We start from the raw sequence: 121,700 nt of genomic DNA, 5'->3' as shown, positions 1-121,700 counted from the left end.
GCACACAACAACAGTCTTAATATATAACCAGATGTGATTGTTGTTGCCTTCAGGCTATTTCCAAATTATGGCAAATTAAAGGAAAGCATAGTGTTGAGTTTTCTGGAGCTGCATGGGTTGCTCCTATAGCCCTTACAAAATTGATACTTTTGGACCACAAGTAGTATTTCACAGAATAGAGAGCAATTAGTCTCAAACTTACACAAGCATATTTAAGTTGGGAACCTGAATATTGAGTTTTAATGCAGTAGTACCAAATTTAATACTCAACACCAAGCCACTTCATTCTTAATAAAGAACAAAGAAAAATAATTCATTGAGATTATTAAAATCTTTATTCTTACCTTTTACCTAAGAATTAGATGGCTGATGACTTTTATCGCATGTACCCACTATTCCACTATAGTCATGCTATCACGGATAGCAGGTACAGAGCTGATTGAACACTTTTGATATCATACCACTCTTGGCACAGTGTGTTAAAGTGCTGAGCTGCTGAACTTGCGGACCAAAAGGTCCCAGGTTCAAATCCCAGGAGCGGAATGAACGCCCGCTGTTAGCCTCAGCTCCTGCCAACCTAGCAGTTTGAAAACATGCAAATGTGAGTAGATCAATAGGTACCACTCCAGCGGGAAGGTAACGGCGCTCCATGCAGTCATGCCGGCCACATGACCTTGGAGGTGTCTACGGACAACGCCGGCTCTTCGGCTTAGAAATGGAGATGAGCACCAACCCCCAAAGTCGGTCACCACTGGACTTAACGTCAGGGGAAACCTTTACCTTACTACCTCTCTTCAATTGTGCAGTAGCGGCGATTTGCCAGTGTACGCCCTAGAGATCATACTTCTATATACCCTTATAACCCTGCCTTCCTGCAATACCACTGTAACATAATTTTTACTTTTATATTGGAGAAATTTGGCAATTTCAGCTTTGAAAAACAAAAAAGGGGCAAATATAACTATGAAATATAAAATAAACAGAAAATGGGCAAATTGGGAATAATGAGGGAGAAGGGGGAAAGCAGGAGAATCCCACCCTCTGATGTCACTTTACAGAAGGAACCTATCACACCAAGGCAAATGACAGGAACATTGTGGGATTGGAAGCAATTGATGAATTTTACCCATCAATAGCTAGGGATTGGAGAATCAGAGAGGAAGACACCCGGCAACAAGATGTAAAATAGTGACTGTCACCAAATGTGATGGTCCAACTGCAATGCCATCTTACCTATCCTGTGCAATGAAATGTTTAGCTTCTCAAGGTAGTGTATACACAGGAGTTCTGCAATGTTATTTCCAAAGCTGGATCTACACTGCCATATAATCCAGTTCAATGCAGTCAATCTGCATTCAGAAACTGGATTATATGGCAATGTAGATGGGGACGGAGTCTCAGTCACTGAACCTTGTTCCTAATTTCTGTCCATAAAGAAACCTTGGCCTTTGATTTGTTGTACTTTCACTATCAAATGAAGGATTATTTCAATTTCTGGTAACAATATTATTTACAATTTGAGATGGCTACTGGTGTTATGAGTTTTCATCATTTTGCTGTAGGCTATTTGTACTGTATCTGATCTTCCATTTAGGATCTTAATGTTGATTTGAACCCTGTTCTCCGTCTCTCTGCAAAGGTTCATCTACAATGTAGAATCAATGCTCCACTTTAACAGGCATGGCTCAAGGCTTTGAATTAGTGGGAGTTTCAGTTCTGCAAAAGTTTTATTCTTTTCTGCTAATCTGGTGCCTCACCAAACTACAACTCCCATGATTCCACAGCATTGAGCAATGGTGGCTAATCTAGTGTCAAACTGCATTAATTTGGTAGGTTCACTCTAAATCAAGCACTGCCTGCTTTTTCAGACTGGCTCGGGGATTCTGGACATTGTAATCCAAAACACTATCTCTTCTCCATTCTGCTGTTAGCTAGGTTTGTGTTATGGCTTTGGTTTTCCCCCTCTCCTCTGTCTCTCTGTACCCCTCCTCCCACTGAAGCCACTGGAACAGAGAACTTTGGTCACAAAGTTCTTGCTGAAATATCAGTACACTATTTGGACACAGCATTTTAGTTTCATCATGGCTTCCCGTCACTTCAACATTCTGCTTTTAGGTCTTTTGCTAGTGTATCCGCTCTCAGAGGCTGCAGGTATGACTCAGAAAACTGTTTATATATATAATGTTGAACTGTTATTTTGTTGTGGTTGTGGTTGTTTTTCTTTTGGAAATTGTAAAGCCAATCCAAAAAATCTTGAAATCTGAAACTTTTAAACATGTGCCAAGTAACCCCATTCCTAAAGCCAGCTATTTTTATGGCATAATTACATTAATGGTTTTTAAAAGTCTGCTGTTAAGGTTAAAGTTAAGGGCAGTTCTGAACTATTAGAGCAGAATAACCCCAAAACAATATCAAATGCAAACTGTTCCTGAAACACCTTTGTCAGTTACTGTTCTTACACAGTTTTCAGCACATTGGTATTTATTTTTAATTGTGCCTGTAGGCCATTGCAGATTGTACCTTTTTCTTTCTTTTCTTTCTTTTTGCCTAATATGATTCATTGACAAAGTGGAATGATAAACACAATAGACACACTTAGATGTAACTGTGTTATCCCTCCCCCCAAACAGTAAGATTAAAGGAGTTGAAAATTGTCCTAATAGATCAGAGGATTATAAATTGATCAAGCTGTTGACTGATAAATTTTGCAGTCACAATCTCTAAATTACTCTTACTACTAATTTAGTTAACAATCAGAAATATTTGTAAATGTCTTCAGCTTAGATCATAACATGTGAGTGCTATCAGCAAGACAAAAACAAAATTGAGCATTTTTGTCAAATCTAAAATACAGTGTACTTACTATACACTATCAACATAGCAAAACAAATGTTACTTTAGAAGAGCAATCATTCTAAAGCTATTCTAAAGTTCTGAAGTGTGTATTCTTTCAGTGAAATGCTTGGTTACAGAAGGAAAAAGCAAACAAATTTTGTGAGATATATTCATGTCCCGCTTGTGGCTCATAGAAGAAAGGAAATGATAGTAATTGCCACAGCCAAACAACAGTGAGGACTAACTCAGATTTAAAAAGAAAAGTGTTATTATGCAACAACAATCCAGGGAATTGCAAGGTAGGAATAATAGAGAGCACTGTAATAAGAAGAACAGTGGTTAAGCTATGTCACTGCAATGCTGTAAACTAGGAGTAACTTTTTTGATATTTACCAACATGAGTAAAATTTAAGGAATTCAGTGCAGCTGTACTTTCTCCTTTCTTCAGCTTTGGAAATGTTCCTGATAGTTGTATGATAAATGCACCTAGTCAATGATTTCTGTTTTTAAGTCTTCTTAAAGCATGAGGAAGCAAGCAATGTACTACAAAGGAATAAGAGGGCCAATTCCCTCTTTGAAGAATTCAAATCAGGGTCACTGGAAAGGGAATGCCTTGAAGAGAAGTGTTCATTTGAAGAAGCAAGGGAAATATTCAAGGATGACAAAAGGACAGTAAGTAGCAGAGCATTGGGGAAGAAATTTGTATTTTTCCAACAGCTGTGACTTTTTAAAAGGGTGTGCTAATTTTCTTCACATGTATCTTGGCTGGATTGGTTTTTGATCCAAATGAATATTTAATGACAGAAGCCTATGTCTGTAAGATAAACTGATACAGTGCAGAAACTAAATTCCTCGTGTCTGTGAGAAGTAGGCCAAGTTGGAAAGGATTCAGAGGGGAACTAGACATGTATAACCAGTAAGTGGAGTCATTGAAGACAACTGAAGGTACAGTAGAGTCTTACTTATCCAACATAAACGGGCCGGCAGAACGTTGGATAATGTCACGCCCTGGCAGCGGGAGCACTGGAAACCAATACACAGAGGCCAATAACAGTCTAATATCTTTATTAAGGAATTAGTAAATTAGAACAAAAATAAGCAGAATATATAGTTCAGCATTAGACCTTTCAGGGAAGGTCAAATATAGTCCAGTAAAATATTGTCCAGTATATAATATTAGAGTTCAAAGTTATAATCCAAACCGAAACACACTCAAACTTCCAAGCAGTTTGAGTGGGGAAAACGTCCAAGATTTTACTAGAGTTCAAAGTAAGTCCAAGGCAAGGAATTGAAGACTAGACTGGATACTCGACACAATGATGCAAGGCTGGAATCACGGCGAAACAAGACAAGAAACACGGCAAGGCAAGGCACGATGAGACTGGAAGGTAGCGGACTTAAAACGCAGTCCACACTTGGCTGGAACCGAAGCTAATCCTTCGAACTGACTTGTTGACTCCGCGCTGACTAGCCAGCACACAGAACTTTTAAGGAACTCCAAATCTTTGCTCAGAGCAGGTGTCCAACTACTCTTTTCCCAAGGGAAAAGAGCTAAAGCAAACATCTCCACCAGATGCGATCCTCCCCGAGAGTTCTCAGGGGAAATAGGCTAATCAAGAGATTCCCTTGCTGCTAATCTCGCACTTCGTCTTTGTCCCGCTTTCTCCTGTCTGTCCGTTTGCACAAACATTTTTCGATCAAAGGGGGGAGAGCTGGGAAGAGAAGACTCCGTCCCAAGGTCCTTCTTAATGAGCACTGAACTGGAATTGTCAATAGGGAACATCTGGAACGAGGCAGAGTCTTGCTGAATTGGCACTAAACCTGTTTCCTCATTGCTATTGTCCACAATGGAGTCAGGTTCACAGCCCGGGGGTCCAGGGGACATCACAGATAAGTGAAAATATTGGCTAATAAGGAGGGATTAAGGAAAAGCCTATTAAACATCAAATTACATTATGATTTTTCAAATTAAGCACCAAAACATCATGTTTTACAACAAATCAACAAAAAAGCAGTTCAATACACAGTAATGTTATGTAGTAATTACTGTACTTATGACTTTAGCGCCAAAACATCGCAACGTATTGAAAACATTGACTCCAAAAACTTTTATTACTAACAAATTGACTACAAATAAAGATGGAATTGCATAAAATGAACTTACAGTAACAACACTGTCAGAAATTACATCTGTAAAAAGTTCAGTCCTTGCTGCCTAGAGAAACAGCTGTGGATCTGGGTGGGAGGCAGACTGCGCTGGATAATCCAGAACATTGGATAAGCGGATGTTGGATAAGTGAGACTCTACTGTACATAGTGTTGTGTTATAATGAGTTACTTTGGTAACTAGTTAATTTTTGAATGGTAACTTTTTGCTTGTAATGTTGTAATTTCAGGCCAACAGGGTTTCTGTCAGTTATTTGTTATTAATGACCTCATCAGACAGGGTAGAAATCAGTGGCAAATGCCGGTTTCCTCTTCAGTTCCTATTCCACAACGTACATCTACTTCTGGTGGGGCTCCATTTCAAACCTGAAGAGTAACCGGCATCTGCCACTGATTTTTATCCATCTGATGAGGTCGTTAATCACATATAACTGACAGAAACCCTGTTGGACTGAAATTTCAACATGGGAGGCTTCCTGTGTTGCGTTGGGATGAATAGAGGAAAGCTGGGCGGTGGATGCTCCCCCTTGTGGAATGGGACCTAGGCTAAGTCGGGCAATATGGGGCATGAGATGATGACACTGCCAAATTTGCCATGATCTGTGATGATTCCAGAGGGACATATGATGAGGTCCTAAGTGTATTCTGATGCAGCCTGAGCATCTTCCTTGTGAGTTATTGTGTATCTAGCAATGAGCAGAGGACTTAGAAATTTTAAAGGACATTTCACAGGACATTTAAATTTATAAACACATGAAATTAGCCTGTCTTTTCTGTCTTCCTGTATTCTTCTCAATTTCTAGAAACAGAAAGAAAAAGTGGGTGTCAGTGTGAGCACATGAGTTAGGGGAAAGGGAATTTCTTATGAGGCTGGCTGTTCCAAACACTGTCGCAGGACATGTACTTAGACTCCTTGCTTCATGTATTTCTCTGCATGCATAAGGCTTGGAGCAGGTATTTGAAGGAGAGGGAATGGGGAAGGAGGATGGTCAGAGTGCACTTGTCCAAAGCACTTGTGCTGCAGTTATGACATGTGATCTGCTCCACTATGCTTGTGAAGGTAAATGGGAATGAAATTCAAGCACAAGAGTCATAGATTATCAAAACTGGTGAGAAACCAGAGTGCATTTTCTTGTATTTTTCAATGGTACAGTATTAACGGTAACAGTAACATATTAGCAATATATCTTTCTTTGATCAGACCTCACCTGGAATAGTGTATCTAGTGCTAGGCACCAGAGTCAAGAAGAATATTTGAAGAGCTGGAACATGTCCAGAGGAGGGCAAACAAGAAAGTAAAAGATCTGGAAGTTAAGCCCCATGAGGAAGGGACTTGAGTATGTTTCGTTGGAGAAGACTGAATACTGACATGGCTCCTATCTTTAAATATTTGAGTGCTGTTATAAAAATTATATATTTTTGTTTTGTGTTTTGGCTGCTCTGGAAAATAAGCAATGCAATGTATTCAAAGTACGAGAAAAGAAATTTCAACTAAAATTAGGAACTTTTTGTATAAGAGCTATTTGACAGTCTACCACAAATGGTGGCAGGCTCTACTTGTGATAAACTGCAAAACCTCTTCAGCAGCTACTTCACAGGAAGCCTTTAAACAAAAGTTGGATGAACATTGGTCAGGGATGCTTTATGATGCTCATAACAGTTGGATTCCTGGTTGGCTAGATGGGCCTGCAGACCAGTCAAATTCCACATGTCTATGAATAATAATTGAAAAATAACATTCCTCGTTTTAAATCTATACAAAAGAAGGTGAAATTAAATCATCACCCTCACTATCATCATCAACCTTTTTCCTTGTCCAGGACTTAAGTCAATGTCCAAAAGTTAAAACTTTGGTTTATAATCTACATTATACTAAAGTTTTTAAAAGTTGTGAAAAGAGTTGCTGTTAACATTGTTTTGTTCTCTCCCCCCACCCTGCCCTCTACCCTCTTTTGCTCAGATGCAGTTCTGGACACACTACACGGGTAAGAGGATTCATATCAAAACTATTTATCAAAGTTGTATACTGTAAGTCTTCTGAACTGTTACTGACATTGGGTATGTGTTTTTTACAGATCCTAATCAGTGTGACTCCAATCCTTGCCAGAATGGGGGGACGTGTACTGACCAGTTCCAGAACTACATTTGCATTTGTCCTATAGATTATGAGGGCAGAAACTGTGAAATTGGTAAAATACTGGGGAAATTGGGAAAGGCTGTCTTAAAATATTATATCTGCTAATAACCTGTAAAGTTAAAATCTGCTAAATCTATTTTCTTCTCTCCAACCACACCCATCTCCCACGGATAACATCTGTGCTGTTCACTCACTCACACATATTTAAATAACAGGAAATGTATGCAAAAATCCTTTCAAAACATGCAATATTGAAAATAACTAGGCTACATTATTCAGTACAACCCCCCAATCTAAAAGGATTGTATCATTCTCACTCACTACATTACTTTGAAAATGTAATCCCTTTAGACTCCTGCTACCAAAAATGATATATCTTATAAGTAGCTGCATTACTTGAGGAATGGCTGTAAGGATACAAAACTTAGAACCCAATGAATGCAGATTACTGTATATACTTGTGTATAAGTTGACCTCATGTATAAGTTGAGGACAGGTTTTAGGACCAAAATTTTGATATGACCTATATGGATAGGTGACAGATATATCTTTGTCCCGTTACGTCTTTTTTATTTCCTCTTTGACAACTCTATACCTGGACTAGAACCACCAATATTGCAAGACCTTTTACAAAATGTGAACTCACAAGTTTTCATCCTCCTGTCTACTTTGTCTTTAGGTCCAGAAACTAAATTGAAGTGCATTTATGACAATGGTGACTGTGATCAGTACTGTGTAGATAGCCCAACTACATTACGGCAGTGTTTTTGTGCAGAAGGGTACAGGTTGGCAAGTGATCAAATGTCTTGTCTTCCAGAAGGTAAGAACATACTATTAAAGTGGTGTTTTACATGGAATGTCCCTTTCCTGGTAGAAAACGCAGTACAGAAAGAAGAAAAGCCATTGTTGTGACTTAAAATTAAATACAGGTTGATCATACCTAATCTGGAAATTGGAAATGCTCCAAGGTGTGTGTGTGTGTTTTTTTTTCCTTTTTTTTGCTGCCAGCCACCCCATTCCTCTTTTGAGGTGATGGTGGTAGTGCTGACCCTACTTGTTCATTCAGGAGGCAAAAGCCGATCGCTGGCAAGCCCTCCCCCAGAGTTTTCTGGTACAATACATAGTCCATTTTGATTCACATTGCTTTGCTTTAGATTATAGGTATCAGGTTCCTTTTATCGCCAGTCTCTCCGATCCTCAGTCTCTTTCCAGCCTCACATCAGATACACAATATAAGCAGCAAATGAACAAAATGGGGTGGGGGTGTGGTGGAGGGAAACTGAAAATCTGAGAGACTGAGGATAGAAGAGACCTGATGCCTATATTCAAAAAAGAAGAAAAAGTACCTACTCGGCTGGAGAGAGACACGAGAATTTGTGAAATGGTGTGGATTCATGCCAAGCACTATGCCATTTCAGAGATATTCCAAAATCTGGAGGGGGCAATCCAGAATCTAAAACATTTCTGGCTCCTAATATTTTGGATAAAAGATAATTTATAATACAATAAAATAGGAAGGTATGTACTGTAGTATGAGCATTGGACGGAAACCAACTGATCTGGAATCTGACAATTGGGTCAGTCTAACTCAATATTGTCTGCAATGACTTAAAGGAACTCTCCAATATTTCCAGAAGGGATTTGTCTCCTACCAGATACCAGGGATGGAACTTCCCCCCATAGAAAGCATATGCTCTGCCCATCAGCTGTAGCATCATTTTCTGTTGACAGAATGAATGTGAGACCTGCATGGGGGCAGAAGTGCATGATCTATCTTTGTGATGATACGATAGGTTCTAATCAAATCACTTCTAATTGGATTTCTAAAACAATAATCAATCACATAACAACTTTAAATTCATTCAAACATAATAACAATTTTTAAGCATGTATCACACCCTGGTTATAAGGCCTCTGAAACAGCCAGTCAACAATCAGCGTGCTGAGTAAACAAGAAGAGCTTTGCCTGTTGGCAGAAACTCAAGAGAGAGAAGGGTCAATCTAGTCTCCTAAAGGAGTAAACTCCACAGTCTGGGAGCAGCCACTGAGAAGGCCTTCTCCTGCATCTTCACTCAATATACGTATGGTGGTGATGGGAATGAGACAAAGCCTTCCTCTGGAGATCTTTGGCCCCTTCCACACAGCTGACTAAAATCCCACATTTTCTGCGTTGAGCTGGAATATATGACAGTGTGGATTCAGATAACTCAATTCAAAGCAGATATTGTGGGATTTTCTGCTTTGATATTCTGGGTTATAGGGCTGTGGGAAGGGTCCTTAGGCTGATATTAGAAAACATGATATTTCAGGCAGTCTTGATCCAAATTGTATAGGCCTTTATATAATAGGCATATGGAATAGAGCCTATACATGACCTGCTGAAGTTTCCAAAGTCCTCAAAATGGGATGTAATCAAGGCATTTGTCCTTGCGGCCAGATCTGACAATTGCAGATCTTCCAGGCGTTGTTCTCATAGAAACATAGAGTTGGAAGACCTCCAAGGGTCATCCAGTCCTACACCCTGCCATGCAGGAATTCACAATTATTCTCCTCTTATGATAAGTGTGATGAGTGATAAGAAAATTGCACTTGACAAGAAGCTTACAGTGTTATGGTCCAAAAGCTTGTTTCTTTGTTTTGAACTTTTTTTACAGCACCTCTGTGATAAAGCTCAAAATAATACTTTAAAATCTGATGTGTATGATATTTAATAATATCATAATAAGCTGCATCTTTTTACAGTTGAATATCCTTGTGGGAAAATACCTGTTCTGGCCAAAAAAAAGCCAAGTCGGCAGGGAAGAATTGTAGGTGGATATACTTGTCCTCCAGGTGAATGTCCATGGCAAGTAAGTTGCTACTGCTGGTTTTTTTCCTTCATTTCCACAGGAAAAAGAAAAAGAAAAAAGGCAAAGGCCTAAATATAATTGCTGGTCCCAGCTAGAGCAGACCCATTGAATCAATTTCATCTACACAAGTCTGAATTACCATTTAGTACTTGATCTGATTAGTGTAATCTAGTGGTGCATCTACATTATAGAATTAATGCAATTTAACACCGCTTAACTGCCTCTGAGGCTGAGAAAAATGTGACTTGTCCAAAATCATGCAGTGGATTTAAATGGCAGAGTGAGGAATTGAACCTTGGCCTCCTAGTGTCCTTGTCCAACACATACCACGGTGCTATGCTGGTTCTTATTGCTTTTATTTTATTTGCCTATCCCATCAGTATAGCCTAAGGGGTAGAAACTTCTTATAATGTGTGATCTTCTGGAAGTCCTCTATCTGAATCAGTTTTTATAAATTTCCTACCAATAATTTCACATGAAAGGTATATATTTGCATATATTACACTTTGTTATGCTTTTCAAAGTGCATTAAGGAACGTGTGACCAACTGGAAAACATGTTTTCGTCTAGCTCAGTTTGCACACAGAAGTCACAGCTACAGTAGACCCATTCCATCAATCAGCAATGACTACATAACGTTACCGTGTATTGAGCTGCTTTTTCTGTCAATTTGTTGAAAAACATAATGTTTTGGTGCTTAATTTGTAAAATCATAACCTAATTTGATGTTTAATAGGCTTTTCCTTAATCCCTCCTTATTATCCAACATATTCGCTTATCCAACATTCTGCCAGCCCATTTATGTTGGATAAGTGAGACTCTACTGCACTTGTGAATTTCAGTGGCTTCTCTGTGTAGCCTGACATAGTGGTTGTTAGAGTGGTCCAGCATTTCTGTGTTCTCAAATCATATGCTGTGTCCAGGTCGGTTCATCAAGTGCTCTACTATGGCTGACTTCTCTGGTTGAATCAATCTGCAGTTCCTTTCACGTTCCTTGATTTGTGTTTGGGCAATGCTGTGTTTGGTGGTCCCTATATAGACTTGTCCACAGCTGCATGGTATATGGTAGACTCCTGCAGAGGTGAAAGATCCCTCTTGTCCTTTGCTGAACATAGCATTTGTTTAATTTTCTTGGTGGGTCTGTAGATAGTTTGTAGATTGTATTTATTCATCAGCTTCCCTAGCTTCTTATCATCATAAAGTTCTTTCTTATGTTTAGGTGGAATATTTTCCCCTGCAATTTGAATCCATTCCTTTGTGTCCCAGTCTCTAAAGTAGCATAAAACAGTCTTGCCCCTTCCTCAATTTGACATCCTTTCTAATATTTAAACATAGTTATAATCTCCATCTTCTCTTTGCCAAGATAAACATACCTAGCTCCCTAAGCTGCTTCTCATAGGGCTTGCATCCAATGGGTCTACTCTAGTTAGGAGTAACAATGGAATTTAGGCTTAATTTGTACTACTTAAATCAATACAGCTTGAGCCTTCCTCCATTTGGATACCCCAAATGCCCTTATCAGTCATATGAATTTAAAACAATAACTGCTGGATTGGGCCACACACCTGTCTAGTCCTGTATCCTGTTTCCAATCTTGCCAACATGATTTTTCTAGGAAGCCAAACTGGATATGAAGGCAATATTATCCCCACCCTTCATATTTCCCCAGTAACTGATATTCAAGATATTTTCCTGGAGCTGGCATATAGCTGTTATATAGCTGAAACCTACAGGTTTCATCTCCTTTTAACTCAAGTTGGTGGCAATCACTACATCTTATGAGAACTAATATAGTTCACCTGTGTATGGAGGTGTACATCCTTTTGTCTGCCACAAATCATTTAGCTTCATTAAATGTACCAAGTTCTAGTTTAATCTGCAGAATCACTTCATCATGTATAATTTTGTATACTTTTGTCATGTCACAAGAAATAAATAATCTAACAAACACTCTAGATCAGTGGTTCCCAACCTTTCGTCCTCCAGTTGTTTTGGACTTTAATTCCCAGAAATCCCAGCCATCTTACCTGCTGTTAGGAATTGTGGGAGCTGAAGTCCAAACCATCTTGAGGAGCACAGTTTGAGAAACTCTGGTCTAGATAAATCATATCAGTTGGACAGATTTATCCAGGCTTGGGCTGTGGCGCAGGCTGGAAAGCAGCTGCAATCAATCACTGCAATGAATCACTCTGACCATGAGTTCGAGGCCCGGCTCGGAGCCTATGTTTGTTTGTCTTTGTTCTATGTTAAAAGGCATTGAATGTTTGCCTATATGTGTAATGTGATCCGCCCTGAGTCCCCTTCGGGGTGAGAAGGGCGGAATATAAATACTGTAAATAAATAAATAAATAAATAAATAAATAAATAAATAAACTGCCTGGTAAATCATGTATTGTAAACACAGTTGCTCATGATGTTTGTTTTACTATTAGGTTCTCCTAATAGTTGGTGCGAAAGAAAAATGTGGAGGTGTTCTGCTTTCTCCATCCTGGGTAGTTACAGCAGCCCACTGCTTAGAGCATATACACTACAAAACACTCAAGATTAGACTAGGTGAGTACAATTTTGCTCACTTTCTGAAAGTCAGTGGAAATAAGAAAAGGAGAATGGAATGAAGGAATGCTCTCTATTTCATGCTAAACTACTTCAAACCCAGTCTCTATAGATGAGCAAAACTGTCTGAAGTTGAGTATGTTGGAGAATTAGTAAATATTTTAAATCAATACGCACAAAGAAAAATTATGGAAACTTGTAGTGTCTTTAAAAATATAACAATGGAGAAGTTGGCTGCAGTCCATGAAAGTATATGACAAACAAATATGTGGCAATTTTCACATTTGCATGGATTCTGTACAATTTTATTTATTTATCTTTTTGCAGTCTAGCACCAGGCAATCATAAGGGATTACGGGAGTTATCATCCCAAACACTAAAGGGCTGCAGGCACCCCTCTTCTAGCCATACAGTTCATGTTTTCTCCATTGCCCTATTAGAAACACATTGCACAAATATACTCCCTGAATAATGACCTCCAGTTGGGCCTGTGTGAACTATGTCAGAATCCCAGTATAAAGTTTTAGTCTTCAAAATGTTATATAGTATCTTAATGTTTTTGAGGACATAGTTTTATCTCTATTCTGCACATATGTAATATGAATCTGTGTTTCATTTCACCATTGGGGACTAAAGAGATAAGTTAAAGACAGATAATCCTTGCTATAAATCAGGAGTCCTCAGGCCCCTTCTACACTGCCATATAAAATCCAGATTATCTGATTTGAACTGGATTATATGGAAGTGTAGGCTCATATAATCTAGTTCAAAGCAGATAATATGGATTATATGCTTTGATAATCTGGATGATATGACAGCGTAGAAGGAGCTTCAGGCTGTTGAGACCAGACTCTAATTTTGTTGTTCTTGTTGTTGTTGTTGTTGTTGTTGTTGTTGTTGTTGTGTGCCTTCAAGTCATTACAGATTTAGGACAGCCCTAAGGCAATCCTATCACAGAGTTAAGGGGCAAGAAAGGGATACAAAAGATCCCTCTGTTTTGGGGGAGATAGAGAGAGGAGAGGAAAGGAAAGGACAGTGGTGGTAGCAGGAAGCCTAAAGTTTAGGGCAGGTATTGGGGAAATGACCTTGGCAGGCTGGACTCAGCCTGAGGGCTATAGTTTGAAGATCCCTGTTGTTGACTGTTTTATTTTGTTCAGAAAGTTGATAATTATAATCTTAATGGTGTTTTTTTTTTAGGTGAATACAGGGTAGATCGTGTGGATGGAGGTGAACAAGAAAGGAGGGTGGCTCAAATAATCATCCATGAAAATTACTCTCCACAAAGAGTAGACAACGACATTGCCTTATTGCGATTACATGCACCGGTTAACTTCACAGATCACGTGGTGCCCATCTGCTTGCCTCCACAACGGTTTACTGCAAATATACTTAACTATATTGAATATTCCACTGTGAGTGGGTGGGGACGTCTCTTGGAGGGTGGGGCTACTTCAGTTGCACTGATGCAAGTGCAGGTCCCCAGAATCCATAAAACAGAATGTGTTCGGCACACTAACTTCAGTATTACGGACAACATGTTCTGTGCAGGGTACCTTAATGGGACAAAAGATTCTTGTGAGGGTGACAGTGGGGGACCTCATGTCACTGAGTACAAGGATACCTGGTTTTTAACAGGGATTGTGAGTTGGGGTAGGGGGTGTGCAGCACAGGGCACATATGGGGTTTACACAAATGTGGTTAAATATATTCCATGGATAAACAAGAGCATGGATTCCTAATTTTAAACTGTTGTAAGTTGTGCTAATCTCATAGCACTTTGTACAGGATTTTTCAAGCATTCTTATTTAAATTAAAAACTGTATACTGAATTAACATTTCCTTTTATTTGATTTTTAATGCATGTGCACTTCAATGCTGGTTATCTCATTCTGGCCAGAGAGAAATGTAAGCTACTTCATTGTGATGCCATTGTATTACACTACTCATACATCAAAGTATAATGGGAATGATTTGGTTTTTCACTTTCCTTGTAGCCAAATATCGAGAATCGGATTACACAGACAGAAGTCCCTTCATTCCTATGGCAGCAACCATGCTCCCAAGGATGTTCCCAAGTGGCCCAGATCCGCAGGTGTTACCAGATCCGCAGGGCTTTATATAGTGGGCACCTGGTATCTGCTGGGGTTTGGTTCCAGGACCTCTGTGGATACCAGCATCTGTAGATGCTCGTCCCATTATATATAATAGCTTAGAAAAATGATGTTCCTTATATAAAACAGAAAATTCAAGCTTTGCTTTGGGGACTTTTAAAAAATATTTTCAACCCATGAATGATTTGGATTTATGGATACAGAATCCATGGATATGGAGGTCTGACTGTACACTTTGGTGGAATACAAAAATTTTCCTTGATTTTCTTATACAATTCTTATACACATATATGTTTTAAACCAGACAGACAGCATATTGTTGTGATTTGAGGACTGATCTAGAATTCCTGGAGTTTTTGTTGTTGTGTGCCTTCAAATTTTTTCGTTCTTAATGTGACCCTAAGGCAGTGGTTCTCAACCTGAGGTCCCCAGATTTTTTTTTTTTTTGGCTTTCAACTCCCAGAAATCCTAACAGCTGGTAAACTGGCTGGGATTTCTGGGAGTTGTAGGCCAAAAACATCTGAGGACCCCATGTTGAGAACCACTGCCCTAAGGCAACCTCATCCAACATTTTTCTTGGCAAGATTTGTTCAGAGGGGGAATACTATTGCCTACTTCTCAGGATGACAGAGTATAATTTGCTCATGGCCACCAAGTGGTTCCCCTGGTTAAGCAGGAATTTGAACTCTAGTCTCCCAGAGTCCTAGTCCAACACTCAAACCACTATAGCTGTGGTTCCCAAACTTTTTTTGACCAGGGACCACTTTGACCAGGGACCACTCTCCAACATTAGTACCTAAAGGGTTATGAATCAGTTTTTGGTTAACTTTAAATTCAGTTTGGTTATCTGGGATTTTGATTCAGAAAACTGCATTGGATAGACCACATTAGCTCCAGTTTCTAATACAGAACATATGCCATCCAGTAGTCACCATCTGCTTGCCCACAGAAAACCATATTTAATAATGTAGAGCTGATATGGTCTACCCAATGCAATTTCCTGAATCAACAACCCAAATAACCCCAGGAACAGGCCTAAAAACAAAGACACCAAGGCACCCCCGCTTTCAGGTGCCACATGGAACGGCTCCGTTCAGAGGGAGGGAGGAGGAGGAGAAGCAGCAGTCAGGAGGCTCATTGTGACACCTTTCGTGGGTAATCAGCCCCTCCCCTCTCAATATCCCCATTGCCTCGACGCTATAAGAGGGATTCACGAGACCAGTTGATCTCGTTGCAACTGTGTAATAAGTGGACCATATTTTAGTTCTTGGGGACCACTGGTGATCCACAGACAACAGGTTGGGAGACACTGCACTATAGTATACTATGCTGGCTCTCAGCTCTCCATTAATCAGGGTTCAAATTCTTGCTTAGACTTGGAGAGCTTCTGAGTGACCTTGAGCAAGTTACAGCTCTCGGAATAAGGCAATGGCAAACCTTTTCTGAACAAAAACTGACTAATAAAACTCCGTGAAATGTTACCTCATAAGTCAGAAGAGACTTGGAACACACACATGTATATTCTAATTACAAATACAAGCATTTACAGCAAGTTAGCTTTGGTGGGAAATGATTATTTTTTTGTGTGAACCTAGCAAGTGAGTGAGCGAGCAAACAATACACACACACACACACACACAGGTACGCAGCTCCTTCAATAATCTCTCTTCCAAACTTGCTAAGACCAGCTGCCCATCCTTCTGGTTGAAATATGAATCTTTTTACATCCATGGAATCTGATACAAAATAAAGAATGGGCACAAAATGTTCCTCACTTTTCCCATTTCTCTCTCTGCTACTTTTTTTCTCCCTTCAAATATTTTATCAGCACATTACTTTTTTTGGAAAGAAGGAACCAAATGCTCTGAGTCAGGGTTGTTTTGAATTCCCACCATTAATGTGTCTGTGTGTGTGAGGAAGGGAGGGAGGGAGGGAGAGAATTCCTGTAAATGCAAGCTGCTTTTGGCGTACTTTCTTGATGCTTAAATATCTGAGCCAAACAGCAGGGGCAAGCTCCAACACCATTGCATGCTTTTAATCTGCTACAGACTATGCCCTTACTTGGAAAAGACCAGGATGTCCAATCAGTCAGTCCAACAATTGGAAGAACCCGTATCCAAATACAAACACATTTGTTATGTGTGATAAGGGCGAGAGCATAACAAGAGGAAGTGTGCTGCTTGAACCTTGCTCACAACTAATCCTGAAGAGGAACAGAGGGTTGTTTCCCTTCAATAGGCACAATGGCTAACCAGCTGCTCCTCATTTTGATCTTCAGTTTTCTGACAAATCTCTTGAAGGCAGAAAGAAATGGTAAGAGAGCCTTGATCACTCCCTTCACCTCTTGTCTATGCCAGTCATTTCACTTCCTTGGAATAAGAAAGATTTCTCTTATCAGGATGATTAAGAAGGACATTAGGACTAACCTTCAGTGAAAGAGTCTTGGTCATTTATTCATCTAACAAACTTCTATGCTATTTGTCTTACCTCTTATCTTTCCTAGGGAGCTTGCAATAGGAACCACTGAAATACAGGATCGATTTAGTTTTTTTAAGCCAGCTAAAATAAACTACTAGTGTGTAGCTCTAACATGTGAATCAGTTTCTTTGTACTAAACTATATTATGCATGAAATTTGTAGATGACAGTATAAAATCAGCCTCTGAGAATACGACTTTCTCTGTGAGATGGTAGAAATATCTCCACTGACAGTGACAAGTGGAAGACATAAAATGATAAATAAGACAGAACAGTTCTATTTAGGAGGAAAAACAAATAGTATAGGAAATAGCCTAACATCTTCTTTGCCATGGATCCTATCATAGATGAATGACTTACGTCAGAATGAGATACTCCTTTTTAAAGTATGTTTTAGAGAGAAAGAGAACAAAGCCTTGTGTAATAAAATTAAGAAAGAATAATGATGGAAAGTGCTGATATACAAAATGAAACAAAAATGGGGAAGTTCTTGAATCCAACAGATCAGCGAAACTAGCAGTAAATTTAATTTAACTACTTGTTCTCCTATTCATTCCAAAAACTTCTAAATAATGTAATTTCTAGAAACTAGAAACTTTTAAAAAAAATTTGCAGTGACATCCTGTCAAATAACAAACTTCTTTGTACATATTTAGAGTCAATGGCCCCTTCCACACAGCTACATAAATCCCAAATGTTCTGCTTTGAACTGGAATATATGGCAGTGTGGACTCAGATAACCCAGTTCAAAGCAGATATTGTGGGATTTTCTGCCTTGATATTATGGGTTATACGGCTGTGAGGAAGGGTCCAATATGTCGTTTTCAGAAAAAAGAGGTCTCTGTATTTTAATACCAGATTCAGGTATTGAAATCCTTTAGTTCAAAGGTCTGTCACACTGATTTAATTATTTGTTGTGGCATAAGTATACTTAGTATCATAGTGTAACTTACAGATAATTGAGACCATTTCTGCACTGCCATATAATCCAGATTATCAAAGCAGATAATCCAGATTATCCACTTTGAAATGGATTATATGAGTCTACACTGACATATAATCCAGTTCAAAGTAAATAATCTGGATTTTATATGACAGCATAGAAAGGGTCTGAGACAATCTGCATTTCTAATTGGCTGTGGAAGTAGAAAAGGTGAGTAATTATAGCTTCCGCAAGGAGACATGCATCCCAAATTGTATTTAGTTCCCATTTTTCAATTTTTCTGATTGCCAGGAAGTCAGAAAGGAAATATTTCTCGACACATAATTAATTTAGGGTACAGGTTTACTAGATGTTATGGCAATGGCTGCTTACTTGATATTCACATTTAATGTGTCCGTTTTTAATGCAATGAAAAGTCACTGACAAATACTGGAATCACAAAAGCCATAGATGAGGTAATTACATTATTTCCTGACAATTAACAAATGTAATCTGTTTTCTGATGCTGCTATTTGCATTGGTGCCAGTGGGGGAATTCCCTCCCAGTGCAAACAGTGCCTTTTGAGAAAGACTAGACATTATTTTGAAAGTAGGATTTGAGAATAGAGTTGAGAAGACCTTGCCCTTAAAAGAAGAAAATAAAACAGAAAATATAACAGTCAGAATAGGGAGATAATGAGAACTTGGATCAGAGTTTGCACCAGAAATTCATAGCCTTTGTAGTGTTGTACAGAGAGAAATTACAATTTAATGAGTGGGAGAAGAAAAGCAGAAGGGAGAGCCAATCCACTGAGTCAAGATTTAATGCTTGGTCAACAAAAAAGGCAGTGATGATGTTGACAGATACTAAGGAGGCTCTAGAGAAAATAAGAGTTCAGCCTTGGAAAATGCTGGTTTTGCAATGGCAGGGAAATCTATTTGTCAGATCAGTTTAATTGTAGTTAGCAAGGTGGTTCAATGTGCAAATCTGTAGACAATTGTGAGCTGCTGCTAGAAAGAATGGGACATTCGATTCCAGTGTATAGAAAATGACAGTGCAGTTTAGTTTACTACCACCCAAACTATTGCAAATGCATAGTGGCTGAGTTGATAGCTGCCCCAAAATCTCAAAAGGTAAATATAAGGAGGCCTTTTCCTTCTGTATTCTATACTGTGATCACCAGCAGGTTTCCTTGTCAAGTCCCTCACTCCCTTTGCTGTATATGACAAAAGTAGTGTTTGCTAAGGTCATTCTAGGGAGGGAAAGAGAGCACAGAGAGACAAGGAGAACCCTAAGAAGCCCTCACAGAAGGAACGGGAGGAAATGACCTCTTGCACTGGAAATTTTCAATGGTTGATCCATAAAGGGAAGAACTTTAGCTAAGGTAGCAGAGAGGTCAAGGAAGACAAGGCCAGGAGATCTTTGAATGTTTGATCTTTGTGCAGTGAAAAGAGAATGTGTAGTTTTAGTACTTTCAATGGAGAGCAATGAAGGATGGGTGGTATGACAGCTGGTAGCAGGTGAAAGCTAAAAGGTCAAGACTAGCAGAGCAACAGCACATTCCAAGAATTTACAGACAAAAAGAATGGGAGGCTGTTAGAGGTAGAAAAGGAGAGATTAAAGGAGGGAGAGAGAGTTGGAACTGTGCAAACTGTGCTGTATTTTGAACCCAGTAGGCAATTAGAGAGGTTGATTGACGTTGTGGCTGACTAACAGTGGTAGTCCTGAGGATTTAGATGAGATGAAACAATTCAACAAGCAATACAGTACTAGGCAGATGAAAGAAAGACTGGAGAAGGATGGAGAAAGGTTCTATGGTAGAAGAGGATGGCAGATGCAATAAAGTGGTGGATATACTCATGGTCACAAAAGACAAGGTAAAATGCATGGGAGAGGGAGGTGGGAATAGTATTTAGTTGAACATAAAGGTTTGAAATGAGGTTCTTAGGATCCCTACATCCTTCTTATCATCTTTATTTATCAATACCTCTGATTTCCTCCAAATTCGGGACAGACCTAAACTGACCTATTATTCTGGGACCAATCCAGTATGGCACGTCACAGACTGTCCCTAGGATAGTTTTTATAACCACTCATGCTGGCCACTGCAGAGGTGGGAGGGAATCCGGACCACCCACTGGCACTGAAACTGGTTCGGCACCACTGGATGGCCACTCTTACCATCCCCTCCCATTCTCAATGTTGCAGCAGTCTCTGGGGGAGTGACATAGGTCCTGCCAGTCACCCATCGCCTGCAATGATGTCAGCCGAGACAACAGAGACAGAATGAAAAGAGAGGGGGGAAGGGGAATGAATCAATCACCCCCTCCTCTCCCCTCTCTCTTTCTGGATTTTCCTGTAACCTCTGCTGATGTAATTGAAGGTGACAGCCAAACAGCAGGACTCATGTCGCATGGAGAACAGGAAGGGACAGAAAGGGACGCCAGAAGCACACTTAGTGCAAACAGTTACAGCCGGCTCCATCTCAGAATCGACCCAACTGTTTACATGGGAACAAAGTTGCGAGATACTCCAAATTGTGGAGTATAGCACAACTTTGATGAACATGAGTCAAAGTTGTATTAACGTGGCCTTGCTCCACCTTACCCTGGATGAGGCATTTGATCACCATGAAGCTGATTTGGGCCCATTTTGTAGTGCGTTGTAAGTGCAAATGTGCCCCAGAACTCCACACTAGATGAACATTCAACTTTTCACTTGCAGCATGTAAAAATTGCAAAGTGCTTTCAGCTAGAGAAAATAAAGACATTGAATCGTGCAGATTTTCCTATATTAAAAAAGGTTAAGGGACTGGCTAGTTTTGAGAGGAATTAATAAGGTGGAGCTACACCATGATTTCATTCCACTTTAATGGGCATGGTTTCATCCTAAAGAATCTGAACTTTGTAGTAGGTTTTTAGAATTTTCTATTAGAGAGTTCATGTTCACTGCAAATACAGGTAGTCCCCAAGTTCTAGACATCTGACTTACATATGACTTCTAGTTAAGAACGGGGATGAGACAACAGGAGGATGTGAGAAAAATCTAACCCTCAGCAGGGAAATTCACCCCTGAAAGAGTTATCATGAGGAAAAGGTGACTCCACTGAAGCTTTATCCCCAATCCTTGTTTCCACAAAAAGCAAGATTTTGCAAAATCCAACTATCATAGGGACAGAAAGTTAATCCTTCCCTATGCAATCCAAAGCATGCATACACACACACAGAAAGAGAGGCTTGTGTTACACTTAAAATGTACCTACTTCAACTTACATACAAATCCAACTTAAGAACAAACCTACATAACGTATCTTGTCTGTAACTTGGGGACTGCCTGTAATGAGATATTTAGGCTAGAACCATGACTATTTAAGTGACATGAGACTGACATGAGCTACACTTTGAATGGCATCTGCTTTCTCACTGGCCAAGATACAAGGAAAAAACAAGCTCTAAGGGGCCCATCCAGACAGGCCCAAAAAGTGGAACCTGTCTGGAATTTTTTACTGGGGGCATCCAAACAACGCCCCCATTTAAAATGAATTATTTTGGAATAACCTTGGTTATTCTGAATTAATCAAATGCCCCATTAGATCTGAGCCTTCCTGAAAGGCCCAGGTCTAATCGGGTATTGGGCCTGTGGGGACTCACCCTGGGTAGTTCCAGGACCAACTGAGTCCCCACAGTCATCTCACACCTTTTGGGTGCCTGAAGCCCAAAGGTACAGGATGGTATCCACTCCTATCCCCCCAGCCCCCGTAAAAAAACCTTAAAATTAAAAAATTTCTGGGCCACCATTAAGGTGGTCCTTGTGTCCTCCTGGCGCAATGTTCCTCCTTGTTCCACATGTCTCCTGGCAAGTCATTTCTATGTGCCAGGAGGATGCAAGAACCACCTTAATGGCCGCCCAGTAAGTTTTTATTTTATTTTAAGGGATGTTTTGGGGGGCTTCGGGATGACACCCCCCCCCCCCCCGAAAGCTTAAAACACATGCCAAAGCGGGGTTTTTAAAACTTGCTTCAGCATGCATTTAGGTGTAGTGTGGAAGTGCACTAAGAGGCATGTTGCAGGTGTTTAAAAATATAATGATGACTTTAGACGGGTTTCTCATCACTTTTTCTGGTTGGTGGGAATCTTCAAATCTGGGGGAAGACCTTCTATGTGACAAACAGCTGGTTTCTGCTCAGTAACAAGGCAGCACTGCCACAGCTAAAACAGGTTTTGTGGGGTTTTCTCCATTTGATAGGCAAATATTAGAAAAGGTTCTTGCTTACTCTTACTATGCAGACACTGATCACAATTATACTATGGAGTGCATTTCTATTGCAAGAAGTAACATGAAACAATACCTTATAATTTGAGATCATCCTATTCATTGCCCTGTTGTTCTGCATTTTAAAAGTTTTCAAAGACAAGTCAATAACCGTATGATGTTTGACAACAGTGCTTCTTCTTTCAGTATTCTTACAAGATAAAATTGCACACAAATTTCTGGAAAGAAGAAAACGTGCAAATTCACTATTTGAGGAATTCAAGCCAGGAAATATTGAAAGAGAATGCCATGAAGAGAAATGCTCAAGGGAGGAAGCCAGAGAAGCTTTTGAAGATGATGAAAAAACAGTAAGGGCAAGCTTACACATGGGTGTGCTTTGTCATAGTAATGGTAATGTCAGCCAATGTAGTGAAGTGGTTGAGTGTTGGACTCTAGGGGCCCTTCTACACTGAGCTAAAACCTGAGAGGAAGTGGGTTAAAACAAGCCATTTCCTCTTGGGTTGTAATACTCACCCCCAACCAAAACCTCGGGCTTTTTTGGGAGGTGGGGCTAGATGGCATCCCAAGTCAAACAAAGGTTAACCCAGGATGTCATCCAGCCCTCCATTTCACCCCCAAACTTACCAGAGGGGCCTGGGGCAGCACAGGCCCTTCTATACAGTCTTGTTTATATGAGAAAATGATGTGTCAGGAGGTGGGAGGTGAGAGGAGGACGTTTTTGGGTAAATGTAGATAGGTGAAACTGCAGGTACCAGTCCCATGGCTATAAGGCTTTGTAGTGTAATAGCTTTTTAACCTTAATTTGCTGTGAATTTCTAACTATCATATTTACTCAAATCTAATGCTCACCTTTTTTGGCTTAATCACCCTGCCAAATTAGGAACACGCATTAAATTCGCGTCATACAGTAATCTTAGGGCTGAACCAAAAGGGGAAGCTGCTTCAGGAGGTGCACCTGGAGCTCCTTTTCGTGGGATGTCATCTCAAATTAAATGGCCAAGGCTCAATTCTATGCAATACTGGGATTTGTAGTTTGTGAGCCATCTGCATTCTTTGGCAGAGAAAGCTCAAAACCTTGTCAAACTACAGCTTCCATGACTCCAGAGTATTGAACTAAGGCAAATGGATTGATTCTAAAGCATAGACCCACTCCAAAGGTCTCATTTCTGTTGTAGGAAGCTTTGGTTTTCTAACACAAATGTTTATTACAAAGCAATTCTAAGTAGGCAGCAACAATAATGCATTTGACCAAATTACAAGAGTGCACTTTTTGCCACTGCACATTACATTCAGCAGCAAATGCTTTTTTGGTTTCAGGGTTTTGAAAATTGAGGTATGCATTAGATTGGTGCATTAGATTTGAGTTAATGCTTAAGCTGCCTTAAGTTCCACACTTTCAGATACTGTGAACTGCGTATACATTGATGTCTTCTGTGAAAACTTCATTTTTTCCCCCAAGGTTTTTGTAATTTTGAGTTTTCTAGAAAAATTGCTGCATAACTTAGTTATGAATGTCATAACCTGGTTATTAGTTAGTTAGTAATATTCAACAATTAGTTAGTTAGTATTATTCAACAATTTATTATTTATTTATTATATTTGTATCCCTTCTTTCTCCACACTGGAGGGGACTCAAGGTGACTTACAGATAGGCAACAATTCAGTGCCTTAAAAACAGTATGCAATTAAAATAAACATTTAAAATTAAGATCAACTTTGAAATGCATTAAAACATTTAAAACATTACAATCACTATTTAAAACCACACTATGATACATTCTTCTTGTCTTTTTGATATATTAAACTCAAGCACTCTGTATTGTAAGTACTACAGAATACTGCCTCTGAATACCACAAAGTAAGTTAAGAACTGTTGTTATCCAAGGTACCATTCATAATAGAGAGTACTACATACTAAATATTAGGAAGCAGAAAGGAAGAGTTTGGTAATTGGCTGAAAATGAAGGAAACATTTTTAATTTTTAATTTTAAAAGTTTTTATAAAGTACTTTATAACATATGTTATGATTTATTCCAAAGAATTGTATTTTAAAACATCTTAATTTTGTTTGTTTTATTGGTTTTGTAATAAAATCCTCTAACATTGCTAAACTCTGTTGTTTTCTCTCTCTCATCAGAATGAATTCTGGAATGTTTATGTAGGTAAGAAATGGAGAATTTTGTTTGGATTGGTTTTATTTCACTCCATACAAGAACGTATTTTCATTAAAAATTTAAGTGATTTCTATTTTATTCTGCATGACAAATATTCAAAGTAGTTCAGTCCATAGCATTTGGTTTACATAGCTAACATTTACAGTTGTAACATATGTCAGATTGATGGTGTTCTGGTGGTCAAAGAATTATAGTCCTGTTTTTAGGTAACTTGCTCTTTTCAGACCTTGTAAATATTCTCATTTCCATGCCCCAATCACAGCCATTAGCCCTAATGCAGAAAGATATCATGCTATATCTGGACAGGTCTATACTATGTATTTAATGCAGTTTGACAGACTATAAGAGAGTCTACACCAGGGGTCCCCAAACTATGGCCCGCGGGCCACATGCGGCCCGTCGGAGCTATTTATCCGGCCCGCGGGGCGGTAGCTCCCTCCTCCTCTGCCAATTAAGGTGTGTGTGGCAAGGAGAAAGAGGAAAAGCCCTTTCCCTTCTCCCTCGCCCCACGTGCACCTTTTCTGCTGCCACTGCCGCCGAGGAAGGAGCATGCAGGGCGAGCGAGGAGGCAGGGAAGTTGAGTGCCTTTCTCGCCTCGCTCGCCCCGCGCACTCCTTTCCCGCCGCCGCTGTCGAGGGAGGAGTGCGCGGGGCGAGCGAGGAGAGAAAGCCACTCACCTTCCCTGCCTCCTCGCTCGCCCTGTGCACTCCTTTCCCGCCGCTGCTGCCGAAGAAGGAGCACGCAGGGCGAGCGAGGAGGCAGGGAAGGCGAGTGCCTTTCTTGCCTCGCTCGCCCCGCGCACTCCTTTCCTGCCGCCGCTGTCGAGGGAGGAGTGCGCGGGGCGAGCGAGGAGAGAAAGCCACTCACCTTCCCTGCCTCCTCGCTCGCCCTGTGCACTCCTTTCCCGCCGCTGCTGCCGAAGAAGGAGCACGCAGGGCGAGCGAGGAGGCAGGGAAGGCGAGTGCCTTTCTTGCCTCGCTCGCCCCGCGCACTCCCTTCCTGCCGCCGCTGTCGAGGGAGGAGTGCGCGGGGCGAGCGAGGAGAGAAAGCCACTCACCTTCCCTGCCTCCTCGCTCGCCCTGTGCACTCCTTTCCCGCCGCTGCCGCCGAAGAAGGAGCACGCAGGGCGAGCGAGGAGGCAGGGAAGGCGAGTGCCTTTCTTGCCTCGCTCGCCCCGCGCACTCCTTTCCTGCCACTGCCGCCGAAGAAGGAGCGCGCAGGGCGAGCGAGGAGGCAGGGAAGGCGAGTGCCTTTCTCGCCTCGCTCGCCCCGCGCACTCCTTTCCCGCCGCCGCTGTCGAGGGAGGAGTGTGCGGGGCGAGCGAGGAGAGAAAGCCATTCACCTTCCCTGCCTCCTCACTCGCCCTGCGCGCTCCTTTCCCGCCGCTGCCGCCGTGCACTCCTTCCTCGACTATCATTATTACTATCATTGTATGACACAGCAACTAGATATGTTGGATTTCGTATCACAAAATCACAAGTCGAACACTTCCCAAGTGTCTAGGACTGTGTGATGTATTATTATTATTATTATTATTATTATTATTATTATTATTATTATTATTATTATTATATTATGACACAGCAAACAAGATAGATATGTTGGATTTCGTATCACAAAATCACAAGTCGAACACTTCCCATGTGTCTAGGACTGTGTCATGTATTTTCGGATGATGTGCGCAGATCCCATTATTATTATTATTATTATTATTATTATTATTATTATTATTATTATTATTATTATCAATACAACGACGTTGTATGGCACAGCAAACAAGATAGATATGATGGATTTCGTTTCGCAAAACCACAAGTCGAACACTTCCCAAGTGTCTAGGACTGTGTGATGTATTTTCTGATGATGTGTGCAGATCCCAGTAGGGTGGCCTTTTGCAGTTGGCAGATGGTGATTTTGTCAATGTCTATTGTTTCCAAATGCCGGCTGAGATCTTTTGGCACAGCACCCAGTGTGCCCATCACCACCGGGACCACCTGTACTGGTTTCTGCCAGAGTCTTTGAAGTTCAATCTTGAGGTCCTGATAGCGGCTGAGTTTTTCCTGTTGTTTTTCATCTATGCGACTGTCACCTGGGATGGCAACATCAATGATCCAAACCTTGTTCTTTTCCACAACTGTGATGTCTGGTGTGTTGTGTTCCAGAACTTTGTCAGTCTGGATTCGGAAGTCCCACAGTATCTTTGCGTGCTCATTTTCCAATACTTTTGCAGGTTTGTGATCCCACCAGTTCTTTGCTGCTGGGAGGTGGTACTTTAGGCATAAGTTCCAATGAATCATTTGGGCCACATAGTTGTGCCTCTGTTTGTAGTCTGTCTGTACGATTTTCTTACAGCAGCTGAGGATATGATCAATGGTTTCGTCGGTTTCCTTGCACAGTCTGCATTTTGGGTCATCAGCTGATTTTTCAATCTTGGCCTTAATTGCCTTTGTTCTGATGGCTTGCTCCTGGGCTGCAAGGATCAGGCCTTCTGTCTCCTTCTTCAGGGTCCCATTCGTGAGCCAGAGCCAGGTCTTCTCCTTATCAGCTTTTCCTTCAATTTTGTCAAGGAACTTTCCATGCAGTGTTTTGTTGTGCCAGCTGTCAGCTCTAGTTTGTAGTGCGGTTTTCTTGTACTGGTTTTTTGTCTGCTGTGTTTTGAGGAGTTTCTGATTTTTGACTTCAATCAAAGCAGGTTCTTCACTTTGCTTGACATATTCTGCCAGGGCATGTTCTTCTTCTTTGACTGCTTGTTTTACTTGTAAGAGTCCTCTGCCCCCTGATCTTCTAGGCAGATATAGCCGGTCAACATCACTGCGAGGGTGCAGTGAATGATGAATGGTCATGAGTTTTCTTGTTTTTCTGTCCAAATTGTCCAGTTCCACCTGTGTCCAATTTATAATGCCAGCAGTATATCTTATGACAGGTATGGCCCAGGTGTTTATGGCCTTGATGGTGTTGCCTCCATTGAGCTTGCTTTTGAGAATTTTTCTGACCCTTTGTGTGTATTCTTTGCTGACCACAGTTTTCACATGTTCATGCTTGATGTTGTCCAGCTGTAGTATGCCTAGATATTTATAGGCCTCTGGTTGGTGACACTTTATTGTTTGGCCATTGGGCATATTTATGCCCTCACTTTCAATGATTTTTCCCTTCTTCAATGCCACTGTCGAACATTTGTCCAAACCAAACTCCATGTTGATATCAGTGCTAAAAATTCGGACAGTGTTGGTCAGAGACTGGATTTCAGTTTCCGTTTTCCCATATAGCTTCAGGTCATCCATGTACATCAAATGTGAAATTTTGTGAGAATTCTTAGATATTTGATAGCCGAGATTTGTTTTTTGTAAGATTGTTGACAGAGGGATCATGGCAATAATGAAAAGCAGAGGGGGCAATGAATCTCCCTGGAAAATTCCTCTCCTGATGTTGACAAGTCCATAGCTTTCATTTCCAACAAACAGTTCAGTTTTCCAATGCTCCATCATGTTTTCAATGAAGGTGCCAACGGTTTTACAAATCCCGATGGCGTCCAGGCACTTGATGATCCAGCTGTGTGGGAGTGAGTCAAAGGCCTTTTTGTAGTCAATCCACGTCATGTGAAGATTAGCTTTTCGGCTCTTACAGTTCTCCAGAATCATTTTGTCAATCAATAACTGGTCTTCTGTGCCCCTGCTTTTCCGTTTGTTGCCTTTCTGTTCATCTGGCAAGATGTTTTTTTCTTCAAGATAGTCTTGAATTCTGTCAGCTATGATGCCAGTCAGTAGTTTAAATATAGTGGGCAGACACATTATTGGCCTGTAGTTTCCTGGTGCTGCTCCTTTTGCTGGATCCTTTTGTATCAGGTATGTTCTTCCAGTTGTTAGCCATTCACTGATACTTCCTTTCTGCAGCATCTCATTGAATTGTTGGGCCATTTTTCCATGTAAACTAATCAGATGTTTGAGCCAAAATCCATGAAGTTGATCACTACCAGGCGATGTCCAGTTCTTGACTTTTTGCACTCGTTTGCTGATCATTTCAGTTGTTATTTCCATCAGTTCCATTTTGTTCTGTGAGAATTTTCCTTCAAACTCCTTTATCCACCCAGCGTTTTTGTTGTAGTTTTTATTATTTTCCCAAAGTTCTTTCCAGAACTTTGTTGTTGCAGTTTTCTCTGGCTTTATGGTTACTGTGTCTGTTGTTTGGTTCAGACTCTGGTAGAACCGTCTTTGGTCTGATTGAAACAGTTGATTTTGTCTGTACTGGATGATTCTGGCTTCATACCTTTCAATTTTTCTGGCTGTTGCTGTAATTTGTTCTTTCACGATTTCCAAAGCTTCTTCAATTTTTCTGGTGTTCAGCCAGTACTTTCGGATCAGGTATTGCTTGATTTTGTCATTCTTCAGTTTCCTCTCTTTCATATTTTTCAGGTTACTTGCATCTGATCTAAGTTTCTTGATTTTCAACTCTAGCCTGACCTTCCACTTTGGTTTTCCAGTCGATTTTCTTTGGGGCTGCCTTGGTTGTAGGAGCCCAAGTTCTTCTGTTACTATCACTGCTGCACTGTAGGCATACTGGTTTGTTTGTTCAATTGATGTTATTTGGACAGTGGAGAGTGCTGCATTCACATCTTTCATGAGAGGCGCCAGGTGTCTCTTGGGCACTGTTTTTAGAGTTGGGAGCCGCTGTCTTATTGCATTTGCTGCAGCATGAGCCATGATCTTATCCTTGAGCTCTTGTTGTCTTGCTGTCAAGGTTCCTGGTGGTTCAACAGATGTTTCAAGTGCTGGTTCCTCAAATTCTTGCAAAAGCGCCACACTTTCTTCTGGTTCAATCTGTTCCACCATTCCAAGTGTTGCTGGAGTCTCTGCTGCTGTCTGTGCTGTGGTCTGATGGTAATCTACTTTGCAAATTTTCTGGATTTCTTCGAGTTCAACTTCACTGAACACTTTGTTTCTGATTATGAATCTTCGTTGGTCAGCCAGTCGGGGTTCTGTTATCTGTGAGTCAGGGTACTCTTGTTTCCATAGCTGATGCATCCTTTTTTGGTAGCCACGCCTTTGAGGTTCAGATTTGTAGTAGCATTTCATAATTGTACGGTTTTCTGGCATTGTATATTTTTGCCGCTTCTGTGACTGTTCATTTGGGTTTTGATGATTCCGTAGCCCACTTGTCGATGGATGTCCAGAATCAGCAGCATCCACCACGGTCCTTTTTATCCTGGGCGACGACCGAGCCAGTATAGACTTCGTTTGGATTTGATTCTCCATAATGCTAATGGGTTAGGTGCTCTTGGTTGTGCTCCTCAGCTGAGGCCTCTCTGGCTTGGTTGGACCTGCCGGTAGTTACACTACCGCCAGCACAGCCCTCAGTCATCATTGGAGCAGCTAAGCCCCCCCACCACGTCAAGGTGGCACCTGCGGGGGGGATTATTATTATTATTATTATTATTATTATTGAGTGACTGTCAGGGGTACTTTGCTTATGTTTTGTTGCACAAAAGCAAAAGGGGTTTGGACTAGATGGCCCAAGGGGTCTCTTCCAACCCTCTTGATTATTTTGATGATGATGATGATGATGATTAACATTGAGGCTGTATTTGTTCCCTTTTTGTTTGTTTTTTTTACTTCATAATAAGATATGTGCAGTGTGCATAGGAATTTGTTCATAGTTTAAAAAAAACACTATAGTTCGGCCCTCCAACGGTCTGAGGGACCGTGAATTGGCCCCCTGCTTAAAAAGTTTGGGGACCCCTGGTCTACACTGTGGATTTAATGCAGTTTGACACCACTATAACTGCCATGGCTAAGTGTGATAGAATCATGGGTGTTTTAGTTTGGAAAAGAAATGGCATTGATTGGCAGGAAAGGCTGAAGACCTTGTAAAGCTATAAATTCCGGAATTCCATAGCACTGGGCCATGGTAATTAAAGTGGTATCAGTCTGTGTTAATTCTACAGTGTTAGATGCACCTTGTAGCTGATACTATGAAACCTCTAGTTTGCTGTGCCCATAGAATGGCATGACTCAACATACAGTACAGTCTCGGTTATCCGACTTCCGCTTATCCAACACTCTGTATTATCTGACGCGCCGGGTGCGTCTCGCCTTTCCCAGAAGCGGGCCTCTCCAAGCCGGGGGTTTACCTGGAGGGAAAAATCTTGTCCCTCCCAGCAAGCACCCAGCACTTGGAGAGGCCCGCTGCATGTTTCTAGGCAGCAATGAACAGCGGGCCTCTCCAAGCGCCGGGTGCTTGCTGGGAGGAAAAAGTCTGCACCAGCCGGCAAGCACCCAGCTTGGAGAAGCCTGTTGTGCATTGCTGCCTAGAAAAACAGGTATTTCTCAGCAACGCACAGCTTTTCCTTAATCCCTTATTATCCAACATTTTTGCTTATCCAACATTCTGCTGGTCCGTTTATGTTGGATGAGCGAGACTCCACTGTACCTGGGAAGTTACATATCAGGTGTTTGTCCAGAATATTTTTCCACCTCTTTGAGAAGGGGTGTTTCAACAATGAATATTTTTGTTTGTTTTGTTTTTTAAAAATCATTTGTAAAAATGAAATTATACAAAGTTTTGAATTCCTAGGATAAATACTTGTCCTATGCAAGTTTTGTGCAAGATATGTGCAGTGCAGTGAGTGGATTGATCATGGTTCCAGGTTAAATACACTACATTGCAAAACTGACAATAGGCCCCATGTAAGTGATGGTACTATATAAGATGATGATGATGATGATGATGATGATGATGATGATGATGATGATGATGGAGAAAGAGAAGATAAGTGTAATGGACTTTGCAGATAAACTTTTCTTCAAGAAAAGAATCCAAATATATGAAAGCTATCTCCTAATGTTAACATTTTAACATCTGGGATTACAAAATCTGATTATTATTTTTTCTGTACTAGATGGTAACCAGTGTAACTCAAACCCTTGCCATTATGGAGGGTCATGCAAAGATGGCATAAATAGCTACACCTGCACATGCTTGGCTGGTTATGATGGACAAAACTGCGAACACAGTAAGTGTATGTTAAGATTGAAGTAATTCTTACATTGCGATAGAGCAGTGGTTCACAACCTGTGGGTCCCCACAGTTTTGGCCTTCAACTCCCAGAAATCCTAACAGCTAGTAACCTGGCTGGGATTTCTGGGAGTTGTAGGCCAAAACTTGGGGACCCACAGGTTGAGAACTACTGTGATAGAGCATTGCTCAGTTTATGTACTTAGGCCAGGAGTAAGCCACCAGACATACTCCAGATGTTTAAGACTGCAGTGGCCTTTATTTATTACTTTATTTTCTTGCCCTTTCTCCTGGTAAAAGATGCAAAGTAGCTGAAAGTAGTTTAGGTTAGAAATTTAGCAGCATTTTTATTTTAGAAAACACTTCAACAACTTTTCTATTGAAAATTACATGATTTAAAATAGTAAACCATAACTGACAAAGTACAAGACAGAAACAAACAACATCAATTTCAATACTCTTTTTCCATGTGATTAAAAATCAAGGATCTGCCTAAATAGAAAAGGTTGGAAAGGGAACAGGGTGGGCAAATCAGAGTTCCTGTAGGAGGGAGTTCCACAGCCTGGGAGCAGCTATTAAGAAGGCTGTGCCTCATGTCCTAAGAAAATGTAGTAGTGGGAACAAGATTAAGCCATCTCCTAAAGATTTTAAATCTTGAGATAGCTCATTTAGGGAGATATGGTCTTTGAAATCTGCCTGGAAATGGGTCAATAGAAAGTGAAGATATTTCAATAGAGGAGTTATATGATCAATGGTAAGGGACTGTGGGAATTCTAGTCTTATTTGAAGATAATTGAACACTAAAGTTGGAGAGGGAAGATTTAAATCACTCTTTCCTGCATGGCAGGATCCCATTAAAAATGATAGCCAACACTTATTTATTTATTACTTATTTACTTTATTTCTACCCCGTCTCTCTCACCCTAGAGGGACTCAAGGTGGCTTACAAAATTCGGCAAAAATTCAATGCTGCGCAGACACATAAAAAATACACATCCATCAAAGTATAAAACAGTCTAAACATATAAACAGTTAAAACATGCATCAATAAAACAGACTAAAAAATGAATAAAATGCCGACTCATGATCTCATATTTATCCATAATCATTTTCCAAAATCCATAATCCATTATTCAAGTTGCTAAAGTCTCATTCAGTTGAATAAAAACAACAAAAACACAACAAATTAAAATAAAGTTTCTGACTATGCTCTTATGTTTAAGAGTCCATTCAATATTCCCTTTTGCAATCTTCTAACAATTACTGCATTTATCCAATGATAGATGTTGGGAAGTGTGAGAGACAGTAGTGAGTCGCTTAAGCAAAATAATTCATTGGCAGAGCAGAAATTGAACAACAACCAGTTCCAAACATACCCCTCCATAGAGTCTAGTAGAAAAATGAACAGGTGCATTATTTTATATGTAAAACATATACAAATAGATTGCAAATTGAATTGATGCAGGAAGAGAAAGCATGTGGAAAAGCAAAACAGAAAATCAGCAAGCATGTAAACAAACAATCAGTGATAGCCATGCAAAGGTTACTCATTCTAAAGAGATCAACCAGTATTGTTAAGAATAATAGAAAAAAGGGTGGAGGATTTATAAACTTCAGGCAAATGGATCAGGCACGCTTTCAGAATGTTAAGTTTGCCAACAGGACACTGATGTGTTTGTTTTCAATGCTCACATGTGTTTCCTCTATGTGCAGTCACACATAAATCCTGCAAAGTGGATAATGGAGAGTGTTGGCAGTTCTGTAAAAATGTAGAAAATACTGTGGAATGCTCTTGCACGGATGGGTATATCCTGGACAACGATGGACAATCCTGTGTTGCTACAGGTATAAACGCATGGGACTACTTTGCAACAACTTACATTTCTGTTGTCACTTTTAACCAAACTTTCCCATATATATAATGCTGGCATGTAAAGTTTGATATATTGCTGCTGAAATCTAGATTGTTTTTGTTGAAGTGCAAACCTTCTGATGGGATCCAGGAGTCTAGCAAAGAGAATTTCTAATTCAAAAGTATCATTGTTGAACCATTTGATCTGGACACCTTTTTGTGGATTTCTTTATACTGAAGAATACACTTCTCAACAATGTCTACCCAACTGTGGACATGCAGGAAGAGGCAGGGAGTGTCTTATGAGATGAACTGAAATCTGATGTCTTTGTTCTGTTTTAATTTCATCAGTAGGTTTTATAGATGTAATAAAAAGGACACAATTTAAATAAAATATGAATAACATTGCTTATTTGAAGATAAATTCTTTGCCGTCCAGGGAGGCATATTCTCAAATTAATTTATTTATGATTGGAGCCTTGGTTGATTGGTGAATTCATAACTCAGGACTGGGGAACTGAAATTCACAGGGGAGGCCACATACCCCCAAACAAAGGACTTCTATGGGAACAGTATTTTAGGAGAACTGGTACATTCCCCGGCATAATGGACCAGATCTCTCCTATGTTCAGAGTTCAGAATCGCTGTGCCCACTCTGTGAAGCTCCACATTGGGTAGGACACAGGGTGGGGAACACTTGGTGACTCAAGCACTTACTCTGGTTGCACATTTACTGAACAAATATAACCAGCATATTGCTGTTCCCCTAATGTACACCACAGCCACTCTTCTAACTTATTTTTTGGAAACCCAATTTCAGCTTGGATTTCCTGGACTGCTGTATCCTAACTTCCCAAACACTTTGCTGTTTCTCAGCCTATTTTGTCTTCTGATTCCCTTCCTTCCTTGGGCCTGTTCTTTCAGCTGTCATCTAACTGAGTCTGAGCTCTAACAAAATAAATACTTTCAACTGCACACAAACATGGAAAGGTTTCATTTTTTTTGTTTCCTGTCTTATTTGCATTTCTCACCTTTTGAAACTCCAACATTGATTTTTCAGCTAATTATCCATGTGGTAAAATCAAAAGGACAAAGACGAAGGCAAAAAGAGAAGCAAGCTTCTTCAACCACAACCCCAGCACTTATGACTATGATGCAATTCCTGAAGACATTTATTACGATGGTATGCAGAATTGCAGTAATGTGGTTCCCCATCTACCGTCCCAGGAGGGAACTGCACTCAATGAGAACGATGTCAACTCTGACCTTAACCTGCGAATTGTTAATGGGTCCAATTGTGAATTGGGTCAATGTCCCTGGCAGGTACATTAGTTTGCTTTATAAATGGCAATGGCCCCTGATTTATTTCCATCAGTTACTTGTTTTGAATTGCCCTGTACTTTAATCTTGGTATAGAGAATATTATTCTTTCTCTCTCAATGTCTCGGTGTATGTTTGTAGAAAAGTATATCCTGAAGAAGTGATTCCCACCCTTTTTGACTCACGGAGTCCTTTTTAGAATCAATTTCTATGGTGGAGCCCCTTAGGCCTACCCTATGTCTTACAAATGAATGGTGTTTAGAGGTAGTGTTGTGAGGGGAGGAAGAGAGGATAGATAGTAAGGAAATGTAAAGTAAAGTAACATCTAAACAATTGTGCAATGTCCATGCAATGAAATTGTATTTTAAAAACTTTGAAAGTTACCATAGTATCTCAGTTTATTCTCAACTACCACCAATACACATAATATTGTCAAAACATGGCTATACATAAAATAACTCATTTAAAGTTTAATAAGTCAAACCATATGCATTACAGTACAACTAGAGTGCACTGTAGTAAAATATTAAACCTAAATAAAGACATAACATAAAATAACATATAAACATTTAATGAAACAGCAGTAGTTGCAATTTGTTTGCACAATTCTGTCAATGAATAGTTAATGTTGTTGACTAGATTGAGAAAGGTACAGGAAAAACTACCTCTGAATATTCTATGCCTAAGAAACTCCTTTGAAATTCATGCCATTGTCATAAGTCAATAGGCGATGTGAAAGCACACACACATGCATTTATATATGAGAACAAAGATAGAAAGTGGAGATATATCAAATAAAGTTGCAACAGTTTTCTGTAACACGCAAATGTGTTTCGCCCTTAAAAACGTGGCTAACAGGGCCGGCCCTAGGTAATTTTCAAATGTAAGCAAGCAGTATTTTTGGCACCCCCCCCCCCTCCAAAACCTATGCTGGTGGTGACCACGGGCAACCAGAAGTGACGGAGGGGTCACTAGTGGTCTGGGCGTGAAAGACAACACTTTCCAGGCCGGAGATGGCACCACATCTCCATAAACCAAAGAATCAATCTGTGGAGGGGGTTTCATGGAGGTAGAATCAAGATTTACCTTTCAAGAAAAAACATAATCCTATCTTGTTTTTCAGGCACTTCTGCTAGATGAAAAAGAAGAAGGGTTTTGTGGAGGAACAGTACTGAGCCGTATCCATGTGCTTACTGCCGCTCATTGTATAAATCAAACAAAAACAATTAAAGTTGTTGTAGGTAAGTATTTTTCATTTTCATAGCTTATATTCAAAGATAGCTAATTACATAAATAGGTTTATTAGCTGGGTTATGAGGATTCATTGTACTACACAATGAATGAGGACTATGAGGATGCATTATTACTACAGAATTGCTCTCTTTTTGCAATCTCAAGATACTGATTGTAGTGTCACACATAGTTTAATCTATGCTCCATTTAATATTATTTTTGACTTTGTCATAGATTTCCAATCTGCTATGTTAAAAGGGAATTAACTAAACTAGTAGATATTGTAATAATAATCATACAAAAAGGGAAACACTGTTTACAGCATTAAAATTCTGAAACATTGTTATGATGCTCTTTCTTCAAACATAATACCCTTGCCATTTATCCATGAAGTGGGGAGTGTATTGTATCTAAAATTGCTTATATTTTAGCCATATTTCTCATATAAGGGTCAAAGCCATTCAGGATTCCCAGTATATTATTCAAAATGTATATTAGGGAAAAAAATTCTGGAAGCCTTTAATGTATGATAAAAAGGAAATATATACATAAAACCCTAGTCATCTTTCTTGTATCAGAACATAATTAATTGCTATGTTCACATTGTTTAGTTTTGATAGTCTGTCCCCAATCTTTTGGAGGATAAACCAAGTACAGTATATTTGGCAAACTAATGCAGACAAACTGAGGATCTTCACTGCATTACATAGCTCTACACTGACCACACAACACAGTACCAAACTGTATTATATGACAGTGTAGATCAAGCCTAAGCCAAATAGTTAATTAAACAGAGTGAGTGTTTCACACTGCATACTTTCTATCTTCCCATTACTTCAGCTAGGTGACTTATGATTTAATCTGAGCTCACTAACCAAGATATGAAAATACAGTAGGATGTGATCAGCCTGTTTGAAAAGTTAAAGATAAATTTATTAATCTATTCATAGTATACTCATTCTGTTTAATTGTTCCCTACAGGGGAGGTGGATACTAACACAAGAACAACGGGAACTCTTCACACTGTGGAGAAAGTATATGTGCATCAGAAATTTGTGTTGGCAACCTATGACTATGATATCGCCATAATTCAATTGAGGAACCCAATTCAGTTTTCTGAATACGTGATCCCTGCGTGCCTTCCCACAGCTGACTTTGCCAATCAGGTCCTCATGAGACAACCAACTGGTATTGTCAGTGGTTTTGGGCGTCTCCATGAAAGAGGCCGGAAAGCCTCCAAGCTTCAAGTCATTAGAGTGCCGTACATCGAGAGGCATACCTGCAAGCTGTCAAGTAATTTTGTAATCACTGAAAATATGTTCTGTGCTGGCTATCGCACTCTGGCTCAAGATGCATGTCAGGGAGACAGTGGAGGCCCTCATGTAACTGAATACAAGGGCACTCACTTTGTTACGGGTGTGATCAGCTGGGGAGAAGGGTGTGCAAGGGAGGATAAGTATGGCATTTATACAAAGGTGTCCAAATTCATAGGCTGGGTGAGGAGAATAATCCGTCAGAGACGACAGCCAGCCAGGCAAGAAGAGAACTGATGTGTCCTGAACACCATGTGATGGCATATTTCTCTCAAGCATTTTGCTGTATGAATTGAATAAATAGTTAAATTTAGAGCATGAGAGAGGAACCATGGGCCACCCGGGGTTTTTTGTTTTGTTTTGTTTTTTTTTGTTTTTTGAACCACAGCTTCCACAAGCCTTTACAGTTGGTTATGCAAGGTGGAGGACACAGAAGTTGTAGGTCAAACACCTAGAGGCCAGATATTCTTCACCCCAGTTAAGGATCTTCAGCATACTACTTTGAAGGTTTTTTTTTTAATTTCACAGCATCCATGCATTATGAAATCTGTGTTTATTTCACCTAGCTTACTGAATAATATAGCTCTAGCATAAGTCCCACATGTATCGATCAGTCTAAGAAACATGATTTTGAGTCTTTTATCTTCTGTATTATGGCCAGAATCCTCTTAGACAGCTACAAATGTGTAACCAGGAAGCAGCTGCTATACTCACCAAGGGTCTGTTCCCCTGTTGCTCTGGATATAATTTATATTTGCATGTATAAGCTTTTTGTTTCATGTCAGGAGTGACTTGAGAAACTGCAAGTTGCTTCTGGTGTGATATAATTGGCTGTCTGCAAGAACATTGCCCAGGAGACGCCCAGATGTTTTAATGTTTTTACCATCCTTCTGGGAGACTTCTCTCATATCCATGCATGGAACTGGAGCTGACAGAGGGAGCTCATCCCACTCTCCCTGGATTTGAACCAGCAAACTTCAGGTCAGCAATCCAACATTCAAGTCAGCAGTCCTGCTGGCACAAGTGTTTAATCCATTGCACCACTGGGTATCATAAGTTGAAGGTCGGTTTGGGAGACAAAGTTATGAATTTTGATATGACGTCAGGGGTCATTTCATAGAGAGGGGCAAGCATCAATGCCACCTCATGGAACCACTTCTCCCTGGCCAACTCTACGATTTCCTTGCTCAAACATTTTTAAAAAAGGTTCTCCTGGATGGAATACAATCTTGCCTTTCACCAATCTGCTCAGCAGGGGGCATGGTCCCTTTTGTAAAAAAAAATAAAAGGTATGATGCTATCCTAACATTGCCCCATGGATACGTCCACCCAGGTTTTGGAGACTTTTTTTGGCTAAAATAGCTAGACTTCTATGTGAGTATAGAGTAGCTTTCCCACCTCCTCCTGTGAACAATCTCTGTTGCCAAAGGCAGAAGTGGATCTCCTGTCACAATTTCCCCCGTACACTGGAGATCCCTTGCATGAGTGGGTTTGTAAACATCAGCCAGCTAGTTTCTATTCATCACAGTAGCTGCTGCCTGGTAAGTGGGCATTGGGAGACAGTTCCTATCTAGAGCATCGGTAGAAATCATGAATGTGAAATAGTCATGAACACTCAGAGTTATGCATTCGTAACCGCTCAAGAAGATGGGAGCCTGTAGTTTTAATAGATTTATATGGCTTATAATAGAATCTTGATACTTAAAGGCACAGTCATAGGCTTTCAGTAATTGGTGACCCTTTTCCCTTTTCTTCCAGAATTAGATGCTGATAATTAAAGTATGTAGTTACAATGAAACAACTTCCAAAAGGGTAGAGGTATCACTCTACTGCAGATAAAAGAAAAATATGTGGTTCCTTAAAACCAACCTTTGGTTCTCCAGGAGTTTTGGACTTCAGTTCCCATTGTACAAGCTAGCCAGCACTTCTGGACATAGTTCCAAATGCCTGGAGAGCCAAAGGTTAGACACCATTGTATTATAGCATGAAACTTCTAAATAGGTTGTACAGCCAATTCCTTCCTGATGAGAAATGTATGGTGAAGGCTTTTAGTGAATGAATGAATGAATGAATGAATGAATGAATGAATGAATGAATGAATGAAATATATATATATTTACTAACCCTGCAAGCTAACAAGTAACTTGAGAAAAAATACAGCTAGTGTGGTTTGTCTCTGTACTCCAAAGTACTCACCACAGTGCTTGAATGGTGGCTTTGGAAGAAGATATTTTCAAATGCCTTTCTCTTTTGCAAATATTTCATATTGTCACGTGTACCAAACTGAATAATAAACAATGTATTAAACTGCAAATACTGACTTATTTGATTTGCCATCATCATTCATAAATGCACCACACATGCTTATTACAGATCTTGAGGGAAGTGCATTTTATTAAATGTAACATAGAGCTGTGCAGTCTTACATTCTGTCCTTTGGCAAATAAGGCAACAATTAATCATCTGCTTTCCTGCTTTCTCAGCTGATTTTTTTTTCATTCCCAGTTTTCCCCTTCCTTCTCCTCCATTGTCCTTGCTTTCTTTGTAGCTTGATCCAGACTGAGTTCAAAGTGCAAAAACAGCTTTCGGTCAATACATTACAAAAGCTTAAGTAAACTGCTACAGCCTCATCTAGATTTGCAATGGAATAGTTTGTACATCGTGATCACAATATCCTTTTTGAAGCAAAAATAAAAAGGGAAATAAATTCAAATTGTAAAAATCAAGAGAAGGTAAGAGCTTTCCAATTAAGAAAGGTTTTTTTGAGGAGACCACTTTTGAATCACAATGCCCCCTAAACAGGGCAGAAAGCAATCTCTCAGTTTGTCTTTCTGATAGACACAGAGTTTTATCTTCACTTCTTATTGTCCTAAAGTAAGATCAATATTGTGTAGAAGCATTCTTGCTTTGCAAATAGTTTTTCTCCCCCTTTCAGTTCTGATTTTCATTTATTGTAAAGATTTTCCCTAGAAACTAGTAAGGCGTAGTTTTACTGCCCTACTCCAATCCTTCTTTTTATTTACTAATCCTCTCCTTGTGCATGGTACTGTACAGATGCATGAAACTACATACCGTATACTCGAAGATAAGCCAAGTTTTTCAGCCCTTATTTATGAGCTGAAAAAGCCTCCCCCGGCTTATAATCAGATCAAGGTCAGCAACAGAGCCTGCAGGCTACTGCTTGCAATATATGATCTATTTCTCTCTTCTGCCTTATCAGTGTGTTTTCTTTTGCAAAGCCTCTCTTGCTCTTAATCAAGGGAATGTTTTGAAAAGACAAAGACACCCTTGCAAGTCAGGAAGAAGAAAAATATATATTCATTAATCTTATGAAAGCATTTTCCCCTGAAATATTTGTTAAACTCTCCTACAGATATATAGGCATTAACCCGTTGCAAGCTTTTGCCATCTCTATGTACCTTTATATGTGTATTTATCTATATACATTAATTTTATATATGAATTTCCCCTCATATGTTTGCAGGTCTTTGCAAATCCTTTATACAGATAGATCCATGTACCTGTGTATCTGTAGCCATACATATACATTATTTTTATATATGAATTTATCCTCTTATGTTTGCAAGTCTCTGCAAATATCTATATAAAGAGAGATGTCTGGATAGATATGAATATATTCTTACCTACCTATATATAGGGCTTGGAAATATTACAGGGGGGAAATGAATACACAAATATATATAGACATGTCTAGATAGATATGAATATATATATATATATATATATATATATATATATATATATATAGGGCTGCAAATATTGTAGGGGAAATGCGTGCGTGCGCGCGCGCACACACACACACACAGAGGGATTTGCAAACGTTTCAGGGGGAAATGGATATGTGAAATTAATATCTATAACTATAGATCTATATCTAGCTCTGCATTATTTATATAAGCATTGAATGTTTGCCTGTTACTATGTTGGAAGCTGGCCTGAGTCCCCATGGGGAGATAGGGTGGGATCCAAATGAAGTTTTTTTAAAGTATTATTATTATTATTATTATTATTGATACCATATTTATTTATTTATTTATTTACAGTATTTATATTCCGCCCTTCTCACACCGAAGGGGACTCAGGGCGGATCACATTACACATATAAGGCAAACATTCAGTGCCTTGACATAGAATAAAGACAAAGACAAACGCAGGCTCTGAGCTGTCCTCGAACTCATGACCTCTTGGTCAGAGTGATTGGTCTCAGCTGGCTACAGCTGGCTGCTCACCAGCTTGCGCCACAGCCCGGGCTGTTTTTGTTGCCCCTACTTTTCCACTTATAGAGCTAGTTTATTGTTTTTCTTTGAAATACGGTAAATATTCAAAAACATTTAACCTACTGATGCCTCGATTAATGAAATGTTATTGGTATCTATTTTTATTTTGAAATTTACCCATAGCTGTTGCATTTCCCACCCTTGGCTTATACTCAAGTCAATAAGTTATCCCAGTTTTTTGTGGTAAAATTAGGTGCCTTGGCTTATATTCGGGTCAGCTTATACTTGATTATATACGGTAGTCTCTTAGAAAAGAAACTAACTTTTGGTCCAACATTGGGAGAGATTTTACTATCTACATAACTTTGAGATGATTTTTCTTGTCAGAGTTATGTTTCATTTACAACATCAACAAAGCAGTTACATCTATTCAGATATTAGCTCAATTTAGTTCAGTGGACCTTGCTCCAATGTTAAAAAACTGCTAGTCTATACTTAACTTTTGTAGAACTGACTATGTTGTTGAGCCACAATACCCCTCAAAGTTGCAAAATGTCGAAGCTGCTAGAGTTTCCCGGATGGATTTAGCAGCAGCTGTACCCAACAAACTATAAAATCTAACTCTTTAATAAATGTATCACCTTGATGATTTTTGTGTAACGAGTATCTTTTATGTACTGTGTCAATCCCTAAAAGTATAAACTGTATAAACTGTGTCAAATGTATGTATCAAAATGTAACAAAGGCAGCTATTTCTCCATGCCCCCGGTTTACATAATCCCTTGGGGGAAAGAAACTATAGCCAGAGTCCTCCAGCTATTTCCAAAGTCAGATAACTATCAAAACCTTTGTGTGTATGCAGACAGATGATCCTCTTTGTCACCAAGATGAGCTCAGGATGTTTGTCCATTTAACTTGAAGCTGAGAGTCTGCTGCTCCTGCAGAAAAGGGGGCTCAGCAAACATGAATTCATTAACTCTGAATGGGCAGCTATTGCATTCTTTGGTTCACATGGAAATTGACATTTGAGATAATGAGGGACTCATCAGCATATCCACATCACCATTTCCTCCAGGTTCACGCCCTCTGAGTGGGCGTACCTATAATGCTTCTTCAAAATGACTAACTACCAATCGGCAAAATCGCAGTACCTAGAAGAATCCTCCACCTTGTGCGAGTGTGGAGCAGAAGAGATAACTCTGCATCTGTATGCTTGTCCGCAATGCCATGCCTCATGTACAGAGGAAGAATTGTTTGAGGCTACAGACAATGCGGTTGCCTGTTTTTGGTCAAAAGCTGGTTGTGCTCCTTCTATTTTTATCAGTTTATACTAATTTATGCAATGCTTTTGATATGAAAGAAATAAATAAAACTACCAACTGTCTTTCTTCCCACCACTGGACATCTCCTCCTGCCGGCTGTGATGTCAGGGGAACCCCCGGCCAATCTGGGAATGGATCCTAGCCTACCAGGGAGAAGTCTGAATAGCTGTCAGAACTGTATAAGATGTCATGTATTTTTCTGTGAATGTATGCTTATATCTTTTGAAGAGCATTTCTTGTACTTCCATCCTTTTTGGCCGAATTGTAATAAACCTCTGTAGCTTGCCTTCAACCTGAAGTGCCTGTACTCTTTCCTGGCTGATCTGCTTTAGTGAAGGCTCACTGGGCACGGACCTTTCTATCCACAGTCCTAGCTGAAATCACAAGTAGAGGTGCATCTACACTGTAGAATTAATGCAGTTTAACATCAGTTTAACTGCCATGACTCAATTCTTTGGAATCATGAGAGCTGTAGTTTCAGTGTCCTTAGCCTTCTCTGTTAAAGAGTGATAGTGCCTCATCAACTGCAATCCCTAGGATTCCATAGCATTGAGTCATGACAGTTAAAATAGGATATCAAACTGCAATAATTTCTAGTGTGCAAATGTACCCTAGAAAATGTGGGGAAGAACATATTCCTAAATTCTGTTGAAATTCTGAACTTTGTAGCTTTTTTTTTCAAATGGAAAGAGACTGCTATACACATCCAACTTTGCAGATATACTAACAAGGTTTGGCCTGCTTATATTTATTGCGTGGTGTTTTCATTTTAATATGTGGATTGAATTTGGTTAGTTAATGTGTACTTGATGGTGATGACAGTGGTGATAACGATAATTACCTCAGATAATGGAGTCAAAACATGCATTTATCCAAGAGTCATTGTTGTGTTTAATATGGTGAGGAAAAAAATGTATCTGCGTTGGCTAATAATTCCTTATACCCTGTTTTAAAAAAACTAAGGATGGGAAACATACATTCCTTTGTTTTAGATTTCTTCTGAGTCATACCCTCCCTATTCTATCTAGCAAAGGTATATAGAAGATGAAAGACACATTTTCCACAGTAATTTTTTTATTCTTTTAAGCATTTCTGTTCTTTTTCTTTATTTTTATGTTGATTCATAGATTTTTTTAGTTCCACACTTGTATGTTCAATAAATCTTTCTATGTAAAAATCTTCAAGTTAGTGACATCAGGTCCTGTAGTAGTCCCTATGTTGTCATTTTAGCAATTCCTGAACTTTAAACTTTGCTTATTTAGTAACTTTGCCAAATACCTGCTGCTGAACAGACAAATTTCAGGGAGCTGTTACAGGGAAACAAAAAATGGGAACTTACAGCTGGGCATGGTTTCTTTTGTCTGCTTTCTTTTTTCATCTGGCAAACCAGACAGGTAAGGCATATCATTCACACTGTAGTTAAATAAGTGAGAAAAGAAGCCAAATGAATTACTTTTGCTTAATCTGTGCCACCGCAATATAACTTTTTCTTAACCATTTTTCTTCCAGGTTATCATTAATGTTTAGCTTGCCATTTAGTCTGTTGATTCCATGAAAGCAGAACTAGCTTGCATCATTATTAATGACTAGATTTTTTTTTCAAAAATAGAAATTAGAAACTAAGCATTGAAAGAGGTGCTACTTTGAAAGCATTCTTGCTTTAATTCTTACTGTTAATTATAATTTCTCATCTTTTTATATTGTACGATTTAATTATGGCATTGAATGTTTGCCTTTTTATATGTATCATGTAAACCACTCTGAGTCCCTCTGGATAGAGAGGGTGGTCTAGAAATAAATTATTATTATTATTATTATTATTATTATTATTATTATTATTATTGCTTACACTACATTCTTAAACACTGAAAGATCTTGTATCAACTTCAAAGTAAATAGGAGTGCATTTCTATTAAGAAGCAAGTCCCACTGTGTTCATTCAGATTTACCCCCAAGTAACAATGGATAAGACTGCATTCCCACTTGTAAAATGTGCCACTTGTGCAGTACAATATAGTGTTTACAACACAGTAACATATACACTCAAACCAGGGCCATAGCCAGAAAAATGGCGGGGGGGGGGGGGGGTTGAAACTTTTTTTTAGCAAATCATGAAGAGTACATAAAATACATAAAATAATTTAGAAATCAGGCTCCATTGATAAACTTCAGTGGACACTCAAGACAGATAAACTTCAGTGAAGGACAAGAGGGATCCTCTCACCTCTGCAGGGGTTTACCCTATACCATGCAGCTGTGGACAAGTCTACATAGGAACCACTAAACACAGCAATGCCCAAACACGAATCAAGGAACACCATTAGAGACTGATTCAACCAGAAAAATCTGCAAGAGCAGAACACTTGAAGAACCAACCTGGACACAGTATACTATTTGAGAACACAGAAATGCTTGACCACTCTAACAGCTATCTTGTCAGACTACACAGAGAGGCCACTGAAATCCACAAGCATGTGGACAATTTCAGCAGAGGAGGAAACCATGAAAATGAACAAAATCTGGTTACTAGTATTAAAAAACTTTAAAATCAGAACAGTAAATAAAGAACAATACTCAGAAAAAGGAGGAATTACATACATGAATCAATCAGGGGCAGCTAACACCTCTGAACAAAGGATTCCCCCAGGCAGGAATGAAGCTTGGAAAACCATTCATGCTAATCAAGGTGATTAATTACAACAGTCACACTGGCCTCCAACAGGCAAAGAGTTTTTCTCCCACCCTGGACCTTCCAAAGATATATAAACCTTCCTTGCTTTGTTTTTCCAATATACCTCACAACCTCTAAGGATGCTTGCCATAAATGTGGGCAAAACGTCAGGAGAGACTGCTTCTAAACATGGCCATACAGCCAGAAAAATGCACAACAATCCACCGTCTTCTCATCCCCTAATAACCAGCAGGGATAGAAAATTACCATACTAAAATCTCCTTCCTAGGTGTGATTTTTAGCATTAAAATGAGCTCTGGATTACTATAGTTCAAAATCTACCCATATTGGATACATTATCACTATTTGACTCTTCTTTTACCTCCTGCCTTGTACTACTCTTCTGGTACCTGTCTATATATTCCCTTACCTGTAAAAGAGAACACAATCCAGAAGGACAGGAGCAATCTCAGAAGGTTTCTCAAAGGAAAATACCTCAGGATCATCACTATAGTCCTTTAAAAGGAATTTTTGTTTCTTTTTTTCTTTTGCAGACTCATTTTTCCTTTCTCTGAAGGCCATCATATTTAGTGCTATAATAGAAGGAGGGAGAGTTTTTAAATTGATTGGAATCCAGACCAAATGATGGTATTCCTAGAAACTGAGTTAAATCCGGTTGAATGGATGGCATGGCAATCCCCAAAATATATAACAAGGGCAGCATTAAAAATGTGAGAGCACTCATTAAGACCCTTTTCTTAAACAGGCTTCCCAAAATCCACATTTTCCAGAAATTTTCAGTCTTGTTTGCAACACAAAAATTGACATATTAAAAGAAAGTACAGACACGCACATGAGGGGAAGGGATATGTGGAAATGCATTGTATTAGGGGGAAACACTGATAAAAATTGAATGCTGAGAAAGTATATACAAAAAGGGTTGCTGTGGTTTTCTTTTTTTTAAAAAAGTATATTTTATTAAAGTTTCCATTAATGTATACAATGAAAGTGGGAGAACGAATATCATATAATGAATAGTAGAAATAGAAGAGGATAGAAAAAAAAAAAAAGAAAACACAAGAAAAAAGTAATAGTAAAAATAAAAATTGACTTTCATTTTTCTTCCTTTTGTTTAAGTCTCTTGGTTCTTTTTAAATTGCATGGGCTTTCTTTCCCTTTTCTTCGTGCTCTTTAGATATTTCCTCTTTTCTTCTTATATTTGATAGGTGTAAAGGTTTTCCCTTGACGTTAAGTCCAGTCATGTCTGTCTCTGGGGTTGGTGCTCATCTCCATTTCTAAGCCGAAGAGCCAGCATTGTCCATAGACACCTCTAAGGTCATGTGGCCGGCATGACTGCATGGAGCGCTGTTACCTTCCTGCCAGAGTGGTACCTATTGATCTACTCACATTGGCATGTTTTCAAACTGCTAGGTTGGCAGGAGCTGGAGCTAACAGCGGCCACTCACGCTACTCCCGGGGTTTGAACCTGGAACCTTTCGGTCTCCAGCTCAGCGCTTTAACGCACTTCGCCACCGGGGCTCCTTATATTTGATAGTTCAATTTAATATAATCCTCAAATATTGACCAATCGGTCATTTTTACTCCTCTTCCTGTGTTCTTTTTAAATAAATACACAGGAATCGCTCCATGTCCTTTATCTCCATTACTTTATTTAACCAAAGTTCTTTATCTGGTGTCTTTTCTAATTTCCACATTTAAGCAAAGACCATTCTTGCTGCTGTCATAAGAAAGATAAGTAGTTTTTGTTTATTAAAGTCAACAAAAGATTCTGTCTCAAACATTCCCAGTAAGTAAATTTCTGGTCTCATTATATATTCCACTTCTCATATTTTCTGGCATTCCTTATGAATCAGGCCGTTGTCTTTTCACAGGACCACCAGCAATGGTAAAAGGTTCCTTCTTTTGTCTTGTATTTCCAACATCTATCATCTGTTTGTTTATACATCAAACTTAATTTCTTAGGGGTTATGTACCATCGATGGAGCATTTTAGCCAATTCTATTTTAGATCCATTGCATAAGTGAATCTCAATCTTTTTGACCAAATTTCTTCCCACTCTTTCATCTGCATTGACCTCTTTATGTTTCTTGCCCAGTTTATCATTGAGTTTTTAATTTCTTCCGTTTTGGTTGCCCACTTGAGCAATTTACTGTAAATTTTAGTTAGTAGATCTACCAGGAAATCTAGTGTTGGTCAGTTTGTACACAATGCAGGGCTACAACAAGTTTGTTTGTGGAAATCTAATTTTTCATTTGTTCTTTTTCAGTGTTTCTATCAAAAAATGATGCAAATAAAGTTATTGCAAGATCGAAGCGTGGCTATTCTATGTTTCTTGAAGAGATCTTCGAAGGTAATTTGGAAAGAGAATGCCTTGAAGAAAGGTGTTCATATGAAGAGGCAAGAGAAGCATTTGAAGATATTGAAAATACGGTATGGAGTATTCTCAGATTTCCCCTTATGAATAGTTTAATTAATCAATCCTCCTATGAAAAGCAATATATGGCCTCAGTCATAAAATTTCTTGAATCAACAATTCACCTGTAATTCTATGGGTTTCTAAACTAGTATAAAATCATGAATCATGATGATTGCATCATTATATCTGCAGTCTAAAGCCTTGATTTAATTATTAGTCCTGACTAGACAATTGAAATAGTCAAAATCTGGCGAATCAACATTTATGTAAACACAGTTGATTCAATAGTTATTTTTCTAATATGGCAACTGAAGTAAGCCAAGAACAAAGTGGAAGTGGGACTGAAAAACTGGAACATTTTAAATGTAATTGAGAATGTTGGAGAGCGCAGGATTAACTGGATCTGTCCCTTTCATATCAGGATAATAATAATCGCAGCAGCAGCAGCAGCAACAACAACAACAACAACAACTTTATTTATAACCCACCCTCTCTCCCTGAAGGGATTCAGGGCAACTTATGAAGGCAAAAACAAAATAGGATTAGGATATTTGGAGTCTATGCTTATGCCTTTGAAAGATTGGCTAAATACAATTGTAATAATGCTTGGCCCTCTAGATTTTGCTACTAATAACAAACTCCTTGTTGTTACTAAAGGACTTCAAGCAGTCATCTTAGACCCATGCATTTTTCCTGTACAATTCCAGATTCTATCATAACAACCAAGACAGGAATATAATTAAAAATTTTGTATTAACCATTTCAAGTAAAGCAAATGTGTTTTCCTCTCCAGGACCGGTTCTGGAAAGGCTATTTTGGTAGGTAGCCCTTACATTTATATCTTTACTGCTTTTGATGAGTTGGGAGAGGTTTCTGGATGGTTGAGGAATGTTGATTATACTATCTACAGTAGAGCACAGGCAGTCTCCGAATTACAAACATCCAATTTACAAATGACTCATAGTTAAGAATGAGGGAGGGACAGCAGGAAGTGAGAGAGATCTACCCCAAGAAAGGAAATTCACTCTTGAAAGAGTTATCATGGGAGAAAGGTGTCTCAACTGAAGCTTTATCACCAGTCCTTGTTTCCACAACAATCTATATTTGTCAAAATCCAAATATCACAGCGACAGAAAGTGTAGAGAAATCATCTGAACAGGGGCACAGACAGCAAACAAACACCACATGGGGTGTTAAGCTTTCCCTGTGCTATCCAAAGCTAATATGTGTTGTTGTTTTTTTTGGCTGGAGTTACACTTAAAAATGTACCTGTTCCAACTAACATACAAATTCAACTTAAGAACAAACTTACAGAATCTATCTAGTTCATAACTTGGGGACTGCCTGTATATAGTAGGACCTGAATCCAGCTGTTAGTGCCAGCTGGAGTAGGTCAATTGAATCAATCTGAATGAAATTTAGACTGCAATTAAATGAGAGAGTTCAGCCTGGTGAGCTATACCAACCATAATTAAAAAAGCCAAAGTTCCAGATTAAAAACTCACCAGTGAAGCAGAGACATAGGACAGAAGCATTTTATTCCATCTTGGCAAAGATGTGATGCTTGCGAGCTTCTGCTCCTAAAATTACAAGCATAAGAAAGCATGTGCTCTGCACAACAATAAAATAAATAAATAAACAGTTTTTATATAACCAGTTCCATTGTTTCAGTTTGAATCATCCCTCTTCTATTTCTGGTTGGTCAGAGAAAGAGACTGGGTAGGATCTATGTCAGGATTGGTCCAGAGTGGAGACTGCAGGGCTTTCCCATGGGAAGGCCCAGCCTGGAAATTTGACTTGATCCAGTTTTATATTAAATAGAGGCAGGGTTTGAGAAAACAACAACAACAACAAAAAGAAATACGGTACATTCCAGACCTTTGCTCCTAGGGTAGGGCAGACAAACAGGTTTTTCGAAGCAAACAAAGGAGAGTCTTCCGAAAGTCCATTGTCTGAGGTTGCAGTGGAGCTATTGCCTGAGGCTGAGAATCATTCTTGACTGGCTTGAGTCAGACAGTTTGGTTTCTTATTTTAGTACATTAAGAATAAGGCAGAATAAAAGTACAGTTTATACATTTCAGATTTGGGAAATGGATACATTATATAAAAGGATAAAATTATATTGCAGGGATAAATATAAGTTCTGGCTTTGGATGTCTAAGCATGATTATGTCTTATTTCCAGACCAGCCAGATAAAGGATGTTGCAATGACCGAAAGTCCGCTTTGTCTTGAGCCACGCCTAGGGCCATTTTCCAGAGTGAGACAATAGCAGGATAAATTGTCTCCTGGTCTAGGTCAGCTAAAGGTTAATGTTTTTCTGTCCCAGAAGTAAACGCAACATGTTTAATAGATGTTTAATAGATTGCCAAGATCTACATGCCCAAACCAGGAGCTTAAAATTTTGGCATTGTCACCAATAGAAAGTGATGCCAGTGTACTGATTTAAGAAGCAATTCAGCTAAGTTTATTGATAAGAAGAGAAGTTTATGAAGTGAATTTAGGAGGTAATGATTTGTTTGAGGCAATTCCAATCACATTGACTAACGTAATTTTTTTTGCAGGTGGTGTAAGATGTTCCTCAAGCCCCTGCCTGCATAATAGTGTGTGCAAAGACAGCATTCGCAGTTACACATGTGATTGTACAGATGGTTTTGAAGGAATGAACTGTGCTTTTGGTAAAATATTCTTGTGTTCTTTATTCCATCCATTCACTCCCTAGACAATTGTGATGGAAACACTGTCAAGTTACCTTCTGGTGGAATAGAAATGTTTTTGCAGACCAATAATAGTGTATGCAAACTAGTTAGTTTGGGCTTCTCTCTTAGTTTCAACAAGAACTAAATACTGCACATACTATAGAAAAGTTAGCAAACAGCACCCGTCAAGAGCCATATGCCATGTGATCCTCCAGATATTGTTTGATTCCTATCACCTGATATTAACATGGTTGACTTCTATTTGAAAATATATCTTCCTCTATATAGCTAAAAACGAATGTCGTCATGAAATGGATGAGGGTTGTCAACACTTTTGCTATCCAGAAGTGAACTCTATCCGCTGTTCATGTGCAGAAGGCTATAAACTTGGGCAAGATAAGAAATCGTGTATTCCACTGGGTAAGTATTTTTAAGGGACAAAAAACTCTATCTGTTATAAGGTAATTAAGAGACTTAAATAACCCAAGAGCCATTAAAGACTACTGTAGGAAGAAAGTATTCCTTGGGGGAATCGGGATCATTGCATGATAGAAGTAGTGAATTTGTCCCTCCACAATGGCCATAAAATAGCTAATTAGTTGTGTAGGCTAAAATGGGCTTATGCCTACGTTGGTGGGTAGGTTGGTGGTTTTTGTATTATGTAGTTGTCCTTTTATTTTTGTACGCCGCTTTGAGTCCCATCCATGGGAGAAAAGTAAATAAATAATAATGTGTGTATCACTTACAGAAAGGCAACACTAATCTAAAAGATATTACAAAACTACTGAGTAGAAACTATAGCAAACACATGCTTCCATCAGCTACAATTTGGATTGTAAAAAATAACATATGGTTTATCTTTATACCATAGTTACTTCTGAAGGCAGTAATGGACTAATGAATTTGGAATATGTTTCTTTTATCTTTTTTACTTATCATTGTTAGACAAATGTGCATGTGGTAGACTTGAAGACTACATACTAACGCAGCTGAATGCAACCGAAAAGAACCATGGAGGATTTCCTTGGCAGGTATTTGAAACAAATGTTTGGTAGTTGTTGGGTAGAAAAATTATATGGATTGGCTGCGATAGTTAAAGCAAAATATGTTCATTGCAGCAGCTAAAGCTGCTTGTCTGGACACTACAGATGAGGCAAGTAGTAAAATAGCTATTAAAAACTCTATAGCATCTTATACAGTAGAGTCTCACTTATCCAACATTCGCTTATCCAACGTTCTGGATTATCCAACACATTTTTGTAGTCAATGTTTTCAATACATCGTGATATTTTTGTACTAAATTCGTAAATACAGTGATTGCTACATAGCATTACTGCGTATTGAACTACTTTTTCTGTCAAATTTGTGTATAACACGATGTTTTGGTGCTTAATTTGTAAAGCCATAACCTAATTTGATGTTTAATAGGCTTCTCCTTAATCTCTCCTTATTATCCAACATATTCGCTTATCCAACGTTCTGCCGGCCCGTTTATGTTGGATAAGTGAGACTCTACTGTATATATAAGACCTGCTGTTCTTGCATTACTTTTGGCATTCTTTCTAAACATGAGACATAGACAATTGTTACTGTCATTTGCCTTCAAATTGATTTCAACTTATAACAAACCTGTGGTTGGATTTTATTTATTTATTTATTTCAATTATTTATATCCCGCCCTTCTCACCTGAGGGGACTCAGGGCGGCTTACAAGTGGCAATTGATGCCGTTACACTGTTATACAATGAACTAAAATGTTAAAACAGTTAAAACTGTTTTAATGTTTTTTTCATAAGAAAAGAAATTTTCTCATTGTCTTTCCTTAAAGCTGAGAGAGTGTAACTTTACTAAATTCATCCAAAGAGTTTCCATGGTTGAACAAGGATTTGAACTATGGTCTCTCAGTCCTCTTCAAAGCATCACAGAGACTGTTATTGCAGGTTTGCTAGTTACATTTCATATTTCTATATGTGCTCTGTATAAAATTGCTGCTGTGCCATTAAGCATTACCTGTCCTTTACAATCTTGTTCAGCTCTAAAATGCTGTTCCTTTCACAAGTCATCTATGAGCTTGTGTCCAACTTCATGTGTGACCCAAATACTTTGGATGACCCTTAAACATCATCTCATGAAGATTGTAGTTCCTTCAAGTAACTTTCATTTATGAAATGTTTTGTAGGAAAATTACTTTTTTTTTGCAGCCTCAGCTCCCATAATTTCCAAGGCAGTAGGATTCTGGGAGATGGTGTCTCAAAGGTTCTAGTGAAGCTACAGTAGGGAGGGGAAAAGCAACTTACAGCATATAATTTATTTTATTAAGCAAGACTTATGTGAATTATGATCTCTTTTGCTTTCAAGGTCCTACTCTTAAATGCTGAAGGAAAATGGTTCTGTGGAGGTGTTCTACTGAAAACCAATTTTGTTCTGACTACAGCTGAGTGTGCACTACTTTCTCCTGTCACTGTTGTAGTTGGTAAGTAATCAAGTAATATTTAGTTGGTAAGTAGTCAAATAATGCTTTATCTCTATTGTGTGATTCTGAAAGGTTCAAACACTTGCATATAGGTGTATGACCAACACAGCTACCTCTAAAGATGCACATAGGTGTATGTGGCTCTGTATGATGATTGGCCTGCTAAGGTAATGTGAGTGGATTTCCATTTATAGAGAATTTGCCTTCATCAAGTATATTTTGGAGGATGTTTCAGCTGCTTCACACTCATTTGGGAAATGTCCAGGGAAGTGCAAAGGGTTGTTCATTCTGTGGTCAAAGTTAATTATGCCTCCATATCAATCCCATATTGTTTCATATTTTCCATCTGAAAGGTGATTCCTGGCTACATTGCTTGTTATACCTGTTCACATGAGTTTCAGAATAAGCCATGTAGCATCAGTTGAATATTAGACCTTTAAGACCTAATGAAAAATGAAACTATTGACAGAATAGTTTTTGAAATAATTTGGATGATTAGTACGATTTTTAACAAACATGATTTCAGGAACTAATGAGAATATTACCTGTATAGGAATCAACAAGCTTCAAAGAGCTAGACAAGTGATAAGTGTGAAACAGACAAATACACACATCCGCTATGAGAGTAACACCGGGGAAAACAACCTGGCATTACTTGAACTCAGCAGGCACATTAACTGTGGCAGCTACCACCTACCCATATGTGTTCCAGAAAAGGATTTTGCAGAGCATGTGCTGATTTCAAGACTGGCAGCTACACTGAGTGGCTGGAAAGTGCTGGAAAACCAGACAACAGATCCATTCGCTGAGCAGTCCGTTTCATATCTCAATGAAAATGAATGCAAAGGGATTCTCAACAGAAGTCTAATAACCAGGGAATACTGTGGATATAGTAATGAAGGAGCAGATGAACTATTGGCTGGAGGAAGCTTTAGTGCCATTGACTATAAGGGCACCTGGTTTCTGACTGGCATTTTAGAACCCTGGGCCACAGAAGCAAGTAAATGGGAAACACTTATATTCACCAAAACAACAAGATACAGGATGTGGTTCAAACGAATAATGGACTAATCAAATGCAAAAGTGGCAAAGAAAGATGAAGAATGGCAAATGTAGAATTCATGTGTATTAAAACAGAAGTTTGTTGTAAATATTATATATGTTTAAGTATTAAAATAAAGCTCTTTATCACGATTACTGTCTCCTTCGCTTTTCATTTATGAAACTCACACTTTTTTTTTTGTTAAATGTTGCTTTATTTCACAATTTTGTGTGAATATTTTAAGGAACTAGATATATTCCTTGTTTCCATTTGGCCAAGATGTATTCAAACAATTGTTAACATCAACTCTTTAAATTCTACATAACAAACATCTGTTGGTGCCTCTGAGCTGTACTGAGATAAGTTCAACATTCAAAGAGGATGTGCTTGTTTGATGGGATGTCAGACAGCACTTCAAGATAGATCTGGCAAGCTTCCCATCAATGGATTTTTCTGGTCTGGTCAGTCCCTTTTCTGATATTTTTCATCTGGCAGGTAAATATCTTTTTCTTCAGTTTTGATTTTTAGTAAATGTGGCAAATAAAAGTTTTTATTGGGAGTACATATAGTGTTATTATTTGTTTTAAAGTGTCTTTTAGCACTGGTTTTAATCTGTTTTAAATAGAAATGTAGTTTGTGTTTTAACTTTTGTTATTAAAAGTTATAAATTTTATACTAACAGATTTTATTGTATTATGCTTTTAAAATGTATATCATGTTGGATCCCATATTGGAAGGAAGGCAATATATGAACTGACTAATAAATGTTTCAGTCAACTCAGTAAAATGCAGTGATATGATGGAAACAGGTCTGAAAGTAGCTGGCTTTATAATTTCAGAAATTGTCAACTTTTTTGCTCATATTTTCTTCCCAGAAAACCCTAAGGGGATCCAAGGTTTAACCTGAAACTATTGAATCCTCCTCCCACCTTTCATTTCAATAGTGACACTAAATGTTGTCTATGGGTTGAATATTGAATATTCATAATTTCCCTTCCCTTGGGATGAACTGCCATTTTAACATGGCTTAAATTAGTGATTTCAATGTGTCTGGTCAAAAGTTTAATCTGGTACATTGATTCCAAAAGATGTTGGCCTGAAGTTAGCATGCAGATTCATGAGGAAAACACACTCAAAAAAAATATTTTCTGCCTTTTTAATATTTTTTTAAAAGATAAGTTTAAACATGTTCATAAAATAGGTTTTGTTGAAATAAACAGTTTCTATTCCTCACAAATTTTTTTCTTTTCAACACATATACCAAAATTATCTTGTATCAGGATGAAAAAACATAGACGTAAATTATAATTGTGACAGTTACATTTATGGACAGAACCCGACAGAAGAATATCAGCAGAAAGTGCAACTTCTTAAAATGTGTTTTCTTTTTCTTTCTTTTTTTTAAAAGGAGCTTTCTGCAAGGAGTTATGAAGTTGGATCTACAATCTATATTCCATCAATGACAAGGTTCCTTATATCCACAGAATACCTCTAATAGAGGAAGCTCCTTTCCTGGGAGAATGCAGAATGGTATGTGAGATGACTTCCACTCCTCCATACGTCTTCTGAGAAGTGTATCACAAAGGATCTGTATACAGTCTCTCAAAAAACTCCTTGTGATGACACCTCTGCATTCAGATTAATTATTTGATTCTTTTGTAAAGAGATATGTTCCAAAAGTATCCCATATTAACTAGTAGTACAGTACATCTCCATTATTGTCACTAAAGATTCAACAGACAGTAGAAAGTGGTGGGAATGGGTTTTGCTTGCTGACAACAAGTTTCTGATGCTGATGGGAAATATAGCCTTTAATGTGACCCTGACATAGAAAGAAAACACACAAATTGAAGTATCATAAATCTAGGATCATGTAAACAAATTTTCAGGCATCACGTACACATTCAACTATGTTTGAGGCTTTCTATAAGAATAAATAAGATCACTATATGTATACAATAAATAATATGCATATACAGTACTTATAATCTAATGTGGGATTCTCTGAGCTGTCGGTTGCAGAGAGAGTGAGGCACATATGGAGAGGGGACTAATGCGCCTACTGGTAGATAAAGCTAGAAAATCTAAAACATTTATCTTACAAGCAAAGAAGGCAATGTGAGATGCCTGTAAAGTGTAACAGACATCATTTTGAATTAACACTATGGTACCAAAGAAAACAACTGCTAAGGAAATGTTGAAGAGATTACACATGTGAAATTATAATGAAACTGTTATGGAGTACATTCTAGAGAAGAGATGTAATGGGTCAGAGGAATTATTATTATTTATAACCCACTTTTTCTCTCTAAAAAGGGACTCAAAGTGGCTCACAATAAATGCAATACAATTAAAACCCAAAAACATGAAAATAGAATTTGACATGAACAGTATTGAAAAATAAAGTTTAGACCAATTAAAAGCCTATTCATAGCTAAAAACACAGCACTTGATTTTAAAAACCTCCTTCTTTAAAAGCCTCCCTGGATAAAATTGTAATATTATTATTCACTGTATCTATACCCCGGCTTTCTCGCCATGAGAACTCAAGGCAGTTAACAATCCCACACTAGCAATGTTTAAAAAGTGCCATACAAAAGTTAAACAGCAATTAAATAGTAACAGTGTGGTAAAAACAGAATTAAAATCCAATAAATACACTTAAAATGGACTTTAAAACTCATAGCACCTTCTGGTTTAGCCGGAAGGATAGCAGGGAGAGAAGGACCGTTCATTAAAAAAAACCCAGCTTTTTGTAATGTGCAGTCCCTTTCAAAATACTTTGAATGCTACTGGCTTTATGACTGCTTCCATATTCCAATATACTGTATATTTTATTTAGATATTTAGGAGTACTCATATGTGCTCTTTTAGTATTGAGTAAAATGGGAAAATGTACACAGGCTGCAATTCTCCAGTTGCACATGCAGATTTTTAAACAGAGAACAGATAGCCATCTCTTGGGGACGCTTTGATTGTGTGTTCCTGCAGGGCAGAGGGTTGGAGTACATGGCCCTTGTGATCTCTTCTAATTTTATATTTGGCTGCTAACCCCTGCAGCAACCCCGCAAAATAAAAATACACAGGTATAGAGTTAACTTACACTTGTGCATGCCACTAATAGGATGACAGCCATTATGTTACACAAACCTCCTGGCTAAAGAAGTATTCAGCTTCTATACTCTTCTCAAAGCACAAGTGGCTACTATTTGTTACAGAATGTACACATTAAATACTATTAACAGAATCTAGAATTAGTGAACTGGATCCAAACCTGGTCATACTTACAATAAATCCACTGAAATCAATTATTCAGAGCTCAAGTTAAGCATGACAAAGTAAAGCCCTGATTATTTCAGTGGGTCTATTCTTAGTATAATTAAGTCTGGATCTATAATTCAATGATTCTGAGGTAGGCCTATTGCCCACAACAATCCATAATTTATTTCTGTTGTGTTCTCATCCATGCCACAGCAATGAATCCTGCTGCTTACCATATATATGAGGTTGGCTAGAATACACTGGACTTCATCAATATCAACATCATCAACTTTCATGAATTTCAGGGCCACTAGAAAGGCATCTAGAGATAGCTGGTGAGTTTTGAGTAACAAATATCTGAAAAGAGAGTTGAAGTATACATCAGGTTTGTACCACTCAATAGAGGCCATCTTCCACCATCTCTAATTGTTCACAAAACCATACTGGCCCAATCTAATTTTTTCACTTCAGATGAGGTTCAGTGTTGGATGTGACTGTGACCTGCCGCCTAATGTGAGGATCTCTACTTGTCCCATCACGATTGCACAAAATATGGAGACCTTCTGGATCACCTGTGCAACACTTTATTTGCATTATCCCACCAATGGACATGACCTTGCTTGAAGCACTGCTGCCACCAAGACACCATTCATCGACATTACACTAATAATACTATTGTAGCTTTCTCAGAGATACAAATTGAAATACAAAAAATGACTTATGAAATAAAATGTCAACCTACAGTTAAATATTACTTATTTGGCTCTCCAAATCCTAATCAAACCTGATTAACTAACTATAATTCACATTTCTCTCTTTCCCATATTCTTTTTATAGACTCCCTCTTTTTGTCATATGCACCAGCGTCCTTTTAAAAATCTCTTTAAATATTCAGCAAACCACCAATCACTCCACTATTAAATTTTCTCACCTTCTCCCAAAAGATCCTTACATTATTAAATATACTATATCTCACATATATAACCATATTTGAGTTTAATTTCGCTAATACATGCAACAACCTTTTTACAAAAGTCCGTAGCATCACAGCGACTCATTACAATGTGAACAACCTACCCTCACCACTGATCAAACTAGCTAGCATTAAAGCTTTAGCAAGATCAGGAAGGCCACAAGCTTTACTGTGTTGACTTCTCAAACTATCTGAAGTGGAAGAACAGCATGTTTTTTTTAGTTTCTCAGAGACTGGCAGTAAATGTATGCTCATCTCATACAATTGTTCCTTTATTTCCTGGAAATATTACTTTCAGTGGCAATGGATTACATCACCCACAGCTCAATATCATATATCAATCCAGTAATAAATTTGAAATGAAATCATGGTTACTAAATTTTCAATCCGAGTACAATCTGACCTCAGGTATTAAATCTATGGAGAGGAAAACAACAGTAGCTTCTAATTAGGGGTATAATGATTTAATGCTTAAAGGTAAAAAGAAGCAATAGTAATCTAAAGATAGGAATATAGATTATGTTATTTGTTCAGACACCAAAATTATGTATTCTCAATGTTTCTTAAGGTCTTTACAGGAAAAATAAATACCGTAAATGAACTAACATAATTCAAAATAGAAAGGCTTTCTTTTAATGAAATCAAAACAAAAAAGATTAACATTTTAAACAAAGAATTATACTCTGCTTACACTTTCTTGAAGAGATTCCTGTAGGTGATTATTTTCAACTTCTCAAGGATAAGGAAGATCCCACAACGAATAAAGAAGGTCTCATGTTTTGCCAGAGCATCATTCAACAGAAGAAGGTTCCCTTCACTAAGGGAGTTAAAAATTAGGCCTTTTAAAAAGCAAGTTTCAAGGAAAATGCATACCAGATATTAAACATGGGGACAACGGTGTAGTGAGCCTGTGATTTTTCTGGATTTTCCTTGATACAATAGTAATAAATCAATAAATAATGTTGATATACGCAAAACCTCCCCTGCAATCTAAAGTTAGGTAACTGAACAAAGGAGATGATTCTGTAGGCTTTAGAGCTCAGTATTGTATCAGGCGTTGACCTGGCTTTCATAACAGCTTTTTCCCTTTCTCTCTAACCTGCAGCCTTTTGGAGCAGTGACAATGCTGGCTCTGAATGTTTTTTCAAGAACTATTTTGAGGGCACATGGGGATTGTAGTGGGGATGGAGTCTGCTAGCTATGGCCTGTCTGAAGATACATTTTAACTAGTCAGATTAGCTAGAGTCATGTCTGGCTTTTTTCATACCACATTGTTGACCCTATGCATAGCTGGGCAAAAAAAAAAAGAATACTGCTTCATTATTACATTCAGGACAACATCCAAGGAAATCCTGCTCTCTTAGGATCCATAGAAATGCTCTCTAGCACTACTCAGCAATTAATTTAGCTACTCTATAACACATATACAACTTAAGGATTTACTAAAAGCAACCACCCTCCCAAGATTACAAGCATTCCTTTAATAAAGCAACCTACCTCACAGCCTTTGTGACTTCTGCAAACTGCATAAGGTCATATTTTTTTAAAAGTTGGATCATTGGCATGTGGCCCTGAAATCCAAACATAATTTGAAAATGAATGGCAGTATTAAATAGATAAGCAACTAATCATACCATGAATATATTGTTGGTATCACAGAGTTAACTGTTCTAAGAGTATTTACTAGTCTTGTGCTTTCGGGGTAAACCTTGCCCCTTTTCGTGTCCCGGCTTTAGTTTGGGGCCTTTATCTGTTTTCAAGAGCCTCCCGAAATTTTTGGGGGGGGGGGTGTCAGATTGGGGCCACAAAATTTGGACCATTATGGGGGGGAGGCTTCCCACCCACTGCCTCCCCTACTTGGCGTTCTTCTTACCTGCTGGCACCTGCTCTTGCTCCTCTGGAGTAAGGAATTCAGCTGCAGGCAGGCTCTGGGCCTGCCTGCACACCTTGCCAGCCACCATGCACACCCTGCCACACTCTTGGACAGTCTGTGTGTGGCAGGGACTGAAAACAAGCCCGGAGTTCACCTGCAGACAGTGAGCTCCGGGCCTGCTTGCTTGCCCCGCCACACACACACACACTCTCAGAGTGTGTGGGGGACGTTTGGCAGCTGGTGTGTGTGTGTGGCGGGGCCTGCAAGCAAGTCTAGAGCTCGCCTGCAGACAGCGAGCTCCGGGCCTGCTTGCAGGCCCCATCACACACACCAGCCTTCCATACTCTCAGTGTGTGTGTGTCTGCGTGTTTTTGTGCTAGGGCCTGCAAGCTGGCCTGCAGACCCCACCAGCTGTCAAACATGCCCTACACACTCTCCAAGTGTGTGTGTGTGTGTTTGTGTGTGTGTGGTGCTTGCAATCAGGCCCAGAGTTTACCTGCAGCCTAACGCCAGACCTGCCTATATGCAGGAAAGGAGGCAATTTCAGCTCAACATGAAAGCAGGCTTTTGTGTTGAGCAGATTTCTATGTCAGAAGGGGGCTTTCTGTTTCGTGCTTCCAGATAAACGGAAGACACAAAAGAAACAGGAAAAAGGTAGGGAGGAATTTCATGCACATGTCTAGTATCTACAGTATTTCCTCAATTCTAAAATGCACATTTTCACCCATATAAACATTTTTTATATGGGCAGTATCTTAGAATTGCAAGTGCTTTATACACACACACACACACACACACACACACACACACACACACACACAAATATAGCTGAAATTAATGTGCATTTTACAATCAATGGTGTTTTAGAATCAATGAATCAATTTGCTAGCCCCCAATATAAACCAAAAGAGAAGACAAGACAGACTTTTACCTCTTATGACAAGAAACTACAGGACATGGAAATTTTCAACTAGTAATCAAGCTGGCTGGGAGATTCTAGGAGTTCTAGTAATAAAAGCGATGTTTTGGAGCACTTGTTAACACTAGATCAAATTATGCAAAGCTCAGTCCATAAACTTGCTTCAGTGAATAATACAGTCCTGGTTCTTCATCCTCTTTTCCCAGTAGCAAACAAGGCCTCAGAAATAGCAAGTACTCTCTGAGTACAGAGCCATCTTCCCCAGGCAGTACTCAGTCACCACACAAACTCACACTGAACAAAAACTTGTTCAAACTGGTTCTCCAGCAGTAGAACAGAAACAGTTTCAAATCAAATTACAGGTCTTTGCAGGTTCAGCCAATCGGCTTCATGCACTTCATTTTCCAGTTAACACACAAATATAGCACAGTGCCTTTGCAAACCATAACATTTCTTTGGCTTTTTTTTTGCACTACAAATAAGACATATGCAGTGTGCATAGGAATTTGTTCATATTTGTTTTTAAACTATAGTCTGCCCCCCCCAACACTCTGAGGGACTGTGGACCAGCCCTCTGCTTAAAATGTTTGAGGACCCCTGTCATAGATGGTGGGGTGCATTCAGCTTTCTGGGTCATATGTTGTACAGATATCTCATAAACTGTACTAATCCTGGATGCCTTAGTAATTACAAGCTTTAGCCTCCACTGCTGAAAATGCCACAGCATAGTATTTCTGATGCATTGAAATGTCACTTACCAGTAACATTTTTACTGGTAGCAAATAAATCAGGATCATCCTTTTATTTTTCTGGCTGGAGCGGTGGCAGTGCTCAAAGGCAAAAGATAGATACTCTTCAGCTGTAAACACAGAAAAAGGATAAACACAGGCACATAAGAGATGCCACCAGCAAGTATGTATTACAGCAACCAGTTTTTAGTTGAATAAAGTCAAAGCGTCATTTTGGATGTTTTTCTTTCATATTTAATAGTTTACTAAATATTCATGCTGAAATAATTAGCTACTGGCCATTTTCTTTCTTTTTTAACTGCCAATTCACAAAAAGCACTAAAATGTAGTATTACATCTCTGATCAGGAAGACAGACTTTCTGTATATATTTCAGATTTCAATATTAATGTCAAAAATACATATGATTTTTCATAGGATTTGTGCTACATCGGAATAAAGACAAATATCACTTAAGAAAAATAAATATTAAATAACCAAAAAAAAAAAAATAAGGTGTAAACACTAAATTAATCTGGGAATCTGCTATTGCAACACATCCAATGAAGTAGTTTAAAACCAGTATTTAAAAAAAGATTAGGACTAAGTATGTTCCAGTCTACTTGGAATACATGAAGCTCATTTCAGAAGCGTGTTTAAGAATTAGTTCAAGAGTCCAGACATAAATTTGTGAAACTAACATTTTGAAAAGGCTCTGAAAGCCATGACTAAAAGAATAATTTGAATCCATACTCAATGGTTCAGTGGGAGCAAAGAATGAAACACTGACAATGCTCCATACAACAAATGCGCTAACAGAAACTGTGCACCAAAGAGATAAGCAATTGGGGGGGGGGGGAGATCAGAAAAAGTACCTTGTTTAAAATCACTATCAAACATGGCTTTCCGTCCAACATAATATCTATAGGTAACTCTCTGTGCCATGCTGTATTCATCTTTAAGGTTTGAGCTATCAATTGCTCTTATCAGTGGTTTGCAGAGGTGAAGTTTGTTGATCTGGAAACAACAGTGATGTTAACAAAAGGAAGCCTATACAACACATTGGACTAGATTTAGAAATATGGATAATCTGGACAAAGATAATGTTGCATACCTTAAAATAAATTTTAAAAAGTTGATTCACCAAGAACAACATGCCCCACTTTTTGGAATCCTCAATGCCAGCTCGGCTGTAACAATAATTAGAAACAGAATTACATTGCCATTTTTTTAAAAAGTAGTTATTTCTAAAAACAAAACAAAATATAATCTCTAAAGGAAGAAATGTTTGAAAATCTACATGATTAGGATTTCACAGTTCCCAGAACACAGCACAATTGTTAAGGAAACTGGAGTCCAAAATACTTGAAGGTTAAATGGTTATTCTTTCCATAAACTTGGGAGAAGTAGGTATTCAAGTGAATGTGTACTACCAGAAGTAACAGCAAGTCATGACAATTTCCCAACAAGTTAACAATATCGAAATGGAATGCTACAGACTTTGGTCAAAGAACTAGTAATTCTGACCTGAAAAATACTGTGTGTTCTTGGATCAGTATCTTTTCTCAGCATAAGATAAAATGAGTCTGAGAGGAAGTGAAGAGTTGAGCATCAACCCTCCCCAACCTGGAGCCCTTCAAACATTTTAGACTAAAGCTCCAACCAGCAACTCCACTATGGTCAATCATCAGTTATTATGGAAACTGAACAAAACATGCAGAATAATCACAGGATACCTTAAACCTACACCTGTTGATAAACTCTACAAGTTAGCTGGCATTGCCCCTCCTGACGTGCGACGAGAAGTTGCTGCTAACAGTGAGAGAAATAAGGTCGAACATTGTGAAAGCCACCCACTGCATGACTACCAGCCTCCTCCCACTAGACTCAAATCAAGGAAGGGCTTCATGAGAACCGCCACTCCTCTTGATGTTCCTCCAGCAACAGCAAGAGTGTTGCTTTGGGCAGCTAAACCAGGCAATTCTAACTGGATGGCTCCCCATGAGGGTCTTCCTCCAGGGGCAAACCAAGAATGGGCAACTTGGAAGTTCCTAAACAGACTCAGAAGCGGAGTGGGCAGATCTAAAGACAACTTGGCAAGGTGGCACTACTTGGAGGAACCCTCCACCTTGTGTGACTGTGGAGCAGAACAAACAACTCTTCATATGTATGCTTGCCCACAATGTCCTGGCTCGTGTACGGAGGAGTTGTTTAAAGCTATGGATAATGCGGTCGCCGTTGCCTGCTTTTGGTCTAAAACTATTTAGCCGTTTGTGATTTTTTTTATTTCATCACTTTTTAAATTTATTTATTATGCAATGCTTTTGACATGAAATAAATAAATGGAAACTGTAATCCAAAAGAATTGGATGGTAACAGATGTGAGAAATGTTTTTCCTCAGCTTTAAATTAAACAAATGGAGAGTGAGGAAAACATCCTCACAAAAAAAAAATAAACTGTGCCTCTGAATGGTTAATAATTTGCCAAAAGAGGAAGAATTCTCCACACTTTATTTTAAAAGGGATAAAACACTTCACAATCCTTTTTGTTTAACACATGGCTTGAATACTGATATCATGTCATATTTAACAAACCGGGAAAATAATCTTAGTAGACTTTGGATTTAATTTTGGATCCAGAGATGAGCATTACTCACGTGTCACTGGCACATACACGAAAACAGCTCATCAGGAGTTCTGCTGCTTTTTCCAACATGTCCCCAATTTTGCCTTTGCCTTTCTTTGCTAGCTGTTGGTCAGCCTGCCATGATACACAAGAAAACATTTGCTTGTTAAGCAATGCAATCCTGACTCAAAGGTCCATTGCCTGTATAGCAGGCATGGGCAAACTAAAGCCCGGGGGCTGGGTGCAGCCTCCTGGGTGCTTATCTCAGGCCCTCCTCATTTTCCCTGTCCTTTCAGCATAAAAACACGGTGGCCCGCTGCATCCTTATACAGAAAGGATGGGGGAGGAAAGCACGCAGCAACTGAGAGCCCTCTAATAATAATAATAATAATAATAATAATTTTATTCTTATATCCCGCCCCATCTCCCCGGAGGGACTCGGGGCGGCTTACATGGGGCCATGACCAGACACGACAGCACAAATCAGATAAAACATTAAACCGAGCAGTAAAACTTCAACATGATTAAAAACAGTCATAAAAGTCAATATACACAATAATATTAAAATCCCGATTTGGGGCAAAAGATCCAGGCCAAGGATCTTTTAGAGTGCTCTAGAGTGCTCTCAGCCACCGCATGTCTCACTCCCGGTGCAAGCGGACCCGTCTTTATGCTGAGAGGACAGCCCGAGGAAAGCACGCAGCAGCTGAGAGCCCTCCAGAGCACTCTTGGCCGTCATCTGTCTTGCCATCCTCCCGGCATGATGCCGAGAGGACAGCCCAAAGATTGGGGGAGGAAGATCAGAGAGGAGGATCGGGGGGGGGGGGGGGGGGCGGCGGCAGCTGCTGCATGTCTTGTTTTCCTACTGGCATAAGAATGGGGTGAGTATCCCCATCCTTATGCCAGGAGGACAATCTGAGGATGACCCGGACCCGTCCCTGGCCCACCCCCTCCTGGCCCCACTGTCTCACAAGTCCTCTCTCCTGGGCCCGTCCCACCCAGCACGTGCCCAGCTGCCGTCCCTTCTGGCCTAGCCCTCTTGGTTGGGTCCATAATGTGGCCTCAAGGCAAAAAAGTTTGCCCATGCTTGTTGTAGAGGGATAGAATTTTGCACCAATATTCTTTTGCTGGCAGAAATGCCCTTCTGTAACCAGAAGATCTTCTAGCTGAAGAGCTAAAAATGGGGGAAGAAGGGGGCCAAGTGGAAGAGGACAAGGTGAATTTATGTCAGAGTCTTAACTCTTCTAAATCAGAGCTGTAGTTACAAGATGAGGGAGAACAGTTTAATCGCTTTATCACATTCCTAGAGGTTTGGATGCAGCATAGTTTAGTTGCTTAAGGGTTGGGTCAGTTAGTTTTTGCCCATCTTTGCGAGTTAAGAGTAGAATAATATCCTGCTTGGGGCAAGCTTGCCCTGTCAGGAACACTAATTGCAGTGAAGATAGAACACACTGCCAATAGAAGGACCATAGCTTTGAAAAGTTTGTCAGCTCAGCACAGATTGTTTGAACTCTCACTAGCAATTTTTCTTAAATCTCAGAGTTCTTTAAAATTATTTGGAGGACCTCAGTGTGTTCTTATAAATACAATAATTGTTGTATTCCTATTTCTTTCTCCAGTAAAAATAAATAGTAAAACTTTGGAGAGTGCATTTTTTTAGAATTAATGCAGTTTGACATAGCTCAATCCTATGGAATCATGGGCATTGTTATTTTACAAAGCTTTCAGCTTTCTCTAGCAAAGCTACTAATCTCATGATTCCAATACAGTTAAAGTGGTGTCACTGTATTAATTCTAGAGTGTAGATGCTCCCTAGGTTATCATAAACCAGGAAGAATGTGTTTGGCCCTTCTCAAACCCCACAATTCTGAGTAAACAAGCCTCAAAGTTTCAAAAATGAACAAGTCTCATAATGTAACAAAACCTGAACTGATTATTCTTTTCAGGAATTTTGTCTATTCTGTTCTTCCTGGATGACTCTGCATCTTCTTTTCAGGCATCTCATTTACCAATCTAAAGAAGATATAGTTGTGACTGCTTTCAGCCAGCTCTCACTGGAAAATACAGGTCTGTCAACTGTTTAAGTGTGTGCAAATATCTTCAGGCATCCTCCACCCAGTCTTCTCCTTGTCACCTAATAATTATGACTTACGCTATTAGCAAAAATCCGAAGATCAAGTGCTACAGCATACATAATAGGCAAAGCCCTGGAAAACAAATTAAATACTGTTAACTGTGCAAATGATGGATTCCAGGTCTAAAAATACTACTTTAAGGTGGTGGGGAATCTGCAGCACCAAGCTATTTTTGACTACAAAACTTATTGACTCAATCTAGAATAGCTCACTGGAAGAGACTAAAACATCTGAAGGACCAAAGGTTTATTATTCCTTATATAATAAATGATTAATAATATAAGCATGGCAAGAAACACAAAAATATTCACACTTATGATACATCAAAAGACAACTTGTTGCCCTTGAGAGCCATTTATCTTGGTGCACTGAAAACTCTCAGGAATCTGGAAAAAGCCCATGCTTCCCAAGTGCTAATAGGCTCAAAAGGCACATGACTGGCACTCCATATTCTAGTTTGGGCTATAGTGTTAGTGTCTTTGAATTGCCAGAGGGCTGCATAAAAGATCTTGAAAGGCAGATCACATTTTCAGTGTCAGGCCTTGCTTTAAACAATTGAAATGAACTTGGAATTGGATTTCACTACACTTTTCTTTACTAACACCCTATCTATCTATCTATCTATCTATCTATCTATCTATCTATCTATCTATCTATCCATCTATCTATCTATCAAGCTGCTTCTTGTTTAAATTTCTGCCAAAAATAGAATCTTACCCCTCAAGGTCACTATACATACATTTATTGTTTTCAGCCTCCTCAGGTACCTCTTTCTAATCATTGTTTATAAAGAATGAGGAGATACAGAATAAAATCCAATTTTTTTCTCTTTAGCTTTTATGTCATCCAGATGGGCAGTGAGCAACCATTGCCTTTATATAATATTTAGTATTCTTTTGGACCTAAGCACAATTTTGGATAAAACACCTAGAAACACCACTTTATGTAATGATGTTTTGATATCAAGAGAACCAACAAAATTTACTTAGAGGAAAAGAATGTGTTTCTGTTAAGAGGTAACATATGTTAAGGGACAAAACATTCCTTTTTCTAGTCACATAATAATGTTAATCAGAAACTTACCAATTTTCTTCCTTGTGTGCTTGAAAAGCTCTCAGGAAAGATGTGTTAGGTTTAGGTAAATGTAATACAATGTGATTTCTAATACGAAGAAATCATAGTATAGCAATGTACTGTGAAACCAAAGATCAACAATAATGCCAAGAAGCAACCTCATGAATATTGCAATTATTCACAACATGAAAGGCAGAAGTCATGTTCTAGAAGTAGCTGCAGTTTTTAGAAGTAGCTGCAGACCAACATGGAATGGTGAAAGGTACTTCATGCAACAAATGCCACTTACATTAAACAGGAACACGCTTCTCAAAAGGGGAATGTCATTTCATCCATTATGGCAGGAGTGGAGAATTGTGTTGGGTTGCTCCAGTTGATGGATTGGATTACATCTTGGAAAGTAGGGTCTCATACAACTTCAAACTCCATCTGATCCTACAAGATCAGAATTTTCTTCTCCCATCATCATCATAAACATTATATAAAATACACTGTAGAATTAATTTAGTATAAAACTAGCTAACTGCTACGGCATAATGTGAGCTGAGCTTTGGTGAGGCACCAACTCTATATGGCAGATGCTAAAGATCTTGTAAAATTACAACTGCCATGATTCTGTACAATCAAAACATGGCAGTTAAAGTGGTGTCAAACAATCAATTTTAAACCCATGCCTTGTGTTTCTGTCTTAATCTTTGTGTATTTTAATATATGTATTTCATAGAAATCCATTTTAATATGTGTATTTTATATAATGTTTACGATGATGTGTTTTAGCTATTTTGTGACCTGCCTCAAGCCACAAGGAGAGGCAGGTAATAATAAAATTTCTACAATGTAAATGGGCCCTAGAAATTAAAAGAGTAATCTATCCTCCATCTCCACTCAAGATTGCTACTCAAAGTACACGAATGGCAGTGGAGAAAAACTGTTGCCGGCACAAATCTCACTTTCTCACAAATCTCACAAATAGTAAGATAGTAGTGGTTGGAGGTTCTCTTTTCCTGTGGTCCCTTAAAATTTGTGCACAACTCCTCAGCAGTCTAGCCACACATTCAACCAGTAGTTGAATGTAACTACTGGTAGACTATCCTCTCCAGAAAATGGAAGCAATTGCTCAAAATTGCTTATTTGGACTGGGGGAAAAGTTCTGAGCCAAAAATTTCACCATAAACCTTTAATGCAGAGCTTTCCAAACATTTCATGTTGGTGACACCCTTTTTAGACATGCATATTTTCATGACACCATAATTCAGATTTACTAGCAAACGGGAAGTTAAAACTTCCCCTTATAAGAAATATGGAAACATACATTAATTATAACAACAAAATGCATGGGACATAACATATCTTATGAAAACCTTTCATTTATATATATATATTTTAAAATACTTGATTTGCAAGATAATAACATACATTTCCAAGACTTTTGGCATTTATGGGTACGCTCATGTGACACACTTACACAATGTAGCCAACACGCTAAGATGTTATGACATGGAGTTTGAAATTTCTGCTTGAATGAAATCCAGATAAAAAGGATATTGTACTATAACAGTCTGGCATTTGTAAGCTTCTACAAAATCATGGTTGGCAACTGCAAAAGTGCATCTATCAAGATAAGAGAGAAAAATAATAAAAGTCATGACATGATACCTAGTATACACAGAATCAGCTTACACCTTATACAGAATATATTAAGGTACTAAAGCCTTTCTTAATTCTTGATTTAACCATCAGTATTACTTACGTCTACCATTGGTTTTATGGTTGCTTTCTTGCTTTACCATGAATCTTTGAAAATACACTACACATATTGTTGTAAGCTTTCTGTTTGAGCAGAATGCTCAGAAAGCTGCCTAGAATGCATGTGCTTTTGATTCTAACCATTATTTCGTTATAAGTCTATAGTTTTCATAGAAGGAAGAACTCTGTTGTATCAGTCATGTTTGTGTACTATATAAGTTGAACATTCTTTTTCTGAAATGTATTTGGGATTTTTCTGGACTTTGGAATACAGGCAGTCTGAGTTACAAACATCTGAATTACAAATAACTCATAGTTAAGTACAGGGGTGAGAAACAGAATGGAAAAAGAAAATACATGATCGGATTCCAGAGACAACAGGAAGTGACAAAAATCTACCCCTCGAAAGGAAATTCACTCCTGAAAGAGTTATCATGGGGAAAAGATGTCTCAGCCGAAACTTGTTTCCACAAGTCATTCTTTTCAAAATCTAATGATTACAGGGACAGAAAGTGAGGTGAAATCTTTTGATCAGGGACACAGACAGTAAAACAAACAGTACACCCTTCCCTATGCTATCCGAAGCTAATATATATATTTTCGGCTGGAGTTACACTTAAAAAATATACCTGTTCTGACTTACAAACAAATTCAACTTAAGAGCAAACCTACAGAACCTATCTTGTTCGTAACTTGGGTACTCCCTGTACCTGCAGTTCCATATATGCAAATAATGAGATATCTTGGAGAGGAGATCCAAGTCTAAACAGGAAATCCATTTGTACTTTGTGTACACTTTATACACATACCCTGAAGGTTGATTTTTTAAAATATTTTAAATAATTTTCTGCATGCAACAAAGAGTTTGTATACACCGAACCACCAAAATATCATTACCCCAGCCACCAATGTGAACAATTCCAGATAAGGGAAGCTCAAGTAAAATGCAGCTATAGAAAAAATATGGCTAATTTATTTCTTATATGTTCCAGAGATTTAAGCCATGTTTTTTATGCAGATGATTCAATTCCAAGCAAATTCTTTTTTACACTTCTTATGTTCTGAAGGAAGTTCCTTCTTATGCTCAAACGGGATTACTCAATGGTAAATATACTTCTTTTATAGGATGGCCGCTTGGATTAATTAGAATTCAAGCTGTTTCCTCTCACCATGATTGTTACCTTAAGTGGGCAGCGAACATTTCATCATAGGGTGGTTCCAGCACTTGCTGACACTTTTCTTCTGGAGATGAAAGCTAATAATAAAATTAATGCAATCAGAAAAAGGAACACCTTGTTAGACATAAATGAATATGAAGAATAGTCAGACTGAGGAAGGTAATTGGGTCTAAGTTTCTTGGGCACTTGGCGCAAGTTGGAGACAGTTCTTCACTTGTAAACAGGACAGCATTGACTTACACAACCAACACGGTATTAATATGCCTTTTAAAAAATCAAGCTTTTCTAAAAAACCTCCCAACAGATGGCGTGCACGTGAATGATTATGTTCTGATCCATGAGAGCATGTTTAAAATTTTAAATCCCATGGGGAAATTATCCATAAAGGTTATAAAATGGCATATAAATGAAAATTTTCAAAACCTGTTCAAAAGCAGAGAAAATTTCAGAATCCTCACCAAGAGCACCATGCAGTCTGTAACAGATTCTATGCAAAGGGCACTATGTAGCCTTGGTAACAAATGTAATACAATACATCTATTTTCATTAAAAATAACATGGTCCGGGACTTTAGATTTTTCAGGACTGACTATTCCAGGACATCTGTTTGGGGTTTATCAATGGGAGATTATATTTTGAAAACAGAAATAGAGAAATTATCCACTTCTATACAAATACATGTTTAATAATTAACTATAAAGTACTTTGTGTTCTACGGTGCTTCAGTTCACCACACAGCCACACAGTTGGGCTCAATGTCTATTCAAAGGTAGTCTGTCAACAAGATTTATTTTAGGTAGTTGTATATAGATAATAGCCTCCATCACTTACCTGAAGTCTAGGATTTGCAACATGAGGATGTTTAAATGATACCAATTCTGCACAAAATAATCCATCTTTGCTGTCAATAGATTCTAATACCTGGAAAAACAGGGGGTGGGGCACAACACATAAATATTGTGTAACACTGACATTACCATTAAGCAATAAGAAATCAACTTGGTTATTCTGATTACTTCTATTCTGGTACAGAGGGTGAGAAAACTCATCTGTATAACTGGAAGAGAATGTGGTATTTTCCCATGAGCCAGCATTGTGATTTCAGTACTACTCTTCACAAGCTTAAAAAAGGAGGGTGGACTGTGGTCAATGAAATATGACAGTGAGGGAATAATGGTAAAGATTTATGTTTAATTCTATTTCTATATTTTTATGTTTTTGTTTTTATTTTGTAACACTACTAACGTTTTCAAGTCTCTTTTAAGAGAAAAGGATATAAACAATGAATACAAAAATAAGTATTTAAAGTAATTTTTCATTCAATCAGTTTCTTGCTAATGATCAGTCAATATTTTAATGAATCAATCACTAATGAAATATAAATAATAACAATTTGAAATATATTAATAATCAATACTTCCCCCTTAAAAAATCAGAATTCAAAGAGTTGTACTTGTCACGATACAGACCCCTCTTAAAGAGCCACAGCAACTCGAATGGCATCTTGCTTCTCACCAAATGCAGAGAGCACAACCTTGTCATCACCAACACGCTCTTCCGCCAGAAAAACAAGCTCAAGACATCATGGAAGCACCCCCGGTCAAAGCATTGGCACCTCTTGGAACTATGTAATTACATGTGTCAGAGACCGCCGCGATGTGCTTCTCACAAGAGCCATGACAGGTGCTGATGACTGCTGGACGGACCACAGGTTAATCCAATCCACGATGGATATCAAGATCGTCCCCAAACGCAGACTCCAAGGAAGAAAAACAAGGGGTAAAATGAACACCCAAGCCCTTCAGGAGCCCTCCAAACGAGCCCTTCTCCAAACAACATTCAAGGATCATCTACCCACAGAACACCCCGAAAATGTTGAGGAACATTGGAACAAACTGAAGACCTCCATCATCACAGCCTGCGAAGAAACCATTGGATACCAAACTAAGAAACATCAAGACTGGTTTGACAATAACGACAAAGAAATCCAACAGCTAATTGATAACAAAAGGAAAACCTTCCAAACATGGCAGAGAGACACCAACTGTGCTGCCAAGAAAAAGATCTATGCCAGTGCAAAAACTGAGGTCCAAAGAAGGACCAGAGAACTCAAGAACATCTGGTGGACAAAGAAGACTGAAGAAATCCAACACCTTGCAGACACCCAGGATGTTCAGGGATTTCTCAAAGTCACAAAGATCATTTACAGACCAAGAAACCACGGCATACAGCCTCTACGCTCATCAGATGGAACCAAACTTCTGAAGGACAAAACATCAATTGCACTACGTTGGAAAGAGCACTAACAGAACCTGCTGAATCGCAGCTCCAATGTGGCCGAAGAGGCCCTCTCATAAATCCCGCTACAACAAACCAGGGATGAGCTTGCAGCACTGCCTAGTTTGGAAGAAGTCAGCAATTCCATCAACCAACAAAAAAACAACAAAGCCAGCGGAACTGATGGGATCCCTGCTGAAATCTTCAAAGAGGGTGGACCTGAGCTGATACGACAACTCCACCAGCTCATTGAAAAAGTGTGGGTGACCGAGAATATCCCAGCAGACTTCAAGGATGCCACCATCATCACCCTTTCTCAGAAGACATCCTCACAGAATCCCAGAACGGCTTCCGTCCCTCCAGAGGAACAGTGGACATGATCTTCACTGCACGACAGCTCCAAGAAAAATGCAGGGAACAAAACCAACCTCTGTACATGGCATTCATTGACCTTGCTAAGGCATTCGACACAGTGAATTGCAGTGCTCTCTGGACCATCCTCCAAAAAATCGGGTGCCCTGACAAATTTGTGAACATCCTGTGACTCCTCCATGATGACAACAGTCTTGGACAGCAACGGCTCCCAAAGTGACCCATTTAAGGTGGAATCAGGTGTCAAGCAGGGATGTGTTATTGCCCCTACCTTATTTTCCTTCTTCATCGCTATGATACTTCACCTTGTTGATGGGAAGCTTCCCACCAGAGTGGACATCATCTATCAGACAGATGGCAAGCTATTTAACCTCAGCAGACTAAGAGCCAAAACCAAGGTCACCACAACATCTATTATAAACTTCAATATGCCGTTGACAACGTAGTATGTGCGCATTCAGAAGAAGACCTACAAGACACTCTAAACACCTTTGCAGAAGCATACAAGAAGCTCGGTCTCTCATTGAACATCAGAAATTGTTGACCATTTCTGCTACCTTGGCAGCCACCTCTCCACAACGACACTGAAATACAACACCGCCTGAGCTCTGCGAATGCAGCATTTTTCAGAATGAAGCAGAGAGTGTTTGAGGATCTGTAGAGATATCAAGGTGCTTGTTTACAAAGCCATTGTCCTCCCAACCCTGCTGTACGCCTGCGAAATGTGGACGGTCTACAGACATCACACTCAACTCCTTAGAGCGTTTCCATCAGCGCTGCCTCAGAAAAATCCTGCAAATCTCTTTGGAAGACAGGCGGACAAATGTCAGCGTGTTTGAGGAAGCAAAGATCACCAGTATTGAAGCGATGCTCCTACGCCATCAACTCCGCTGGACTGGCCACGTTGTCCGAATGCCTGATCACCGTCTCCCAAAGCAGCTACTCTACTCCAAACTCAAGAACGGGAAATGTAATGTTGGTGGGCAGGAAAAAAGGTTTAAAGATGGGCTTAAAGCCAACCTTAAAAACTGTGGCATAGACACTGACAACTGGGAAGCCCTGGCCCTTGAGTGCTCTAATTGGAGGTCAGCTGTGACCAGCAGTGCTGCGGAGTTCGAAGAGGCACGAATGGAGAGCTTAAGGGAGAAACGTGCCAAGAAGAAGGCCTGTCAAGCCAACCCTGACCGGGACCGCCTTCCACCTGGAAATCGATGTCCTCACTGCAGGAGAACATGCAGATCAAGAATAGGTCTCTTCAGCCATCTGCGGATCCATCCCCAAGATAGCGAAGATGGAGGACCATCATCCTCGAACTACGAGGGATCGCCTAAGTAAGTATAGTGAATAATGAATGACATATCCTTGACCAAAAGAGAGAGAAAATAAATTGCCCCAAATGTAACTTAAATTGTTTCAGAAATTTGAGAATCTTATATTTTAAAAAAATATTCAAAAACTTTATTTCTATGTTTTATCTAATGTGCTGCAGCCTCAGTGAAAATTAGCAAATAAAATGTTTTTAACAAGACTATTAAAGATGACATGTTTTTAGTTGTTTCAGTGTATCTCCAATAAAGCATTGTTTGTTTCTGAAACTCTGTTGCACAACTAGTGAGATGAGAGTTTTTTTGGAGCAAAAAATATTGTAACAGTTGAACCACATCAGATGAAAAATTGTTAAAAATTTGCTTACCTGCTGTAAGTATTGGTTTATGGTGATGTGCGCCATTAGGTCAAAAGTGAACACACACTTTTTACTGAAAAGATAACAAAAATACAAGTATTGATCACTATAACAATGAAAAAAATACTTGTTATCATAATAGGCTGTCCTGGATTTGGGGGAGGGGAGTGACCAAATTGGGCTGAATGAGGGCTAAAAATACTTTTGTAAAAAAAAGAACATATTTGACTAAGGCCTTGTTAAGAGAGGTATAGATGTATTACATTACTATTAATATAATCCTAGGTTGCTGTGAATTTTCCGGGCTGCATGGCCCTGTTCCAGAAGCATTCTCTCCTGACATTTTGCCCACATCTATGGCAGGCATACTCAGGGGGTTGTGAGGTCTGTTGAAAACTAGGCAAGTGGGGTTTATATATCTAAGGAATGTCCAGGGTGGAAGAAAGAACTTTTGTTCTTTTTCCATTGCATTATATTATTAATTTTAAATTTTTAATAATAATGTTTTAATAATTATTTTAAATGAATGTTACTGTTGTTTATATAATTTATGTCTGATTTCTGCTATGTTAGATTGTTCCTTGGAGAAATTGTTGTTTGTTTTATGTTTCTTATTTATGAATTAGATCTGGCATTAAAAGTTTCCCATCTTATGTTGTGAATCCGCCCTGAGTCCACTTGGGGAGAGAGGGCGAAATATAAATAAAGTTATTATTATTATTTACTATTGAACATTAAGGCCCCTTCTACACAGCTGTATAAAATCCCACATTATCTGCTTTGAACTGAGTTATATGACAGTGTGGGCGCAGAGAGCCCAGTTCAAAGCAGATATTGTGGATTATCTGCCTTGATATTCTGGGTTATATGGCTGTGGGAAGAGCCCCAAGAAAACAAAAATAAGGACCACGGGTGACTTATATAATTTTAAAGTGGATGAAGAAGATACTGAAATAGTTCAAGATTTTCCATCCAAAGTAGTTCGAGATTTTCCATCCAAAGTAGTTCAAGCTTTTCCATCCCTTGGCTCAATCAACACTCAGAATGGAGTCAAGAAATCTGAAGAAGTCTAGGCTCTGGAAAGGGCAATTATGAAGGAATGAGATAAGATCCTGAAGTATAACGATATATCATTGAATACTTAAGTTAGGATCGTCCATGCCATAGTATTTCCAATTTCCACGTATGATTGTGAAAAATTGGAGAGAAAAAGAATGAAGTCATTTGAGATGTGTTGGAGAGCTCCGTGGGTACCGCACATTGGTAAAACATCTAAATAAAAGGGCCCTAAAGCAAATTAAATCTGAATAAAACCCTAGGGGGGGGGGGAACCCTAGAAGCTAAGGGGACTAAGCTGAGACTATCATACTTTGGCCCTATCATGATTCACTGGAAAAAATCACGTCCAAGAAAGCAGGGGATCATATTGTTTGAAATGCAAGACTCCCCTCCCACTATTATTTCTTCTTGGCACTCTGCAATGGCATTATTTCTAAAAGATGCAAGACAGACAGGAAAGGCTCTCGACACTCTGCACACTCTCAATGAATTGTTTGAAAAAAAAGAAAAAGAAAGAAAGAACATGCAGCTATTTTAAAAGGCTTCATGGCTCCAGCCTCTGTGGCCTGAAAAAGTAAAACAGCATTTCATGTTTCAGAAACAAGAAACAAGACTTTGGGTTGCTGTGAGTTTTCCGGGCTGTATGGCCATGTTCCAGAAGCATTATCTTTTGACGTTTTGCCTGCATCTATGGAAGGCATCTTCAGAGATTGTGAGTCTGTTGAAAACTAGGCAAGTGGGGTTTATATATCTATGGAATGTCCAGGGTTGGAGAAAGAACTCTTGTCTGTTTGAGGAAATTGTGAATGTTGCAACTGGCCAGCTTGATTAGCATTGAATAGCCTTGCAGCTTCAAAGCCTGACTGCTTCCTTTGTTAGGAGGTGTTAGATGGCACTGGTTGTTTTCTGTCTGGAATTCCCCTGAGTGTTGTTCTTCATTTACTGTCGTGATAAGAGTTTTTAAATACTGCGAGCCAGATTTTGTTCATTTTCATTATTTTCTCCTTTCCTTTGCAGCCAGTCCTTAAAGCTGCAAGGCCATTCAATGCTAATCAAGGTGGCCAACTGCTACATTAACATTTGCCTCAAACAGGCAAGAGTTCTTTCTCCCACCCGGGACTTTCCACAGATATATAAACCCCTCTTGCCTAGTTTTCAACAGACCTCACAACCTCTGAGGATGCCTGTCATAAATGCTGGCGAAACGTCAGAAAAGAATGCTTCACAGCCCGGAAAACTCAAAGCAACCCAGTGATTCTGGCCATGAAAGCCTTCGAAAACAAAACGAGACCTGGGTTTGAGATCATCTCGCCGCCATATTGTAGAACGCGCATGCGTACAATACCTGCCCTCTATCCACACACTCACCGCCTTTATCCTCTTTAACCCGATTCCACAGGCGCGTCGCCACGAGGCCAGCTTCGGTCCATAAGAAGGTTCATCGGGAGAGAAGCGGAAGCTTTTTTTTTTCCTCAAAGGGGGACTTCCTTTCTGCTGACGGAAATCCCGCTCCTTCGCTGATTGGCTGCCAAGCCCCCAAAGCTCCGCCCACTCTCCTCTTCACGTGACTTCCCCGGCCACAACGCAGACGCCGAGGGGGCGTGGCCAAGCTGTATCCCGCTGCAAGGCAAAGCCTATTAAGTGGCAAGCAGCGCGCCATTTGCGGCTTAGGGCGAAAGGGATTTCATTTGAGTTCATGCACTGCTGGAGTGCTTACAGGCGTTTCTTCCAGGCTAAATAGGGTGCCAACAACAGGATCTGTGATGCTAAATATATGCTGCTACTGCCCGCTCTAGGCATCTGCCTGCGAAACTGCATATAATTCCATACTTACATATAAAATCCCAAATATTGGTTGAGATCTAGGATGCATCTACAGCAAACTTGGGCCCTCCAGGGGTTTTGGACTTCAACTCCCACAATTCCTAACAGGCTGTTAGGAATTGTGGGAGTTGAAATCCAAAACCCCTGGAGGGCCCAAGTTTGCCCAAGCCTGCCCTACAGTGTAGAGCAGTTCAATATCACTTAAATTGCCAATTCACAATGCTATTGAATCATGGGAGTTGTAGTTTTGCAAGGTCTTTAATCTCTGCAAAATAGTGCTCATGCCTCACGGAACTACTTTCCCCACGATTGCACAGCATTGAGCCATGGCAGTCAAAGTGGTGTCAAGCTACATTAATTTTACAGTGTAGATTACACCCCTAGACTTACATCGACAAGAGTAGGGATTTAAATTATTCCAATATGACCAGAGCTGGAGCTAACTAATCAATGATTTATAAAGTGTAATTTTAATTTGGAATTAATACGCTTTCCCACTGAGAAGTCTGTGAATCTCAGCTAGGCAAGGCCCTTTGAATAAACTGCTGAACAAAATGCATAAATTGTGTTGATTCAATGTTTCTTCTCTGTATGCATTCGCTTTCAAGTCACCTGTCAAATTATGGCAACTCCATTATTTCTTACATCTCATCAAGGCTCAAAGTAGGGTACAATATAGAATTAAAATACAACATATAACTACAAACATGTAAAACCAATTCAAGCACATAGGTTAAAACAAGCATAAAATTAATAAAAAATAACACATTAAAATAACCCATAAATGCCTACTTGGAGGATAAAATTTACTGGGTATTCCTTTGTTTATGTTGTTGTATTGTGTTTTTTGCTTCGGCCTTTAACCCGAAAGCAATAAATGTGACGCACTTTAGAATCTGGTCATATTTGCTCAACAGGTTTGTTCCGAAGGCCATGTGCCTCCCAGGGCATCTCCATTTCAGGAGCATTGTATGCTTTCCAGGGAATTTAAAGAACAAATTCCAGCAGATCCAATGATATTCAGCTGCGGTTTGTGACTACAGTAACAGATGTATTGTGGCAGCAGATATCTTCTGGTAGGCTGTTAGGAATGGTGGGAGTTGAAGTCCAAAACACCTGGAGGGGCAAAGTTTCCCCATGCCTGATGTATAGCATTCAGTGGCCCTTGGGGTTTAATCCCTGGACCCCTCTCAACACAAAATCTGTGGCTACTGGATTTGATCTGCCATCTTTGGAGGGAGGGGGCAACTACAATGTATGATGGATGCAGTTTCACCCCACTTTGGTTCCCACGGCTCCTTGCTATGGTATCGGGGTTGGCAGCCAGGCTAGGGGCCCTTCCACACAGCCCTATAACCCAGAATATCAAGGCAGAAAATCCCACAATATCCGCTTTAACTGGGTTATCTGAGTCCACACTCTGATAATGTGGGATTTTCTGTCTTGATATTCTAGGATATAGGGCTGTGTGGAAGGGCCCCTACAAGATCTACTTTGGACTGGGTTATCTGAGTCCACACTGCCATATATCCCAGTTCAAAGCAGATAATGTGAGACTTTATTCAGCTGTGTGGAAGGGGCCTAGGAGTTCTTTAGCGCAGGATTCAATGGCACCGAGCCATGGCTTTGCAAGCGGTGCCAAACCGCGCCAGTCCCAGCGTGTAGGAGGCGCCCGCTCTGTCCCGCCGTGATCCCTCCTTTCACCAAAGGAGGAGGAGGAGCCATTTTGTGAGGCGCCGCGGAGGACGGCTTCTCGCTCCCTCTCTCCTCCCCGCGAAGGCCTGCCTGCTTTCCTTCCTTCTCCGGCCCTGAGGAGATGCGGCTGGCTGCTTCCCGGAGGCCCAGGGCCGGGCAGGAGGGAGGACAGAGCCGCCGTTGAGCCCCGAAAATGGCCGGCGAGCCCCAAAAGAAGCAGCAGCAGCGGCACTTGTCGGCCTTAGTGGGGCACACCAACGGGCTCACCAAGCCCGCCTCCCTGGCCGGGGGCCGAAGCGGCGCCGTCGCCTCCAAGAAGCTGATCATCAAAAACTTCCGAGGTGGGTGTGGGCCCGAGGCTATGCTGAGCCTTGGCATTATTCCCTTCGCCTCCCTGCCCCTTCTCCCCTCAGGAAGGGCTAGGCCCCCAAAAGCTGTGGAGAGCTGTGGCCCCTTCCACACAGCTGAATAAAATCCCACATTATCTGCTTTGAACTGGAATAGATGGCAGTGTGGACTCAGATTACTTAGTTCAAAGCAGACACTGTGGGTTTTTCTGCCTTGATATTCTGGGTTATATGGCTGTGTGGAAGGACCCTGTGACACCTCTTCGGGGTTGGGGCAAAATGGTGCCTTCTACACCATTTTTAACAGGACAGGTGGAGTCTATCCACAAAGCAAGACAGGGTTTTGGAATACAGGGTGTCCCAAAAGTCTCCATACAGAGGAAGACTGACCAAAGGCCTATTATACCAGGCATGGGCAAATTTGGGCCCTCCAGGTGTTTTGGACTTCAACTCCCTCAATTCTTAACAGCCTACGGGCTTGTTAGGAATTGTGGGAGTTGAAGTCTAAAACACCTGGAGGGCCCAAGTTTGCCCAAGCCTGTTTTAGACAGTAGTCTCAGGCCCCTTCCTCACTGCCATATAACCCTGAATTTAATAATAATAATAATCATCATCATCATCTTTATTTGTATCCCACCCCATCTCCCCATAGAGAACTTGGAGCAGCTAACATCATAAAAGCCAAGTATTCAATGCCAACAAATAAATACATGCATACATAACTTAATAAAACATGTAGAAAGCACAACAGCAATTCAACCATTTAAAAATCACAATTAAACAATACAACAACAAGGCAGAAAATCCCACAGTATCTGCTTTAAACTGGTGGCCCTTCCAGACAGGCCCTATATCTGATCCCAGGTTTTCTGTTTATTATTACCTGGCAGTGCAGACTCATATAATCCAGTTTAAAGCATAAAACCTGAGATCCTGGGATATAGGGCCTATCTGGAAGGGCCCTGGGTTGTCTGAGTCCACACTGCCATATATCCCAGTTCAAAGCAGAAAATGTGGGATTTTATTCAGCGGTGTGGAAGGGGCCACAGATAACCCAGTTCAAAGCCAATATTGTAGGATTTTCTGCCTTGATATTCTGGGTTATATGGCTGTGTGGAAGGGCCCTGAGGCCCCTTCCACACAGCTGAATAAAATCCCACATTTTCTGCTTTGAACTGGAATATATGCCAGTGTAGACTCAGGGCCCTTCCACACAGCCATATAACCAGAATATCAAGGCAGAAAATCCCACAATATCTGCTTTGAATTGGGTTACCTGTGTCAATACTGCCATATATTCCAGTTCAAAGCAGAAAATGTGGGATTTTATTCAGCTGTGTGGAAGGGGCCTCCATTATTGGGAATTGGGAGACCCAGGTCAATATAGTTTCTGATTGCCTGAGAACTACTATTCAAAACAGACAGAACTAATACAGGTAGTCCCCAAGTTGTGAACAAGATAGGTTCTGTAGATTTGTTCTTAAGTTCAATTTGTATGTATGTCCGGAGCAGGTAATTTTGGTTTAAGTATTTCAATATTAATATCAAGTCAAGACAGAGTTTATAGTATGGTATAGTATGCGGTATATTACAGACAGTCTGACTAACAGTCAGATACAAATATCTGATTTACAAATGACTCCTAGTTTAGAACAGGGATGAGACAAAGAGTTAGAGAAATCTATCCCTTGGAAGGGAAATTCAGTCCTGAAAGAGCCATCATCATGGGGAAAAGGTGTCTCCACTGAAGCTTCATTGCCAGTCCTTGTTTCCACAACAAGCCAACATTTTCAAAATCCAATTCTCACAGGGACAGAAAGTGAGGTGAAATCTTTTGAACAAAACAAGCACTACAAGGGTGTTAACCCATCCTTATACTATCCAAAGGTTTATATATATATATATATATATATATATATATATATATATATGTGTGTGTGTGTGTGTGTGTGTGTGTGTGTGTGTGTGTGTGTGTGTGTGTTCTGACTTAAATACAAATTCAACTTAAGAACAAACCTACAAAACCTATTTTGGGTATGTGTGTGTGCTTTGGATAGCATAGAGAAGGGTTAACAGCCCAGTGGTGTCTTTTTTGCTGTCTGTGTGCCTGTTCAGAAGATTTCTCCCCACTTTCTGTCCCTGTAGTCATTGGATTTTGAAAAAATTGACTTGTTGTGGAAACAAGGATTGTTGAGAAAGCTTCAGTGGAGACACCTTTTCCCCATGGTGATAGCTATTTCAGGAGTGCATTCCCCTTTCAAGGGGTAGATTTCTCTCACTTCCTGTTGTCTAACCCCCGTTCTTAACTATGAGTTGTTTGTAATTCAGATATTTGTAGCTGACTGTCAGGAAAGGCCCTTCCACACAGCCATATAAGCCAGAATATCAAGACAGATAATACACAATATCTGCTTTGAACTGGGTTATCTTGAGTCCACACTGCAATATAATCCAGTTCAATGTGGATTTTATACAGCTGTGTGGAAGGGGCCTAAGACTGTAATATACCGCATATTATATCATACTATAAGCTCTGTATTGACTTGATATTAATATTGAAATACAAAAATTAAAAGCAAATGACAACAATTTAATGCAGTTTTATCGGCTTTTTAAAAAGTATTATTTTTTGCCACTTGTTTGAGTTCTGGTTAACGGAGGGTTAATACCTTAAATAAAAAAACTATTTTTATAGTACAGTAAACTGTGTTATGTTAAGTTTGTCTTTATTTGGTTTCAGTTACTGTATTTTAGTATTAATATCAAATCAATAGAGTTTATAGTATGGGGTATAGTGTTCGCTAGGCCTATTTTTAATAGTAACTCTCAAACAACTGGAAAAACATACATAATGACATAGTTTGGAGGTGGGATCCAAAAGTAAACTTGAGATTTGTTTATTTCCTATCCACCTCATGCCTTAAACTAATTTATACATAAAATAATGTTGTCTACATTGAACCCTCAGAAAGCAAAATATGTCACTATTTTAGCCACAATGTGAACAATTTTGAAATATTTCGGCTTTCCAGATAAGGTATATATGCTCAAGCTATATTTTGAAATAGGCAGTTCATGCTCAGGACACATACACCATAATAAATCTGTTAGTTACGAAGGTGTCACCGACCAGACGCTTGTAGTGTGTCAAGTCTTATTAGCATTTTATTGGTTGAGAGCAGAAATGAGAATTCTTCTCCTGAGCCTCCAATTGTATTCTTACCGGGACACTGTAATTCTAGTATGTATTTATTTATTTGTGTGTGCCAGCAGCCTTAATAGCACTTCATTGAGATGAAAAATATTAAATCCTTATCCACACCTTTCAATTATATTTTTATGGGTGGCATTATAATTTTACTAATGTCACTATGGACAGCCTTAAAAATTTTCAATGGTGACATTTGAGTAATGATATCCATCATTCAGTTTCAAGATAAAACACCAAAATGAACACTTTCACCTACATTGGATAGATATACACTACATTCTGGAGAACTGATTTTATATGTGGATTAAAAATGTAAATGCTGAAACAGATTTGTGAAAACGTGTCTATCTGGAGGTTTGCCTCTTTTGCAGAAGGCAGTCTTGTTGACTTACTTGAGTCACCACTTAGATGTGCATATTGTTTTTACACTGTTGATCTGTCACCTACATTTGTGTGCATCGCTGCATCCAGACTTTCAAATATGCCTCACTTGAAGGAGTAGTACAGACACATAGTGTCATGAGGGCATGTTCTTTGTTAGGTAGATCAAGGATTCTTAGCAACTTCCCCTGGCCTAACATACAGGAATGAAAGAGAAGGTGCTTGGCAGTGGGCCTAGGTCAGATCAGCACCTGGCAGCGAGCACAAGCCTCTCTGTTTGTTGACATGTGACATTTGCTGCCCTTTCCTCGCTTTATTTATTTATTTAGTATATTTTTGGATGCCCATCCAGTCATTGAGCACTTGAGGCAATGTACAGTTAAGAATAATAGGATAAAACTGCATCAGACTACGAAACAAACCCAGCAGCCCTAAACATACAAGAAAACCTGGTTACATAAAAATAGAGAACTCAAATAAAACCAGAGAGCAACATGAACATGAAAACCTGGCAGAGAAGTACTGCCTTCATCAGTTTTGTAAAGTACATTAAAACAGGAAATTATCTAAACTTGCAATAAGTTTTCCACAAGTGGGTTGCTGCTACACAGATGGCCCTGTGTCTACCTTTGAATCTCATCCTTAAATGGTTTTCAATTGCATTTTTCAACCCCCCCCCCCCCCCCCAAGTGTTGAAACAAAACCTCAAATGATGCACTCTCACTGCCTTTGGAAATTATATTAGTTTGTATTGCTGCTCTCCTGGCAGATTGGGGTCCTATCTTTAGCTCCCCTGTTACTCCTATCTTGGTAAATTGCCTTTGAGTAAGTAGTATATCTACCATGTGCCAACAGCTGTAACAGTCACAATGTGTCAGGTCATATCCTTGTGTTCATATTTGTTCATTCCCTCTAAATGGAACCCAGTTGTTTCATACTGCTAGTCATCAACAGATTAGAAACCTTGGATACTGTCTGATGTATGAGTATTTAAAATATCCCCAGGAGGAACTTATCTGTGTAAACTTAAAGTGTATATGATTTAACACCTGTTACCTCAGCCCTCGCCTAATCTTGCTAGGTAAAATCTAGAGTGTTAAAAATCCAAACAAGAAATTTCACTTCTCTGAATTTTGGCTCTGCAAAATTTTAATAAAACATGGTTTCTTTAAAAAAAAATTGCCTCTCTGCCCCCCCCCCCTCAGTGTCTTGTCATATTGGAAACAAGTTAAGGGATATATAATTATGCTTTAGGTTATATCATCTATAGAAACTATTTTTAAGTTTTCAGTCCAAACATTTGCCTGGTACCGCATAATTAAGTCCCAATATTTTCAATGGGATTTGCTCACCAACTTGTATAGAGTTGCATTCTTTGCTTATGTCTTGTTCAGTATGGCTAATTTCAGATAATCAGACTTCAAACCAATAATCCCCTTTCTATATGGGATTATTAGTTTTTAAAAAATAGGGACAGAATCATAATTGTCTGGCCCTTAAAAGAGAGCTTGATATAGTCTTGGTGATGCATGGTAAGAAATAACTCTGTCCAACTCCTTATATTGATGTGGCTGTGATTGAAGGAATCAGATGCACAAAACATCTTAAACATCTTTTAAATGGGAAAATGGCTCAGAATAATAAAGAAGTGGGATGAAGTGCTGGTTGTGTGTACAGATACCTTCAAGTCACCTTTCAATTAATAGCAACCCAATGAATTTCATAGAGGCTCTTAGTAAAGGTGATTATTGGTGATCTCCTATCCAAGTATTAACCAGGGTGGACACTTCTAAGCTTTTAAAATCAAACAACATTTTCCCTGGGTCTTGTGTTTTGGGGAGAAATTCTGGCCCAGAGCTCTTCGTTCGTCGGGGGAGGCCCTCCTCTCGCTTCCGCCGCCGTCACAAGCGCAGTTGGTGGGGATGAGAGAGAGGGCCTTCTCTGTAGTGGCCCCCTGGTTCTGGACTTGCTCCCTAGGGAGATCAGGCAAGCCCCTACCCTGATGGTGTTTCAGACGAGCCTGAAAACCTGGCTTTTCACCCAGGCCTTTGGTTAAGATCTCCCATCCCCATCATAATCATAACTATATTCCTCGACCTTTCCTGCATTGGTCACACCTCTCCTGGTTATCTGACATTACCTCAGGGCTCCTCTCATCCCAAATTGACCTCAAACAAATCTGTAGCACTTTATCTATGTTTTGAGTTTACGACTTATAATGTGCACTTTGCTAATCTACTATTACAACCTCACTGTTTTTAAATTCTATGTTTTTAATAAGTGTGTTTTTATTCTTTTTGGTTAATGTGCACATACTACAATTGGTGCATGTTATTGTTTATTGATGTATTGTATATTGTTATTGTTTTGTATTCGATATTTCTGTGAGCCTCCCCAAGTCCCCTCCGGGGGAGATGGTGGCGGGATACAAATAAAATTGTTGTTGTTATTATTATTATTATTATTATTATTATTATTATTATTATTATTATTGAAGGCTATAATGATTATAACATAAGTGTTCAAGAAATGAGATAATGTGCCAAGCACACATGTATATCAGATCTACACGTGTATACTAATCCTGTACATGTTTATTTGGGATTAAATCTCTCTGCATTTAGTAGACTTAATTTCAAGCAAATGAGTAGGATGTAAGCCTTTGTAAGAGATTATAATACACTTGTGCAAAATACATTTGCTACAGATATGCCTTTCTAGCACATACTGTAGTTGGAAATGATGCTTTAGCCAGACAGGTGATGGGTTTTTTTTCAGTGTAATTGCATGGAACTTCTGATTTATATTAACTTTATTATATGAAGTTTAAATAGTGTATGTTCTTAACTCATTCAGTTATATATTTGAATTTTAAAATGTATGCAATCAAATCACTTATCAGATATATATAGTATTGTACAGATATTCCCAGTATTGAAGCTCTATCCTTATTTTGCTTTTCCCAGAATCTCAAAGTCCTTTATGAAAATAAAAATATTGTACAGTATTATAAACCTGAATTATTATGGTCGTTTCTTAAAATATAAAATTGGAAAACTATTGTACGTGTTAAAGTAGTTCTGTTTCTGTTTTGCAGAGAGACCCACTTTGCCTGATAATTATACTCGAGAAACATGGCAGAAACTTCATGAAGCAGTCAGAGCAATTCAGACTAGCACATCTATTAAATATAATCTTGAAGAGCTATACCAAGTAAGAGTTGCAAGTTATTTTTAAAGAATATATGTTAACAAGATGAATATTTTTGTTATAGTGGCTTGGGGAGATACAATGACCCATTTAAATTAAATAAAACTTTAGAAAATTTATTCTCAATCAGTTGAGATAATTTTAAACTATGATGTCCAATGACTGTGTCTAGTATTTCTGCCTAAGGCTAACCAAATTCCTTTCCCCTGGTACGCAATTTTCAATCTGCAGAGAAACTTGCAGAGGGATGTATTCAGCGCTGCAGTTCCCCATTGCATTTCATAGATCAAGATGATGTATACTGTGATTTATGGTTTGGATTCCCTTGTGTCAAGAAGTTCCAGTGAACATGTTTATGCATTATGGTTATCAATGTGCAGACAAGGGCCTATAACAAAATTTTATACAGTTTGGAATGACTGTTCAGGATTTCAGATGCACCCTTTATCATTTTCTATCTTCTTTCTACCACTAGATCTGTAATCTAAGCATTTTAATGACCATTTTATTTTTATTTTTTTCTTTATCTTTTTAGGCTTTGGAATTCTGTTTTATTAATCTGTTTGTTTTTTGGTGTTTCTCCAGATTTTGGTCTGATAATATCTTCAGGGGTTTTTTTGAGAAAGGAAGGAAATAAAATGATATATAGATGGATTATGCAGCCTGCATGGTATAGTGCAGGGGTCCTCAAACTTTTTAAGCAGAGGGCCAGTCCACAATCCTTCAGACTGTTGAGGGGCTAAATTATCATTTGAAAAAAAATACGAACAAATTGTAGTGCTAAAAAACAACAACAATGAAAGAACAATACAATATTTAAAAATAAGAACAATTTTAACCAACATAAACCAATCAGGATTTCAATGGGAAGTGTGGGCCTGATTCTGGCCAATGAGATAGTCAAGTTAATTAGGGTTGTTGTTGTGTGCCTTCAAGTCATTTCAGACTTTGGGCGAGCTTAAGTCTAAAACTGAGGACGGGGGCCAGGTAAATGACCTTGGGGGGCCGCATCCGGCCCACGGGCCTTAGTTTGGGGACCCCTGGTATAGTGGTTTGAGCATTGGACTATGACTCTGGAGACCAGAGACATGGGAATTGTAGTTTGTTGAGATACCAGCACTCGTTAGCAGAAAAGGCGAAAGACCTTGTAAAAAAACAGCTTCCATGATTCCATAGCACCGAGCTATGGCAATTAAAATGGTGCCAAACTGCATTAATTCTGTGATGTAAATGCACCCTAAATTAGCCTGCAGTTCTCAGGTGGGGTGATTATTGTTTTATTACTAATGTTCAAGTAATATGTAGTTCAAACAGTTTCTCTGTGTGAAAGAGGGAGGAAGCAGAACTCCTTTTTCTCCTTTGCTTTACCTTGGGAATTTTTCATGGATTGAAGCTTTCCTGCATGTTCTGTTTTTCTGTCTTTTCCCTAGTATTTTTCCTTTGTGCTTCCTTCTCTCCGCATTTCATACTTTCCTTTGATTTTGCTATATGTAGTAAAATAGTGTTAGCACTTAAAATTAAGGGAGATGCTTTCTCTTCAGCTTTCAGTTAAAATGTATGACTTTGAAAAAAATTCATTTAATGCACTGTAAACCTATGATTGTAGCATGAAAATTATTAGAATTATATTTTTAGAATTATGATTTATTCAGACTGCATTAATTTTCTTTAACTTACTATTATGTTGTTTATGTTTTCCAGGCTGTTGAAAATGTCTGTTCTTACAAAGCATCGCCTACACTGTACCGACAGTTAAGACAAGTTTGTGAGGATCATGTGAAAGCACAAATACTTCTATTTAGGGAATATCCTTTTATGTCTAAACACAGATAATGTCAGAGAGACTGTGTCACAAAGACTAACACGTTCATTATAGCATCAACTTCTTTGGTCTATATCCAACTTCATCAGATACATGAAGTACTATGATATCCAGAATTTCTGGTATATCAAATACATATGATTCACTTTATAAAATGTAGATCTGTGCATTATTGTTTACAACATATTGCTTCTTTTTGCAAAATCATTGAAGTGAGACAATTTTGTGCATATATTGTTGGATTCTCACATAAGTCCAATAGGAATTGGCTTAGTTGGCATTATATTGTGTTCCGAAGTGCAGACTGATCTGTCAATCTGAAACTATGAAACAGTTTTGGATTCAGTGGCTTCTCTTTCTTAAGAAAAAAAATTATCTTCTTTTTATAGCACTTATATTAGTCTGTATCAGATTAACTGTGGGCTCTTTTATATTCTAAGGTTTTCGTGGAAGTATTGCTGTACAAATATAACTATTCTTCCTCCTGGTTTGAGAGAGATCGGTTTGAAATTACAGTTCAGAATTTGAGTTGCAATCCTAACTTCTTTTTCAAATCTATGTAGTGTTTCACTGAGCAAATGTGATTACTGATGCCTTGTCTCAAAATATTTTTTCTTAATATATTCAGCACAGATTCTCTTGATAGTGTTCTGTCTTTAAAAAAAATAAACAAATGCTGGCAAGATCACTGCAGGCAAATGGTAGGTCATATGCATTGTGTGTTCCTTAAAAACTCATCCTAAGGAAAGTCATATTGTAGATTTGCTTCTCCTCCTCAGTCAGTTCAACTTGGCTTGACTGTTTGGGCAGTTCAGTTCAATGTCTGACTATCGGAAAAAAGCCAACAAAAATTAAACATGAAAATTTGTGTTAGCTGTAATCCTGTATGATACATGTTAATCTACTTTGACCTTTGTAGTTCTTTGATATTATTCTATAGCTTTGAGGTACAGGGACAGACTAATGTCTTAATTCAGTCTGTATTACAGTCCTTGCATAATTAAGTCACTACTTAAGGAAAAGCCTGTAGCATTATTGATAGAGGAATTACTGGGTTTTCTGTGCTTTGCACAAATGTGCATTGGGTTCACTTACTTACTGTCTCACATTTAGTTCAGTTTCTCACTTATGGCTGCATCTATGTTGAATTAATGCAATTGGAACCATTTTAATTGCAATGCTTTAATGCTCTGGAATACTGGGAATGTAGTTTTATAAGATCTTTAGCTTCCTCTGCGCAGAAGTCTTGGTGCCTCATCAAATGATAACCAGGATTCCATAGCATTAAGCTATGGTAGTTAAAGCAGTGTGGAACTCCATAATTTTTCAATGTAGATAATCTTAATTTTACTGTGAGCTAGATTCATAGTTATATTTAATCATGACCAATGCAACTAGTGTTGGTCTAGGACCCTTGTAAATTAGTGCCCATACCCCTGTTCAGTATGAAAACTCACTGGGTTATCGTAAGCAAATCATGGTCTCTCAACCAATGAGGAAGACAATGGTAAATTTCTGAATATTATAGGGCTGCCCTAAGTCGAAGCTGATCTCAAGGCACATAAGGGTAGCAGTCATTTAATTTTCATTTACTTCAGATTGACTCAGTTGTGTCCAATTTCCCATGACTGCAGCCAGTTTTCTAAACAGAGTTCTTGAGTTGTCACCTTACTTTACAAATAAGAGATTGCATAACAGTGTGGTGTAGATTCCAGCAGGTTGGCTTCAGAACTCAGTTGCACATTATCACAGCTCATTAACAACTAGCTGTTTGATGATAGGGAATTTGTGAAGTCTCCGTAAGGGTTTGAATTAAAGTTGTTTTTTTGCTACTAAACAAAACAACTCAATTACAGTTTTTTTTCCTACTCAAGCAGTATTGTTTTAATAAAATTGACAAAAAGTACTGAGTTCAGATCTGACATGTATGGTGTATGAACTCATTATTTTTGTGGAACCTTCGGTTCTGTTGTTATATACCCATTTTCTCAGAACAGAAAGTGGGTATGTACAGGGAAAACAGGTGTTTTCTGCTAAAACCTGAAGGAAAATGTGCTATTGGGGGCAGAGAAAAAGAAAGAAGGAAACCTTAATGGGCATATATTTTCTTCTTGGCTCACAGAAGATTGAACTGAGTATTCATCTTAAACTGCAAAAGACAGTGGTTATACTATGAAGATTTTAATTTCTTTCCTTTACTGACCAAAACAAACAAACAAACAAATCAAGGCACAGTGTGTCATTTTTGTTTTTGATTAGAATAAATTTTGTGTCTTTCTGTTAGACATCCTGAACTTACATACTTGGAAGTAAACACTATCAAAACAATTGGGACTTCCAAGTAAATAGGTGTACTAGTGTAGCACCTACCCTGTTTTCCCTAAAATAAGACAGGGTCTTATATTAATTTTTGCTCCAAAAGATGTGTTAGGTCTTGTTTTCAGGGACAGTCATATTTTTCCAAATTGACTTTTTAAATGAAATATCTAGGGCTTATTTTTTAAATAGGGCTTAGATTTCAAGCATCCTCAGAAATGCTGAAAAATCATGATAGGTCTTATTTTGGGGGAATCAGGGTAGTAGGTACTGCAAATGGCAAAGTTAAAGGGGAAATGTATAATGTAGCAAGTTAGTGTTTCCTCTCAGCCTCCTTTGTTGTTAACAGAAGATGATGGAGTGTCTAGCAATTAAAAATTCAATGGGAAAGAGCAGTCTGACACAGTGTTATACAGAAGTCTTGCCATTGTGGCGCAATAAGAACAAACTTTTGTCAGATTCCCATACTAGACCACAAATCTGAAGATGATTTGACAAATCCACTCTAATGCAGAAAGATGGCAGAAAAGATTCTGATATCTGTAATTAAATATTTACAAACGACAGTATACATATTTATTTAAACAATGCACAGAGTGCTTACACTATCTAAAAAATACTAAGTAATTTACATTAGCAGATCAAGAGACCATAGAAGATGCTAAAATTTATAAAATGTAGTAATATATAAAAATCCTCATCAGTTACATTTACTGTAAAACAGAAAACACAAAATTCAATCATTTAAAAACTGCACAGCATCATTAGTCTAGGAAGACCTAGGTGAAGAGGAAATTCTTGATAGGTTTCTTAAACCATGTAACAACTGGCATGCCCAAAGGGTGTTGGGACTCTGTCATCGTGACGCCATTTCACAGAATAGATGCCACTGTAAGGAAAGCCTGCTTCTACTTATGCTTAGCAGCAAGAATGGAAGTACAGTAGAGACTCGTTTATCCAACCTTTGCTTATCCAGAATTCTGTATTATCCAATGCAGTCTGCCTTTTAGTAGTCGATGTTTTTGTAGTCATTTTTTTCAATACATTGCAATGTTTTGGCGCTAAATTTGTAAGTACAGCAATGACTACATAACGTTACCGTGTATTGAGCTGCTTTTTCTGTCAGTTTGTTGAAAAACATAATGTTTTGGTGCTTAATTTGTAAATCATAACGTAATTTGATGTTTAATAGGCTTTTCCTTAATTTAGCCTTATTATCCAACATTTTTACTGGATAAGCGAGACTCTACTGTAATAACAAGCTGAAAAGGATGTCATACTTTATCATTGTTGGGTAACTAGATGTAGACTGTGGTACTTACTATTTTAATTATAGATAACTAACAGAATAAAAAAGGGAATTGAAACATCCAAATTCAATTCTCATTTTGCAGTGCTTGATATTTCTTTAATTACATCTGTAAACAAGAATTCAGTAGTTTATTCACTACCAAAAGTACATTCCAATTTATGAAATGATATTTTTAGTAGTCCAACATAGTTTATTTTCTGAAAATTTATTTACTTGTAACTTCTAATGCATTTTCTATTTATATAAATAGTTTTATTGTTCATGAATTGATGTTTCTTCATAGATCCGTTGGAATGAATGTTGTCTATCTTTACACTATAGAGAGAAATTGTCACCTGGTAGCTATCAGGTTGCTGCCAGATGACAATTTGTCACATGACCCTGTGCAACCATGCTTCAGGGATCTTTGTAACCTTAAAGATTTTTATTTGGAAAGGAGATCCAGGAACTTGGCCCCAAATTTAACTCGTATACTAGTAAACAGTCTTTGAACTTGAATCAGTGATTAATAGACAGTCGGGGCAGGTGATTTTACAGCTTATTTCGTGTCAGAAGCATTGCATAATAAATAAGTTTAAAGTGATAAAATAAAGGAATCACAAGTAGCTAAATAGTTTTAGACCAAAAGCTGGCAACAGCAACCGTATTATCCGTAGCTTTAAACAACTCCTCGGTACATGAGGCAAGACATTGTGGGCAAGCATACATATGTGGGGTTGTTTGTTCTGCTCCACAGTCACACAAGGTGGGGGATTCCTCCAGGCAGTGCCATCTTGCTAAGTTGTCTTTTAATGTGCCCACTCCGCTTCTGAGTCTATTTAGGGACTTCCAAGTTGCCCATTCTTGGTTTGCCCCTGGAGGCAGACCCTCATGGGGGGCCATCCAGTTGGAATTGCCTGGTTTAGCTGCCCCGAGGGATACTCTTGCTGTTGCTGGAGGAACATTAAGAAGAGTGTTGGTTCTCATGAAGCTTTTCCTTGATTTGAGTCTAGTGGGAGGAGGCTGATAGTCATGCAGTGGATGGCTTTCGCAATGTTTGACCTTATTTCTCTCACAGTTAGCAGCAACTTCCCGTCGCACATCGGGGGGGGGGGGGGGCAATGCCAGCTAACTTGTAGAGCTTATCAATAGGTGTAGGTTTAAGGCATCCTGTGATTATTCAGCATGTTTCGTTCAGTGCTATGCATGGGCAGACTTGTGCCAGACAGGACAGGTGTACTCAGCAGTTGAGTAAGAGAAGGCCAGGGCTGATATTCTTATTAATTGTGGGTCTGCACCCCATGCACTTCCAGTAAGTTTCTGCAGGATGTTGTTGCGTGCAGCTACTTTGTGCTTGGTGTTCATGCAGTGTTTCCTATATGTTAGTGTTCTATCTAAGGAGACACCAAGATATTTAGGATGAAAACAGTGTTTGAGCTCTTGGCCTTCCCAAGTAACTTTCAGCTTCCTGTTGGCTTCATGGTTACGTAGGTGGAAAGCACAGACTTGTGTTTTGGCAGGGTTAGGTTTCAGGTGGTTATCTTTGTAGTAGCTGGAGAGATCTATCAAGGCATTAGTGAGTTGGTTTTCAATTGTTTCAAAATCTTTTGCTTGTGTTGTTAGCCCAAGGTCATCAGCATATATAAAGCTCTTACACATTTTACAGTGATGTTATTTTTACCTAGCTATGCAGCACACTCAAAGCATCCAGACTCCACATTGTACACCAACTGCAACTTCCAGAGACAAATCAGAAAGCACAATATAAAGCACATTGTCTAAGGTGCATTAGAAATACAAGGTTTCTAAAGCAAAGAAGAGCAAATTACTTTGAAATACATTCTAAATGAAGAATAATTATGAATATTGATAATTCATAGAAAATCAGGAAATGTACATTATCCATGTGTAAGGTAAACAGAGTAAATAAAAAGCAAACTTATTCTGCTTTACATTTTTGTTTTCAGATCATGATTAGAAGTATTTTTCTATTTTTGGATCGTACTTATGTCCTTCAGAATTCAATGCTACCTTCTATATGGTAGGTACAGTATTTGAATTTGTTTGCACCTACGCTGTCAATTGAGAAGTAGCTCAGAGGGGCATTATTGACAACAGATTAAAATCAAGTACAACCATCAGTGGCTACAGCTTACACAGATTTGTACTAGGGTTCAGTCATTAGTTATCTGCTGTTTAGTTTACGACCTCATCCTGAAACTACTGGGCAAGTATCAAAATTTAGGTCATTTCCTCCACCGGGTTATGTAGCAGCTAGGTTGGAGCCTTGAAGCATCACCTCAGATTTCTTGATATCCCACATTCTTGGGGAATGGGGTGCAGCTGTCCCCAGCTCATCTCAGAATGGATCCTATCCATATCTCCATAACATGTATAACAATGGTAAGAAAATAAATTAATTACTAGAGATTCCTCTTTGTTTTTGTCTCTGTATCTTAACTATTATCTATTTAGCGTTCTCTCTTGTATTACCCATTATTTAAAATATTGGGGACTGAAGCAGTAGGGTTTTTAAAATAGAAGAAGAACACATATTTAACAGCCTATCAAGAGACAATAAAGATGGTTCTAAAACAGTGAAATGTGTGGTAAGGAGTCCACTTTAGCCCCTTTAGAGTTCTGTCTGCTACTCAGTAGCAAACACTTCAGGGTTTTGGTCCCAAACAGAATTTCAATGAAAGTGTATAAAGGAACATGCAATTACTAAAGTAACACATCCCCAAACTAGCAGACAACTAAAGATAAAATTATACTCAAGAGTGAACTATTAACAAGATATATGTGGAGCACAAGCATAATGTAAGATATGTATCTAATGTTTATCAATTTAATATCACTTTCGAAAAGATGTTTACAGACTTGAGTACCTTCCTACTAAGTTGAACACTAACAATTTTTTATGTTTTTGCAGGGATATGGGACTAGAACTTTTCAGATCCCATATTATTAGTGATAAACTAGTTCAAACTAAAACTATTGATGGAATTTTATTGTTGATTGAACGAGAACGGAATGGTGAAGCTGTAGATAGGAGCTTGTTACGAAGTCTGTTAAGTATGCTGTCTGATTTACAAGTAAGTATAATGCATTTTAGTTCACTTAATTGGCCCTTTTATTGAAATGTAGGCTACTAACTATGATTTAGGGAAAACAAACCAACTTGAGACTGCTTCTGGTTTCCTCTTTTTGGCTGAACTCTATAAAGAAAGGGAAGAGGAGTCCTTGAACTGTATGTGCATTATGAACAAGCCTAGCCATTGTACTCTTCAACTTACATTTGCTCACTATAAAGTCTCTGAAACTAGGAATATTTCTTAAGATAAAGGGGTTTTTTTTAGAATGAACAAAGATAAACATCTTAAACTAAGATATTAAAGAAGTCTATAGAAATTGCTTGATATCTTTTGCTGCTATGACTAGATACTAATTTAATAAACTACATCAGTATATTTATTAAATAGGTTTACAAAGACTCATTTGAGCCAAGGTTTTTGGAAGATACAAACCGTTTGTATACTGCAGAAGGCCAAAGGTTGATGCAAGAAAGAGAGGTATGAATTTCTTTTGAGAAGTAATTTCAAGGAGCCTGATCTCTTTGTTACATAAAGTCTAAGTGAAGCTGCTATCCCTTGAGTCAGAATCACTTAAACATCTGTACACATGTGAAGTGTCTGCTGACAAGTTATTACAACTATAACTATTATATATTTGCTGGGAATATTTGAAAGATTTTTCAGGATGTTTGGGTGATCCTATCAGAAGGAAATCAGGTTGTATAAAAGTTATATAAATAACCAGAATAATTTTGTTTCCACATAATGGACTTTTTACCTGTCTACCGGTAAAACCTCTGAGTGCATCTTGACATGCTGTTTAACTTGGGGAGGAGCTGCATTAGCTCCATTAGTCATTATATCTGGCAGTTACTTGGGCCAAGGTGGCTTCAAACAGCCTGGACACGTGTTAACTGAATTTGCTTCATAGTTTGGACCCTTCCCAAAGCTCCAGATTATCCAGCAACTTTGGTCCTATCTAATCAACTGTGTGTCTTCATATTTAGGAAGCAACACCTTTTTTTTTCCGTGTCTGGAGTGGCTTTTTCCGTTTCTGGTGTAAGAGAATTGGCTGCCTGCAAGGATGTTTTGATGTTTTTTACCATCCTTGTGGGAGGCTTCTCTCAAGTCAGTAGTCTTGCCGGCATAAGGGTTTAACCCACTGTGACACCGGGGGGGGGGGGGGGGGGGCTTCTCAGCCATCTCATTTTCCCCAGGCACTGCCTTGGCCCCTCTAACTTTCCTTAGCAGTGCTCAACAAGCACCAGATTGGAATTACACTAGGCAGTGAACCAAGGAGATGGTGAACCACTTCCCCCATCTCCCTACTGTGCTAGATAACGACATTCCAGCTTTCGAGGAAAGTGTCAATTTTGGTGCCTTGTGGGAATTGCTAAATTTAATTAGAGGGGAGCAAGTTTAGGGTGGTGAGTGATCAATTATGAACCAGATTCTTTGCCATTTACCCATGCAGCCACTGTGCAGCGAGATGTAGTGTAGCTGCCATGTAGTTCCAGAGCCATCTTGGCAGTTAGCACTGTAATTGCCCCTGATACGAATCTGAAGTAGCCATTCCAGATCAACATCAAGATTACTAAGCCATCAAGCTGCACCCTCTGTCAAGAAAAGTTCATTATGTATCAGTTCTCCTAAGTGAGGTTGAAATTGTACTGGACCTAAATATTGAAATAATACAGATAAAGGTCAAACAAACAATAGGATCTTTGTTGACATCAGTACAATGCTGCAAACTTGGAGGGAGGGTGGGATTCAGCCCTGAAGATGAGGTTGTTTGGCCTGAATGATGTGTGGGTAATTATGATTCTTTATATGATCAATTTGAAATATTGATGTAATTTGCTGTTTCTGTATTTTGAGTGCTTGTTACTGTAATTGGTACATGAACTACTAGTAACAAAACATTTATATTATAACCATTTTACCTTTTTTTTAAATTGTTGTTAGCCTTCCTGTATTCTGTTGGTGATTGAAAAGTGGGGTAAGATTTAATGTAGATAATATGTTAATGACCAGAGTGATCAGGACCTATTATCTACATGCCTTTATTAAATAACAATGGTTGAGAACTTGGTTCATGTGGTTTTATTATTTATAGTTCAGGCTCAAAAAAGTTGATTTTTTTTAATATGCTGCACTCCCCGTTTTTAAAGAATTTCTATTCCAAATTTCTATTTTTACTTTTCACAGGTCCCAGAATATCTTCACCATGTTAACAAACGCTTGGAAGAAGAAGCAGATAGGGTAGTAACATATTTAGACCATAGCACACAGTGAGTAGCTTTTTTAAAAAAAAAAGAAAAAAGAAAAGAAAAATACAAGTTTTTTTTTTCCTAAAAATTGGTTATGTAGAAAACTTTTGAAATGTTGGTGATATCTCAGAAAGAAACAGTAGTGAAACTACTTTATAAATTCATATATAAAAATACGTTTTTTAAAACAAATTCTTGTCTAGGTACGGTAGCATGAGTTACCAGGAAAGGCTTAAGCAAATGTTTCTTGATGTTTTAGAAAAATATCTGTATGTCACTCAGTTTAAGTCATCAGTAGCTGATACTAGCTTCCTTTTTGAAGAATAGGTTCTGTAATTATGGTTAGGTTGATCAGGGATGGAGAAACTGTGACCTCACATGACCCACCATGTTTTCTACTATCCTCCTGTTCAGTTAATAGTCAGAGAGGAAAGATTTCCCCCTTCTTTCCCAAGCTTTTAAAGAGTCATCGTGATTGCCCGGGAAATCACCAACACCCAAAAACTGCCTCCTCCTTGCATTGAGCATTTTAAAAAGGACTCTATGCATCAACAAAACTTTTTACAGCCCAATTGCAGTGGAACAGGTGTGTGTGAAAGCTGATCTGGGCAATTGTATTAGGGGATTCATCATAGCAATGAAGTGGCCCACACACTATTACAGTGTGCCCTTGATTTGCCTTTTGATGTTGCCTTTTGGATGGAAAGACCACCTCTGTTTATTATTGAATTTTGGTGATAAGGTAATTCTCAGTTTGGCAGTGATAAGGGGTCCAGCCAAACTGTCTGTCAGTTTATAAGATATGGAGAGAGATAACCATTTTAAGAGCTGTTGTGACATAATGGTCTTTAATTAAGACTCTGAGAGTCCAGGATTCAATATTCCCTCTTTGCCATGCAAACCTATTGAGCAAACTCTCAATGGAGGAAATCACCTCTGAAGAAATCTTGCAAAGAAGACCTCCATTATAAGGTCTCCTTAAGTCATTTGAAGACACACAGCACCACCAACAAGATGGTAAAAATCTTTGCAGCCATCCATTTTAGACTGGCTGAAGGATACCTATTAGGATCTACAGAATATACTATGATTCTGGGTGCTTGTTGATCCTGCAGCTCCTAGCTTGTTTCCTTTGCCAATAAGTAAGACAGCAAAATGTGGCCACACCCAATCATGGAAATTTTTTAGCTGTATTTGGATTTTTAAAATATAAAAACATTATCACAACATGGGAAAATAAGGATTTTCCCTTATATTCTGCTAGTATAAGTACATACCCACGGAATTCCAGATATTCATTTGTTTCCCTTCAGCTCCATTCTGATATAAGGACACATTAGAATGGCAATAGAAATACACAGTAAAATAGTTTCAGAATTTACTTGCATAGAGTATCAGTGTACAATACTGAATCTGATACCTATATCAATCTAAGTATTAAATACTTTAGAATTAGAACATAACAAAATACCTTCTTTAAGGTTGTTTGTGTTTCTGGTTTAAATGGGTACATCTTCACTGAAATAAATAGTCATGATTCCATATTATATTGTTTGGGTGGTTTTGTTACCATTTTTGTCCTAATGTGTCATTGCTCTGTATTTTTGGCATAACATATAAGTGATATACCCATGACTTGTGTATATCTATCCAAAAGTATAGTGTTTTTCTCTCCCTTGGATATGTAACCAAGAGGATGCACACCAGTGGAAGAGTCTTTCTCCCAATGTGCAAGCATTTATATGCTCTTTTTCTTGCCTTAAACAGGAAGCCACTAATTGCTTGTGTGGAAAAGCAGCTGTTGGGAGAACATTTAACAGCTATTTTGCAAAAAGGTACTTTTCTATGCTGTTGTAACCAACACTACTTGCACTAATGAATGGCTGAACGCAAATTGCCACTTTTGCTTATTGTGACAAAAACTTTTTATGCTGCTCATAAAAATTGATTGATGCTGCTCATAAAACATGATGATTGGTAAAAGCAGTAAACCTAGGAAATGTAAACACGTTTTATCAAAATTATTCAATATAACTTGCAGGCATAGGAATTACCAGGAATGTTGTTTCATATGCAATATTGTGAAAGCTGCCACTCAAATTAACATAAATCTATATTAGTCCTGTAACAGAGAAAAGGTGTGTGTTCCTCAGGCTGTTTCTCTGGACCAACATTCTAATTTGGTAAGAAAAAAACATTGTGGCTGATACTTTACAGCATGGGTAGGCAACCTGGTGTTCCCTAAATAATTTGAACTAGAATTTCTGTAAGCTCTCACAGCAATGGCAGTGGTCAGGGGTTGCAGGAGTTGTAGTCCAAAACTTCTGGAGAAAAGTGGGTTGCCTATTCATGTTACTTCAATGGTTGCATTTAAACACACTATGTACCTTGTAATGAATAGAAACCTTCCAGATTTTAAGGAAAGAAGACTTCCCAACTGCATGATCGTTTTCTTTAAAGCAGTGAGATCAGGAGGAAATGAAATGGCAGTCTTTGTCAACTGCATTGTAACATTATATAAAATGCTAAGAAATTAAGCTGCTGCTTCATGAACATGTTTACTATTTTTCCATTGTTAAATCTAGATTTTTTGTGAAAGAACAAATGATATACTTAGATTATTAAAAAGAAGAAGCAGCCAAGGAGAAATTTTGAAGTACCAGTTCTAAAATCTGATGTCTATATAGAAATGTAACTGCTTCTCCAATGCAATGTTCTAACTCTAAAGCCCAGGATTATTACATAGGACAGGCTTTTGATTGAAATGATAGATATTTGTAATTTTAATAATGGGAAGGACATTATTATTATATGTATAGCAAAATGGAAAGGGCTAAGAAAAAACTGTTATGAAAGACATTAATTGCCAGGAAGACTGTGTTACATATTCATATAATATAAATAAATAAATAAATCTGTTTGACCCATAAAATCTGGACTAGGGGAATGATTTGTAGGCTCATGAGGACAGAGGGAGCTGAGAGAAGGAAAACAGCATTAGTAGGCTAAGCCATTGCTATTCACAGTGGTGGTGAGCTGTCAGCTGCTGGTCCATGGCAAGCTTCCAGGAAAGAAAGAAACAGTTATAGCCAATGGGGACAAATGATTGTTGCTTCCTGGCATATGGCAAGGGGTGGAAGGAAAGAGATTACTAATGCCGCACATCAAATAGTCTGACCAACACTGGGTTAAGGAGTCATAGCCATATCCAGTTTGTTTATTTCTTATTTATATTTAATTAAATATTTTAAATGTTTTTTTAGGACAGATATAGTTTAAAATTTTCCATATGTATGGATTTTGTTAGTGAAAGGAGGACATGTGTGGGTATGGAAGGAGTGCTCCACTTGGTTATTTTTCCTATGAAAATCCTTCATGTTGTTTGCAAAACTGCTGCTATTAAGGAAATGCGGATTAGTATCGGTATCTTGGATTTTTCTCAGTAGTATTCTAACATATTAGGAGTTATTTACATACCAATTCTTATTTAACTCTTCATAAAAATTAATCAATAGAATAACCATATGTGTATCATCTGTGTGATACATGCATACACATAATACTTTACAAAAACAAGTTTCTCCCAACCCAAATAAGTATCACTTATTTTAGGACTTGATAATCTGCTTGATGAAAACAGAATAGCTGATCTGACCCAGATGTGCCAGCTTTTCAGCCGTGTAAAAGGTGGCCAACAGCTCCTACTACAGTACTGGAGTGAATACATCAAGGTATTTAAAATCTTCCACTATTTTGCTTTAGATGCTGAATAAGTTAAAATTTGAACAAATCCATAGTTGCAGAGCTCTTTGAAATATCTAATCCAAAAAAGGCCAAGAAATGCTGAGCATGTATAATTAAAAAGAGGACAAATAGTTTGAGACTTTAAGAAGTTATACAGACTTATTGGATTACTTCAGGTGATGATGATCCATTTTTCTCCTGGTATGAAACAGTCAGGTCTGTAACTAATGAAAACCCAAATGGTTTCATTATATGCACAATTTGACTTTTTGTCTTGCTTTCAAGAGAAAAATGCCAGGTCATAGGGATATCTCTGCTGGTGGAGCTGCTTCTTCCTGTAACCCACAATGCAACCCATAAATGTTCAGCTGAGAAACTGTCCAAAATTAGTTTTTAGGTGACACAGTGAGCTTTAGGGAAGGGGGCATAAGTAAGAAAATTTTACTGCAGTGGTGCTAGAGTATTAACATAGGTTAGAGATGAAAATGGCTTTCCATTTTATAGGTGGAGAAAATTTCTGGAGGGTGACCAAAAAGAAACCTGCTTTTCATGCCATGCAGTTGAGTATTTAAAATTAAATATAAAGAACTTTGTATATAAGTAGCAGTTCACACTAACAAATTAGTCTGAGGTGCAAGACTGGAAATTATTGTAACTGGTGAAATATGTTGAAGTAATATAATAAAAGCTGTCTTTGAAGGGTTTTTAAAAATTATTTTGGTAATAATAATAATAATAATAATAATAATAATAATAATAATAATAATAATAATAATTATTTATACCCCGCCACCATCTCCCCCGCGGGGACTGGGGGCGGCTCACAATGTTACAAAAGTAACAACACAAATACATTAGCACAAAATGCACAGGTTAAAGCACAATATGATAATAAAACAAAAGTTAAAACAAAAGTTAATACAACAAAATAGTATATAAAAAAAGAGAGAGATGGTAGTTCACCTAGAAGGAAAGACAGAATGAGGCCACTATGGATTATTAGCATTTCTAGGTGAATTCTGATATTTATAGAAAAAAACTTATCTTAAAAAGCCATAAATACCCTTTGCTCCTCATAGCCCAGTAAGAGTTCATCACACTCTGTAGTCACAATGGAAAAAAATAAAAAGTGTGAAGAGTGGTGCATTGGTTTAGGTCCTTACAGTTTATAACATCCTATTGTTGATCCTAAACCAGCATATTCCTGTTTAACAAGGACACATCGTAAGATTTTGTTGAAACTCCCACTGATCATAGTTACTATGTTCTAGTAATTTAGGTTACATTTGTGCAATGTGATACGTTTGCTCCTTTAATGCATTTTTCTTCTCTGGAAACTGAACAGAAAGTTTTAAACTGACAAGTATTTAGTCTCTAAGAGGCGAATTCGTTTTTTTAAAATGCCAATTGCTGTAAAACCTGTTTCGAAATCATCCAAAGGGTGCCATTATTCTAATTTTCTGCATACATATGTTCTATATTCACTGTGTTGTTTACAAGTTATGATTGCATTTGGATGCAGTGCTAAAGTTGAGTAAACTTAACCTTTCCCCAAATTCATAAGACCAATTCTGTCTTCCTCAGATGTGGGAGAAGAGATAGGAACCTCCTGTTCTCTTTTAGAGTAACTATAGTTGAATACATTGATCAGACTCTTAGCTAAACTATAATTAATGGAAAAAAACCCATAAATTATGAGATGGACTCTTTTAACTAGATTAAGATTAGACACATTAAGGGTAAACCATTGTCTAGGATGATATACTTTTGGTTAAGTAGAAACCGAATTTTCCAGTTCTCCATCTCAGGCATGCAGACAAGTGAAAGCAAACTGAGTTCCTTTCTCAAAAAGTTCAACCATGATTTAGCATTGCATCTGAAGCACTCCTATACATTTAATTGGAACAATTCAGTAGAAAAGTATGTTTTGGTTATCATAAATCTATTTAAATGTTCTTTTTATCTTAAAATAAGGCACAGTTCATCTTGTTTAATTGTTTCTAAAGTTTCAGTTGCATTGAAGCAACTGTGATGAACTGAATTTTATTATCAGTAAGTCATCCAAGGGTGGGGAACATTAAGAAATACAAGAGGTAAGTACTGCTGACATTTGATTATCAAAAGTGTTTGTTTTGCAGAACTTTGGGACAACAATAGTGGTAAATCCTGAAAAAGACAAGGATATGGTGCAAGAGCTGCTAGATTTTAAGGACAAAGTGGATCATATCATAGAAGTGTGTTTTCAGAAAAATGAGAAATGTATAAACTTGATGAAGGAATCTTTTGAAACATTTATCAACAAGAGACCAAATAAACCAGCAGAACTGATAGGTATCAATATTTTTCTGTAAAAATATTATTTCTAAACCCCATAGTTATGGGTGTTAAGCTAAAATATATCAGAGTACAGCAATATAAAACCTGTTCCATTCTAAGTTTTGTTTCTCTGTGTGCTCTGATGTGGAGGTGAGCTGCATACTTAAGACGCATGTTTCTTCCTGCTCCTTGTGCATCTGTGCTTGCTTTTATTCTGACTGATTACAGCGTCGCTTGCCTAGAAAACCACATGGAAGAAACAGTGCTGTTATGATGTAATCCTATTCAAGGAAGCTGAAAAGAGGCAGAGGTGACTTAAGTTCTATTGCTTTTATTGGGGTTAATCAGGTGAAAGAGAAAAAGGGAGGCCTCTGTTCAAGTCACTACATATCTAGAGGAAATCATATCAATTGTCCCACTAAATGTATGTGTGTGAGGGGGGGAGAAAGATCTTCTGTCTATTTTGACTAGAAGAGAACGTCATAAACAGTGGTAGATATTTTTTTACAGGTAAAGTTTGATAGAAATATTAGTGTTTGTGGGAAAATTCTCCTAAGATCTCTGATGCCAGGACACATTACTTATGGTGGGTCTTATTCTGGACAGTCAGTTCACCCTCCATTTCTGTGGTAATAGTTTTACATGGTGACCATCTTGCATTCACTCATTAATATAGTCATGTTGATGCAAAGCTTTGAAAGTTAGGGCTCATAACTTGATATTGATGAAGAAACTGAGGTTCGGGGGCAGTGGCAACATCTAATGAATTAATCCACCTCTCTTGCTCAGATCTTATTGTGTTGAATATTATTTATAAAATTTGCACTCTGTTTTTTCATGGCATGTTTTATTTGATTGTATACTTTTTGGATGACAGTTAAACCAATATAACATACTGAAATAATAAGTCATTTAAAATTTTTGGGAAACCAAAAATATCTGTTTTTAATTCGGAATGAATATACTGTATTTACTCAGGTATAAAGCACCATCGAGTGTAATGGGCAGAATAATTTTGAAGGTGTGTATTACAAAAAAATGGATTTGCCCTTGAATGTAATGCTCAACACAGGCTTAGCCAATCAGACATAGTATATCAGAGAGGCAGGCAGTATGAATGAAACCATTTGGGAAGCCACGCCACTCCCATCAGGCCAAGCTTAGCAAAATTGCCATCCTCACAATGTTCCCAACTTACCTCATTAACAGGGCTTTCAAAACCAAGGGCAAGGATTTGAAGGCCTTGTTAATGAAACTAGTTGGGAACCACATGGGACCGAGCTGGGGAGAGAGCAACAGGAGAAGAGACCACAAGGGCCTCCAGGTTCTAGGTCTCTCTGGGCCCTTTTGCACAGATGGGTTTACATGTCTGATTCTAATGCACCATCTAATCCAATTCGCACCTCGATTTTGGCAATGTAATTTAGCCCCCTCCCCCAAAGGTGAGCATTAAACATGAGTACACAAATGGAGAAAAGGCAAATCTCCCTGGTGTCACCCTTCCCAAGATAGGGTACCACAGGTCATTTCTCCGATTGCCTTTGTTGCTGGACTAAGAGGTAATTCAAAGAAGTCTTCCAGGCCCCATTTTTTAAAATGATAAGATGATTTGGGGAAGGGTTACCGCAGCTTTGACAGCTGTGGCCAGGTTATTGCTATTTTGAAGAGATTGCAGCTAGCATAGAAGAAGATCATCTCATAAAAAGCACATTGGCCACAAAAGCAATTTTATTTCTATATTGCTGTTTGCCAGCATCGTCAAACAGGGATATTGGGATGGGGAACCTTTGAATACATAGGGATAATATATAACTTAGGAGAAGTTTTGCATTTTAGCAATGGCTGGGGCAAAGAACTCTTGCGGCAGGGCTAAATGCATGCCTTGCTATATTCCTGACATTTTCCCAGCAAGCATTCCACTTGGTTTCACACAACAGCTGTCTGCACAGTACATCCCAGTTCTGTACAGAGTATTAAAAGTTTGAATACATTTAAATGCTTTCCTATCTATGATTATCACTGACAGTAACAACAGAAACTATCTATATTGACTGATAGCTGACTAAATGGAAAAGTTTTGGAAGTTGTATCCAGCTCTCAGATCTTCCTCTAAATCAGGGCTTCTTAAACTTTTTCTATTTGTGATCCCTTACAGACCAAGAAATTTTATGTGACCCAAGGTATATAGATATATAATAAAACAGGTATAAAATCAAACACTTACTTATAATAAATCAGCATTTGCAAGGCTTACTAAATAAGATGATTTTCCTTATTGTGGAGTAGAACTGAAGCATTTTTGACAGTCAACTGTAAACACTGCATGTTGTTGCTAACAGGTTCATGTAAATGTCTAAAACAGGCACTAGGTGACATTCCTAAACCTTTTACTGTTACAAATTTTTTCGTGACTCCATCATAGAGCTAAGGGGAACCCATTTGAGGTCAGGACCCACAGTTTACGAAGCAGTGCTCTTGAGGGAATACAGCCCCATTTAGAAGCAGTTGAACACTTTGATTAGCTAAATCATCTACCAACTGTTTGGCAGGAATGAACTTAAGTTTACTGGTCCCCATCTTATATGATCCCAGATACCAGTTCAGCACTGCCTCACTTGAATAGGGTTTTTAAAAGGAAGGTACAGTTGGATGCCGACAGCATACGGATGTTGTTCAAGTCCCAATCTAGATGAGACGTGATTGGAGCCTATAGCATAAAAGCAATAGCTGAAAAAAAATCCTACCCATCGACTCAACTTAATATAGCCTGCCTGGAAATCTACAGGAGGGAAAACAGTTCAGATTAGGAACAATTCGTTCTTTAACCATATTTTACAATTAAATCCTCCACTTACTTGGCAGTTTGGTATTAAGTTGTTTATAAACAGCCATGAAGCAGTGATATAACATAATTGCCCTTCGTGTATTCAGGGATTTTGCATCATTTATAAAAATTCAATAAACATATTTAACAATGTTTCACTGTGTCACAAAACATTGAGTTGGCTTTTAACTTGTATGGTGGCTATCTCGAACAACTTCAAGCAAGGAAAGGCACTGACCACATTAGTTTGTGAGTTCTGTGTTTCTTACTTGTTAAAATTTCCTTTTCATCCCTCTCTTATATAAAAGACTTTTTGTTTGGTTCTAGTCAGAGGAGATGGCTTTTGTTTAGGTATTCGGTTTAGATTCATGGTTTAATCTTGGTTTTGGCTGCCAAGCCAGCAACTTCAGAATATTTTAAGCTTTAAGATATCATAGCTGGTGTTCAAAGAAAGAGAGGGGGAGAAAAGAATGTGTTTAATTAATGCATCACATTAATTAGAATAATTTCCCAAGCATTTATTCATAAATGGTGCTTTAACATATTAATTTTAAGGCATAAAAAAGAAACATACAATCTTTTGCAAATGTATAATACTGCTGAAGAATACTAACTATTGGATTGTAATTTCACCACATATTGTCCCCTTTATCGAGCATTTCCTTTCTTTTCACATCTGTTCCTTTTTCTTTGACTGCTACTTAATTGCTATCTTGCTGTACTTAACCTGGCAACATTTTATAACAGTTACTTCATATTGAAAAGCCTGGCTTTGCTCTCAGTTCAGCTGCTTGTATAATTTGCTGTCCCTTGCCTCCCTAAAAGCTGTCTGAATGCTCCCAAATAAATTTCTAACTTCTTTTGCTTATTTATAAAAATGCTGTGTGGCTTTGTTTTTAGCCATTTCAACTCTTCTTTCCATCTGCACTTCAGATTTCTTCATTATCATATATATTTCTGGAGGTTTAACCCCTTTAATATTTGTTAAATTTCTTCAAGCCCCCCCCCCCTCATTTCCCTCCATTGTGCTTTTTCCCCTTTAGTCTGACAATAATTGAATTTTAAACTCTGTAGATAGGCCATTTTGTTGTCATGGAATTCAAATAAATTTAAGTAGCCTTTCTCTGCCAGCTTTTTAACTTTGATTGTCAGGATCACATTACTCTACCTTCTTCTCTGTTTGTCCAGGTGTCATATATTATAGTAGATTGTGAGTTTTGGCATGGAGTGCTTTCAGCTTTTGTAAAATGTTTGATTTAGTTGTAAAACAATTCATTTAATATGTGGAAACCAAGTAATTTATTTGAGAATTATTTTTAAGTTTTTTTAAACTTTTAATTACTTTTAGCAAAATATGTGGATTCAAAGCTGAGAGCAGGCAATAAAGAGGCAACTGATGAAGAATTGGAAAGAATCCTTGACAAAATAATGATAATATTTAGATTTATCCATGGTAAGCAGCATATTTTGAACATCTTCATATAGTATGCATTATTTGTCTCTACTATTGAATTTGTGTATACAAAGGATATTTGGCATACATGTCCTATCGAAGTTTCTGATTTATATGTGTCCTAAGGCTAAGAGAGCCCATTTGTGATTTAACAAAATGTTTTCAGGTTTGTTTTTTGTTAAATCCACATTAAGTCAAAATACAGATAGTCCCTGAGTACAAACACCCGACTTACAAATGATTAATATTTAAAAACAGGGGTGAGGCAACAGGAAGTGAGAGAAATCTAACCCTCGGAAGGGAAATTCACCCCTGAAAGAGTTATCATGGGGAAAAGGTGTCTCCACTGAAGCTTTTTCGCCAGTCCTTGTTTCTGCAACAAGCCAATGTTTTCAAAATCCAGTCATCACAGGGACAGAAATATTTTGAACAGGGGCACAGACAGCATCACAAACTCTGCAAGGTGTTAACTGTTCCCTATGCTATCCAAAGCTAAACAAATATATATTTTGGCTGGAGTTACACTTTTAAAAATGTACCTGTTTTGATTTACAAACAAATAAAACTTATGAACAAACCTACTGAACCTATTTTGTTTGTAAGTTGGAGAATGCCTATATAGTACAGGAATAAATCATGCAAACCTTTAATGCAACAATATTCTGAGTAAGAAGCCATATAGAAGGAAGTGTTCCGTGATTCTTCTTGGCTTTCTGTTTCCCTGATAAGAAGGAAAAACAACCCTTCAGTCTTCTAACTCCTCTAACCAGTGGGGACAAAATTAGTCAAGATGGTACTGGATCCCAAGATCTTGATTTTAAAGGCAGTGGCTACATTTTATGAAAATGTCATATCTGGCTTGAGTTTGCATAAAGTTAAAACATTTTTGCCAAATTTGGAAAAAGCTATTTACACAGTCAGATACGAATATAGCATTTCAGAAAGGCTTGCTGTGCTACTTCAAAGGGGTTTTCTGTGTTCCTTCCCAGAGGAGGGAGCTCCACCCTCCTTGCTGACATTTTCCATCCTGCCCTTCGATCACCGTTCTGCTGCTACTAAGTTAAATATTAATTAAATGGCTAATATTTTTATAGTCAGCCTAGAATGCCAATGCTTGATATATTCTGGAATACCCTCCCTGTGGCTATGCTTAGTCTTGATGTCTTTAAGTCACCACAAAAACAGTTTTATGTCTCCATGCATTTTAAAATTTTACTGTCTTTTAAGTATTTTAAATTTTATGATTTTAATGGTGCTTTATCAGCAGTTCTTTATGCATGTATGTGCTATTTTATTTTGCATGCTCCCTTCCAATCTTGTATAAATATGGTAAAAATAATTAAAATGGGACGTATATTGTAAAAACTTATTTCAAATATTCACTTTCATTGACATGAATTATAGATTTGCAGAATGCCGAGAAGGCACATCCTAAGAAGTATTTGGTTCCTTTTATGAAAAATAAGGAGTCAAGTCACTGTTCCATAGCAGAGCAAAATATACATGTACTTTGAGTATCACAGACAGGAAGGAAGGAAGCATCAGTTATGTAAATAGGGGCAGAGAGGAGTTACTTCATAATGTCAAGAAGTGGAGAAAGCCTTCCAGTCATTTTGCATAATTCCTGCTTTGGAAATCATTGTGCACATAAAAGTTTAAGCAAACTGTGATTTTCTTCCTTTTGTGGTTTAAAGTTCATAATTCTCAAATTTAATTTCTAGTGCTTTGGCTTGTTTCCAATAGGTAAAGATGTATTTGAAGCATTTTATAAAAAAGACTTGGCCAAAAGGCTTCTGGTTGGAAAAAGTGCTTCAGTAGATGCTGAGAAATCTATGCTGTCTAAGCTTAAGCATGGTAAGCAAATATTTCCCCTTAATTTTATATATGAGCCTTTATAGAAGCAAATCATATTTATTAGAAATGTTACATCTATCATTCTGAATCACTAGGTATGCTTTTAAAAAGTAAATTGGATGATTAGGTTTCAGGATTTTTTCATGCTTCTGAAATATTTGATGACTTTATAATGTGCCTGAATGCTAAATAAATTCAGTATATACTTAGCATCTCTCCCTCTATGTTTATATAATAGAATGTGGAGCTGCTTTCACCAGTAAACTAGAAGGAATGTTTAAGGATATGGAACTCTCCAAAGATATTATGGTTCAGTTTAAACAGGTACATTTTAACTTTAGATTCACCATATCGGAAATTGCCTAGATATTATTTTATTAGCAACATGCTTGTAATATACTGTATCTTCTTCCTCATCAAAATCTATGACTTCTATTGACTTAAAAAAGAAAATGAAGGGCAGGTATAGTTACAACGAAATCAGCCTAGTTGAGCCTATGAAAAAGAAATTGGTGTGCTTTGTTTTACTGACTTGGGTGGGTAGAGTGTTTTGCCCAGTCCTTGTTTCATTTTCTTTTGGGTTTCAGGTCCCTGGGGCACCTAATCTACTACACTTTGAAAATAATTTTGCATAGGTTTCTGAAAAGATGTCATTTAAAGGTACACACACCAATGCCAAAACTTCCTGACAGGAATACGTAAACTTACAAAATCCTATAGCACAGGTCTGTAGGAGCATGATTTCCTGTCAGTCAGTTCTGTGATTCAGAAAGGCATGAGGCACAGAATCTTAAGGGCTATTCCACACAGCCCTATATTCCAGAATATCAAGGCAGAAAATCCCACAATATCTGCTTTGTACTGGATTATCTTGAGTCCACACTGACATATATTCCAGTTCAAAGCAGATAATGTGGGATTTCATTCAGCTGTGTGGAAGGAGCCTTTGTTACTGGACAAAGAAGGAGGAGGGAGGAAAGGAAAGCAAAGAAAGAAAGGGAGTTGACTTCCTTGACCCCTCATTGTTGGTTAGTTCTGTTTAAGATATTTATATATCATCTCCCAGCCCACAAGGGATGACCAGGTGACAAAAGCAATTAAATTAGTAAAAATATAATTTCAAAAACAATTTTCAATATAATTTTAAAACAGTAAAAGAACAAACACTTCAGACATTGAAGGCCATGCAGATCAGCATTGTTTTAGCCAAGAACTCCTAAATCCATTAGGAAAGGAGTCTCACATTTGGGGTGTTGCTACACATATTCTTATAAAATACTCCAGAGCTAAAATACTCTAGCACTATTGTGATGTCTTGCTTGGTTTCCTATCCCCTGCTTATTTCCTGCTTTGCTGTTCTTGGGAGGACTGTTCCATTGGCTCTCATTTTGGGGGTGGAGCTTGGGACTCCCCTTAGGTTTGGATGAGATGGTTCAGCCTGGGAGCTAATCTCTAGAGGCCTTTTTCCCTCCATTTGGCATTCCTGAGAAAAACCTCTTAGAGATAGGTCTTAGAATTTGGTCTGGGTTCTTTGACATGGCAAATTCAAGCAGGCAACATAAATCACGTACTTACCATATAGTTATTATACCTCATAGTTTTCCTCATAGCTTATGTACTTACCTTATAGTTTATCTCACAGACATTATAGATAGTTTACCATAGCTGGTACTTACCACATAGGTCATAGTTTAGGTACTTACCTCACCTCACAGCCTAGTATCTACCTTTCCTCATAGCTTGTGTGTTTATCCTTTATAGTCTTTATAACCTTCATTCTCTATCAATATAGTTTTATTTCTGTATAATTTCAGCGATTTTACCTCATATTATTTCTAATACAATAAAAGGACTATTTCCTGTGTTTAATAAACGGATTTTTGGTTATCTTTAACCAGCTTCAAGAGTGTTTACTTTGGGGTTTGAGGTATAATTAAAGGGTAAACCGAACGCCGCTTGGGTAGCCAGACCTATAGATAGCCATTTCCCCCAGCGTGCCTTCACAACTATGTAACACAACAGCATTGAAGGTGGGAGTAATGCCTTTTTATAGATTTCCCACAGTTGAAATTTATTTCTCTCCACAAGAGTTCTGAGTAGCACTCAGTGCCTTTACTTAGCTGACTATCTAGATTCTAGAACAATGTTGCAGACCCCGCCATGAATGATGTCCCTTGATAAGTGCTCTTGTTCTAGTGATAACATGCTCATTCTATGGCAATCATATGTGTGATACCAAGCTTTGAACAGTTAAAAATGGGCTATTTCCTCAAACATTTGTATTGCCACTACAAAAAGGCAATAATCTGCATTCATTTTAAGTGTCTCAAGGACATCTTATTGGCTTAACATAAATGCTATTGTGGTAGTAATTTTAGAATAATGTATATATTCTTTGTAGTATCAATTTTCCAATAGATGAAAATGCAGAAGTGTGAACCAGAGAACACTTCCCCAGTATGAACTCTATGTACTTTAATGAATACGGAATTTGAAACATTGTTTAAAGAATGGTGTGGATTACCAATGTCAGTAGTTGCTAAGCAAATGTAATTGTACTGTATTTAACTCAGGGATTTTAAAAAAGATTTTTGAGAATTCAGTTTTGCTGTAAATACTTGATAAAAATAATAGCTTCATAACATGAAATTGAACTTGATGTATAAAAATAGATGAGTTCTAATTTTATTTTTATTATACATATTAGAATAATATACAATTGTTTTGTTTCCTTTTCATTTATTTAGTATATTCAGAATCAGAGTGACCCAGGCAATATAGACTTAACAGTAAACATACTTACAATGGGATACTGGCCAACTTATACCCCCATGGATGTCCTTTTGCCTCCAGAGGTAAGCATTCAAGAAGAACTTTTGGGACATCACAAGATACAATTGTTCATTTGTTATAGTATTTACAGTCATGTATATACATAATGGAGTATATAATTTTCTAGTAGTTTTTTTCAGCCTAAAGGAGAAGTTTCATCTCCTTGGAAAACATTGTCAACCATTAGGTGTGTACAGAAAGATTGATACTTTACCTTAAAGATTTAGTTTTGACTGTAAGCTTTGTAGTTTTAAACATGCATATTTCTTTGCAAGAGCATTTAACATCATAGTCCACATTGTATTAGGAAGAAAGTCTAACATTCATCCTGATATGAAAGGTTATGCTGTGCAAGCGTATGCAAACATGTAGCTTGCATTACTTGCACAGAAATTTCCATGCCTTTTTGCTGGCCTAATAAAGGTGGTATGACAATATTTGTTTTGGACTTTGTCTTATGACTAGCTCAGCAATCCCAGCCTTGTGTCTGTACAATTTCCAAAACCAGACAGGCGCTTCAGAGCCCTCTTGCCCCATGTCACTACATTATCTTGAAGTGCAAAGCATTGAATTCTACTCAAATCAATCATCTGAAACATAATAAAGAATTAAGATTATAAAGACATTCATTCTCTTACTTGGTTTTCCTGCATTATCTGGTTGCTTGCTTGTTCACTGATTTTCAGTGTAGGAAGGGAGGTGGTTGGTAGCCCATTTTTGTAACATTTTTAGTGTAAAGATCTGAATCTTACAATGATATGTGAGTCTATTCACACAAATCTGTGTGTGTACTGCCTTATTTATTTATTGCTCCCTTCCTTCTGTCTATTGTTACAGATGGTTAAACTGCAAGAAGTGTTTAAAATATTTTATCTTGGCAAACACAGTGGTCGAAAGCTACAGTGGCAGACAAGTTTAGGACATGCTGTCCTGAAAGCAGAATTTAAAGAGGTGTGTTTAATACTTCTTATTTTAGACTTTTTTTTAAAAAAAAAAGCAAACCATAGATTAGTGATTTATTACTTTCCTCACATAAAAATATTTCTTTTCATTGTCACATTTTTAAAATATCTCTCATTAGAGAAGGATTTTTTTTTAAAAAAATTAGGCAGCAGCCCAATTTCTTGAACTAAATCTTTAAGAAACCACAGTAGAAATTTAGTAATTTTTTGTATTGCATAATCTCCATTCTTTTGTATATGGGCATTCATATCAGATTATGTTAATGCTCTGAAACCTTGAAAACAAAGCTATGCGATAAACTTCAGTCATCATTCCAAGAGATCATTTGTAATTATGCTGCACTACTATGACTTAATTGTGATTTTGGCACTGCTGCTGGGCCAAAAATATAGTGAGAGCATCTTGGGTACGAATTTTTTCATTCAAATAATAAATCCTTGACTTTTTTTTGTACATTGGACAACTGAAACTGTTCGTTCCTGACTACATATCCTGTCCACCCTTTTATTGTGTTGATGTACCACTTGAATAAAATGTGCACACGTAAAGCCCAATGTATGACCTTACCAACCAGTGGAAAACATTTGAGTATGTAAAGTGTAAAAAAGTTACCATAGTCAAGAACTTAAAATGATTTTCAGTGAATAAGTTTCCATAAAGAGAAAGAGGACAGCTCTTTCTTCATTTCTTTTTCAGTTTCTAGAAAAATGAGAATTCTGTACTCTAGGTATTGTGCAGAATGCAGAGAATCTTCATGAGTCAGGATTTGGATTTTAGACCTTGATTCAACTTGCTCCATTCATAGGCTGCAGAGGTTGATCATCAGACTGGATTTGGAATATTTCTGTGTATGTAGATTTATATTTCCAGTGGACTGGGAGCACTTTGGATGCTGTCACATGATATGGCATTGACAAAAGCATTTAATCTTCTGAATTCTGAGGAAGAGAGCTCCCCTTATGCTCAGTACACTACCTCAAGTATTATAGTATCAATTTATTTAAAACCTGTCTTTTCCAGCAGGCCTATTCAGTCAATTTAAACTTGTGAATTTTAACCTGTATTTTATGGGGGAATTTTAATCTGTATTTTATGGGGGAATTTTAATCTGTATTTTACCTTTGTATAGTTTTATATGTATTATGTAATATTGCTTTGTTTTATCTCACTGTTTTTAACCATGTTGCACTCTGCCTTGGCCACAAGGAGAGGCGGGTAATAAATTATTATTTTAAACAGTCAACATAGAAAGGAAATAAAATCCATTTTTCAATTTCACTCTGTGTTTTATTTTTTAAAATAATATTTTTCAAAGTTTGGAAACATGAGTTTTTTGGACCACAACTCCCAGAGTCCCCAGGCAGCATGACTACTGAGAGTTGTAGTAAAAAAAGTGACAGTTCTAGCCACTAGTATTTTTTTATCTGAAAAAAGTACTAGATAGCTTTACAAATTAATGAAAAGGTGCTGTATGATAGTGGTAGAGCACATGTTTGGCATGCAGAAGGTTCTAGATTAAATACCTGGCCTCTCAGGGGTTAAGGCTGGAAAACATATGTTTGAAATCTGAGGGCTTCTGCCAGTTATTGTTAGTATAGTGGATCAGTTGATCGATTACTGGTATTATGGGATACAATCCAGCTTCACGTGTTCTAAGATAAGACAGCCCTTGGCTTGATTTCTATCACATAAAATATAAACATACTGGGGGGGGGGGGGGGGGGGGTAGGAGGAGAGATGGAAAGAGAGGAAGTAACGACAACAATTACTGAATGGATCATCTCACTGTCCGAAACCTACTTTGCATATGATATTAGATAACAAGACTCTACCATACTTCTAAACTTATATGGTTGAAGATATCTTGTGTGTTGGTTTATTACATTATGATGATTGGATTTTTTTCTATTTTAGGGGAAAAAGGAGTTTCAGGTGTCACTTTTTCAAACGTTGGTGTTTCTGATGTTCAATGATGGAGATGAGTTCAGTTTTGAAGAAATTAAAATGGCCACTGGTATAGGTAGGTAGTACTTCAGCTCTGGAGCAAGATGTCCACTGCACAGAGCTGAGCTCAATAGCCAGGGGAGCAAGCAAGTGAACAACACTTGGAAGGCCACCAGCCATGGCAAAAACATGCTGATCTCTGTCCTGCTCCTTATCCAGCTCAACCTGGCTCTAGGGGGGATTGCGCCCAAAGCTCCCTCCCACCACTACAGTAGCAGCAGCATGTGAGCTGGGTATCCAGGAAATGAGCGGCAGCAGGGCCACACTCTCCTTTTCTTCAGTCAAGTGACAGGCATTATTTCCACCACTATTGCCATGAGTCATCCAGAGCAAGATGTCTAGGGTTGTTCACATGGACTCGAGTTGATAAGACTCACTAGAATGAACTAGGTACTGCTGCAAGCAAAGGATGAGTGGGTTGAGTATACTCCCCCACAGGGCTGGGTTAGCAGCATGGAGACAGGAATGCTCCATTCTGTGGTGCAGTGAGTGCCATCATTGCCACAGGCCCATTCAAATTCGGCTTTTGTTCTAGATGCATTTAGTCCAATTTTAGTCTATCCACTCTCATAATCTGTTCTTCTGTCCCAGATTTGTATAAGATCTGTTTCCTTATTTACCATATTTTCTTGAATTTTGAAGGTGCGCATTACCAAAGAAAAAAGGATTTGTTGTTGAATGTAATGTGCTCAAGTTAGGAACTGCAAAAAGGAACGGTTCCTTCTTCCCCGTCAGCTGTTTTGCTACCTCCTGCCTTGAAGACAGGCCCAATGGCTTAGGCAATGTTGAAGCTTGCTTCAAAATGGCTGAAAGGCAAGGGGATGTAGGGAAAGGTTCTGAAGGTCTCCTAAAGGAGGCCAGTTGGGAAGCTCCTGCACATTCTGTTTCAAAATGGCCAACAGACAATAAGAAGCTGTGCCCTCCATCAGACCAAAGCTGGCAGACTTGCCAACCTCAGCCTGATGGAGGGGCACAGCTTCCCAAATGGCCTCCTTTCACAAGGCCTTCAAAATATTCCCCTCAGTTTTGAAAACCTAATGAAGGAGGCTAGTCTGGTGGAGAAGTGCAAGCAGGTTTACTGTTGCGATTCTAAGAAGCACCTCAATTACAGTTATAATTTAGCCAAAAAGGTGCACATTATACTTAAATAAATGTGGTAAATTAATTTTTTAAAAATCTAAAACTTTTTTTTAGCATTGATGAAATATTTCAAACTTCCAAGATTCTCCAGCTCATAAAACATTGCTTTCTGGTTGTTGGGGCATTAAACCCAATAAATGCATTATCTTGCCACTCCATTTGCACAATTGTGTGTCTGGTTTGTTGCTCTTGAGATACCAGTCTTGACTGTAACATTTGATTTATACTACTCCATTTCTTTTATTCTTACTTGCTGAGACAAATTCTAAACCTATATGCTTATTTGGTAATATCCTAGAAATGCAGTGATATATTTAGAATTCTTTAAAAACTGAATGGCTGACTTCTCTTATTACTTTGTGAGAATTACTATGGTAATTATAAATGTGTCTACATCATGTGTGTACTATTTAATCCTGTTTTACAGAGGAAAGTGAATTGAAAAGAACCTTGCAGTCTCTGGCTTGTGGTAAAGCGAGAGTACTGAATAAAAGTCCAAGAGGCAAGGATGTTGAAGATGGGGACAAATTCATCTTTAATGCTGATTTCAAGCATAAATTGTTCAGAATAAAGATCAATCAAATCCAGATGAAGGAAACAGTATGTATTCAGTAATGGCATTTCTGGTGTATTTGTTTGTATCGAGAGCTATTTTGGTATGCTCACTGTGTCCTGATTGAACTGAAATTGTGGTGTTTTCAGTTTTCAAGCACGCTTGTCTTTCTTATGGAAACAGTATTACCTGGTTCTTGAAGTTCAGGGATGATTTGTACAAGAAATATTTCTTTATTCGTGAAACAGGATTCTGCTTGTAAACTGAAAAATACAATTTCAAATATATTAGTAGGCACAGTGGATGTTTGCCATATAGACGCAGCAGGATAAGTTCCCATGTTTGTGTTTTTAGTTTGTTTAGTTTATTTGATTAAAAAAACCTTTTGTATTTATAAGAACTTAGATTTACATTTCATATTTGTTTTAAGGCTCCTTAAGTTCTATGCAGGAACAAGGCAGGATATATATAAAAATAAAGTAAAAGTGCAACAATTCACAAATAATGCACTTTTTATGAATACATCAAACACTTATCACTGGCATAGAGCAGACGTTACAAAGTTATTTGTAAACGAATTTATGACCTTTCTAGTTCCAAATAACAAGTTTCCTCATGTAGTTAGTTGACATTGTAATTGACAGATTTTATTTTCAAGGTTCTTAAAAGTAACTGAAGTAGTTGCATTTCAGTTACCTGTTAAAATGTAAATGTTGCAAACCTTTGGCCTATGATACTGTAACACACACTGCCTTCCCATCTATCTCATCTTCACCTCATCACCCATAACAGAGTGTAGAGTATAGCACAACCCAGCACTCGAACCATGTGATAGTAACCTCAATCATTTAGGAAGCCAAACTATAAAAATAATGTAAATGTCAAGTTTCTCATCACAACATGAATACAATTATCCTTTATAAACTACAGTATAACGTAATAAAAAAGCGAAGGTATAATCTTGCATTCTTGCTATTTAGGTTGAGGAACAAGTCAGCACAACTGAAAGAGTGTTTCAAGACAGACAGTATCAGATTGATGCTGCCATCGTTCGTATAATGAAAATGAGGAAAACCCTTGGGCACAATCTTCTTGTTTCAGAGTTATATAACCAACTAAAATTCCCAGTGAAGGTAAGTGAAATGTTCAGATTTTTTCTCAACCAGGCCAGAAGACCCACACCCAAAGTCAGATTAAATAGAAATTTAAGCATATGACAATAGTAAAGTTTTGCTGCTACAGTTAAATCAGCATTTTTAGAAATTTTTCTGTATGTATACTGTATTATCCTTCTTTTATCCTCTGGTTGCTAAACACAGTAATGATGTATTCTCTTTTTAACAGCCTGGAGATTTGAAAAAGCGGATTGAATCTCTCATAGACAGAGAATATATGGAAAGAGACAAAGATAACCCTAATCAGTATCACTACGTTGCATGATAAGGAAAAAACATTTTTAATGAAACAAATGGATACTAGCTTCCCAACAATTGATACTTGAGATATTCCTAAACCTTTCTTTTAGGAGATTTGGGAATTGTGATAGTCAATCAGCTGCATGCACTGCTGATACTTGAAACATCTTTGCATAAACTACATTGTGTTTTCTAAAGACATGTTTATTTTTAGCTTCTTGATTTCTTTGGGAATTCTGTTCAAACATTATTTTGAGTGAATGATAGCAGTCCTTTCTGATGTCATTCTTTGGCCTGAAGAAGTTAGGATAATTGTGTGCCTGACTGCGCATCATAAAGGTTCTTTGTGCTGTATTCTTTAGCTTCAAAGATTATATGGATGTCTTTTTAAAACTCAGTGGAAGAACAATCAGTGGTTTCGGAGTACACTGAATTTCAACTATGCACAATGAATTCTAGTATTTCTATTTGATTTTTTATTTCACATCTTTCTAAACGTTATCTTTGTTTAGATAGATCCAAGTGCCAAGAGGATGACTGCATATAAACAGCTGTAGTTGAATTTTGAAAATACTTACTGGTGATACTTTTTTCTTCTTCTTGGCCCCATGACAGCAAATGAAATGAGCACTTTCTTACTGCAGGATACTTGTTTATAAGCATCCAGTGAAACAACAGGCGATTCTAGTTTTGTTATAAGACTTGCACACAGACTAATTACACTGGCATGTTCTTCAAACATTCAAAAGTATTTTTAAAGTTAAGATCATAGGCGACAATCCAGTCATTCTCCAAATACCTCATATTTGCAGAAACATAATGCAGAGAAGAACTGGATAGTCCCCATGAGTTTTGTCTTGACAGAGTTTGAACATATTGTTAATATAGAATTTGACTGAACTTTGGTGAAAAAAATCTATGGAAACTGATACTTGTTAACTGCTGGTTTTACAGAATATACAAAATTGTATATGTTTTAAATAAACCAAAGGGAGGGGGGAGATTGTCCTTTGTGTCATTTAATGTTAGTAATACTTTTTATTAAAATGTGTTGCAGAAAATTAGTCACCTGGTTAATTATATAAAGAAGTTCCCTTGTAATATTTTGACTTTCAACAAATTAAAGTACCTCCATTAACTGTCAGTACCTGTTGCACTTACTGATTTTTTACATTTACTTTTTATATGTAAAAATCTAAATTGGAGCTGATTGTAGAATGTTTAATATAGATCTTTCACTTATAATTATCTGAATTTTTGATAATGAAACACCTTTGACCAGATTAACCTTTATTTTTAAAATGTAGGAAATACACAGCTTATCCTTACAGGCACCTACATACTGTGTGTTACATTATGCTAATTTATTACATGAACTTGTTGACTGCAGTTTCATTCATATGCAAAGAGCTTTGAGTATCATAGAATCACTCTGGAGGATGTAGCGATGCCTTGGAAAGTATTTTCGCTAGACTTCCATTGAGATTCTATGGTCAACTTCTAGAAGAATGTTCAGTGGAAGTTCCATCCTTTAGAGACTTGTTGCAGTTGTTAGTTTTTAATGTAATTTTGTTAAAATGCAGCTGTAAAAAGAGATGGCTCTCATTGACATTCCTAATAGGTTTTTCATGGGGTGAAAAAGCAAAGCAAAGCAACAACTACTAGAAAGTCTAAAAATTAGAAACAGGCAAACAAAATTTATTGTTCCAGGTGCACTTAGATCACAAAAAATTGTTTTATTTTCTTGTTATAAGTAGTGTTAACATTGCTCAACAACTGCATTTGTTAAGGGTAGATGCCAACATACATTGTTTTAAGTTAGACTCATATTTCCAAAATGCCTATTATCAGTACTGCAGGTATGATGAAAATTTAATAATTACCACTGAGACCTCATCACTCTAGCCCAATGGTTCTCAACCTGTGGATCCCCAAGTGTTTTGGCCTGCAACTCCTGAGAAATCCCAGCCAGTTTACCAGCTATTAGGATTTCTGGGAGTTGAAGGCCAAAACATCTGGGGACTCAGGTTAAGAACCACTGCTCTGGCGTTTTATCGAGTAGGTAAAGCATTTGCACCTGCTTTCAGTCATGTGGCTGCCTCCTTCCTGCACAGTTCAGGGGCTTGTAGTTTAGGGAAGTCCAGGGCCACTCTGGCTGAGAATTCCAAAGGCCCCACCCTAAACTACAAGCTCCAGAATTCTGCAGGAGGTAGCCACAGGATTGAAAGCAGGCACAAACGCTTTCCTACTCTTTAAAGCGCTAGTGTGATGAAGTCATCAATCACAACTTGTCTGGAGGCAGCAAGAGAACAATCTCTATTTTCCACTTTGTAAGGAAATTATAGCCTGGTCATCAACACATGCTTGACTGTAAGAGACATAAGTACTTTACTATTTATTTACTGCCTAATTTCAGTCTTAAGAGTGGAAAATTCAAGACTAAAGGTTCACCTGATAAGAAACTGAAATTAGCAAAAACTCAAAGGGAGTCACGACCCCATGTGACAAACTGACTTTAATACCTTTAAGAATACTTCGCAATTATAGCTGCAGTTGTGTATTATGTAAATACACATTTACATAAGAGTAATATATGCTTACTGGGGCTGGTTCCATAAACCTGGTAGGATTTACTTAAGTTGCACAATATGTTGTGTGATACTTAATATTCAGCTGAGTTGTACAAATTGAAGGCATGTGAAATTTAAAAGCTCACACACTTAACACAAAAGGGAAAGGATTAGAATTAACATTGTCGTATATCATCGAATTGTCTAAAAATTAAGGCAGTTCTAAAATGAACCTATCATGGAGTTCCTTGGTGAGATTTGTTTGGAGCTTTTGCTATTGTCATCTTCTGAGAGGCTGTGACTTGCCCAAGTTCACCCAGGTGTTTTCAATCGTCAAGCAGGGATTCAAATCCTAGTCTTCAAAGTCCTAGTCCAACACTCAAATCACTGTTCTACATTGGCTCTCTGATATCCATATAAAGTACCTGGTTTAAAGTACCCTAAAAAGTTTAATGAAGGATCATGAAAAGCAGTGTATCATTTAAAAATCATTGAGCAAATGTAGACATTTTTCTACCAGGTAGGTCTTTCCAAATCTATCTGTTTTACCACCACATTTTCTCTCAACTTCTTTATAGACTT

General features: G+C 38.2%; 5 protein-coding genes across 11 annotated transcripts; 4 read left to right on the top strand and 1 right to left on the bottom strand.

Annotated features, from left to right (window-relative positions):
• The first annotated feature begins 2,028 nt into the window (after nt 1-2,028).
• On the top strand, nt 2,029-14,369 carry LOC107982633 (coagulation factor VII). Its single transcript, XM_016992319.2, has 8 exons — nt 2,029-2,151; nt 3,347-3,507; nt 6,962-6,986; nt 7,077-7,190; nt 7,818-7,958; nt 9,881-9,987; nt 12,420-12,540; nt 13,738-14,369. Exons 1-8 carry the CDS (start codon nt 2,082-2,084, stop codon nt 14,277-14,279), a joined length of 1,281 nt encoding a protein of 426 aa, XP_016847808.1. The 5' UTR covers nt 2,029-2,081; the 3' UTR covers nt 14,280-14,369.
• Nucleotides 14,370-16,645: 2,276 nt separating this feature from the next.
• On the top strand, nt 16,646-39,538 carry LOC100555331 (coagulation factor X). Of its 2 annotated transcripts, XM_016992320.2 has the most exons (8): nt 16,646-16,964; nt 22,510-22,670; nt 24,462-24,486; nt 31,391-31,504; nt 33,220-33,351; nt 34,419-34,681; nt 35,802-35,919; nt 36,893-39,538. In XM_016992320.2, the coding sequence occupies exons 1-8, from the start codon at nt 16,895-16,897 to the stop codon at nt 37,459-37,461; spliced, it is 1,452 nt and encodes a 483-aa protein (XP_016847809.1). In that variant the 5' UTR covers nt 16,646-16,894; the 3' UTR covers nt 37,462-39,538. The 2 variants fall into 2 exon arrangements, with proteins under 2 accessions (XP_016847809.1, XP_016847810.1); XM_016992321.2 differs by lacking the exon at nt 22,510-22,670.
• Nucleotides 39,539-43,932: 4,394 nt separating this feature from the next.
• Nucleotides 43,933-56,086, top strand: proz (protein Z, vitamin K dependent plasma glycoprotein). Of its 2 annotated transcripts, none has more exons than XM_016992322.2 (8): nt 43,933-44,178; nt 47,743-47,906; nt 48,686-48,710; nt 50,456-50,569; nt 50,879-51,010; nt 51,536-51,621; nt 52,949-53,063; nt 55,514-56,086. In XM_016992322.2, exons 1-8 carry the CDS (start codon nt 44,112-44,114, stop codon nt 55,534-55,536), a joined length of 726 nt encoding a protein of 241 aa, XP_016847811.1. In that variant the 5' UTR covers nt 43,933-44,111; the 3' UTR covers nt 55,537-56,086. The 2 variants fall into 2 exon arrangements, with proteins under 2 accessions (XP_016847811.1, XP_003218778.1); XM_003218730.4 differs by lacking the exon at nt 55,514-56,086 and adding an exon at nt 53,617-54,257 and having other exon boundaries at nt 43,942-44,178.
• Nucleotides 55,248-77,546, bottom strand: pcid2 (PCI domain containing 2). 4 transcript variants are annotated; one of them, XM_008107019.3, is made up of 15 exons: nt 77,378-77,546; nt 74,960-75,023; nt 71,449-71,538; nt 70,621-70,694; nt 69,239-69,304; nt 67,703-67,744; nt 66,637-66,691; nt 64,516-64,619; nt 62,973-63,048; nt 62,734-62,875; nt 61,890-61,990; nt 59,837-59,910; nt 59,031-59,156; nt 57,600-57,723; nt 55,248-55,927 (listed from the first exon to the last, which is right to left on the bottom strand). In XM_008107019.3, exons 2-15 carry the CDS (start codon nt 74,993-74,995, stop codon nt 55,838-55,840), a joined length of 1,200 nt encoding a protein of 399 aa, XP_008105226.1. In that variant the 5' UTR covers nt 74,996-75,023; nt 77,378-77,546; the 3' UTR covers nt 55,248-55,837. The 4 variants fall into 4 exon arrangements, with proteins under 4 accessions (XP_008105226.1, XP_003218779.1, XP_062833363.1 ...); XM_003218731.2 differs by lacking the exon at nt 77,378-77,546 and adding an exon at nt 77,301-77,350; XM_062977293.1 differs by lacking the exons at nt 71,449-71,538; nt 74,960-75,023; nt 77,378-77,546 and having other exon boundaries at nt 70,609-70,693.
• Nucleotides 77,547-79,534: 1,988 nt separating this feature from the next.
• Nucleotides 79,535-119,692, top strand: cul4a (cullin 4A). Of its 2 annotated transcripts, XM_062977279.1 has the most exons (20): nt 79,535-79,869; nt 86,565-86,680; nt 88,379-88,483; nt 89,132-89,200; nt 94,074-94,147; nt 95,039-95,201; nt 95,589-95,678; nt 97,389-97,471; nt 99,218-99,285; nt 101,063-101,181; nt 103,333-103,525; nt 107,683-107,787; nt 109,531-109,641; nt 109,880-109,965; nt 112,389-112,496; nt 113,311-113,424; nt 115,351-115,456; nt 117,008-117,180; nt 118,114-118,266; nt 118,478-119,692. In XM_062977279.1, exons 1-20 carry the CDS (start codon nt 79,722-79,724, stop codon nt 118,571-118,573), a joined length of 2,280 nt encoding a protein of 759 aa, XP_062833349.1. In that variant the 5' UTR covers nt 79,535-79,721; the 3' UTR covers nt 118,574-119,692. The 2 variants fall into 2 exon arrangements, with proteins under 2 accessions (XP_062833349.1, XP_062833350.1); XM_062977280.1 differs by lacking the exons at nt 101,063-101,181; nt 103,333-103,525.
• The last annotated feature ends 2,008 nt before the right edge of the window (nt 119,693-121,700 follow it).

This window comes from Anolis carolinensis, chromosome 3, assembly GCF_035594765.1.
Source record: "Anolis carolinensis isolate JA03-04 chromosome 3, rAnoCar3.1.pri, whole genome shotgun sequence".
In the NCBI taxonomy this organism is placed as follows: Eukaryota; Metazoa; Chordata; class Lepidosauria; order Squamata; family Dactyloidae; genus Anolis; species Anolis carolinensis.
This window is presented reverse-complemented; position numbering and strand designations above follow the sequence as displayed.

Excerpts from the sequence above, each read along its gene's own strand:
- cul4a (XM_062977279.1), top strand. The coding sequence starts at position 79,722 with ATGGCCGGCGAGCCCCAAAAGAAGCAGCAGCAGCGGCACTTGTCGGCC. Across the intron at positions 95,679-97,388 it reads GGTTGATGCAAGAAAGAGAG|GTCCCAGAATATCTTCACCA; the intron begins GTATGAATTTCT and ends TACTTTTCACAG. Across the intron at positions 118,267-118,477 it reads AACTAAAATTCCCAGTGAAG|CCTGGAGATTTGAAAAAGCG; the intron begins GTAAGTGAAATG and ends TCTTTTTAACAG.
- LOC107982633 (XM_016992319.2), top strand. The coding sequence starts at position 2,082 with ATGGCTTCCCGTCACTTCAACATTCTGCTTTTAGGTCTTTTGCTAGTG. Across the intron at positions 7,191-7,817 it reads GGGCAGAAACTGTGAAATTG|GTCCAGAAACTAAATTGAAG; the intron begins GTAAAATACTGG and ends CTTTGTCTTTAG. Across the intron at positions 9,988-12,419 it reads CAGGTGAATGTCCATGGCAA|GTTCTCCTAATAGTTGGTGC; the intron begins GTAAGTTGCTAC and ends TTTTACTATTAG.
- pcid2 (XM_008107019.3), bottom strand. The coding sequence starts at position 74,995 with ATGGCGCACATCACCATAAACCAATACTTACAGCAG. Across the intron at positions 62,876-62,972 it reads TTTTTAAAATTTATTTTAAG|ATCAACAAACTTCACCTCTG; the intron begins GTATGCAACATT and ends TGTTGTTTCCAG. Across the intron at positions 57,724-59,030 it reads AGGAATCTCTTCAAGAAAGT|ATATTTGTTACTCAAAACTC; the intron begins GTAAGCAGAGTA and ends CTCTCTTTTCAG.
- LOC100555331 (XM_016992320.2), top strand. The coding sequence starts at position 16,895 with ATGGCTAACCAGCTGCTCCTCATTTTGATCTTCAGTTTTCTGACAAAT. Across the intron at positions 22,671-24,461 it reads TTGAAGATGATGAAAAAACA|AATGAATTCTGGAATGTTTA; the intron begins GTAAGGGCAAGC and ends CTCTCTCATCAG. Across the intron at positions 33,352-34,418 it reads ACAATCCTGTGTTGCTACAG|CTAATTATCCATGTGGTAAA; the intron begins GTATAAACGCAT and ends TTGATTTTTCAG.
- proz (XM_003218730.4), top strand. The coding sequence starts at position 44,112 with ATGGGAACTTACAGCTGGGCATGGTTTCTTTTGTCTGCTTTCTTTTTT. Across the intron at positions 51,011-51,535 it reads GAAATCGTGTATTCCACTGG|ACAAATGTGCATGTGGTAGA; the intron begins GTAAGTATTTTT and ends TATCATTGTTAG. Across the intron at positions 51,622-52,948 it reads ATGGAGGATTTCCTTGGCAG|GTCCTACTCTTAAATGCTGA; the intron begins GTATTTGAAACA and ends TTTGCTTTCAAG.